Here is a 144179-nt window from a genome sequence, read left to right on the forward strand (position 1 = left end):
TTTTGCCTCTTCTTGCCAGAACTATAACTCAAAACTTCAGAAGAACCCGTATCATCCATTACAGACTTACTGTACCTACCAGAAGTCGACACAACAACAACACAGGTCAGCGCACAGCGTGATCCTAAAACCTTTGAAGACCATCGATGTGGTACCAATGTTCTAAAATCAAAGGAATCTTAACAATCCCCTCAAAATTCTACAACAAATAAACAAAGAAGAAAATTTACCAGTTGACAAGAGAATCTGGGGGTTGACGGTTTTGGTGCAATGTCCACGGCAGAGGAGTCCGTGTCTGACTGTAATGTTGATGAAGTCTTCCGCAATAGGAGAAGATTTAAAACTCAAAGAGCTCTAGCTTGACAGGCAACGAAAGTGAAAAGTGGATCAGTTACTAAAGGTATTTATGGGGTACCTAGAAAAGGCACCTTCTACAATAGGTAGATGATTCAACTTGCTCGCCCAAGAGGTGTCTAACGGTTGGATGAACGAGAAGTTGAAGGGATATCACCCTTCCCAACAGTCATCTCCCATCATTGCATGCATTGTAAAAGGCACACAGTGAATGAGAAGGAAGCACAAATCCAATCACTGTAGTTTTGAGCATCCCACAGAATACGCACCCACCACACGCTCAAAATTCAAAAGTTAGCATTTAAGCCATTGACAAAAGAATAGAAGTAATCGTGCCTTTTGGGTAATGGTACTCTAGTTTGGCGGCTGATGATGTAGTGCATTAAAGATCCTGTCCAAAGTACCACGTGCAGAATTTATGTCTGAAGGAGATACAACAAGCTCCCGAACCATGGTATGTCCTGGAAGCTTCGGGGGTAAATGTTGTCCGCATTTTTGTAAGCATGACACGTGGAGTTTCATCAAAGAAGGTCAAGAAGTCACTAGGCCACCCAAGTAATTCATTGGGCATCCCAGGAAGATAAGGGCATTAACCTTGCAGGGAAATTAAGCTTCCCTAAAGGAAGGCTCCCTAACTGCTGACCAAGAGATAAACTCCCGCGAACCACGGTCTTCCACTATTCTGTGAGTCAAAGTCTCACCCATCTAGGAGGGGAAACTATTTGCCACCGCGAGGGATGTGGATCTACACGATCAGGCTATAGCGCTGCACAAGTCCATGGTACATCTTTGACTCATGAGACCTTTACCAATGCATGTGAGGCTATAGGCCTTGGGACCAGGCTGTTTCGTGAACAATGTCGAAGGTTGTCCCTCACGACACGCTATAGTTCAAGGCATGCGTGTCCTTGTGTACTGACCTAAGTAATCCAACATCTAGGAGAAAGAGAAATTCAAACAATAATGACCCTAGGGTTTCACGCGTCTGAGGCCGAGCCACTACAACCAGTACGATCTGACACCCTTAAAAACTACATGGGAAACATGCCACCTACCAATCCAATGGTGGGATTCCATCCTATCAGTGACCTAACCAACAACGGCCCATGCAAGAAAATAGGCTTATAAATACCTCACAGATAGTAGGAGGGGGCGATCTTTTTTTTTTGGACCTTCACCTTGAGATTGAAGACTTACTCTTCATGAAGAAAACACTTGAATGTAACCCTATTATTAACTGCATAATATTCCTACTAAGCTTCCTCTTCTTTAAGAGGAACACGGTAGAAAGGAGTAAAAGTCTATTGTATATGTATTCGTGTAAACCATGATCGACCAATGACCCTAGGAAATTGGACTCGTGGACTTAGGATAGTTAACGCCTGAACCACATAAAAATGTCTTCTTCATTATTTCAAGATTCAGGCCTTCATTACTTTCTCAAGCTCTAAAAATATTCGGTTGTCGAAAAACTCGGTAAATAATAATAGACAAAAAATAGCAATATATTTTATTTTACTTGTTAACGTCAATTTTGAAACGACGCAACAAAAAAAAAATAAAAAATGAAATAAATCTACGATAGTTATACCAAAAAAATCTAGGAAAATGTATATACATATTCGAGATCCAACAACAACAATGTATAATAAACTAAATGCTAGAACTGAGATATAAGCTACAAATTTATTTAGAAATCTAAATACTTAAAATTAATTTACAAATATATATCTAATTGAAGATATATCTCATATCTAAGAAAATAATACAACACTATCAAAAAATACTACTGCACCATTGATTTCTCATCACATAACAACACTAGCAAAAACAAAAAGAACAACAACAAGTCTCGTATCTGTTAGGACTTAATTAGTACAATTTTTAAGTAGGTTTTTAAAGTATTTTTACTTAGTTCTTAGTTGTATGTTGTGCAATTTTATGCTTTTAGTTGCAAATATTTTCAGGTTTGGTATTCGAGAAAAATAAAGAAAATTCGAGAAAAAAGTGCAAAAAAGATTGATTAAATGAAACTTTGTTGCTAGAGCACCAAAATAGAAATCCAAAAGATTCAGTGTGATTGGAGCTTCTACTATTAAAGAATTGGAAACAGTGGGGTAGCCCCTCAACATTAAAATTCCACGTCAGGGTGCTAAAAGGTAAAAATTTGGATGCAAGATCGTGTTTAGAAAGTTTAGAGGCGGGCCTCAACATTGGGATCCAATATTGAGGCATTGGAACCCTTAAATCCTCTTTGTCTGAAGTTGGGCTTCAAGTGCCACGACACTACTGCTCTATAAAAATCCTGACGATATATTTTATGTGGGTGAATGAGACTTGCCGTGACACTACAAGAGAATGTCATGGCCTGCCTCTTCTAAAGTGCAAAAATTTGTGTTTTCATCTTTTTAAAAGGCTATAGAAAGGATCATTTTTAGCACTTTTCAGCAGGCGACTTTGGGAGTACGAAAATTTGAAGTGAGAAGTGGCTCTAATGACTTTCAACATTTATTTTTCAAAGAGTTCTTCCTTTTCCTCTATTTTTCTTATGTTTTCAATAATTATGAGTAGCTAGACTTTTTATTAGGGCATTACTGGATATTGTTTGACACTTTATATTGGTGTAATATGATTTAGTTCTTTCCCAATTTTTAATGTGCATCTATTTTATTCGTACTTAATTACTTTTAATTTCTTAATCACTAATTATACTTTTTATGATTTCAATGCAAAATCTGAGAAGTGAGTGGTGATTATATTATAGTGAAATAGACACATATTTTGGTATAGGACGAGAGTACCGACATAGTTTGTGTTGCATTTAACATTTTTATGCTTAATACCTCCTATTTGTTAAATTTATCACGAGAGTAGAAAATTTACATATTGGTTGAGATTTATATGTCCAAACCTAAATATAAGTTTCTTTAGCAAATCCGCTATCACATGAAATTAGAATTTGAGAATTAAATTATATTAAACCATATAAAGTAGATTCAACCGAAATTTAATCACCCTAAGCTTTAATCATTATTAATTTTACTTTATTTATTTGTTTTTTCTTTGTCGATAGAATTTAAAATCGACTTTTCTTATTATTGTCACCATATAGAATTAAAAATTTAATTGCTTGGTACTTAACTATAGTCCTTGTGGGATCGGCCTCACTCTTGTGAGTCTATTACTTGTAAATGATACATATACTTGAAATTACTTGATTTTTTTTTTTTAAAAAAAACTTTTGCTTTTGCAGCTCTCTCTCAAGCTAGTGCCATGCCGAAAACAAGGGCAAAAGTTCAGACAAAGATTCAAGCTACTGCAAAGAAGAAGAAGAAACAAGGACCTAATTCTTGAGCTAATGTCAAGAAAACAAAAACAATGGAAGAAATATTAGGTGTGGAGCCGTTAGAATTCTCAGATGCTGATGCAAAATTGGATGATGATGATGCAAAATCGAATGAGGAAGATGCAAGATTAAAAGATGTCTTCATGCCTCCTCTGTCCCCGAAGTCTTCTCTGAGGTCAATTCAGAGACAAGATGAGATCAAGGAAGACTTTGCTATGTTCTTAGAAGCAAATCAAAGGTGTTCTTCTGCAATTTCTTAGGGTTCGAAGGTTATACCTCCTGTACTTAGGTCAGAAGGGATAATTCAAAACCTGGAATCAAGTTATTAAACTAAGCGCAAAGTGAAGATTACTGCAGATGACATTCAAGAGGTGATTGAATTCTAGAATTCTTCGATTGTTTGTTACATATTAGGAGCCAATCCTCCATTGGTAGTCCTGGAAGGTTTTGTAAGAAGAATTTAGAAGGATAAAATTGATAAAGTAGGTATGATCTCTTATAGCATTTTCCTTATTAGATTCTTTAATCTTGAGGATAGAAATTTAGTGCTTAATGAAGGTTATACTTTCGTTAACAAACGACCTGTTTATATGAAACCTTGAGATCCAAATGTGAATTTTAATAGAGAAGACATTCGTACAGTGCCTATTTGGATCCAACTAGAAGATCTAGAGCTTAAGTACTGGGGACAGAAGTCTTTATTCAAGATAGTAGGGCAGCTAGGGAGCCCCTTCATGGTGGATGAAGTAACAAAAGGAAGAGACAAGCTGAGTTATCCACGGGTTCTTATTGAGGTATCAATACAGTAGGACTTTCCTGATATAATTGAATTTGAAAATGAGCATGGCTTTAATGTAATAGTTGCTGTCAATTACGAGTGGAAGCCAATAACATGTGCACACTGTAAGGGGATGGGTCATAGAACCAATGATTGTAGGAAAAGGAAGGCAAGAAGCAGGAATGGGTTGTGAAAAATGATACCAGGAAGCAGAAAGAGAAGCAAACTGACCCTAAAGCTTTCCAAAAAGTTGTAAAAGGTTAAAAAGTTAAGCCCACAGAAAAAGTTGCAGCTCCAGCCACTTCAAATGCTTTTGATGCATTAGGATTTGTTGATATCTTTGAAATCATCTCTAAAGCTTCACACCAACAACTAAATTTGTGTAATCAAGTGGAATTGAAAGGAGGGGGGGAGAGCCTCCTCTTTCCAATGGATAAGATAATAATTTTAAACGTCTGAGGGCTCAATAACCAGCAAAAACAACATACTATCAAGCATATTATTTCTTCTCAGAAGGCTGGTTTAGTAGGTCTCCTTGAGACGATAGTCAAAGCTCCAAAACTTGGAGCTTTGTATGTTAATATGTTCTCAGGTTGGTGCTTTACGACTAGAATATCTTGGCATTTAGGTGGGTGTATTATAGATGCTTGGAATCCTCTAAGGTTTATTGTTAACATCCTTAGATATTCTACCCAACTAATCCACTTGTTTGTTACTGCTATAGACAAAAAAAAGAGCTTTTATGTGAATTTTGCTTATGGATTTAATAAAGATGAAGGGAGGAAAGAATTCTTGAATGATCTAAAGCTGCAAATGGCAAAAGTGTTGGAAATATTTTACCAGGATCTAGATTTACTACCATGTATGTTTCATTAACATCCTAATATGAATTCTAAAACAATGAAATTAAACACATATAAAGTTTAGGAAACCTTACATTGGGTGCAGCGGAATATAATGACTCCTTCCGTTCAGATCTCTAGCCCTTGATTCCTTTCTGTAGCAGAGCATCACCAAGATCAGAACCTGGACCTCTTTCTCTCCTTCCTTTGATGATGAATCTCCTTCTTGTTGTTTGGAATCTCCTACAGTCTTACACACTATGATTGAGATACCACTTGATGTGTGTGGGCACTACTCTATCACTCAAGGATTTCGAAATTTAGAGAAGAAAAGAGAAGGGAAGTGGTGGCTATAGAGAAATAATAGAAGGCTCAAATTTCATTTGACAAAGTTAAGTGTGAATGAGAGCCATCACTATCTATTTATAGGTAACCACCAAGGTTTAAGTTAGAATTATTTGGCATTAAAATAATGAAAAAATAAATGATAAAAGCCAATAAGAGTGGCCGGCCATGGGCTTTCGATAATGGGCCTCACTTATGCAATTTTGCTGTTTTATCATTTCTGCATCTCATTTTCTCAAAAACGCCAATTTTCAAATTCAACCCATTAAATGCCAATTCTAATTATTTAATAACTGAAAATTAATTATTAAATAATATTGTCATTTAATATATTTATTAATTAGACATATAAAGTCTCTTAATTAATAAATAAACTTAGAATCTATTTTCTTTACAATTTCACCCTTGCTTAGTTAAAATTCACAAAGTAGACATAGTCTAACTTTAGAAATTATAATTGATTAATTAAAATCAATTAACTGAGTCTTACAAGCATATGGTCCCAACTAGTATGGGGACCATGGGCCTATATTTCCGAGCTTCCAATAAGTCGAACCGAATTTACCAAGTAAATTTCCTAACTTATTAATTCCTTATTGAATCCACACTTAGAACTTGGAATTGCACTCTCAGTCATATAGAACGCTCTATATGTTCCACGATATAGATACGTCATTAGTTATCCATTGTTATAATCCTAATTTGATCAACAACCCTCCAATAGATGATCTACATTGAATAGGCACTAAATTGTCGTTACACCTTCAATGTATTTTATCCTTAAAACACTTAGCTCCGTATAAATGATATTTCAGCGAAGTGAAATGAGATCTCCACCATTTATCTCTGTTTAGCCAAGCTCGAAGGATATCATCGTTTAACTTCTAAATTCTTATAGAAGTTATAGACTCCATATTTATGTTAGGGCTCCCACTCAATTATACTATCATGTTCCCAAAATATACGTATCACCCTGACCCAAAAGTAGGCTAACTAACAAATCAAAGAACATGTATAATACTCTTGAGATCAAACCTAACCATATCAGGATTAAGATCATTTGATCTAGGATCAACGGGTGATATTGAATTGAATAGATATTACGGTAAATTTTAATATATCTAATCAAAGTTTAATATCGGTCCCTTCCGATGTATACTCCATACATCCGATACTGGTAAACTTTGCCAATGCCCTGGAAAGGACATAACACTTATCCAAGGTGTAAGAATACCTATCGCTGATTATACCATGCCAGTCTAAATCCAGTGTTCTGACAAATCAGGGAATAAACTTTCGAACATATAATCAAGATTATATTCCACTGTGCTGACAACACTATAATCATTAACAAATTCATATGTTCTGGACTTAAATAAAATTTATACATTATATATATAATCATGAAATAAATCATGTCAACCATGCAACATAAAATGTTATTTCTGGTCTTTATTAATAAGTAAATCTGATTATATTGAAATGAGCTTTGTTTAGGGCATAAAACCCAACAAACTCCGACTTGCACTAATATAAAACAAAATGTGCATTTCAAGGAAATTTTAACACCTTGATATACAAATCAAGTGTAGTAGTAGTGTACTCCTCGTAATAGGATCTGACAGGTTGAATTAAACACAACCTTCTCTCCACCATTACTCTTCCTTAATCACAAAATCCTTGATAATGTGAAATTCCTCTCTATATGTCTACTCTCTTGGGATACTGGATTCTATACTTTTGGCAACTACTATTTGGTTGATCAGGAAATAACACTAGTAGTTAAGACAAGTTGGAACGGTGCCACAAATGTATAGAACTTTCCTTCGACTGAATAAGTACCATTCTTGCAACTTTAACATTCAGTCTCTCTCTGGTAGACCAAGAGAGTTCAGATAGGTTTTTACACTTCTCTAAAATCACTACTCCACCCCGAGAGTAATTACCATCTTATCGGCAGACTTTCTAGCACAAAGGCAAGTCTCGAAATCTGATGTGGTGTAGTCTAAGAGTTTTAAATACTCCCTTATCGACTAACATATAGTTCCTCTTCTTAATCTTAAGATTTACTTGATTGTCTTCCAATGTTCCTCTCCTGGATTAATCTGATACCTACTCATTACTCCCACTGAACAGTAGGTGTCTGGTCTAAGGCATACTAAAGCATATCTGAGACCTCTCATTGTTGATTTATGGAATTATTTCATGGCTTTATCTTTTCTGGAATAGTTGAGACTTTTCCTTAGATAAATAAAATCTATGCCTAGAAGTCGAGAAGCTTCTATAGATTGCCATTAGAAAGAAAATGCTTCAGCATCTTACTAAAGTAAGTTGCTTGCATTAGAGTAAGTAATTACCAGGTATACCACAAGCCATAGGTTTAGATAAACTCAAACCTATAATACTAGGAACAAGAAGTTTTGTTAAGTCCATTGAATGGACTTATTAACGAAAATTTCCTTTTATGTCTTTGCAATAGAAAACTTTAGGTTATTCCATGTGAATGGATGAAACCATAGTTCTATTGGCTTTTCCTCTTTGTTTCTTATCTTGACAATCCATTTCTTGTATAAACTCACAATGGATTTTAATCACTAGTGTCTTCCAAGTCATAATAAAGTGAGTTCCTAGAAACCCTCCCACTACGACAAGGTACCGTGAATTATTTCTAAGGAAACTAAATGGTATTAACCTCTTCGGTTGTGTCAAGACAACAGAGGCAGTGGGATAATCTTGTATCGAATAAGATGATAGAACACTTATGGAATCAAAAAAAAAATATCTCCTTTATTTGCTACTTTATTTTCAAACTTATTCATTTTCTTAGAAAAGCAATATTTGTTTAAACAAAACACTTTCTTATCTATTGATTATGGGATGTTCCACCCCTAATCACTTAGAATAGCTAACAAACATGCAAACTAAGGTTAACAGTTCTAGCTTTTCTTAAGATTTCAATTAGGTCATCCATGAATCTAGTAATGGTTTTGTAACACCCTAACTAACATAGGCGTATTACGTGATTTTTAAACATGATGTGCAGCTCGTTGCTAATCAACGAGGTTTATGGAAAATGTGATTAATTAAAATTTTTGCTTTTTAATTAAACTTATAAAATAATATTACAAAAGACTCGGGATGCCGATTACAAAATTATTTACAAAAAGATTTAACTGTTTATACAAAATAATTGTCGCCTAGCGACTAGTTACAAAATCAGCCTTGCTGTCCCGAGGATCGTACTCTCCAGGCCTAACCGCCCCGACATGTACAATCTTCATAAGCTCGCTCACGATCCATCAGCTTTAGCCTTGCCTTTACCTACACATAAACGTAGAACTGTGAGTCGACAGACTCAGTAAGAAAAGCATAATAATATTCATACATAATCCCGGTCATGATCAGATGCCCATACCCCTCATCATAACCCTAACTGCTGTGTCCAACACGATACTGAGTCCCACTACTGTCGTGTCCAACACGGTACTGAGTCACTACTGCCGTGTCCAACACGGTACTGAGTTCTAAACGTTCATAGGGACGGTACTATTGACACGTGACAGCCTGATCGGTCGAACCGGTCATACTCCGGCTGCTGGTCATACTCCAGCCTGTACCGACGTGTTACTGTATCCACCTGATCGGTCGAACCGGTCATACTCCGGCTGCTGGTCATACTCCAGCCTGTACCGACGGGATACGTCAATAGTACGGAACCACCAACCTAAGTGTCAGCCTGATCGGTTGAACCGCTCATACTCCAGCTGCTGGTCATACTCCAGCCTGTACCGACGTGACAGGGTTGGATGGTTCGAAGCCAACATACATATCTAATATAATCTAACAGGCTTCCTACATGCACGCTAAACATGTCATCTACATATGCATACTGTTATACTAATCTTACCTGGATTCCGAATTCAGGTGTGCCGGTCAACCTGACTGGAACTTTAACTGCGCGGCGGATTACAGGCTCCTAAACCATAAAAATCACAACACTATAAGTGATACGCTAAATCACTTCCCGGGGACTTAAACTAGGAACTAAAAGCTTCCCTATCGATAAAAAGCATGGCAATATCCCCTAAAACATAAAATCGAGGAAATCTAGGGTTTCAGAATTTTCCCCAACCGGTAGACCGGTTGCCTAACTGGAATTCCGGTTCTGGGAAAATTTAGAACCCCCATCCGGAATTCCGGTTCCTCGCAGGCAGCAAACTCAAAAAATTCATAACTTGCTCAAATCAACCCCAAATCACATGAAACCTTTCAGACCTGTTCTAAACAACCCCTAGAACATTTCTAAAGCAACAAAACCACCCAGAAAGCACAGAAACGAAAAGTGCCATTAAAGCTCAAGCTTTGAGTTCTAAACTCAAAATTGAGAAAAATCACCTAACATGCATTCAAACCAACTCAAATCCTCTTAAACAAGCATAATATAGCCTCTGGAAACAATTAAAAACATCAACAATATCACAGCAACAGATTCAATTCATTTCTCTTTGAAAACCATATTTTTGAGTTAAAAATTCCCAACTTGAAGCAAAGCAATTAACATGCATTACTAACAACCTAAATAACTTCAAATTAACAAGCTTAAATCACAGAATCTTACAACAAAACACAGCAGCAACAACATCCAAATAATCCATGCATAACTCATATTTTCACCATTTTTATTCAAGAAAATAAAGGAAGAAGCTAGGAATCACATACCACAATCAAGAGATCACAAACTTAGGTTGAAGCTAGCTGAAAATCAATGAAAATCCCAGCCCTAGAATCCCATGCAACCAGCCGAAAAAGAGAGAGGAAAAAGAGAGTGTTTCTTTGAAAATTTTCTATCTTTTTTCTAACTTGTGATTTTTTTGATAAAAAAGAAATAAAAGCTATTAAACACAACACTCCATTACAGCCAACACTTATCATAAAAACACATTTATTTTTCATTAATAAACTCACAAGAAGACAAAATACTAATGGGGCAAAAAGACCATTTTGGCCCTCCACAAAACCACATAAATAACACTAGAGGGGTATTTTTGGGAAATTCTAAATTCCCCGCCATTCCCGACATTCCCAATGTCTAATAACCCGTCCCAAACTACTAACATACTAAGTTGTGATTTTTACTGAGCCAAACACCGAGTTCCAAAATACCGGGCACCGGAATGCAAAATTATGCAAATTACTACATGACATAAAAATGCATCTCTGAATTCAATAATAACAGTATAATAAATTATTTAAATAGCTATAAATAATTTCATAATTAAACGTGATTAACTACTAATTTCCAAATTAAACTAAGCGGTCTTTACAACTATCCCCCCCTTAAAAGGATTTCGTCCCCAAAATCTAACCTGAATAACTCTGGATATTGAGCTCTCATATCTGACTCTAGCTCCCAGGTGGCTTCCTCCACCTTGCTGTTTCTCCAAAGAACTTTGACCAACGCTATGGTCTTATTCCGAAGGACTTTGTCCTTCCTATCCAGGATCTGCACTGACTGTTCTTCATAAGTCATGTCTGGCTGCAGTTCTAGGCTCTCATAACTGAGTATATGAGAGGGATCTGAAACGTATTTTCTCAATATCGAGACATGGAATACGTTGTGAACTGCTGATAAAGCTGGAGGCAATGCTAACCGGTATGCCATTTGACCTATCTTCTCGAGAATCTCGAAAGGTCCTGTAAATCTAGGGCATAACTTGCCTCTTTTCACGAAATGTTTAATCCCCTTCATCGGAGATACCCATAAAAACACATGGTCCCCTACTTGGAACTCAATATCTCTGCGTTTCGGATCTGCGTAACTCTTCTGTCTACTCTGTGAGGCAAGCATTCTAGCTTTTATCTTCCCTATTGCCTCATTGGTCCGCTGCACTGACTCTGGACCTAGGTATTTCCTCTCCCCTGTCTCATCCCAGTGAATGGGAGATCTACACTTCCTACCGTATAACAGTTCATAGGGAGCCATCCCTATCGTACTCTGGTAACTGTTGTTGTAAGAAAATTCTATCAACGGTAGATACTTATTCCATGAGCCTTCAAAATCCATAACACAGGCTCGCAACATGTCCTCCAATATCTGAATTGTCCTTTCGGACTGACCATCTGTCTGAGGATGGAATGCTGTACTGAAATTAAGCTTTGTACCCATTGCTCGTTGCAAACTTTGCCAAAATTTGGAGGTGAACTTCGGATCCCTGTCCGAAACTATAGACTTTGGTACCCCGTGAAGTCTTACTATCTCTCTGACATACAGCTCTGCCAACTGATCCACTGTAAATGTTGTTCTAACCGGCAGAAAATGAGCAGATTTCGTAAATCGATCCACCACTACCCAGATGGAATCAAACAAACCCGTGGTCCTAGGTAATCCGACCACAAAATCCATCGTGATATCTTCCCACTTCCATTCTGGTAGGGTTAAAGGCTGCAACAACCCTGCTGGTCTCTGATGTTCAACCTTAATTTGCTAACAAGTGAGGCATCTCGATACGAATTCTACCAAATTCTTCTTCATACCGCTCCACCAGAAGTACGGTTTCAGATCTTGGTACATCTTAGTGGTGCCGGGATGCAGAGAATACGGGGTAGAATGAGCCTCCTCAAAGATCTCATTCCTGAGTTCCACACTATTCGGAACACAAACCCTAGCTTTATACAAAAGAATCCCGTTATCTGACACTGAAAAATCCTTGGCTTGACCAGCCAACACCTCATCTCTGATCTTCACTAACTCTGGATCCGTCATCTGAGCGACTTTTATTCTTTCCAACAGGTCAGATTGCAGCGTTAAGTTGTGAAGCTGACCTACCACAAACTCAATGCTGGATCTAACCATATCCTCTGCTAGCTGAGGTGAGATCTGAACCATGCTAGCCACTTGCCCGGGACCCTTTCTGCTCAGGGCATCGGCCACTACATTGGCCTTTCCGGGGTGATAGAGGATCTCACAATCGTAATCTTTCACTAATTCCAACCAACGCCTTTGTCTCATATTCAAATCCTTCTGAGTAAAGAAATACTTGAGACTTTTATGGTCGGTATAGATCTCACACTTTTCCCCGTAAAGGTAATGCCACCAAATCTTCAATGCGAAAACCACCGCGGCCAACTCTAGGTCATGAGTCGGGTATCGCTGTTCATAATCCTTTAACTGACAGGAGGCATAAGCGATAACCCGATCGGCTTGCATCAATACAAACCCCAGACCCTGTTTGGATGCGTCACAATAAACCACAAACTTCTCCTTGTATGAAGGCAAAGCTAGCACTGGAGCGGTAATCAATCTCTGCTTCAGCTCCTGAAAACTAGCTTCGCATTTGTCTGACCAAATAAATCGCTGATTCTTCTTTGTAAGCTCGGTTAGGGGCATTGAAATTTTTGAAAACCCTTCCACCAACCTACGGTAGTACCCAGCTAAACCCAAGAAGCTTCTGATCTCTGTCACTGTCTTCGGTCTCGGCCAATCCCTGACGGATTCGATCTTCCCGGGATCCACCTTGATCCCATGTTTGCTCACAATGTGCCCTAGAAAGGACACCTGAGATAGCCAGAACTCACATTTCTTGAACTTCGCATAAAGCTTATGTTCTCGAAGCCGTTGCAGTACCATCTGAAGATGTAACTCATGCTCCTCTTCTGATTGAGAGTACACGAGGATGTCGTCGATAAACACAATCACACAGATATCGAGGAAATCCTTGAATACTCTATTCATCAAGTCCATGAATGTTGCAGGAGCATTGGTTAGTCCCAACGACATAACCAGGAATTCGTAATGTCCATACCTAGTGCGGAAAGCCGTCTTCGGAATGTCCTCCTCTCGGATTCTCAACTGATGATAACCCGAACGGAGATCAATCTTAGAAAAGACCGTCTTCCCCTGAAGCTGATCGAACAAATCATCGATCCTAGGTAATGGATATTTATTCTTCACCGTTAGCTTGTTCAATTCTCTGTAGTCGATGCACATTCTCATAGATCCATCTTTCTTCTTGACAAATAAAACCGGGGCTCCCCAGGGTGACACACTGGGCCGAATAAAGCTTATGTCAAGCAACCCTTGGAGCTGAATCTTTAATTCCTTAAGTTCAGCTGGAGCCATTCTATACGGGGCTTTGGAAACCGGTTCCACCCCTGGTGCCAAATCTATCACAAAGTCAATCTCCCGCTGAGGTGGTAACCCTGGAAGTTCTTCGGGAAAAACATCCAAAAATTCCCGAACCACCTTGATGTCCTCTGGCCGAATGGTATCTGGCCGAGTGGTGTCCACCACCATGGCCAGAAACCCTAAACAACCGCCATGCAATAACTCTCTAGCTGACATGGCCGAAATCACCGGGATCCGGGATCTTTGAACTGAACCAACAAACACAAATGGCTCTTCACTTTCCGGTTGGAAGATCACCATCTTCCTTTTACAATCAATGCTCGTCGAATATTTAGATAGGAAATCCATTCCTAAAATAATATCGAACTCTACTAAACTCATCTCTATCAGATCAGCACTTAACTCCCTACCATCTATCCTGATCGGCATAGACCTAATCCACCTATTGGAGATAACCAACTCTCCGCCAGGTAATAGGGTTCCAAACCCTGATTCATATCTATCGTACGGTCTATCCAATTTACTAAAGACTTTGGCCGCCACATAAGAATGTGTAGCCCCAGAATCAAACAGCACTGAGTAAAGCGAGTTATTAACAGAAAGCTGACCTGTGACAACTGATGGGCTGGCATCTGCATCAGCCTGAGTGATGGCGAACACCCTGGCTGGAGTGGGTATTGCCGGAGCTCTCGGTGCCTCAGATCGGAGCTAGGGACAGTCCCTCTTGAAGTGTCCGGGCATGCCACAGTGAAAGCATCCCTGACCTTTGCACTCACCATGATGGTGCCTTTTGCAGCTAGGGCACTCGGGATAGGAGAATCAGGTCTCAGTACCACCAAGACGACTCCCTCTGTTCTGGTTCCCCCGGAACCTCTTGTTCTGACTCGAGCCACCGGAAGCAGTGGGTGCTCTCTTCCTCTGATCAATGGCCGAACCACTACTCCCCCTGCTAAAGCCTTATGCAGGAGGGGTAGGAGCCCCGCCACTCGCCGGAGTACTAGCTGACTCCGAAATACACACAACTGCGCCCTCAGCTCGCAGTGCCTTCTCCACCATCTGAGCATAGGTGGTGTTGTCGTCCGTGGTGATCATCAAATCGTGTTTGATCTTCGCATTCAACCCATCCGGGTACTTCTCTTTCTTGCTGAAATCGGTCGGCACAATACCCGAGGCTAACCTCGCCAACTGGTCAAACTGAGTAGTATACTCGGTGACGCTCATATTCTCACGCTGGGTCAGGTGAGCGAACTCTTTCCTCTTGGCGCTTCTGACCGCCTCATTACAGTACTTCGCGTTGAAGAGTTCCTGGAACCTTTCCCAGGTCATGGTGGTGACATCGTGAATCTGAGACACCATGTCCCACCAGACCAGAGCGTCCTCCTGGAACTGGAAAGTGGCACACACCACTCTGTCATTACCGGTGACACCCATGAAGTTCAGGATCTTGGTAATCACCGTCAGCCACTGCTCGGCTTTCATTACGTCTGGACCTCCCAAGAAAACCGGAGGTGCTTGCTTCCGGAACCGTTCATACAGAGGTTCCAATCTATTGGCCGCCACCACTATCTCGGCCTGGGCAGCAGGGGCAGGTGCCACTGGAACTACGGGCACTGGAACTGTAGGAGCACCCTGCTGTCTTAACCTCTGAATCTCGAGGTCTTGCTCTTTAATCTGGGCTTGCATTTCTGCAAACCGTACCTCCCAATTCTAGGCTCCCTGATCGGCTGGGGGAGCCTGGGCAGCCTGTGGCGGGTTCTAATCACCCCGACCACGAGCCCTGCCTCGGGGACCTCTACCTCGGCCCCTAACAGGTGGGGGAAACTGAGCTCCCTGACCTTGATTCGACCCTACAGAGTTGCCCTGACTCCTGGTAGTCCGCCTGGCGTCCATCTGATTAGAACCGCCTGCGAAACCAAGAGTTGGCATATCAGGTCGTATTCAAGGAGAGCTTATTAATGCCGCTTAATTTGGAAATTAAAAACGAAACATGCGCCTATTCTACTATCAGGCTACTAACATGCTTCCTATCAGGCTTTTCTTTTCTCATAACTAAATAAAATAAACTACTAAGGCAATAAAGGCTTACTGAACCGTGTAACGAGCTAATTGCTGATGATGATTGTACATGTCGTGACGATCTTCGGAAGACAACCTGGCGGCTCTGATACGAAATTCTAACACCCTAACTAACATAGGCGTATTACGTGATTTTTAAACATGCTGTGTAGCTCGTTGCTAATCAACGAGGTTTATGGAAAATGTGATTAATTAAAATTTTTCGTTTTTAATTAAACTTCTAAAATAATATTACAAAAGACTCGGGATCCCGATTACAAAATCATTTACAAAAAGATTTAACTGTTTATACAAAATAATTGTCGCCTATCGACTAGTTACAAAATCAGCCTTGCTGTCCCGAGGATCGTACTCTCCAGGCCTAACCGCCCCGACATGTACAATCTTCATAAGCTCGCTCATGGTCCATCAGCTTTAGCCTTGCCTTTACCTACACATAAACGTAGAACTGTGAGTCGACAGACTTAGTAAGAAAGCATAATAATATTCATACATAATCCCGGTCATGATCAGACGCCCATACCCTTGATCATAACCCTAACTGCCGTGTCCAACACGATACTGAGTCCCACTACTGCCGTGTCCAACACGGTACCGAGTCACTACTGCCGTGTCCAACACGGTACTGAGTTCTGAACGTTCATAGGGACGGTACTATTGACACGTAACAGCCTGATCGGTCGAACCGGTCATACTCCGGCTGCTGGTCATACTCCAGCCTGTACCGACGTGTTACTGTATCGACCTGATCGGTCGAACCGGTCATACTCCGGCTGCTGGTCATACTCCAGCCTGTACCGACGGGATACGTCAATAGTACGGAACCACAAACCTAAGTGTCAGCCTGATCGGTCGAACCGGTCATACTCCGGCTGCTGGTCATACTCCAGCCTGTACCGACGTGAGAGGGTTGGATGGTTCGAAGCCAACATACATAACTAATGTAATCTAACAGGCTTCCTACATGCACGCTAAACATGTAATCTACATATGCATACTGTTATACTAATCTAACCTGGATTCCGAATTCAGGTGTGCCGGTCAACCTGACTGGAACTTTAACTGCGCGGCGGATTACAGGCTCCTAAACCATAAAAATCACAACACTATAAGTGCTACGCTAAATCACTTCCCGGGGACTTAAACTAGGAACTAAAAGCTTCCCTGTCGATAAAAAGCATGGCAACACCCCCTAAAACATAAAATCGAGGAAATCTAGTGTAAAGCCCGCTTAGTTAATTTGGAAATTAGCAGTTGATTATGATTAATTATGAAATTATTTATAGCTATTTAAATAATTTATTATACTGTTATTTATGGAATTCAGAAATGCATGGTTATGTTATTCAGTAGTTTTCATATTTTGCATTTTCGGTGCCCGGTATTTTTGAACTCGGCGTTTGGCTCAGTAGAAATCACAACTTAGTATGTTAGTAGTTTGGGGACGAGTTTTAGACATTGGGAATGTCGGGAATGGCCGGGAATTTAGAATTTCCCAAAATACCCCTTTAGTGATTTTTATGTGATTTTATGGTGGAGGGGCAAAATGGTCTTTTTGCCCCATTAATGTTTTGTCCTATGTGAGTTTATTAAATGAATTTAAATGGTTATTTTATTTTATTTAGTGGCTGAAATAAATGGTTTAAGTGGCATTATTCATTTATTTTTCTCATTTCAACACTTAGCAAAAATTAGAAAAAACTTTGAAAAAGAAATTTCTCTCAAGTCTTCTCTCTATTTCGGCTGAAGCATTAGGGTGCATGAAGCTGATTTTCTCTTTGATTTCCAAGCAAACTCTCATCTATTCTAAGCATTCTTCAAGCTAGGTTAGCTTCTCTTGATTTTCTTCTTTAAAATTATGAAAAAAATGGTGAAATATTGAGTAAATGCATGCTTCTTGTGGCTGTGGTTATTGCTGTGTTTTGTTGTCGATTTCTGAAGTGTAAAGCATGTCTAATTGAAGTTAATTAAGTGATTTTGAAAGCATGTTAGATAGGTTGTGCAAAGCTTTAAGTTTCTATGCAAAAGTTATGATTTTTGAAGAAATGTTGTGTAATCTGTTACTATGTTGTTGTTGTTGTTCTTGCTTGTTTTCAGAAGCTTATTCATGCTTATTTAAGTAGATTTAACCAGGTTTTATTGCATGTTGTGGGATTTGCTCAAGTTTGAGTTTAGAACTCAAAGCTTGAGCTTTAATGGCAATTTGTGTATCTGTGATTTCTGGGTTAGTTTGATGCCTTGGATTTGTTCTATGGGGTATTTAGAGCAGGTCTAGAAGGTTTGGATTAAATTGGGTTTGATTTGGTTGAGTTAGGAATTTTTGAAAAATTCGTGCGAGGAACCGAAATTCCGGTTGTGCAACCAGAATTCCGGATGAGGGTCCAGTAATTCCCAGAACCGGAATTCCGGTTGGGTAACCGGTCTGCCGGTTGGGGAATTTTCAGAACCCGTGTTTTTCCTCGTTTTTATGTTTTATGGGGTATTGCGATGCTTTTTAGCAATAGGGAAACTTTTAGTTCCTAGTTTAAGTCCCCGGGAAGTGATTTAGCGTGTCACTTATAGCGTTGTGATTTTTATGGTTTAGGAGCCAGTAATCCGCCGCTCAGCTTCAGTTCCAGTCAGGTTGACCGGCACACCTGAATTCGGAATCCAGGTAAGATTAGTATAACAGTATGCATATGTAGATTACGTGTTTAGCGTGCATGTAGGAAGCCTGCTAGATTACATTAGTTATGTATATAGGCTTCGAACCATCCAACCCTGTCACGTCGGTACAGGCTGGAGTATGACCAGCAGCCGGAGTATGACCGGTTCGACCGATCAGGCTGACATTTGGTTGGTGGTTCCGTGCTATTGACCTATCCCGTCGGTACAGGCTGGAGTATGACCGACAGCCGGAGTATGACCGGTTCGACCGATCAGGAGGATACTTGTCAATAGTACCGTCCCTGTGAACGTTCAAAACTCAGTACCATGTTGGACATGGCAGTAGTGGCTCAGTACCATGTTGGACATGGCAGTAGCGGGACTCAGTATCGTGTTGGACACGGCAGTTAGAATTATGTATGAGTATTATTATGCTTTTCTTACTGAGTCTGTCGACTCACAGTTTACGTTTATGTGTAGGTAAAGGCAAGGCTATAGCTGATGGACCGTGAGCGAGCTTATGAGATTGTACATGTCGGGGCGGTTAGGCCTGGAGCGTACGATCATCGGGACAGCGAGGCTGATTTTTGTAACTGGTCGTTAGACGACCTTTATTTTATGTAACAGTTAAACAGTTAAAACTTTTTGTAAATAATTTTATAATCGGGATCCCGAGTCTTTTGTAATATTGTTTTATAAGTTTAATTAAAAAGAAAAATTTTAATTAATCACGTTTTTCCATAAACCTCGTTGATTAGCAACGAGCTGCACAGTACGTTTAAAAATCACGTAATACGCCTAAGTTAGTTAGGGTGTTACAATTTGGTATCAGAGCCGCCAGGTTGTCTTCCGAAGATCGTCACGACATGTACAGTCATCATCAGCACTTAGCTCGTTTCACGGTTCAGTAAGCCTTTATTGCTTTAGTAGTTTATTTTATTCAGTTATGAAAAAGAAAAGCCTGTTAGGAAGCATGTTAGTAGCCTGATAGTAGAATAGGCGCATGTTTCGTTTTTAATTTCCAAATTAAGCGGCATTAGTAAGCTCTCCTTGAATACGACCTGATATGCCAACTCTTGGTTTCGCAGGCGGTTCTAACTAGATGGACGCCAGGCGGACTACCAGGAGTCAGGGCAATTCCGTGGGGTCGAACCAAGGACAGGGAGCTCAGTTTCCCCCACCTGCTAGGGGCCGAGGTAGAGGTCCCCGAGGCAGGGCTCGTGGCCGGGGTGATGAGAACCTGCCACAGGCTGCCCAGGCTTCCCCAGCCTATCAGGGAGCCCAGAACTGGGAGTTACGGTTTGCGGAGATGCAAGCCCGGATCGAAGAACAAGACCTCGAGATTCAGAGGTTGAGACAGCAGGGTGCTCCTGCAGTTCCAGTGCCCATAGTTCCAGTGGCACCTGCCCCTGCTGCCCAGGCCGAGATAGTGGTGGCGGCCCATAGATTGGAACCTCTGTATGAGCGGTTCCGGAAGCAAGCACCTCCGGTTTTCCTGGGAGGTCCGGACGTAATGAAAGCCGAGCAATGGCTGACGGTGATCACCAAAATTCTGAATTTCATGGGTGTCGCCGGTAACGACAGAGTGGTGTGCGCCACGTTTCAGTTCCAGGAGGACGCTTTAGTCTGGTGGGACATGGTGTCTCAGATCCATGACGTCACCACCATGACCTGGGAAAGGTTCCAGGAACTCTTTAATGCAAAATACTACAACGAGGCGGTCAGAAGCGCCAAGAGGAAAGAGTTCGCTCACCTGACCCAGCGTGAGAACATGAGCGTCACTGAGTATACTACTCAGTTTGATCGGTTGGCGAGGTTAGCCTCGGGAATTGTGCCGACCGACTTCAGCAAGAAGGAGAAGTATCTGGACGGGTTGAATGCCAGGATCAGGCATGACTTGATGATCACCACCGACGACAGCACCACCTATGCTCAGATGGTGGAGAAGGCACTGCGAGCTGAGGGCGCAGTAGGGTGTATGTCAGAATCAGCCAGTACTCCGGTGAGTGGCGGAGCTCCTACCCCTCCTGCATCAGGCTATAGCAGGGGGAGTAGTGGTTCGGCCATTGATCAGAGGAAGAGAGCACCCACTGCTTCCGGTGGCTCGAGTCAGAACAAGAGGTTCCGGGGGAACCAGAACAGAGGGAGTCGTCCTGGTGGTACTGAGACCCGATTCTCCTATCCCGAGTGCCCTAGCTGCAAGAGGCACCATCGGGGTGAGTGCAAAGGTCAGGGATGCTTTCATTGTGGCATGCCCGGACACTTCAAGAGGGACTGTCCCCAGCTCCGACCAGAGGCACCGCGAGCTCCAGCGATACCCACTCCAGCCAGGGTGTTCGCTATCACGCAGGCTGATGCAGATGCCAGCCCATCAGTTGTCACAGGTAAGCTTTTTATTAACAACTCGCTATATTCAGTGCTGTTTGTTTCTGGGGCTACACATTCTTATGTGGCGGCCAGAGTCTTTAGTAAATTGGGTAGACCCTTTGATAGATATGAATCAGGGTTTGGAACCCTGTTACCTGGCGGAGAATTGGTTATCTCCAATAGGTTGATTAGGTCTATGCCGATCAGGATAGATGGTAGAGAGTTAAGTGCTGATCTGATAGAGATGAGTTTAGTCGAATTCGATATTATTTTAGGAATGGATTTCCTATCTAAATATTCGGCGAGCATTGACTGTAAAAGGAAGATGGTGGTCTTCCAACCGGAAAGTGAAGAACCGTTTGTATTTGTTGGTTCAGTTCAGGGATCTCGGATCCCGGTGATCTCGGCTCTGTCAGCGAGAGAATTGTTACACGGCGGTTGCTTAGGGTTTCTGGCCGTGGTGGTGGACACCACTCGGCCAGATACCATTCGGCCAGAAGATATCAGGGTGGTTCGGGAATTTTTGGACGTTTTTCCCGAAGAACTTCCAGGGTTACCACCTCAGCGGGAGATTGATTTCGTGATTGACTTGGCACCAGGGGTAGAACCGGTTTCCAAAGCCCCGTATAGAATTGCTCCAGCTGAACTTAAGGAATTAAAGATTCAGCTTCAAGGGTTGCTTGACATAGGGTTCATTCGGCCCAGTGTGTCACCCTGGGGAGCCCCGGTTTTGTTCGTCAAGAAGAAGGATGAATCTATGAGGATGTGCATCGACTACAGGGAGTTGAACAAGCTGACGGTGAAGAATAAATATCCATTACCTAGGATCGATGATTTATTCGATCAGCTTCAGGGGAAGACGGTCTTTTCTAAGATTGATCTCCGTTCGGGTTATCATCAGTTGAGAATCTGAGAGGAGGACATTCCAAAGACGGCCTTCCGCACTAGGTATGGACATTACGAGTTTCTGGTTATGTCATTTGGACTAACCAATGCTCCTGCAACATTCATGGACCTGATGAATAGAGTATTCAAGGATTTCCTCGATATCTGTGTGATTGTGTTTATCGACGACATCCTCGTGTACTCTCAATCAGAAGAGGAGCATGAGTTACATCTTCAGATGGTACTGCAACGGCTTCGAGAACATAAGCTTTATGCCAAGTTCAAGAAATGTGAGTTCTGGCTATCTCAGGTGTCCTTCCTAGGGCACATTGTGAGCAAGGATGGGATCAAGGTGGATCCCGGGAAGATTGAATCCGTCAGGGATTGGCCGAGACCGAAGACAGTGACAGAGATCAGAAGCTTCTTGGGTTTAGCTGGGTACTACCGTAGGTTCGTGGAAGGGTTGTCCAAAATTTCAATGCCCCTAACCGAACTTACAAAGAAGAATCAGCGGTTTATCTGGTCAGATAAGTGTGAAGCTAGTTTTCAGGAGCTGAAACAGAGATTGATTACTGCTCCGGTGCTAGCTTTGCCTTCGGACAAGGAGAAGTTCGTAGTATATTGTGACGCATCCAAATAGGGTTTAGGGTGTGTGTTGATGCAAGCCGACCGGGTTATCGCTTATGCCTCTCGTCATTTAAAGGATTATGAACAGCGATACCCGACTCATGATTTAGAATTGGCCGCAGTGGTTTTTGCACTGAAGATTTGGCGGCATTACCTTTATGGGGAGAAGTGTGAGATCTATACCGACCATAAAAGTCTCAAGTATTTCTTTACTCAGAAAGATTTGAACATGAGACAAAGGCGTTGGTTGGAATTAGTGAAGGATTACGATTGCGAGATCCTCTATCATCCCGGAAAAGCCAATGTAGTGGCCGATGCCCTGAGCAGAAAGGGTCCCGGGCAAGTAGCTAGTCTGATTCAGATCTCACCTCAGCTAGCAGAGGATATGATTAGATCCAGCATTGAGTTTGTGGTAGGTCAGCTTCACAACTTGACGCTGCAATCTGATCTGTTGGAAATAATAAAAGTCGCTCAGATGACAGATCCGGAGTTAGTGAAAATCCGAGATGAGGTGTTGGCTGGTCAAGCCAAGGACTTTTCAGTGTCAGATAGTGGGATGCTTTTGTACAAAGCCAGAGTTTGTGTTCTGAGCAGTGTGGAACTTAGAAATGAGATCTTTGAGGAGGCTCATTCTACCCCGTATTCTCTGCATCCCGGCACCACCAAGATGTACCAAGATCTGAAACCGTACTTCTGGTGGAGCGGTATGAAGAAGAATTTGGTAGAATTCATATCGAGATGCCTCACTTGTCAGCAGATTAAGGCTGAACACCAGAGACCAGCAGGGTTGTTGCAGCCTCTAACCCTACCAGAATGGAAATGGGAAGATATTACGATGGATTTTGTGGTCGGGTTACCTAGGACCACGGGTTTATTTGATTCCATCTGGGTAGTGGTGGATCGATTTACGAAATCTGCTCATTTTCTGCCGGTTAGAACAACATTTACAGTGGATCACTTGGCAGAGTTATATGTCAGAGAGATAGTGAGACTTCACGGGGTACCGAAGTCTATAGTTTCGGACAGGGATCCGAAGTTCACCTCCAAATTTTGGAAAAGTTTGCAACGGGCAATGGGTACAAAGCTAAAATTCAGTACAGCATTCCATCCTCAGACAGATGGTCAGTCCGAAAGGACAATTCAGATATTGGAGGATATGTTGAGAGCCTGTGTTATGGACTTTGAAGGCTCATGAAATAAGTATCTACCGTTGATAGAATTCTCTTACAACAACAGTTATCAGAGTACAATAGGGATGGCTCCCTATGAACTGTTGTACGGTAGGAAATGTAGATCCCCTATCCACTGGGATGAGACAGGGGAGAGGAAATACCTAGGACCTGAGTCAGTTCAGCAGACCAATGAGGCGATAGAGAAGATAAAAGCTAGAATGCTTGCCTCTCAGAGCAGACAGAAGAGTTACGCAGATCCGAAACGCAGAGATGTTGAGTTCCAAGTAGGGGAACATGTGTTTTTAAGGGTATCTCCGATGAAGGGGATTAAACGTTTCGGGAAAAGAGGCAAGTTATGCCCTAGATTTACAGGACCTTTCGAGATTCTCGAGAAGATAGGTCAAGTGGCATATCGGTTAGCATTGCCTCCAACCTTATCAGCAGTTCACAACGTATTCCATGTCTCGATGTTGAGAAAATACGTTTCAGACCCCTCTCATATACTCAGTTATGAGAGTCTTGAGCTACAGCCAGACATGACCTATGAGGAACAGCCAGTGCAGATCCTGGATAGAAAGGATAAAGTCCTTCGGAATAAGACCATAGCATTGGTCAAGGTTCTCTGGAGAAACAGTAAGGTGGAAGAAGCCACCTGGGAGCTAGAGTCAGATATGAGAGCTCATTATCCAGAGTTATTCAGGTTAGATTTCGGGGACGAAATCCTTTTAAGGGGGGGATAGTTGTAAAGCCCGATTAGTTAATTTGGAAATTAGCAGTTGATTATGATTAATTATGAAATTATTTATAGCTATTTAAATAATTTATTATACTATTATTTATGGAATTCAGAAATGCATGGTTATGTTATTCAGTAGTTTTCATATTTTGCATTTCTGGTGCCCGGTATTTTGGAACTCGGCGTTTGGCTCAGTAGAAATCACAACTTAGTATGTTAGTAGTTTGGGGACGGGTTTTAGACATTGGGAATGTCGGGAATGGCCGGGAATTTAGAATTTCCCAAAATACCCCTTTAGTGATTTTTATGTGATTTTATGGTGGAGGGGCAAAATGGTCTTTTTGCCCCATTAATGTTTTGTCCTATGTGAGTTTATTAAATGAATTTAAATGCTTATTTTATTTTATTTAGTGGCTGAAATAAATGGTTTAAGTGGCATTATTCATTTATTTTTCTCATTTCAACACTTAGCAAAAATTAGAAAAAACTTTGAAAAAGAAATTTCTCTCAAGTCTTCTCTCTATTTCGGCTGAAGCATTAGGGTGCATGAAGCTGATTTTCTCTTTGATTTCCAAGCAAACTCTCATCTATTCTAAGCATTCTTCAAGCTAGGTTAGCTTCTCTTGATTTTCTTCTTTAAAATTATGAAAAAAATGGTGTAATATTGAGTAAATGCATGCTTCTTGTGGCTGTGGTTATTGCTGTGTTTTGTTGTTGATTTCTGAAGTGTAAAGCATGTCTAATTGAAGTTAATTAAGTGATTTTGAAAGCATGTTAGATAGGTTATGCAAAGCTTTAAGTTTCTAGGAAAAAGTTATGATTTTTGAAGAAATGTTGTGTAATCTGTTACTATGTTGTTGCTGTTGTTCTTGCTTGTTTTCAGAAGCTTATTCATGCTTATTTAAGTTGATTTAACCAGGTTTTATTGCATGTTGTGGGATTTGCTCAAGTTTGAGTTTAGAACTCAAAGCTTGAGCTTTAATGGCAATTTGTGTATCTGTGATTTCTGGGTTAGTTTGATGCCTTGGATTTGTTCTTTGGGGTATTTAGAGCAGGTCTGGAAGGTTTGGATTAAATTGGGTTTGATTTGGTTGAGTTAGGAATTTTTGAAAAATTCCTGCGAGGAACCGGAATTCCGGTTGTGCAACCGGAATTCCGGATGAGGGTCCAGTAATTCCCAGAACCGGAATTCCGGTTGGGCAACCGGTCTGCCGGTTGGGGAATTTTCAGAACCCGTGTTTTTCCTCGTTTTTATGTTTTATGGGGTATTGCCATGCTTTTTAGCAATAGGGAAACTTTTAGTTCCTAGTTTAAGTCCCCGGGAAGTGATTTAGCGTGTCACTTATAGCGTTGTGATTTTTATGGTTTAGGAGCCAGTAATCCGCCGCTCAGCTTCAGTTCCAGTCAGGTTGACCGGCACACCTGAATTCGGAATCCAGGTAAGATTAGTATAACAGTATGCATATGTAGATTACGTGTTTAGCGTGCATGTAGGAAGCCTGCTAGATTACATTAGTTATGTATATAGGCTTCGAACCATCCAACCCTGTCACGTCGGTACAGGCTGGAGTATGACCAGCAGCCGGAGTATGACCGGTTCGACCGATCAGGCTGACATTTGGTTGGTGGTTCCGTGCTATTGACCTATCCCGTCGGTACAGGCTGGAGTATGACCAGCAGCCGGAGTATGACCGGTTCGACCGATCAGGAAGATACTTGTCAATAGTACCGTCCCTGTGAACGTTCAAAACTCAGTACCATGTTGGACATGGCAGTAGTGGCTCAGTACCATGTTGGACATGGTAGTAGCGGGACTCAGTATCGTGTTGGACACGGCAGTTAGAATTATGTATGAGTATTATTATGCTTTTCTTACTGAGTTTGTCGACTCACAGTTTACGTTTATGTGTAGGTAAAGGCAAGGCTATAGCTGATGGACGGTGAGCGAGCTTATGAGATTGTACATGTCGGGGCGGTTAGGCCTGGAGCGTACGATCATCGGGACAGCGAGGCTGATTTTTGTAACTGGTCGTTAGACGACCTTTATTTTATGTAACAGTTAAACAGTTAAAACTTTTTGTAAATAATTTTATAATCGGGATCCCGAGTCAGCAAACTTAAAAAATTCATAACTTGCTCAAATGAACCCCAAATCACATGAAACCTTCCAGACCTGTTCTAAACAACCCCTAGAACATTTCTAAAGCAACAAAACCACCTAGAAAGCAAAGAAACGAAAAGTGCCATTGTAACACCCTAACTAGCATAGGCGTATTACGTCATTTTTAAACATGCTGTGCAGCTCGTTGCTAATCAACGAGGTTTATGGAAAAACGTGATTAATTAAAAATTTTCTTTTTAATTAAACTTATAAAACAATATTACAAAAGACTCGGGATCCCGATTATAAAATTATTTACAAAAGATTTAACTGTTTAACTGATATACAAAATAAAGGTTGTCTAACAACCAGTTACAAAAATTCAGCCTTGCTGTCCCGATGATCGTACGCTCCAGGCCTAACCGCCCCGACATGTACAATCTTCACAAGCTCGCTCACGGCCCATCAGCTTTAGCCTTGCCTTTACCTACACATAAACGTAAACTGTGAGTCGACAGACTCAGTAAGAAAAGCATAATAATACTCATACATAATTCTAACTGCCGTGTCCAACACGATACTGAGTCCCGCTACTGCCGTGTCCAACACGGTACTGAGCCACTACTGCCATGTCCAACATGGTACTGAGTTTTGAACGTTCACAGGGACGGTACTATTGACAAGTATCCTCCTGATCGGTCGAACCGGTCATACTCCAGCTGCTGGTCATACTCCAGCCTGTACCAACGGGATAGGTCAATAGCACGGAACCACCAACCAAAAGTTAGCCTGATCGGTCGAACCGGTCATACTCCGGCTGCTGGTCATACTCCAGCCTGTACCGACGTGACAGGGTTGGATGGTTCGAAGCCAATATACATAACTAATGTATTCTAACAGGCTTCCTACATGCACGCTAGACATGTAATCTACATATGCATACTGTTACACTAATCTTACCTGGATTCCGAATTCAGGTGTGCCGGTCAACCTGACTGGAACTTTAGCTGAGCGGCGGATTACTGGCTCCTAAACCATAAAAATCACAACGCTATAAGTGACACGCTAAATCACTTCCCGGGGACTTAAACTAGGAACTAAAAGTTTCCCTATTGATAAAAAGCATGGCAATACCCCTTAAAGCATAAAAACGAGGAACACGGGTTCTGAAAATTCCCCAACCGGCAGACCGGTTGCCCAACTGGAATTCCGGTTCTGGGAATTTTCGAAGCCCATCCGGAATTCCGGATGCACAACCGGAATTCCGGTTCCTCGCAAGCAGCAACAATCAAATTTTCATAACTCAACCAATTCAAACCCAAATTGATTCAAACTTTCCAGACCTGTTCTATACCTTCCCTAGAACATATCCAAGGCATCAAAACAACCCAGAAACCTCAAACACAAAAAATGCCATTGGAGCTCAAGCTTTGAGTTCTAAACTCAAACTTGAGCAAAACCACCTAATCATGCATTCCACTAGCTTAATTCTACTTAAACTAGCATAAAATCACCTCTGAAAACTATTAAAAACAACAGCAACATCACAGAAACAGATTCACTATATTTCTTCAAAAATCATAACTTTTTGCATAGAAAACTCAAAGCTTTACACAACCTATCTAACATGCTTCAAAACAGCTCAATTAACTTCAATTAAACATGCTTTAAACCTCAGAAATCAACAACAAAACACAGCAATAACAACAGCCACAAAAAGCATGCATTTACTCAATATTTCACCATTTTTTTTCAAGAAAACAAAGGAGAACAATTAGGAAATACATACCACAATCAAGAGTTCCCAAAGCTATGAAGAATCTAGCTAGAAATTTGAAGAAAATCCAGCCCTTACACCCACATGCACAGCCGAGAGAGAGAGAGAGGAAAAGAGAGAAAGAGAGTTTGAAAATTCTATTTTTCTTTACTTAGTAATTTTTTGTAAAAATTGGAATAATGAATAAACACTTAACATAAATCCATTTCAGCCAATTAAACACTCAAATAAATATTTATTTCCATTTAATCAACTCACTAAAAGACAAAAGTCATTGGGGCAAAAAGACCATTTTGCCCCTCCATACTAAAATCACATAAAAATCACTAAAGGGGTATTTTGGGACATTCTAAATTCCCGGCCATTCCCGACATTCCCAATGTCTAAAACCCGTCCCAAACTAATAACATGCTAAGTTGTGATTTCTACTGAGCCAAACGCCGAGTTCCAAAATACCGGGCACCAGAAATGCAAAATATGAAAACTACTGAATAACATAACCATGCATTTCTGAATTCCATAAATAACAGTATAATAAATTATTTAAATAGCTATAAATAATTTCATAATTAACTGATAATTTCCAAATTAACTAAGCTGGCTTTACAACTATCCCCCCCTCAAAAGGATTTCGTCCCCGAAATCTAACCTGAATAACTCTGGATATTGAGCTCTCATATCTGACTCTAGCTCCCAGGTGGCTTCCTCCACCTTGCTGTTTCTCCAGAGAATCTTGACCAATGCTATGGTCTTATTCCGAAGTACTTTATCCTTTCTATCTAGGATCTGCACTGGCTGTTCCTCATAAGTCATGTCTGGCTGTAACTCAAGGCTCTCATAACTGAGTATATGAGAGGGATCTGAAACGTATTTTCTCAACATCGAGACATGGAATACGTTGTGAACTGCTGATAAGGCTGGAGGCAATGCTAACCGATATGCCACTTGACCTATCTTCTCCAGAATCTCGAAAGGTCCTGTAAATCTAGGGCATAACTTGCCTCTTTTCCCGAAACGTTTAATCCCCTTTATCGGAGATACCCGTAAAAACACATGGTCCCCTACTTGGAACTCAACATCTCTGCGTTTCGGATCTGCATAACTCTTCTGTCTGCTCTGTGAGGCAAGCATTCTAGCTTTTATCTTTTCTATCGCCTCATTGGTCCGCTGTACTGACTCTGGACCTAGGTATTTCCTCTCCCCTGTCTCATCCCAGTGGATAGGGGATCTACATTTCCTACCGTACAACAGTTCATAGGGAGCCATCCCTATCGTACTCTGATAACTGTTGTTGTAAGAAAATTCTATCAACGGTAGATATTTATTCCATGAGCCTTCAAAGTCCATAACACAGGCTCTCAACTTGTCCTCCAATATCTGAATTGTCCTCTCGGACTGACCATCTGTCTGAGGATGGAATGCTGTACTGAATTTCAGCTTGGTACCCATTGCCCGTTGCAAACTTTGCCAAAATTTGGAGGTGAACTTCGGATCCCTGTCCGAAACTATCGACTTCGGTACCCCGTGAAGTCTCACTATCTCTCTGACATATAACTCTGCCAACTGATCCACTGTAAATGTTGTTCTAGCCGGCAGAAAATGAGCAGATTTCGTAAATCGATCCACCACTACCCACATGGATTCAAATAAACCCGTGGTCCTAGGTAACCCGACCACAAAATCCATCGTGATATCCTCCCATTTCCATTCTAGTAGGGTTAGAGGCTGCAACAACCCTGCTGGTCTCTGATGTTCAGCCTTAATCTGCTGACAAGTGAGGCATCTCGATACGAATTCTACCAAATTCTTCTTCATACCGTTCCACCAGAAGTACGGTTTCAAATCTTGGTACATCTTGGTGGTGCCGGGATGCAGAGAATACGGGGTAGAATGAGCCTCCTCAAAGATCTCATTTCTAAGCTCCACACTGTTCGGAACACAAACCCTGGCTTTATACAAAAGCATCCCACTATCTGACACTGAAAAGTCCTTGGCTTGACCAGCCAACACCTCATCTTGGATTTTCACTAACTCCGGATCTGTCATCTGAGCGACTTTTATTCTTTCCAACAGATCAGATTGCAGCGTTAAGTTGTGAAGCTGACCTACCACAAACTCAATGCTGGATCTAACCATATCCTTTGCTAGCTGAGGTGAGATCTGAATCATACTAGCTACTTGCCCGGGACCCTTTCTGCTCAGGGCATCTGCCACTACATTGGCTTTTCCGGGATGATAGAGGATCTCACAATCGTAATCCTTCACTAATTCCAACCAACGCCTTTGTCTCATGTTCAAATCTTTCTGAGTAAAGAAATACTTGAGACTTTTATGGTCGGTATAGATCTCACACTTCTCCCCGTAAAGGGAATGCCGCCAAATCTTCAATGCAAAAACTACTGCGGCCAAGTCTAAATCATTAGTCGGGTATCGCTGTTCATAATCCTTTAACTGACGGGAGGCATAAGCGATAACCCGATCGGCTTGCATCAATACACACCCCAAACCCTGTTTGGATGCGTCGCAATATACTACGAACTTCTCCTTGTCCGAAGGCAAAGCTAGCACTGGAGCGGTAATCAACCTCTGTTTTAGCTCCTGAAAACTAGCTTCGCACTTGTCTGACCAAATAAATCGCTGATTCTTCTTAGTAAGTTCGGTTAGGGGCATTGAAATTTTTGAGAACCCTTCAACGAACCTACGATAGTACCCATCTAAACCCAAGAAGCTTCTGACCTCTGTCACTGTCTTCGGTCTCGGCCAATCCCTGACGGATTCAATCTTCCCGGGATCCCCCTTGATCCCGTCTTTACTCACAATGTGCCCTAGAAAGGACACATGAGATAGCCAGAACTCACATTTCTTGAACTTGGCATAAAGCTTATGTTCTCGAAGCCGTTGCAGTACCATCTGAAGATGTAACTCATGCTCCTCTTCTGATTGAGAGTACACGAGGATATCGTCGATAAACATAATCACACAGATATCGAGGAAATCCTTGAATACTCGATTCATCAGGTCCATGAATGCTGCAGGAGCATTGGTTAGTCCGAATGACATAACCAGAAATTCATAATGTCCATACCTAGTGCGGAAGGCCGTCTTTGGAATGTCCTCCTCTCGGATTCTCAACTGATGATAACCCGAACGGAGATCAATCTTAGAAAAGACTGTCTTCCCCTGAAGCTGATCAAACAAGTCATCGATCCTAGGTAATGGATATTTATTCTTCACCGTCAGCTTGTTCAATTCCTGTAGTCAATGCCCATCCTCATAGATCCATCCTTCTTTTTGACGAATAAAACCGAGGCTCCCCAGGGTGACACACTGGGCCGAATGAACCCTATGTCAAGCAACCCTTGGAGCTGAATCTTTAATTCCTTAAGTTCAGCTGGAGCCATTCTATACGGGGCTTTGGAAACCGGTTCCACCCCTGGTGCCAAGTCAATCACGAAATCAATCTCCCGCTGAGGTGGTAACCCTGGAAGTTCTTCGGGAAAAACATCCAAAAATTCCCGAACCACTCTGATGTCTTCTGGCCGAATGGTATCTGGCCGAGTGGTGTCCACCACCACGGCCAGAAACCCTAAGCAACCGCCGTGCAACAGTTCTCTAGCTGACATAGCCGACATCACCGGGATCCGAGATCCCTGAACTGAACCAACAAATACAAACGGTTCTTCACTTTCCGGTTGGAAGATCACCATCTTCCTTTTACAATCAATGCTCGCCGAATATTTAGATAGGAAATCCATTCCTAAAATAATATCGAATTCGACTAAACTCATCTCTATCAGATCAGCACTTAACTCTCTACCATCTATCCTGATCGGCATAGACCTAATCCACCTATTGGAGATAACCAATTCTCCGCCAGGTAACAGGGTTCCAAACCCTGATTCATATCTATCATACGGTCTACCCAATTTACTAAAGACTCTGGCCGCCACATAAGAATGCGTAGCCCCAGAATCAAACAACACAGAATAAAGCGAGATGTTAATAAAAAGCTGACCTGTGACAACTGATGGGCTGGCATCTGCATCAGCCTGCGTGATAGCGAACACCCTGGCTGGAGTGGGTATCGCTGGAGCTCGCGGTGCCTCTGGTCGGACCTGGGGACAGTCCCTCTTGAAGTGTCTGGGCATGCCACAATGAAAGCATCATTGACCTTTGCACCCGCCCCGATGGTGCCTCTTGCAGCTAGGGCACTCGGGATAGGAGAAGCGGGTCTCAATACCACCAGGACGACTCCCTCTGTTCTGGTTCCCCCGGAACCTCTTGTTCTGACTCGAGCCACCGGAAGTAGTGGGTGCTCTCTTCCTCTGATCAATGGCCGAACCACTACTCCCCCTGCTATAGCCTGATGCAGGAGGGGTAGGAGCTCCGCCACTCACCGGAGTACTGGCTGACTCTGACATGCACCCAACTGCGCCCTCAGCACACAGTGCCTTCTCCACCATCTAAGCATAGGTGGTGCTGTCGTCTGTGGTGATCATCAAATCATGCCTCATCCTGGCATTCAACCCATCCAGATACTTCTCCTTCTTGCTGAAGTCGGTTGGCACAATTCCCGAGGCTAACCTCGCCAACCGATCGAACTGATTCGTATACTCAGTCACGCTCATGTTCTCACGCTGGGTCAGGTGAGCGAACTCTTTTCTCTTGGCGCTTCTGACTGCCTCGTTGTAGTATTTCGCGTTGAAGAGTTCCTGGAACCTTTCCCAGGTCATGGTGGTGACGTCATGGATCTGAGACACCATGTCCCACCAGACCAGAGCGTCCTCCTGGAACTGGAATGTGGCGCATACCACTCTGTCGTTACCGGTGACATCCATGAAGTTCAGTATCTTGGTGATCACCGTCAGCCACTGCTCGGCTTTCATCACGTCCGGACCTCCCAGGAAAACCGGAGGTGCTTGCTTCCGGAACCGCTCATACAGAGGTTCCAATCTATGGGCCGCCACCACTATCTCGGCCTGGGCAGCAGGGGCAGGTGCCACTGGAACTACGGGCACTGGAACTGCAGGAGCACCCTGCTGTCTCAACCTCTGAATCTCGAGGTCTTGTTCTTCTATCCGGGCTTGCATCTCCGCAAACCGTAACTCCCAATTCTGGGCTCCCTGATCGGCTGGGGGAGCCTGGGCAGCCTGTGGCGGGTTCTCATCACCCCGACCACGAGCCCTGCCTCGGGGACCTCTACCTCGGCCCCTAACAGGTGGGGGAAACTGAGCTCCCTGTCCTTGGTTCGACCCTACGGAGTTGCCCTGACTCCTGGTAGTCCGCCTGGCGTCCATCTGATTAGAACCGCCTGCGAAACTAAGAGTTGGCATATCAGGTCGTATTCAAGGAGAGCTTACTAATGCCGCTTAATTTGAAAATTAAAAACAAAACATGCGCCTATTCTACTATCAGGCTACTAACATGCTTCCTAACAGGCTTTTCTTTTTCATAACTGAATAAAATAAACTACTAAAGCAATAAAGGCTTACTGAACCGTGAAACGAGCTAACTGCTGATGATGATTGTACATGTCGTGACGATCTTCGGAAGACAACCTGGCGGCTCTGATACCAAATTGTAACACCCTAACTAGCATAGGCGTATTACGTGATTTTTAAACATGCTGTGCAGCTCGTTGCTAATCAACGAGGTTTATGGAAAAACGTGATTAATTAAAATTTTGCTTTTTAATTAAACTTATAAAACAATATTACAAAAGACTCGGGATCCCGATTATAAAATTATTTACAAAAGATTTAACTGTTTAACTGATATACAAAATAAAGGTTGTCTAACAACCAGTTACAAAAATTCAGCCTTGCTGTCCCGATGATCGTACGCTCCAGGCCTAACTGCCCCGACATGTACAATCTTCACAAGCTCGCTCACGGCCCATCTGCTTTAGCCTTGTCTTTACCTACACATAAACGTAAACTGTGAGCCGACAGACTCAGTAAGAAAAGCATAATAATACTCATACATAATTCTAACTGTCGTGTCCAACACGATACTGAGTCCCGCTACTGCCGTGTCCAACACGGTACTGAGCCACTACTGCCATGTCCAACATGGTACTGAGTTTTGAACGTTCACAGGGACGGTACTATTGACAAGTATCCTCCTGATCGGTCGAACCGGTCATACTCCGGCTGCTGGTCATACTCCAGCCTGTACCGACGGGATAGGTCAATAGCACGGAACCACCAACCAAAAGTCAGCCTGATCGGTCGAACCGGTCATACTCCGGCTGCTGGTCATACTCCAGCCTGTACCGACGTGACAGGGTTGGATGGTTCGAAGCCAATATACATAACTAATGTATTCTAACAGGCTTCCTACATGCACGCTAAACATGTAATCTACATATGCATACTGTTATACTAATCTTACCTGGATTCCGAATTCAGGTGTGCCGGTCAACCTGACTGGAACTTTAGCTGAGCGGCGGATTACTAGCTCCTAAACCATAAAAATCACAACGCTATAAGTGACACGCTAAATCACTTCCCGGGGACTTAAACTAGGAACTAAAAGTTTCCCTATCGATAAAAAGCATGGCAATACCCCTTAAAGCATAAAAACGAGGAAAAACACGGGTTCTGAAAATTCCCCAACCGGCAGATCGGTTTCCCAACCGGAATTCCGGTTCTGGGAATTTTCGAAGCCCATCCGGAATTCTGGATGCACAACCGAAATTCCGGTTCCTCGTAGGCAGCAACAATCAAATTTTCATAACTCAACCAATTCAACCCCAAATTGATTCAAACTTTCCAGACCTGTTCTATACCTTCCCTAGAACATATCCAAGGCATCAAAACAACCCAGAAACCTCAAACACGAAAAATGCCATTGGAGCTCAAGCTTTGAGTTCTAAACTCAAACTTGAGCAAAACCACCTAATCATGCATTCCACTAGCTTAATTCTACTTAAACTAGCATAAAATCACCTCTGAAAACTATTAAAAACAACAGCAACATCACAGAAACAGATTCACTATATTTCTTCAAAAATCATAACTTTTTGCATAGAAAACTCAAAGCTTTACACAACCTAGCTAACATGCTTCAAAACAGCTCAATTAACTTCAATTAAACATGCTTTAAACCTCAGAAATTAACAACAAAACACAGCAATAACAACAGCCACAAAAAGCATGCATTTACTCAATATTTCACCATTTTTTTCCAAGAAAACAAAGGAGAACAATTAGGAAATACATACCACAATCAAGAGTTCCCAAACCTATGAAGAATCTAGCTAGAAATTTGAAGAAAATCCAGCCCTTACACCCACATGCACAGCCGAGAGAGAGAGAGAGGAAAAGAGAGAAAGAGAGTTTGAAAATTCTATTTTTCTTTACTTAGTAATTTTTTGTAAAAATTGGAATAATGAATAAACACTTAACATAAATCCATTTCAGCCAATTAAACACTCAAATAAATATTTATTTCCATTTAATCAACTCACTAAAAGACAAAAGTCATTGGGGCAAAAAGACCATTTTGCCCCTCCATACTAAAATCACATAAAAATCACTAAAGGGGTATTTTTGGGACATTCTAAATTCCCGGCCATTCCCGACATTCCCAATGTCTAAAACCCGTCCCAAACTAATAACATGCTAATTTGTGATTTCTACTGAGCCAAACGCTGAGTTCCAAAATACCGGGCACCGGAAATGCAAAATATGAAAACTACTGAATAACATAACCATGCATTTCTGAATTCCATAAATAACAGTATAATAAATTATTTAAATAGCTATAAATAATTTAATAATTAACTGATAATTTCCAAATTAACTAAGCGGGCTTTACAGACATTAAAGCTCAAGCTTTGAGTTCTAAACTCAAACTTGAGTAAAATCACCTAACATGCATTCAAACCAACTCAAATCCTCTTAAACAAGCATAATATAGCCTCTGGAAACAATTAAAAACATCATCAATATCACAGCAACAGATTTAATTCATTTCTCTTTGAAAACCATATTTTTGAGTTAAAAATTCCCAACTTGAAGCAAAGCAATTAACATGCATTACTAACAACCTAAATAACTTCAAATTAACAAGCTTAAATCACAGAATCTTACAACAAAACACAGCAGCAAGAACATCCAAATAATTCGTGCATAACTCATATTTTCACCATTTTTATTCAAGAAAATAAAGGAAGAAGCTAGGAATCACATACCACAATCAAGAGATCACAAACTTAGGTTGAAGCTAGCTGAAAATCAATGAAAATCCCAGCCCTAGAATCCCATGCAACCAGCCGAAAAAGAGAGAGTTTCTTTGAAAATTTTCTATCTTTTTTCTAACTTGTGATTTTTTTGATAAAAAAGAAATAAAAGCTATTAAACACAACACTCCATTACAGCCAACACTTAGCATAAAAACACATTTATTTTTCATTAATAAACTCACTAGAAGACAAAATACTAATGGGGCAAAAAGACCATTTTGCCCCTCCACACTAAAACCACATAAATAACACTAAAGGGGTATTTTTGGGAAATTCTAAATTCCCGGCCATTCCCGACATTCCCAATGTCTAATAACCCGTCCCAAACTACTAACATACTAAGTTGTGATTTCTACTGAGCCAAACACCGAGTTCCAAAATACCGGGCACCGGAATGCAAAATTATGCAAATTACTACATGACATAAAAATGCATCTCTGAATTCAATAATAACAGTATAATAAATTATTTAAATAGCTATAAATAATTTCATAATTAAACGTGATTAACTGCTAATTTCCAAATTAAACTAAGCGGTCTTTACAGGTTTACACTAAGTACCCAACCATTGCATCATTCTGAAATTTTATTACCATAGAAGGACTTAGGCGACGACTAGTAACTAATCATCAATATGCAACTCAAATTTCTGGGGAGGTAAGTTTGGATATAATTCAAAATCAACTTAATGATCTTTGAACTGCATATCTACTAACTATTTCTCCACCCCTATCAGTTCGCAAGATCTTTAACAACTTACCTTAATGGTTTTTCACCATTGCTAGAAATTCATGAAATTTTCAAACATGTCTAATTTCTTTTGCATAAGGTAAAATCTAGAGTGATCGTATTAAGAATATAACAAAAAACACATATCCACCCCTGAATGTACATCCATCTGCGAAAGAGATGAACTTACTTTCATTGGATATATGCATAATGACTCTTTGAAGAGAATGATCTTGTCAAAACCACTATGAACAAGATACAAATGCCACAGATTTACAAAATATGTGGTTTCTTTCGATGACTTGGGTATAGCTACATTAAAGATTTCTTAGAATAGTCCAAGTGGATTCTGGTGACAGAATACTAAAATCATATCCATACTTTAACATACAGTTTTTGAATCCATTAATAGAAGATGGATATTAAACACTTGTGAAAGTGTAACTGTATTGTATTCTGAAAATAGAAATATAAGAAAATTCTGTTTGGAATCTAAAATTAAAGTCAAAGACTTAAATTTATACCAAATATAATGAGTAATTCTTTCTTGGACCACCACTACTAATTTAACTCTAAGTCTGATTTGCCCATACAAGTAGGAGATTTGTAAGATTGAGGATTTATATCATTTTGGGATAGAATTTCGGGAATATAATCATATGCGTCATTTTACTTTCTTAAGAGAAAATATGGAATGAGATGTAATGATTTATAGACCATTCATCCAATGATATGTTATTGAGCTAATTCGACATGAATAAGCTAAGAGAAATTAGGATAATTTCGTATTTAAATAAGAATCCAACGATGCTCCGATTAGCGAGAGTCAAAGTAATCTTATTTATACAATCTTCTTGTTTCATATTGTAAATACTAGTCTAAGGTGTCATCAATTGATGAACAGCTAGATGTTGCATATACAATATTTATCTTTCGAGATCTAACACTATTATGTTTGTCTAATGGTTGACAATCCATTAGGGATTTTTCCCATTAGAACAACAAACCAAGTAAGACCAACAATGAAGATATGAAATTAAACTACAATTTAATAACAGAAAATAACATGGTTCAATATAAATTCATACACAATTCAGAAATTATTAAACACATAGCAAGTAGGAATGACAAGTGAAAATACTAAAACATACAATCCTAAATAATTTCCAAGGTCTTCAACAAACTGATACAGTGTCCCGGTAGGCGAGAGTCAAATTATCATTCATTGAATAGAGTTGTCAGCTCATCTAAAATGCCAACCATTCTAGCAACCTTTAATTCGATCAAAATAAGAATCCAACGTTGTCCCGGTAGGCGAGAGTCAAGGTTATCCTCATTTTATGAGCTTCCACCATTGTTTCATGTTTTATAAGTTTATCTCTAAGTAGTCACCTTAGGGGAGAGTCTAATAGAGACGAAAACTTACAAAACACTTATCAAATGAGATCTTACGGTGTTAAATGAGTTCAACGAATAACCATCCATAAGGGGGACGAAGTCTAGCATCTCGAGGTTATATTGAAAATATTTAACTATTGTAAGACCAACAATAGAGATCGAATGTCCTAATAATAATAAAGCTCATTATTTTAAAAAAAATGTATTTTCTTCTAATATTTATTTTAATCAATTTATTTTAAATATATATATATATTTATTTAATTAAAATTACCAATTTAGAATGAAAAATTCTAAATATAAATTTTAATTTAATATTTATAAATTATACTTAGATGGATATGAAAATAATATGAATTATTTCCAATAAATATTAAGAAAATTATTTAATTTAAGTTTTTTTAAAATTAATTTACAACTCAAATTCAATTTTCTATGAATATATATTGCATTTCAAAAAATTTAAGTATTTAAAAATAAAATTTTCGAAAAAATGCATTAAAATAAAATAAATAAATCATGGAAAAATTATTCTATTTTTATGCTGGCCCAAATTAATTAATAAAATTAATTTACAAAAAAATATAATTTTCCTATTTAATTAAATATTAAAGAAAAATTTCAAATATTTAAGTATCATGATGAAAATCAACTCAAATGTTAATTTTCTATTTAGTTCAATACACTAGAAAAATACTTCAAGCAAAACAGATAATAACTATCTAGACTTTCATTGAGTAATTAATTCAATTTTTATTTATAATATATTTTAGTTCATTTATTTTAATTAATCATTTAGTGAAAAACTCATTGATTTAAGTTGGTCAAAAATTAAAATAAATAATTTTCAACTTTAATCTATTTTTCAAATAACATTCGATATTTCTGCATTTAAGAAATGCAATTTCAAAATTATGGGAAAAAAGATTAATAAAATTAAATAAAATATATTTTGAAAATTATTCAAATTTAAGTTGTTATGAAATTTTAGAGAAAATTTCCAACTTAAAATAATTTTCTATTTAATTAAATATCATGAAAATAATAATATTTAAGTATCATGATGAAAATTAACTTAAATATTTAAATTTTCAATTTAATTAAATATATTAAATTCAAGAAATAAATAATTAAGTATAGAGAAGACTTAATTATTAATTCTAATTTAATACTAGGAAAAATATACTTAACTTAGATTGTACTAAATTAATTATTAAACAATTAATTTCACAATCTATGATATTTTCCTAATTAAATATTATAAATATAATTGGTACTAGAAATAACTATCTAGAATATATATCATTAACTAAGTATTTTTCTAAAATTAACTTTAAAATATTAAATGAAAAATAAATTTCATATATTTTAATAGTTAATTATGTTGCTAATTCAATTTTAATTAGGTTAGACTAATATAATTAACCTAATACAATTATTTAAATAAGGCAAATGAGCCTTCCCAATTGGGGTAGTTCATGTGAGGGGGAGCTGGGTTCAGTATGTCGTACCCACTTCTATTGGCCCCCAACTCTCACACAAGGCCCAAAAGAGAGGAATTTAACCTTTAAATAAAAAATTGTTATTTATTGAATAAGCCCAAATCTAATTGGGCCTAAATAAATTTACTTATGTCAAAATTTATTTTAGCAACCTAGTCCATTTACTTAGTAAAACTTAAATGGGCTTCCTATATGCAACTAAGCCCAAAAGCAAACATATAGGCTCACACAGGTCAAAATGATTTTGATGGGCCCTATCATGTTACTAGGTTTACGCAGATGAAAGAAATTGCAAAAATTTATCTGTTACAAATTATTTATAAGATCTATTGACAATTGGAATATGATTTAAATAAGATCATTGGATCTGTCAACAAGTTAATCATAGCAATTTAGATCAAATAAATAATAGGTTTGTAAAAAAAATTTGTATATTAATATATAAACAAACAATACAAACAAATAACTGATCTCGAATATCTGGAAAGTAAGCTAAAATATCTCAATTTTAAAATTTAAAAATAAATTAAATTTTATAATAAATATCTTAACTAGAATTCAAATTTAGGTTGTTAGAGAATATTTGAAAAAAAAAAATCAAAATTTAACAAACTCCTAAATTTCTTAAATTCTAACAAAAAATAAAAAATATCTAACCAATTTTTCAAATATCAAGTTTATTCAAATTTTAAATTTATTTAAAATTTCTAATAAGATAATATAATAAAATATCTTGAACTTTAAAATTTAGATATTTATATTATATTCTATGTCTTATAATTTAATAAATTTAAATAATACATAAATAAACTAATTGAAAAATAAGATATTTTATACTGTTTGAAACCCTAAAATATCTATTCAAACTAAACTAACCAATTTTTCAAATTTCATGTTATTTTTGCCAAAATATAATTTTCATAAAAAAAATGTCGAATAAGATAAGATGTTAAACCTAACATATTCCTTTTATAATTTTAATTAATAAAATATATTTCAAAAAATAACAAATTTGAAAAAAAAAATATGATATGGTTAGCAAACTTTGAAATTTGAACAAGATTATTTTAAAAGATAATATTTTATTATCAGAGTAAGATAATTCAAATTTAATAAAAAATAATATCTGATCTTATAATTAAAATAAATAAAATAATCTAAAATTTCAAAATTAACCATAGGGCTCCTTTGTGAGAAATCAAATTTTCAAAATTCAAAGCCTAGTAATATCAGAAACTAATTTTAATTAATTAAAAAATTAATAAAAATTAATTTTATTCTGACAATTAGATTTTTAATTAAAAATTTAGATTCTACACAAGATTCTACAATAAATCGGCTTTTGTTTCAATGAAAAACGATTTTTGAATCAAAAGATATGAAGAAAACAAGTTTGGTGCACAGGGGTATCCATTGCATGCGCGCGCGGAATGGCCCATTTGACCGAGACAAGACGCTGCATGCAGCCTCCATGACAGAGGGACATGGGCGGGACAGGGGCAAGCTTTGGACACGCCTGTTGTCTGAAGCGATTTTGTCCGAGCGAGCCTCACTTGTGCCCATGCGTGCGCGCGTGTGCATCCCGAAACTAAATATTTTCATTCAAATTCAAAAAATCATAACTAATTCATAAAAAAATGCAAATTAGGTTATGTAAAAGCCTAAATTTATTAATTTTTCGTCTACTTTCCAGAAAAAATAATTCCAGATCGAAATAAAAAATATTTCAGTAACATATATTGCGATTTCTAAACTATCATCAAATAAGCACATAAACCACATGAAACCAGCCAAATCAACATAAATCATCGTTTGAATTCATATTTCATGAAAGTAAATCATTACCATGGCTCTGAGGCCAGTTGTTGGAAATATTTTACAAAGATCTAGATTTACTACCATGTATGTTTCATTTACATCCTAATATGAATTCTAAAACAATGAAATTAAACACAAATAAAGTTTAAAAAACCTTACATTGGGTGCAGCGGAATATAATGACTCCTTCCGTTCAGATCTCGAGCCCTTGATTCCTTTCTGTAGCAGAGCATCACCAAGATCTGAACTTGGATCTCTTTCTCTCCTTCCTTTTATGCTGAATCTCCTTCCTGTTGTTTGCAATCTCCAACAGTCTTACACACTATAATTGAGATACCACTTGATGTGTGTGGGCACTACTCTATCACTCAAGGATTTCGAAATTTAGAGAAGAAAAGAGAAGGCAAGTGGCGGCTATAGAGAAAGAATAGAAGGCTCAAATTTCATCTCACAAAGTTAAGTGTGAATGAGAGTCATCACTATCTATTTATAGGTAACCACCTAGGTTTAAGTTAGAATTATTTGGCATTAAAATAATGAAAAAATAAATGATAAAAGCCTATAAGAGTGGCCGGCCATGGGCTTTGGATAATGGGCCTCACTTATGCAATTTTGCTATTTTATCATTTCTGCATCTCATTTTCTCAAAAATGCCAATTTTCAAATTCAACCCATTAAATGCCAATTCTAATTATTTAATAACTAAAAATTAATTATTAAATAATATTGTCATTTAATATATTTATTAATTAGACATATAAAGTCTCTTAATTAATAAATAAACCTAGAATCTCTTTTCTTTACAATTTCGCCCTTGCTTAGTGAAAATTCACAAAGTAGACATAGTCTAACTTTAGATTTATAATTGATTAATTAAAATCAATTAACTGAGTCTTACAAGCAGTATGGTCTCAACTAGTATGGGGACCATGGGCCTATATTTCCGAGCTTCCAATAAGTCGAACCGAATTTACGAAGTAAATTTCCTAACTTATTAATTCCTTATTGAATCCACAATTAGAACTTGGAATTGCACTCTCAGTCATATAGAACGCTCTATATGTTCCACGATATAGATACGTCATTAGATATCCATTGTTATAATCCTAATTTGATCAATGACCCTCTAATAGATGATCTACATTGAATAGGCACTAAATTACCGTTACACCTTCAATGTATTTTATCCTTAAAACACTTAGCTCCGTATAAATGATATTTCAGCGAAGTGAAATGAGATCTCCACCATTTATCTCTGTTTAGCCAAGCTCGAAGGATATCATCGTTTCACTTCTAAATTCTTATAGAAGTTATAGACTCCATATTTATGTTAGCGCTCCCACTCAATTATACTATCACGTTCCCAAAATGTACATATCACCCTGACCCAAAAGTAGGCTTAACTAACAAATCAAAGAACATGTATAATACTCTTGAGATCGAACCTAACCATATCAGGATTAAGATCCTTCGATCTAGGATCAACGAGTGATATTGAATTGAATAGATATTACGATAAATTTTAATATATCTAATCAAAGTTCAATATCGGTCCCTTTCGATGTATACTCCATACATTCGATACTGGTAAACTTTGCCAATGCCCTGGAAAGGACATAACACTTATCCAAGGTGTAAGAATACCTATCGCTGCTTATACCATGCCAGTCTAAATCTAGTGTTCTAAGAAATCAGGGAATAAACTTTTGAACATATAATCAAGATTATATTCCACTGTTCTGACACCACTATAATCATTAACAAATTTATATGTTCTGGACTTAAATAGAATTTATACATTATATATATAATCAAGAAATAAATCTTGTGAACCATGCAACATAAAATGTTATTTCTGATCTTTATTAATAAGTAAATCTGATTATATTGAAATGAGTTTTATTTAGGGCATAAAACCCAACAAAAAGATCCATTGCTAATCTCGGGGAACTTCAATGATATTCTAGAGAAGGAAGAAAGCATTGGTGATAGGTCGAGATATCTACCCTTCTAATTTCAGCAATGTGTGTCGTTTTTCCAAGTAGAGGATGTGAAGTATACGGATAATTACTATACTTGGAGTAACAAGCAACAAGGCGTAGATAGAATATGTTCTAAGACTGATAAAGTGATGGCTAACCGTGCTTGGACAGACTTATTTCAAAATGTCGAAGCATTGTTCCTAAATGAAGGGCTTTTTGATCATTCCCTTGACATTTTAAGTGTCTACCCGACACTTATTACTGGAAAAAGGCCTTTTAAATATTTTAAAATGTGGAGGCTGATCCACATTATAAGCAGCTAGTGGAAAAGGCTTGGAATCAACCTGTTAATGGTACTGAAATATTCAAGATTGTGACAAAATTAAAATCCCTTAAGCAGGTGTTTAGGAGCATTAATAGGGATGGATTTTCAAATATTCAAAGTGCTAATATGTTGGCTAAGAAGCAGTTTGAGGAGAGCCAAGATAATCTTCACAAGGATCCACTTAATCCAACCTTCCAGGAACAAGAATTGAATGCTAAAAATAAAGTCCTTGAAACTCAAAAAGCCTACTACTCTTTTATGCAGTAGAAAATTAAGCTCTAGGGGATCAAGGAGGGTGACTCAAACTCAGAGTTGTTTCACAAGGAACTCAAGCACAAAAGGAGCCAAAATAACATTTTCTCAATTACTAATAGGGAAGGTACAAGAGTAGATCAACCTAATGAGGTTAGTGTTACTTTTTTATCTTTCTAGCAAAACCTATTAGGCTCCAAGATGCAGAATAGGAGATATGTTAACAAAAAGCTTGTCCAACAAGGCCCATTACTTACTATAGAACATATACAATTGCTGGAGAGGAATTATTCTGGGGAGGAAGTTAAAGTAGCGGTTTTTAGAATCCCTGGTATCAAAGCCCCAAGTCCGGACAGATTTGGAAGCTCCTTCTGTCAAGATAATTTGGAATTGATTGGGGAAGACATCATTGCTGCAATTACTTCCTTTTTGGATTCTTGTACTTTGTTAAAGGAGACAAACTCTACTATGCTGACCCTCATCCCAAAATTGAAGTGTTCTAACAATGTGAGTGATTTTTGACCTATTGCATGGTGTAATGTTATTTACAAAATAGCAACTAAGACGATATGTGCTAGATTAAAAGAGATTATCCCTGATATTGTCTCACAAAATCAAGGAGGATTCGTTCAAGGGAGATATATTGCTCATAATATAATGATTTGTCAAGATTTAATTAGGTAATATGGAAGAAAAACAAACAAGCCTTGTTGTATGATTAAGCTCGATCTTCAAAAGGCGAATGATACTATGGAGTGGGATTTTCTCGAGGAAATGCTAGTTGCCTTTAATTTTCCAACTAAATGTTGGGAACATTTTACCAAGATCCAGATTTACTAACAATTATGTTGATTAACATCCTAAATATGAATTCTCTAAAACAATGAAATAAACACAAAAGGGTTTAAGAAAACCTTACATTGATTGCAGCGGAATATAATGACTCCTTCCGTTCAAGATCTCTAGCCCTTGATTCCTCCCTGTAGCAGAGCATTATCAAGATCTGAACCATGATCTCTTTCTCTCCTTCGGGTTTGGTTACCACCGTCTTACTCACTATGATTGAGTACTTGACTTGCTACATGTGGGCATGGCACTCATCACTAAGGGTTCGAATAGGTGAAGAACAATGAAGGAGGTTTAAGTCTCTGTAGAAGGAACTCTCTCATCTAGGTTTGGTTGAATTGTAACATAAATTGGATGAGTGAGAGTATCATGTTCCTTTTATAGTGTATCAACTAGGGCTTAGGGTTGAATTATATTGATTAAAAAAGAATAAAATATTGGGCAATAAATCTCACTTGGCCGAACACTTAAGTGAGCTAATCTCTAGTTAGATTTTTGCCACTTTATTTCAACTACTTATTCTTCTTTTCAATAATACCATATTTTCCAATTCAATCCTATAAATGCCAAAACTATTTATTTAATAATTATAATAAATTACTAAATAAAATTGCCATTTATGTAATTTATTAATTAGACCATACAAAGTCTGTTAATTAACAAATTCACCCCAAAACCTCTTTTCTTCACAATTAAGTCCTTGCTTAGTGAAAATTCTTAAATAAGACATAGTCCAATTTTAGAATTATAATTGGATAATTAAAATCAATTGACTTAGTCTGCAAGCAGTATTATCTCAATTAGTGAGGGGACCATGGGCCTATATAACCGAGCTTTAAATAAGTAGAACTAGAATTTACCAAGTAAATTCCCTAGCTTATAAATTCCTCATTGAACCACTATAGAACTTGGAATTGAATAAACTCTTAGTTATGTAGAACGCTCTATATGTACCACGATATAGATACGTTATAATTAACCATTGTGACAATCCTAATAGTCAAGGATCCTCTATAGATGATCTACACTAAATAGGGAAAAATTTACCGTTCTACCCTTAAATGTATTTTATCCTTAAAACACTTAGCTACCTATAAATGATATTTCAGTATACTAATATAATTACTGAAATGAGATCCCAATAATTTATCTCTATTTAGCCCAGCTCGAAGGAAATCATCGTTTCACTTCTAAAAACTTATAGAGGCTATAGATTCCATATCTATGTTTAGCGCTCCCACTCAATTGTACTATCATTTTCCCAAAATGTACGTATAACCCAGACCAAAAGATAGGCTTAACTAACAAATCAAAGAACACAAATAACACTCTTGAGATCAAACCTAACCATGTCAGAATTAAGATCCATAGACCTAAGATCAACCATTGATATTGACTTAGAAAGATATAACGGTAAGTTTATGATATCTTATCTAAGATCAATATCGGTCCCTTCCAATGTATATTCCATACATCCGATACTGGTAAGCTTTGGCAATGCCCTTGAAAGAACATAACACTTATCCAAGATGTAAGTATACCTATCGCTAGTTATCATGCCAGTCTAAATCCAGTAAACTGACAAATTAAGGAATTAAATTTTTGAACATATCATCATGATTATATTCCATTGTACTGACGACACTATAATCATGAACAAATACATATGCTCTCGATTTAATAGAATTTTTACATTAAAGATAATCATGAAATAAATCATGTGAACCATGGAACATAAAATGATTTTTGATCTTTATTAATTAGTTTGAAATGGGTTTTATTTAGGGCACAAAACCCAACACTAAATTCATTAAGCTTATTATGACTTGTATCTCCACTCCTCGGTTTTCCTTACTCTTTAATGGATTTCTCCATGATTTTTTTGAAGCTAAAAGAGGTCTTAGGCAGGCAGATCCTATGTCCCCATTGCTTTTTGTATTGGGTATGGAGTACTTAAGTCAGATTCTGGTTAAGGTTGAAAAAAAAGAACACTTTTTGTTTCATGACCGATGCAAGGATATGAAGTTGAATCATCTTAGCTTCGCTGACGATGTTTTAATCTTTTGTAGTGGTGATTACAAGAGTATATATTACATGCTTCAGGGCCTAAAAACATTCTCCCAATCCTTGGGTTTGAATTCAAATGTCCAAAAAACTGCTATCGATTGCAGTGGGATGCAAGAAAGAGAAATACTCAGAGTTCTAAATATCTCTAGCTTCACAAGACATCCAACTCCATTCAAATACCTTGGCATTCCAATATGTGCCAAAAGAATTTCAGTAGATGAATTCACGGGTTTAGTTCAGAAAATGGTTGCTAGAATTAAAGTTTGGAGCTCGAGGAACATCTCTTTTGCAGGTAGAGTTGTTCTAATGAACTCTGTCTTGCTGACAATACATACCTTCTTGCCAAAGAAGATCATATACGAAATAAAAAAGGTTTGTAGCAATTTTTTATGGAAGCAGGGCTTGATTGAGGGTCCTAACAGTGTGGCTTCGGGCAATGTGTGTAGGAAAAATGCTGTTGGAGGTCTAGGATTCGTGAACACTTCAGACTGGAATGAAGCAGTACTTTTCAAACATGTGTGGTCCATTGCCAATAAGAAAGACAATCATTGGATAAAATGGGTCCATAGTGTTTACATTAAAAATGAGGAGTGGTGGGAGCACAAAGCTCCTTTGAATAGTAGCTGGTATTGGCGAAAAATAGATGAGGCAAATTTTAAAATAGGAGCAGGATACAAGTTGTTGCAGCGTGCTTTTGAGCATCCTTTCTGGCACAAAGAGATCTCGAGGTTTGTGTTTCATGTGTGAGATACTGTTGTGAGATTATTTTAGTTTTGTGATAAAGATGCTGATGTGTCACATTAATACAAGAGCATTAAATTAATCAATGTAAATTATGTTATTTTTTTGAAACAAAGATGATAAAGATGCTGATGTGTCACATTAATACAAGAGCATTAAATTAATCAATGTAAATTATGTTATTTTTTTGAAACAAAGATTGCAGCTTTCATTAAAAAGCAAATCAGCTATTAAAATAGCATCCAAACCAGAAGGGACATCTCCCGTACTAGAAAGACAGTCAGGAAATGAACTAGAAGAACGAGCTAATGAATTAGTAGCTTGTTCCCAGACCGTTTAGCAAACTTAACAGAAATGTGAAACATAGAAACAGACTGTATGAGACTGATACAATCTAAAATTATAAGACCAAGTGGTGAGAGAATCTTCTTATTGATGTTAACCGATTGCACCAGCACGAGGCAATCCGATTCCATCACCACAGCACCAAGAACAAACTCTTCAAAAGAGGTTGCATCTCCCCAGGTACTTTTAACCCAACTCAATGCCTCTTTTAAAGATATTGCTTATGTCACAAGAGGATCAAGATCACCCTTTCTTTTAATAGCTGCAGAAGCAACAAACTCACCTTCATGATTTCTAGTGATCCATCATAGAAAGAGCAACATTGCAAGTAACCTTTAACTCACCAACATATGGTTTATGCCATGGCTCAGCACCAGTCAAAGACTGTCCAGAAGATGTTGAAGCATCTCCATTCTTAATCTGAGCAAAATTCTAGATTTCAAGGTAAGTAATGACAGCCAAAACTACTCTCTCCACAGAAGCATTCTTCTTAATCCAAAGTAAGTCATTACGAGCTCCCAAAAAATTCCAAAGAATCATAGCTAATTTATCAACGATGTCCCTGTTGGGCTTTATGCCCTAAATAAAACTGTATTTCAATGTAATCTTTTCTATTCATATCAAAAAAGGAATATATTTAATTTCATTACTTGTTTAATGCGTTATTTGGTTCACGTGATCAACTATTTACTTATTTGATTAATAAATTCATCCAAACCCTTTTCACACTGATATTCTTGTTTATTGTATTGTCAACACAGTGGAAAGTAAAGAAGATTGTGTGATTAAATGTATTCCTAGATATTGGGTGTTATGCCCTAAATAAAACTCATTTCAATATAATCAGATTTACTTATTAATATAGATCAGAAATAACATTTAATGTTGCATGGTTCACATGATTTATTTCATGATTATATGTACATAATGTATGAATTCTTCTAAAACCCTTTTCACATACTTGATCCTGTTTATTGTGCTGTCAACACATTGGAAAGTAAACATGACTATGTGAATAAAGTTTCCTAGATTTATCAGACATAGGGTTTTACTGATATGATAATCTACAACAAGAGTTTACTTTCATTTGGAGAAATGCTATGTTCTTTCCAGAGCATTGGTTAAAGTAAAGCTCTGGTTGGATGCATGGAGTATGCATCGGAAGGGACCGATATTGAACTTTGACTTAGATTTATTAAACTTACTGTAATATCTATTCAAGTCAATATCGCCTAGTTGATCCTAGATCAAATGATCTTAATCCTGTTATGATTAGGCTCAATCTTGAGAGGCTATTCGTGTTCTTTGATTTCTTAGTTAAGCCTACTTTTAGGTCAGGGTGATACGTACATTTTGGGAACACGGTAGTGCAATTAAGTGGGAGCGATAACATAAACATGGAATCTATAGCTTCTATCTGACGAATAGAAAGTAAAGGATGATCTCCTTTGAGCTTGACCAAACGAAAATAAATGGTTGAGATCTCATTTCACATAAGCGTAAATATCATTTATACGGTGTTAAGTGTTTTAAGGACTAAATAAATTGTAGGGTGTAACGGTAGTCTAATCCCTTTACAGTGTAGATCATTCATATAGAGGATCATTGATCACATTAGGATTATAACAATGGATAACTAATGATGTGTCTATATGGTGGAACATATAGAGCATTCTATATATTGAGAGTGCAATTCTAAGTTCTATGCGTGGATTCAACGAAGAATTAATAAGTTAGTGAATTTTCGTAAAGCCCGCTTAGTTTAATTTGGAAATTAGCAGTTAAGTATGATTAATTATGAAAATTATTTATAGCCATTTAAATAATTTATTATGCTGTTATTTATGGAATTCAGAAATGCATTGCTATGTCATTCAGTAGTTTTCATGTTTTGCATTTCCGGTGCCCGGTATTTTGGAACTCGGTGTTTGGCTCAGTAGAAATCACAACTTAGTATGTTAGTAGTTTGGGACGGTTTATTAGACTTTGGGAATGTCGGGAATGGCCGGGAATTTAGAATTTCCCAAAAATACCCCTTTAGTGTGGTTTGCGTGGTTTTAGTGTGGAGGGGCAAAATGGTCTTTTTTCCCCATTAGTATTTTGTCTTTTAGTGATTTTTATTAAATGAAAAATAAATGTTATTTATGTTTTATTTGGCTGAAAAGAATCCTTTTTACTTAATTTTACTCTTCATAGCCTCATTTCAACACTTAGAAAAAAATAAAGAAAATTTTCAAGGAAACACTCTCTCTCTTTTTCTCTCTATTTTCGGCTGGTTGCTTGGGGTTCAAGGGCTGGGTTTTTCTTCAATTTTCAAAGCTAGATTCAACCTATAATTGCGAACTCTTGATTGTGGTAGGTGATTTCTAACTTTCTCCCTTTAATTTGTTGAAAAAAATGATGAAAATGGTGATGCATGCATGAATTTGTAATATGATTGCTGCTGTGATTTTGTTGTTGATTTCTGTGAAGTAAGCATGTCAATTTGAGGGTAATTAAGCTGTTAGAAATGCATGTAAACTACCTAGTTTCAAGTTTGGATTTTCTAGCTCAAAAATGTGATTTTTGAAGAAGATGTTGTGAAAACTGGTGCTGTGTTGTTGTTGATGTTTTTATTTGTTTTCAGAGGTTATATTATGCTAGTTTAAGAGGATTTAAGTTGGTTTGAATGCATGTTAGGTGGTTTTGCTCAAGTTTGAGTTTAGAACTCAAAGCTTGAGCTTTAATGGCACTTTTTGTTTTGGTGCATTCTGGGTGGTTTTGGTGCCTTAGAAATGTTCTAGGGGTTATATGGAATAGGTCTGGAAGGTTTGAGTTGATTTTGAATTGATTTGAGCAAGTTATGAATTTTTGATTGTTGCTGCCTGCGAGGAACCGGAATTCCGGTTGTGCATTTGGAATTCCGGATGAGGGTTCTGAATTTTCCAGAACTGGAATTCCGGTTGGGCAACCGGTCTACCGGTTGGGGAAAATTCAGGGACCCTAGTTTTCCTCGTTTTTATGTTTTAGGGGGTATTGCCATGCTTTTTATCGATAGGGAAACTTTTAGTTCCTAGTTTAAGTCCCCGGGAAGTGATTTAGCGTGTCACTTATAGTGTTGTGATTTTCATGGTTTAGGAGCCTGTAATCCGCCGCTCAGCTAAAGTTCCACTCAGGTTGACCGGCACACCTGAATTTGGAATCCAGGTAAGATTAGTATAACAGTATGCATATGTAGATTACATGTTTAGCGAGCATGTAGGAAGCCTGTTCGATTACATTAGTTGTATGTTGGCTTCGAACCATCCAACCCTGTCACGTCGGTACAGGCTGGAGTATGACCAGCAGCCGGAGTATGACCGGTTTGACCGATCAGGCTGACACTTGGTTGGTGGTTCTGTACTATTGACGTATCCCGTCGGTACAGGCTGGAGTATGACCAGCAACCGGAGTATGACCGGTTCGACCGATCAGGTTGTTACGTGTTTAGCAACGAGCTGCACAGCATGTTTAAAAATCACGTAATCCGCCTATGTTAGTTAGGGTGTTACAATTTGGTATCAGAGCCGCCAGGTTGTCTTCCGAAGATCGTCACGACATGTACAATCATCATCAGCAGTTAGCTCGTTTCACAGTTCAGTAAGCCTTTATTGCTTTAGTAGTTTATTTTATTCAGTTATAAAAAAAAAAGCCTAATAGGAAGCATGTTAGTAGCCTGATAGTAGAATAGGCGCATGTTTCGTTTTTAATTCCCAAATTAAGCGGCATTAGTAAGCTCTCCTTGAATACGACCTGATATGCCAACTCTTGGTTTCGCAGGCGGTTCTAATCAGATGGACGCCAGGCGGACTACCAGGAGTCAGGGCAACTCAGTGGGGTCGAACCAAGGACAAGGAGCTCAGTTTCCCCCGCCAGCTAGGGGCCGAGGTAGAGGTCCCCGAGGCAGGGCTCGTGGCCGGGGTATTGAGAACCCGCCAAAGGCTGCCCAGGCTCCCCTAGCCGATCAGGGAGCCCAGAACTGGGAGGTTCAGTTTGCAGAAATGCAAGCCCGGATAGAAGAGCAAGACCTCGAGATTCAGAGGTTGAGACAGCAGGGTGCTCCTGCAGTTCCAGTGCCCATAGTTCCAGTGGCACCTGCCCCTGCTGCCCAGGCCGAGATAGTGGTGGCAGCCAATAGATTGGAACCTCTGTACGAGCGGTTCCGAAAGCAAGCACCTCCAATTTTCCTGGGAGGTCCGGACGTGATGAAAGTCGAGCAGTGGCTGACGGTGATTACCAAGATCCTGAACTTCATGGGTGTCACCGGTAACGACAGAGTGGTGTGTGCCACTTTCCAGTTTCAGGAGGACGCTCTGGTCTGGTGGGACATGGTGTCTCAGATCCATGATGTCACCACCATGACCTGGGAAAGGTTCCAGGAACTCTTCAACGCGAAGTACTACAATGAGGCGGTCAGAAGCGCCAAGAGGAAAGAGTTCGCTCACTTGACCCAGCGTGAGAATATGAGCGTCACTGAGTATACTACTCAGTTTGATCGGTTGGCAAGGTTGGCCTCGGGAATTATGCCGACCGACTTCAGCAAGAAAGAGAAGTATCTGGACGGGTTGAATGCCAAGATCAAGCATGATCTGATGATTACCACGGACGACAGCACCAACTATGCTCAGATGGTGGAGAAGGCACTGCGAGCTGAGGGCGCAGTTGGGTGTATGTCGGAGTCAGCTAGTACTTCGGCGAGTGGCGGGGCTCCTACCCCTCCTGCATCAGGCTTTAGCAGGGGGAGTAGCGGTTCGGCCATTGATCAGAGGAAGAGAGCACCCATTGCTTCCGGTGGCTCGAGTCAGAACAAGAGGTTCCGAGGGAACCAGAACAGAGGGAGTCGTCCTGGTGGTACTGAGACCCGATTCTCATATCCCGAGTGCCCTAGCTGCAAGAGGCACCATCGGGGTGAGTGCAAAGGTCAGGGATGCTTTCACTGTGGCATGCCCGGACACTTCAAGAGGGACTGTCCCAAGCTCCGATCAGAGGCACCGAGAGCTCCAGCGATACCCACTCCAGCCAGGGTGTTCGCTATCACTCAGGATGATGCAGATGCCAGCCCATCAGTTGTCACAGGTCAGCTTTCTATTAATAACTCACTATATTCAGTGCCGTTTGATTCTGGGGCTACACATTCTTATGTGGCGGCCAGAGTCTTTAGTAAATTGGGTAGACCATACTATAGATATGAATCAGGGTTTGGAACCCTATTACCTGGCGCAGAATTGGTTATCTCCAATAGGTGGATTAGGTCTATGCCGATCAGGATAGATGGTAGAGAGTTAAGTGCTGATCTGATAGAGATGAGTTTAGTCGAATTCGATATTATTTTAGGAATGGATTTCCTATCTAAATATTCGGCGAGCATTGATTGTAAAAGGAAGATGGTGATCTTCCAACCGGAAAGTGAAGAACCCTTTGTGTTTGTTGGTACAGTTCAGGGATCTCGGATCCCGGTGATTTTGGCCATGTCAGCTAGAGAATTGTTGCACAGCGGTTGCTTAGGGTTTCTGGCCGTGGTGGTGGACACCACTCGGCCAGATACCATTCGGCCAGAGGACATCAAGGTGGTTCGGGAATTTTTGGATGTTTTTCCCGAAGAACTTCCATGGTTACCACCTCAGCGGGAGATTGACTTCGTGATAGACTTGGCACCAGGGGTGGAACCGGTTTCCAAAGCCCCGTATAGAATGGCTCCAGCTGAACTTAAGGAATTAAAGATTCAGCTCCAAGGGTTGCTTGACATAGGGTTCATTCGGCCCAGTGTGTCACCCTGGGGAGCCCCGATTTTATTCGTCAAGAAGAAGGATGGATCTATGAGGATGTGCATCGACTACAGGGAATTGAACAAGCTGACGGTGAAGAATAAATATCCATTACCTAGGATCGACGATTTGTTCGATCAGCTTCAGGGGAAGACGGTCTTTTCTAAGATTGATCTCCTTTCGGGTTATCATCAGTTGAGAATCTGAGAGGAGGACATTCCGAAGACGGCTTTCCGCACTAGGAATGGACATTACGAATTTCTGGTTATGTCATTTGGACTAACCAATGCTCCTGCAGCATTCATGGACCTGATGAATATAGTATTCAAGGATTTCCTCGATATCTGTGTGATTGTGTTTATCGACGACATCCTCGTGTACTCTCAATCAGCAGAGGAGCATGAGGTACATCTTCAGATGGTACTGCAACGGCTTCGAGAACATAAGCTGTATGCCAAGTTCAAGAAATGTGAGTTCTGGCTATCTCAGGTGTCCTTCCTAGGGCACATTGTGAGCAAAGATGGGATTAAGGTGGATCCCAGGAAGATTGAATCCGTCAGGGATTGGCCGAGACCGAAGACAGTGACAAAGATCAAAAGCTTCTTAGGTTTAGCTGGGTACTACCGTAGGTTCGTGGATGGGTTTTCTAAAATTTCAATGCCCCTAACCGAGCTTACAAAGAAGAATCAGCGATTTATTTGGTCAGACAAGTGCGAAGCTAGTTTTCAGGAGCTAAAGCAGAGGTTGATTACCGCTCCAGTGCTAGCTTTGCCTTCGGACAGGGAGAAGTTCGTAGTTTATTGTGACGCATCCAAACAGGGTTTGGGATGTGTATTGATGCAAGCCGATCGGGTCATCGCTTATGCCTCCCGTCAGTTAAAGGATTATGAACAGCGATACCCGACTCATGACCTAGAGTTGGCCGCGGTGGTTTTCGCATTGAAGATTTGGCGGCATTATCTTTACGGGAAAAAGTGTGAGATCTATACCGACCATAAAAGTCTCAAGTATTTCTTTACTGAGAAGGATTTGAATATGAGACAAAGCCGTTGGTTGGAATTAGTGAAAGATTACGACTGTGAGATCCTCTATCACCCCGGAAAGGCCAATGTAGTGGTCGATGCCCTGAGCAGAAAGGGTCTCGGGCAAGTAGCTAGATCCAACATTGAGTTTGTGGTAGGTCAGCTTCACAACTTAACGCTACAATCTGACTTGTTGGAAATAATAAAAGTCGCTCAGATGACGGATCCAGAGTTAGTGAAGATCCGAGATGAGGTGTTGGCTGGTCAAGCCAAGGACTTTTCAGTGTCAGACAGTGGGATGCTTTTGTATAAAGCCAGGGTTTGTGTTCCGAATAGTGTGGAACTTAGGAATGAGATCTTTGAGGAGGCTCATTCTACCCCGTATTCTCTGCATCCCGGCACCACTAAGATGTACCAAGATTTGAAACCGTACTTCTGGTGGAGCGGTATGAAGAAGAATTTGGTAGAATTCGTATCAAGATGCCTCACTTGTCAGCAGATTAAGGCTGAACACCAGAGACCAGCAGGGTTGTTGCAGCCTCTAACCCTACCAGAATGGAAATGGGAAGATATCACGATGGATTTTGTGGTCGGGTTACCTAGGACCACGGGTTTATTTGATTCCATCTGGGTAGTGGTGGATCGATTTACGAAATCTGCTCATTTTCTGCCGGTTAGAACAACATTTACAGTGGATCAGTTGGCAGAGTTGTATGTCAGAGAGATAGTGAGACTTCACGGGGTACCGAAGTCTATAGTTTCGGACAGGGATCCGAAGTTCACCTCCAAATTTTGGCAAAGTTTGCAACGGGCAATGGGTACAAGGCTGAAATTCAGTACAGCATTCCATCCTCAGACAGATGGTCAGTCCGAAAGGACAATTCAGATATTGGAGGACATGTTGAGAGCCTGTGTTATGGACTTTGAAGGCTCATGGAATAAGTATCTACCGTTGATAGAATTTTCTTACAACAACAGTTACCAGAGTACGATAGGGATGGCTCCCTATGAACTGTTATACGGTAGGAAATGTAGATCTCCCATCCATTGGGATGAGACAGGGGAGAGAAAATACTTAGGTCCAGAGTCATTGCAACGGACCAATGAGGCGATAGAGAAGATAAAAGCTAGAATGCTTGCCTCACAAAGCAGACAGAAGAGTTACGCAGATCCGAAACGCAGAGATGTTGAGTTCCAAGTAGGGGAACATGTGTTTTTACGGGTATCTCCGATGAAGGGGATCAAACGTTTCGGGAAAAAAGGCAAGTTATGCCCTAGATTTACAGGACCTTTCGAGATTCTCGAGAAGATAGGTCAAGTGGCATATCGGTTAGCATTGCCTCCAGCTTTATCAGCAGTTCACAACGTATTCCATGTCTCGATGTTGAGAAAATACATTTCAGATCCCTCTCATATACTCAGTTATGAGAGTCTTGAGCTACAGCCAGACATGACTTATGAGGAACAGCCAGTGCAGATCCTGGATAGAAAGGATAAAGTCCTTCGGAATAAGACCATAGCATTGGTCAAGGTTCTCTGGAGAAACAGCAAGGTGGAGGAAGCCACCTGGGAGCTAGAGTCAGATATGAGAGCTCAATATCCAGAGTTATTCAGGTTAGATTTCGGGGACGAAATCCTTTTAAGGGGGGGATAGTTGTAAAGCCCGCTTAGTTTAATTTGGAAATTAGCAGTTAAGTATGATTAATTATGAAAATTATTTATAGCCATTTAAATAATTTATTATGCTGTTATTTATGGAATTCAGAAATGCATTGCTATGTCATTCAGTAGTTTTCATGTTTTGCATTTCTGGTGCCCGGTATTTTGGAACTCGGTGTTTGGCTCAGTAGAAATCACGACTTAGTATGTTAGTAGTTTGGGACGGTTTATTAGACATTGGGAATGTCGGGAATGGCCGGGAATTTAGAATTTCCCAAAAATACCCCTTTAGTGTAATTTGTGTGGTTTTAGTGTGGAGGGGCCAACTTGTCTTTTTGCCCCATTAGTATTTTGTCTTTTAGTGATTTTTATTAAATGAAAAATAAATGTTATTTATGTTTTATTTGGCTGAAAAGAATCCTTTTTACTTAATTTTACTCTTCATCATTTTCAAGGAAACACTCTCTCTCGTTTTCTCTCTATTTTCGGCTGGTTGCTTGGGGTTCAAGGGCTGGGTTTTTCTTCAATTTTCAAAGCTAGATTCAACCTATAATTGCGAACTCTTGATTGTGGTAGGTGATTTCTAACTTTCTCCCTTTAATTTGTTGAAAAAAATGATGAAAATGGTGATGCATGCATGAATTTGTAATATGGTTGCTGCTGTGATTTTGTTGTTGATTTCTGTGAAGTAAGCATGTCAATTTGAGGGTAATTAAGCTGTTAGAAATGCATGTAAACTACCTTGTTTCAAGTTTGGATTTTCTAGCTCAAAAATGTGATTTTTGAAGAAGATGTTGTGAAAACTGGTGCTGTGTTGTTGTTGATGTTTTTATTTGTTTTCAGAGGTTATATTATGCTAGTTTTCAGAGGATTTAAGTTGGTTTGAATGCATGTTAGGTGGTTTTGCTCAAGTTTGAGTTTAGAACTCAAAGCTTGAGCTTTAATGGCACTTTTTGTTTTGGTGCATTCTGGGTGGTTTTGGTGCCTTAGAAATGTTCTAGGGGTTATATGGAATAGGTCTAGAAGGTTTGAGTTGATTTGGAATTGATTTGAGCAAGTTATGAATTTTTGATTGTTGCTGCCTGCGAGGAACCGGAATTCCGGTTGTGCATCCGGAATTCCGGATTAGGGTTCTGAATTTTCCAGAACCGGAATTCCGGTTGGGCAACCGGTCTACCGGTTGGGGAAAATTCAGGGACCATAGTTTTCCTCGTTTTTATGTTTTAGGGGGTATTGCCATGCTTTTTATCGATAGGGAAACTTTTAGTTCCTAGTTTAAGTCCCCGGGAAGTGATTTAGCGTGTCACTTATAGTGTTGTGATTTTTATGGTTTAGGAGCCTGTAATTCACCGCTCAGCTAAAGTTTCAGTCAGGTTGACCGGCACACCTGAATTCAGAATCCAGGTAAGATTAGTATAACAGTATGCATATGGAGATTACATGTTTAGCGAGCATGTAGGAAGCCTGTTAGATTACATTAGTTGTATGTTGGCTTCGAACCATCAAACCCTATCACGTCAGTACAGGCTGGAGTATGACCAGCAGCCGGAGTATGACCGGTTCGACCGATCAGGCTGACACTTGGTTGGTGGTTCCGTACTATTGACGTATCCCGTCGGTACAGGCTGGAGTATGACCAGCAGCCGGAGTATGACCGGTTCGACCGATCAGGAGGATATAGTAACACGTCGATATAGGCTGGAGTATGACCAGCATCCGGAGTATGACCGGTTCGACCGATCAGGTTGTTACGTGTCAATAGTACCGTCCCTATGAACGTTCAGAACTCAGTACCATGTTGGACATGGCAGTAGTGGCTCAGTACCGTGTTGGACACGGCAATAGCGGGACTCAGTATCGTGTTGGACACGACAGTTAGGGTTGTGATCAGGGGTATGGGCGTCTGATCATAACCGGGATTATGTATGAATATTATTATGCTTTTCTTACTGAGTCTGTCGACTCACAGTTCTACGTTTATGTGTAGGTAAAGGCAAGGCTAAAGCTGATGGACCGTGAGCGAGCTTGTGAAGATTGTACATGTCGGGGCGGTTAGGCCTGGAGCGTACGATCATCGGGACAGCGAGGCTGATTTTGTAACTGGTCGCTAGGCGACATTTATTTTGTGTATCAGTTAAACAGTTAAATCTTTTTGTAAATGATTTTATAATCGGGATCCCGAGTCTTTTGTAATATTATTTTATAAGTTTAATTTAAAAAGCAAAAATTTTAATTAATCACGTTTTTCCATAAACCTCGTTGATTAGCAACGAGCTGCACAACATGTTTAAAAATCACGTAATACGCCTATGTTAGTTAGGGTGTTACAATTTTAGTAGTAAATTCTAGATCTACTTATTGGAAGCTCGGTTATATAGACCCGTGGTCCCCGCACTAGTTGAGATAATATTGCTTGTAAAACTCCTGTAATTGGTTTTGATTAATCAATTATAATTCTCAATTTAGACTATGTCTATTTGTGAATTTTTCACTAAGTAAGGGCGAAATTGTAAAGAAATAGTTTTAGGGGCATATTTGTTAATTATGATACTTTGTATGGTTCAATTAATAAATATGATAAATGACAATATTATTAATAATTATTTATAGTTATTAAATAGTTAGAATTGGCATTTAAATGGTTGAATTAGAAAATTAGCGTTTTTGAGAAAATCAGATGCAGAAAAGATAAAATTGCAAAATTGCAAAAAGTGAGGCACAAATCCACATTGTATGGCTGACCACTTTTGTAGGGTTTTCCCTCTGATATTTTCATTATTCTAATGCCAAATAATTCAAACCTAACCCTAGTGGAATGCTATAAATAGAGAGTGAAGGCTTTAGGAAATTTACACTTAAATTTTCTACTTTTTCATTCAGAAAAACTGAGCCTTTCTCTCTCCCTATCTTTGGCCGACCCTTTCTCTTTCTTCTTACTCTTCAATTTGGAAAATTACTTAGTGTTAGAGTAGTGCCCGCACACAGCAAGTGATACCTCAACCATAGTGAGGAAGATCGTGAAGAAAGACTTTCAGCAAGAAGGAGTTTCAGTAATAAAGAATCAGAGAAAGAGATCCAGGGTCAGATATTGATAATGCTCTGCTACAGAAAGGAATCAAGGGCTAGATATCATGAATGGAAGGAGTCATATTATTCCGCTGCACCCAATGTAAGGTTTACTAAACTTTATATGTGTTTATTTTATCGTTTTAGAAAGTTCATATTTAGGATGTTAATCAACATACTTGTGAGTAGATCTAAGATCGTGGTAAAATAATTTCCAACAACTGGCCTCAGAGCCATGGTAATTGATTTGCTTGCAAGAAATTTGGACTTTAAAACGATTGTTTAATGTTTTGGATGGTATCATGTTGTATTGAGTGTTATATGATGATTGATTGATGTTTGTGAATTTTCGTGAAAAATAATTGAATATCTGTTTCTGGAATTATTTTTATTGGATAGTATGGAAAAAATTAAGCAATTTAATTTTTTACAGAACTCTATTTCGATTTAATTTAAATTAGTTATTATTTTTTGAAGTTTCGAAAAATATCGGGATCGAGCAACAGGGACACGTGCGCGGAACAAGCTGCATGCAGCCTCCTGCGCCCACATCCCTCGCCCATGCAGCCCCTTGCGCGCCCATGGACAGTACGCAAATTTTTCGTTTTTCTTCGTTTTTTCATGCTATTTCATGGATTTAACTTCCGATTTTTTGTGTAGTTCTGTATTTATACATTTACTATTCCTAATTCAATTCTAATTATCAAAATTAATTTAATTAATATTTTTTAAATTTAATTCATGATATTACTGTAATTTGAATTTGAAAATCGTAAATATCTATCTTTTTTGCTTAATTATCTATCTTATTTTTAAATTTGATTATATCTTATCTTATTTTTAAATTTAAGGTGAGATATTAAATTTTTTAAATTTAATTTTTTTAAAATAATTTGACCTTATTTAAATTTAAAATAAGATAACTATAATCATGTAATTTTAAATAGATGTAAGATATTTTCCTAACTTTTAAATTTTGTTATTTTATTTATTTAAATTACATTTAAAATCTGAAAAAGATATTCATTTATCTTTTTTAGTTTTTTATTTAATTTTTATTTATAAAATAACATTAAAATTTTTAAAAGTAGTTAGCAAATTTTGAAACTATATTTAGGTTGGTTGAAACCTAATTTTTCAAAATTGTAGGTTTAATTTTAAATATTTTATATATTTTAATTTCGAATTTTTTTTTTTAAACTTTTAAAATTTTCAAAAATATTTTTTTTTATTTAATTAATTATTATTTTTTTCGAAAGTATTTATTTAAAATTAAATAAATCCTACATCCAGCTATCCAGCTAACCTTGTTGCAGGAGTATATGTTTTAGCTTTTTTGTAAGTTTTGAAAACCTATTATTGCTTGATTGCAAATAGCCATGGTTAACTTGTTGACAGATCCAATAATCTGATTTTAACTCATGGCTCCCTTGGTCAAGTAAATAATTTGTAACAGGTATATTTACAATCTTCTTTCATCTGTGTATGACCTAGAACCATGATAGGATCCATCCAAATTGTGTGCCTGTGTGAGCCTATGTGTTTAATTTCTTTATAGATGCATATAGGTTGTTGTTGCTAAATAAAATATCATAGGTCTTGATAGATTTTATTTAGGCCCATTTAGTTTTTGGGCCTATTCAATTAATAACAGTTGTTCATTTTAAGGTTAAATTCCTCTCTTTTGGGCCTTGTGTGAGAGTTGGGAGCCATAGTAGTGGGTACGACATACTGAACCCATCACCCCCTCACATGAAACACCCCAATTGTGAAGGCCCATTTGGTTGATTTGAATAACTGTACTAGGTTAATTAAACTAGTTTAACCTAATAAAATTGATTAGCAACATAATTAATGTCATTTATTTTTGAAATTAATTTTAGAAAATCATAGTTTAAAGAATTTTATTCTAAGCTAAACTATATGTATTTTCTTGTATCTAATTAAATATAGAATTATAACCATCTAGATTCTTTCTGAAGCTTAATTTAAATTTTTCATTAAATATTCCTATTTAAGTTGATATTTAGTTATCTCTAACTAATCAACTTAAATTTGAATATCTTTTGGATTTAAAATTTCAAAATTAAGTTGAGGAATTTTAGCATTTGGTTATTTAGATTCTTTAGATATTTTTTAAGTTGATATCTTTTCGAATATTAACTTAAAATGGAATATTTTCAAATTAAGTGGTTACAACTTAATTTTTGATCTTTAATTAAATTTAAATTTGAAAATATTTAAGTTCTAGATTTTTTCTAATAAACCTTAAATTAGATATTTTTTCAAATTTTGTGGAAAAGATACTTAATCAAAGTAGATATTTTCTAGATAGTTATTTCTAGACTACTTATTATTTCTAATATTAATTAGGAAAATATAATACATTGTGAAATTAGTTATTTATATAATTAATTTTGGTACAATTTATTTTAAGTATATTTTTCCTGGTATTAAACTAGAGATTAATAATTAAGCCTTCTCTACACTTAATTATTTATTTTTTGAATTTAATACATTTAATTAATTTGAAAATTAAATATCTAAGTTGATTTTCATCAAGATACTTAAATATTTCTTTTTCATGACACTTAATTAAATATAAAATTATTTTTAGTTGAAATTTATTTTTTCAACCAAATTTAAATAATTTTCAAAATATTTTTTTTTCTTTATTTTATTAATCAAAATTCGAAATTGCATTTCTTAAATGCTGGAATTTCAAATTTTATTTGAAAAATAGATTAAAGTTGTAAATTATTTATTTTAATTTTGGAACAAATTAAATAATTGATTTTTTCATTTAATGATTAATTAAAATAAATGAAGTAAAATATATTTTATAAGAAATTTAATTAATTAGTCAAAAGAAAATCTAGATAGGTGATATTTTTGCTTGAAGTATTTTTCTAGTGTATTTAATTAAATAGAAAATTGATATTTAAGTTGATTTTCATCATCATACTTAAATATTTGAAATTTTTCTTATATATATTTAATTAAATAGGAAAATTATATTTAAGTAAACATGACTATGTAAATAGGTAATATCTATTCAAGTCAATATCGAATAGTTGATCCTAGATCAAATGATCTTAATCCTGTTAGGATTATAACAATGGATAACTAATGATGTGTCTATATGGTGGAACATATAGAGCATTCTATATACTGAGAGTGCAATTCGAAGTTTTATGCGTGGATTCAACGAAGAATTAATAAGTTAGTGAATTTTAGTAATAAATTCTTGATCTACTTATTGGAAGCTTAGTTATATAGACCCGTGGTCCCCGCACTAGTTGAGATAATATTTCTTGTAAGACTCATGTAATTGTTTTTGATTAATCAATTATAATTCTCAAAGTAGACGATGTCTATTTGTGAATTTTTCACTAAGTAAGGGCGAAATTGTAAAGAAAGAGTTTTAGGGGCATATTTGTTAATTATGATACTTTGTATGGTTCAATTAATAAATATGATAAATGACAATATTATTTAATAATTATTTATAGTTATTAAATAGTTAGAATTGGCATTTAAATGGTTGAATTTGAAAATTGGCGTTTTTGAGAAAATTAGATGCAGAAAAGATAAAACTACAAAATTGCAAAAAGTGAGGCCCAAATCCACTTTGTATGGCCGACCACTTTTGTAGGGTTTTTCCTCTGATATTTTCATTATTTTAAAGCCAAATAATTCAAACCTAACCCTAGTGGAATGCTATAAATAGATAGTGAACGCTTCAGGAAAATTACACACTTTTCTTCTAACTTTTCATTCTGAAAAAACTGAGCCTCTCTCTCTCCCTATCTTTGGCCGACCACTCCTTCTCTCTCTTCTTCCTTGAAATTTTGAAATTCTTAGTGTTAGAGTAGTGCCCACACACAGCAAGTGATACCTCAATCATAGTGAGGAAGATCGTGAAGAAAGACTTTGAACAAGAAGGAGTTTCAGCACTAAAGAATCACAGAAAGAGATCCAGGTTCAGATATTGCTAATGCTCTGCTACAGAAAGTAATCAAGGGCTAGATATCTGAACGAAAGGAGTCATTTAATTCCGCTGCACCCAATGTAAGGTTTACTAAACTTTATATGTGTTTACTTCATCGTTTTAGAAAGTTCATATTTAGGGTGTTAATCAACATACTTGTGAGTAGATCTAAGATCCTTGTAAAATAATTTCCAACAACTGGCCTCAGAGCCATGGTAATTGATTTGCTTGCAAGAAATTTGGACTTTAAAACGATTGTTTGATGTTTTGGATGGTATCATGTGGTATTGAGTGTTATTTGATGATTGATTGATGTTTGTGAATTTTCGTTAAACATAATTGAATATCTGTTTCTGGAATTATTTTTATTGGATAGTATGGAAAAAATTAAGCAATTTACTTTTTTACTGAACTCAGTTTCGATTTAATTTGAATTAGTTATGTTTTTTTGAAGTTTCGAAAAAATCGGGGTTGAGCAGCACACCTCCTGCGCGCGCGGATTTCATGCAAATCCCCTTGCTGCCGAGGTTGCTCGCGCAAATCACCCCTATGCGCGTGGATGGGTCTGCAAAGTGTGGCATGCTGCCCCATGGCACACCCACAATAGGGCCATTTTGTAACATGAGCATGTCTTGGTGCTTGATCATTAGTCAAGTCTTGCACCAAGCACCTCATTGGGGTATTTTGTAACATGAGCAAGCCTTGGTTCTTGATTATTAGTCAAGTCTTGCACCAAGCACCTCATGGGGGTTGGGAACCTTTTGTTGTTCAGCTTTCTTTCTTTGTATTTCCTTCACATATGTCTACAGAGCTAAAATCATTTATGTTCCTGGAAATCCCTTAAAACCCCAATAAGCTCTTTAGGGGGGGTGACCAGGTGACTTAAGAAGCACCTTGTCACCAGCATGATAGGGGCCCAGCTGTGTACTCCCTTGCCCTATCAAGGCCATATATTAATAAAACGATGTTTGTCCATGCTTCTTGTGTATGCTTCTATATGGTCTTTGTGATGCCTGTTTGTTGCCTTTGTTGGGCCATTGCATGCCATCTGTCTATATGTTTGCTTGTGGGTTGTGTGAGATTGGTCCTTGGGGACGCTTTGTGTTTGCTTGCTCATGCTTCTTGTTTGTACTCAACATGTGCGAGACATGTATCGTGCCTAACCTTTGAACTTGTTTGCCTGCAGGCGCGTTTAGGCTGACTTGCTAGCTCGGTGTGCCAGCAAGTGCCGCACGTTCCACCTACTTGGGGTGTCCAAATAGTCGGCCCGTGACAGATGGTATCAGAGCCAAGAGAAAAGGGAAGCTTGGTAACACGACATAATGGTGAGCAACACCCAAAGGATTCAAGAGCTTGAGAAGCGCATAGGGGAATTAGATGGCCTGGACGAGAGGGTCAGGGATCTAGCCCCTAACAATCAGAACTCAGGGCCAACAATGACACAACAACAAGTTGCCTCGTTGGCTCAAGACTATGCTAACTTGTTGGCCAGGGTAGCTGCGATCGAGAGAAGAGATGCTGCTACCAGAACATCAGGTGCACCTCAAATGGAGGATCGCATCAAGGCATTAGAACAAGCAACAGTAGACATGCAGGCTGCTATCACTGTACTACAAAATGGGCAGGCGGCATTACAAGACTCCCTCAATGATACGATCGAGGATTGTAACGTGTCTGTCACAGCCATCCCGGAAGAATTAGCAGGGATGTCAACAAAGCTAAATCTTACCATGATAGCGACAGAGCGTGCAAATACCGGGGCACATGGAGGTATGGAGTATGGCTGACCGAGAGCACCTGAGCCCAAATGCTATGGAGGGGCGAGGGATGCCAAGGAGCTCCAAAACTTTCTGTTTGACATGGAGCAGTACTTTAGGGTCGTGTAGACCGACTCTGAAGAAGCAAAGGTAGTAACAGCTACCATGTATTTGTCCGGGGACGCCAAGTTGTGGTGGAGGACGAAATATGAAGACATTCAGAATGGTAAATGCACCATTGACACTTGGGAAGATCTCAAGAAAGAATTGAATGCCCAATTTCTGCCAGAGAATGTTGCCTACCTCGCTCGACGTCAGCTTAGAGAGTTAAAGCAAGTCGGGACAGTACGAGACTATGTAAAGAAGTTCTCTGGATTGATGCTCGACATCAAAGATATGAATGAATTCGACAGACTTTTCTACTTCCTTGAAGGACTCAAACCATGGGCTAAACAAGAGCTGCAAAGGCAGCGGGTGGCAGATCTCGCCACTGCTCAAGCTGCAGCCGAGCGACTGACTGACTACACCTCTGAGAATTCGCAGCCAAAGAAGATGAATCCTCAGACCAGCACCAACAATGCCGCGAGCAAGAAGTCAGGAAAGCAGTGGCTGAGTAAAAGTGGGGGAGGAGACAAGAGGACTCCTGAATCTAGCTCCTCCTCTAAAAGTGATGCTGCAACGGGGAAGAAGCCCCTAAGTGTTGGCTTTGCCAAGGCCCACATAGGGCGGCTGCTTGCCCCCACCAGTCCAAGTTGAGTGCCATAAAGGCATCCATTGCTCGAGAGGAGAAAGGATGTGGGGAAGATGATGAGGATGAAGACTGTCCGCACATGAGCGCCGTTCGATTAATGGTTGCTCTTAAGAAGCATGGCGTCGGAGGGAAGAAAGCCCTTGGGAAGGGATTGATGTTTGTGAAGGCCACTTTAAACGGTAAGCTGGCCAAGAGCGTACTGATTGACACCGGCGCAACACACAACTTCATCTCAGAAATTGAAGCTAAGAGGGTGGGCCTAAAACTGGAGAAAGATGCGGGTCGCATGAAGGCAGTCAATTCGAAGGGCATGGCCACAACTTGAGTGGCCAGAAAGGTGAATGTCAAGATTGACGGATGGGAGGGACAACTTGACCTCGTAGCGGTTCGCATGGATGACTTCGATGTGGTGTTGGGAATGGAGTTTCTAGTAGAGAAGGGGGTCATTCCAATTCCAGCAACAGGGAATCTCCTGATCATAGGTGAGAATCCTTCAACGGTGCCCGCTAAAGTGAGACAGCCCCCAGAAGTCAAGCTACTATCAGCCCTGCAACTGAAGAGGGGCCTGAAGAAGAAGAGGCCAACATTTATCATCCCTCCCACCGTGTACGACGAAAAAGTGGATGAGTCCACTCCAGCTATAATCGAGAAGGTGTTAGATGAATTCAAGGATGTGATGCCAGACGAGCTTCCAAAGAGACTGCCTCCCAGGAGGGCAGTTGATCACCAAATCGAGCTGGTGCCAGGTGCAAAGGCCCCAGCTAAAGCAGCATATCGAATGTCTCCTCCGAAACTTAAGGAGTTGAAGAATCAGCTAACGGAGATGCTGGAGGCAGAATTCATCAAACCCTCAAAGGCACCTTTTGGTGCCCCCGTGTTGTTTTAAAAGAAGAAGGACGAGACCTTGAGACTATGCATAGACTACTGCGCCCTCAACAAGGTGATTGTGCGCAACAGATACCCAATTCCCTTGATCGCGAATCTGTTTGACCAGCGAAGTGGAGTAAAATACTTCATGAAGTTGGACTTGAGATCAGGATACTATCAAGTTCGGATCGCAGAAGGGGATGAACCAAGGACTACTTGTGTTACTCGGTATGGGGCGTTTGAGTTTCGCGTCATGCCGTTTGGGTTGACAAATGCGCCAGCCAAATTCTGTACACTGATGAATGAAGTCTTCCATGATGTCTTAGACAAGTTCGTGGTGGTGTACTTGGATGATATCGTGGTCTACAGCGCCACTATAGAAGAGCATCAGGAACACTTGACAACGGTGTTTCAGAAGTTGAGGAAGGAACAGTTGTATGTAAAGCGAGAGAAGTGTTGTTTCGCTCAGAAAAGTATCAAGTTCCTTGGTCATGTTGTGGAACACGGGAAAATCCGTATGGACATGGAAAAGGTGCGGGCAATCCAAGAGTGGACGACCCCAACCAATGTGAAACAACTTCGCTCGTTTCTCGGTCTAGCCAATTAGTATAGAAGATTTGTGGAGGGCTATTCGAGAAGAGCGATACCGTTAACAGAGTTATTGAAGAAGGGTGTTACATGGACGTGGTCGGAGAAGTGCGAAGAAGCTTTTCGAAGTCTGAAGGAAGCCATGGTCGAAGATCCTGTATTAGCCTTGCCTGATGTATGCAAGCCCTTTGAGGTACAGACTGATGCATCAGATTATGCTTTAGGAGGGGTACTCGTGCAGGAGGGCCACCCCGTGGCATTTGAGAGCCGCAAGCTTTCCGAAGCAGAGAGGCGGTACACTGCGCAAGAGAAAGAGCTCTTGGAAGTTATTCATTGTTTACGGATGTGGAGGCATTACTTACTAGGGTCAAAGTTTGTTGTGAAGACGGACAATACGGCTGTTAGTCATTTCCTCACGCAGCCAAAACTGACTCCCAAGCAGGCCAGATTGCAGGAATTCTTGGCAGAATTCGACTTCTACTTCGAGCACAAGGCTGGACGTCTTAATCAGGCAGCTGATGCCCTCAGTCGTAAAGCTGAATTGGCGGCGCTAAAGGTGTTAGCGGGCATGTCAGCTAGCCAAGTGGGTACACCAATCAAAGAGCGCATCAAGGAGAACCTAGAGAAGGACCCAGTTGCAAAGACATCATGACTCTCGCAAGAAAGGGAAAGACAACTCAGTTTTGGGTACAGGATGACCTCTTGTGGGCCAAAGGTGGGCATATTTGTTTGTTCCGAAGGCAGGCGATCTAAGGAGGACGCTGCTGAGTGAGTGTCATGACACGTTATGGGCGGGTCATCAAGGGTGGCATAGGACACATGCCCTTTTGAAGCATGGGTACTACTGGCCGCAGATGCGGGAAGATGTGGTGGACTACACAAGGACCTGTCTCGTCTGCCAACAAGACAAAGTGGAGAGGCATAAGACGCTAGGGTTGTTAGAACCATTGTCGGTCCCAAGCAGACCATGGGAGAGTGTCTCGCTTGATTTCATTTCAGGTTTGCCGAAGACTGGAGACTTGAATGCAATCTTGGTGATCGTGGACAGATTTTCTAAGTATGCAACCTTCATCCTAGTGTCGAAGCAGTGTCCGGCAGAAGAGACAGCTCAACTTTTCTTCAAGCATATAGTAAAGTACTGGGGAGTACCCTAGAACATAGTAAGTGACCGAGATCGAAGATTCACAGGGACATTCTGGTCCGAATTATTTAAGCTTCTTGGGTCACAGATGAACATATCCTCGAGCTACCATCCACAGACAGATGGGCAGACAGAAAGATTCAATGGGGTGTTGGAGGAGTATTTGTGGCACTTTTTCAATGCCAACCAGAAGAATTAGCCGCAACTACTAGATGTAGCTCAATTCTGTTTCAATTCTCAGAAGAGTTCTTCATCAAACAAGAGCCCTTTTGAAGTTGTGAACGGACAGCAACCACTGTTACCCCCACACAGTGGATGAATACCACAGACGGAATCCGCGGGCCTTTAATTTTACAAAAGACAGGAAGAAGAACACAGAGATTGCCCAAGCATATTTAGAGAAAGCTTCACGAAGAATGAAGAAGTGGGCAGATCAGAAACGCCGACTGCTGGAGTTCAAGACAAGTGACTTAGTGTTGATCAAACTGCGGCCAGAACAATTGAGATTCCGAGGGGACAAGGACATCAGATTGGTACGCAAATACGAGGGCCCTGTTCCAGTCATCTCCAAAATTGGCCTAGCATCCTACAAATTCGAACTACCTTCATGGATGAAGATACACTCGGTCCTACACGTCAGCAACCTCAAGCCATATCATGAAGATCCAGAAGATCCAGCGCGCAACCAGTCTACCAGGGACGACATCAGCATTCAACGATGCAGCAGCAGAGAACCAGAAGAAATCCTTGCCGAAAGAACTGTTCGTGTGAAGAAAAAGAAGAGAAAAGAGTACCTGGTCAAATGGAAGGGCCTTGCTGATGACGAGATCAGCTGGGAAAAGGCGGAGGACTTGCAGCAGTTTATACAGAAGACTGAAGATCATGCAGCAGGTTCGTCGAGGATGCCGAACAATTAAGTGGGGGAGAATGTGGCGTGCTGCCCCATGGCACACCCACAATAGGGCCATTTTGTAACATGACCATGTCTTGGTGCTTGATCATTAGTCAAGTCTTGTACCAAGCACCTCATTGGGGTATTTCGTAACATGAGCATGCCTTGGTGCTTGATCATTAGTCAAGTCTTGCACCAAGCACCTCATGGGGGTTGGGAACCTTTTGTTGTTTAGCTTTCTTTCTTTGTATTTCCTTCACATATGTCTACAGAGCTAAAATCATCTATGTTCCTGGAAATCCCTTAAAACCCCAATAAACTCTTTAGGCGGGGGGTTGGTGACCAGGTGACTTATGAAGCACCTTGTCACCAGCATGATAGGGGCCCAGCTGTGTACTCCCTTGCCCTATCAAGGCCATATATTAATAAAAAGACGTTTATCCATGCTTCTTGTGTATGCTTCTATATGGTCTTTGTGATGCCTCTTTGTTGCCTTTGTTGGGCCATTGCGTGCCATCTGTCTATATGTTTGCTTGTGGGTTGTGTGAGATTGGTCCTTGGGGACGCTTTGTGTTTGCTTGCTCATGCTTCTTATTTGCACTCAACATGTGCGAGACATGTATTGTGCCTAACCTTTGAACTTGTTTGCCTGCAGGCGCGTTTAGGCTGACTTGCTCGCTCGGTGTGCCAGAAAGTGCCGCACGTTCCACCTACTTGGGGTGTCCAAATAGGCGGCCCGTGACACACAGCATCCCGTCCGTACAGCTCGTAATTTTTTCGTTTTTCTTTGATTTTTCATACTTTTTCATGGATTTAACTTTCGATTTTTTGTGTAGTTATGTATTTATACATTTACTATTCCTAATTCAATTCTAATTATCATCATTAAATTAATTAATATTTTTTAAATTTAATTCATGATATTAGTGTAATTTGAATTTGAAAATAGTAAATATCTATCTTTTTGCTTAATTATCTATCTTTTTTTTAAATTTGATTATATCTTATCTTATTTTTAAATTTAAGGTCAGATATTAAATTTTTTAAATTAATTTTTTTTTAAATAATTTGACCTTATTTAAATTTAAAATAAGATAATTATGATCATGTAATTTTAAATAGATGTAAGATATTTTGCTAACTGTTAAATTTTGTTATTTTATCTATTTAAATTACATTTAAAATCTGAAAAAGATATTCATTTATCTTTTTTAATTTTTTATTTAATTTTATTTATAAAATAACATTTAATTTTTAAAACTAGTTAGCAAATTTTGAAAAGATATTTAGGTTGGTTGAAACCTAATATTTCAAAATTGTAGGTTTAATTTTAAATTTTTTTTTTATTAATTTCGAATTTTAATTTTTTTTAAAACTTTTTAAATTTTCAAATTTTTTTTTTATTAATTATTTTTCGAAATTATTTATTTAAAATTAAATAAATCCTACATCAAACTATCTAGCTAACCTTGTTGCAGGAGTATATATTTTAGCTTGTTTGTAAGTTTTTAAAACCTATTATTGCTTGATTGCAAATAGCCATGGTTAACTTGTTGACAGATCCAATGATCTGATTTTAACTCATGGCTCCCTTGGTCAAGTAAATAATTTGTAACAGGTATATTTACAATCTTCTTTTATCTGTGTATGACCTAGCAACATGATAGGACCCATCCAAAGTGTGCCTGTGTGAGCCTATCTGTTTAATTTCATTATAGATTCATATAGGTTGTTATTGCTAAATAAAATATCATAGTTCTTGATAAATTTTATTTAGGCCCATTTAGTTTTTGGACCTATTCAATTAATAACAGTTGTTCATTTTAAGGTTAAATTCCTCTCTTTTGGGCCTTGTGTGAGAGTTGGGAGCCATAGTAGTGGGTACGACATACTAGCCCAGCACCCCCTCACATGAACCACCCCAATTGTGAAGGCCCATTTGCAGGATTTGAATAACTGTACTAGGTTAATTAAACTAGTTTAACCTAATAAAATTGATTAGCAACATAATTAATGTCATTTATTTTTGAAATTAATTTTAGAAAATCATAGTTAAAAGAATTTTATTCTAAGCTAAACTATATGTATTTTCTTGTATTTAATTAAATATAGAATTATAACCATCTAGATTCTTTCTGAAGCTTAATTTAAATTTTTCATTAAATATTCCTATTTAAGTTGATATTTAGTTATCTCTAACTAATCAACTTAAATCTGAATATCTTTTGGATTTAAAATTTCAAAATTAAGTTGAGGAAATTTAGGAATTGGTTATTAAGATTCTTTAGATATTTTTTTTTAAGTTGATATCTTTTCGAATATTAACTTAAAATGAAATATTTTCAAATTAAGTGGTTAGAACTTAATTTTTGATATTTAATTAAATTTAAATTTGAAAATATTTAAGTTCTAGATTTTTTCTAATACAACTTAAATTAGATATTTTTTCAAATTTTGTGGAAAAGATACTTAGTCAAATAAGATATTTTCTAGATAGTTATTTCTAGACTACTTATTATTTCTAATATTAAATAGGAAAATATTATACATTGTGAAATTAATTATTTAAATAATTAATTTTGGTAAAATTTATTTTAAGTATATTTTTCCTAGTATTAAACTAGAGATTAATAATTAAGCCTTCTCTATACTTAATTATTTATTTCTTGAATTTAATACATTTAATTAATTTGACAATTAAATATGTAAGTGGATTTTCATCATGATACTTAAATATTTCTTTTTCATGACACTTAATTAAATAGAAAATTATTTTTATTTGAAATTTATTTTTTCAACTAAATTTAAATAATTTTCAAAATATATTTTTTCTTTATTTTATTAATCAAATTTTGAAATTGCATTTCTTAAATGCTGGAATTTCGAATTTTATTTGAAAAATAGATTAAAGTTGTAAATTATTTATTTTAATTTTGGACCAACTTAAATGAATGATTTTTTCATTTAAGGATTAATTAAAATAAATAAAGTAGAATATATTTTATTAGAAATTTAATTAATTAGTCAAACGAAAATATAGATAGGTGATATTTTTGCTTGAAGTATTTTTCTAGTATATTTAATTAAATAGAAAATTAATATTTAAGTTGATTTTCATCATCATACTTAAATATTTGAAATTTTTCTTATATATATTTAATTAAATAGGAAAATTATATTTTTTGTTGTAAATTAATTTTGGGCCAACATTAAAATTAGAATAATTTTTCCAGGATTTATTTTTTATTTTAACATGCATTTTCGAAAATTGTACCCTTAAATACTTTAATTTTTCGAAATGCAATATATATTTATAGAAAATTAAATTTGAGTTGTAAATTAATTTAAATTAATTTTGTAACAACTTAAATTAAATATTTTTCTAAATATTTATTGGAAATTATTACTAAGATGGAAATAATTCATGTTATTTTCATATCCATCTAAGTAAAATTTATAAATATTAAATTAAAATTTATATTTAGAATATTTCATTCTAAATTGGAAATTTTAATTAAATAAATATATATTTAAAATAAATATGTTAAATAAAGAGAATCAAAGAAAATAAACTCTCTTTAAATAATGAGCTTTATTATTAAGATATTTGATCTCCATTGTTGGTTTTACATCGCGTTTGTTTTAGTGAGTAATCCTCCCTAATGGAGGAACATTCATTAGCAATTTCGTACCGTTTAATCTCGAAAGATAAGTAGTTTGTAAGTGTTTTATATGGTATGGATCACCCTAATGGTGGCGACCATATTTGACTTGCAAATTATGAAACAATGGGGGAAGCTCATAAGATAGAATTGCCTTGACTCTCGCCTAAACGGGACAACGCTGAATTCCAATCTTGATCGAATAAAAGGTTGCTAGAATGATTAACATTTTAGATGAGCTGACAACTCTATTCAATGGATGGTAGCTTTGACTCTCGTCTAAACGGGACACTGATATCAGTTTGTTGAAAACCTTGGAAATTATTTAGGATTGTATGTTTTAGTATTTTCACTTGTCATTCCTACTTGCTATATGTTTAATAATTTCTGAATTGTGTATGAATTTATATTGAACCATGTTATTTTCTATTGTTATGTTGTAGTTTAATTTCGAATCTTCATTGTTGGTCGAACTTGGTTTGTTTATCTAATGAGATAAATCCCTAGTGGATTTTAACCATTAGACATACATAATAGTGTTAGATCTCGAAAGATAAATATTGTATATGCAACATCTAGCTGTTCATCAATCGATGACACCTTAGACTAGTATTTTTACGATATGAAATAAGAAGATTATATAAATAAGATTACTTTGACTTTCGTTAATCGAAGCATCGTTGGATTCTTATTACACAACGAAATTATCCTAATTCCTCTTAGCTTATTCATTTTGAATTAGCTCAATAACATATCATTGGATGAATGGTCTATAAATCATTTCATGTCATTCTATATTTTCTCTTAAGAAATTAAATGACGCATGTGATTATAATCCCGATATTCTATTCCCAATTGATATAAATCCTCAATCTTAGAAATCTCCTACTTGTATGGGCAAATCAGACTTAGAGCTAAATTAGTAGTGTTGGTCCATGATAGAATTACTCATTTTATTTGGTATAAATTAAGTCTTTGACTTTAATTTTAGAATCCAAACAGAAATTTACTTACATTTCTAATTCCAGAATACAATACAGTTACACTTTCTCAAGTGTTTAATATCCATCTTCTATTAATGGATTCAAACTGCATGGAATATGAGTTTGGTATTCTGTGACCAGGATCCACTTGCACTATTCTAAGAACTCTTTGATGTAACTAAACCTAAGTCATCAAAAGACACTACCACATTTTTTATTAATCTATGGCATTTGTATCTTGATCATAGTGGTTTTGACAAGATCAATCTCTGCAAAGAGTTAATATGCCTATATCAACTGAAATTAGTTCATCTCATTCGCAGATGGATGTACATTCAGGGGTGGATATGAGTTTTTCGTTGTATTCTTAAAACGATCACTCTAGATTATACCTTATGCAAAGAAATTTGAAATGTTTGAAAAATTTCTGAATTTCTAGCAATGGTGATAAACCATTAAGGTAAGTGGTTAAAGATCTTGCAAACTGATAGGGGTGGAGAAATAGTTAGTAGATATGCAGTTCAAATATCATTAAATTGATTTTGAATTATATCCAAACTTACCTCCCCAGAAATTTGGATTTGTATATTGATGATTAATTACTAGTCGTTGCCTAAAACCTTCTATGGTAATACAATTTTAGAATGATGTAATGTGTAACGTCCCCGCTTCAAGCCTCCATTGGGTCCTTACACCCACAGAATGAATGGCTCTTATACACGAGTACGTCACTCTGGCTGCTTCATGGATTGATGACTGACCCTACAGACCAACACGAGTGTTTTCAGCGTGCTTTGTCCTCACTCACACGCATCCTGGGAAAACTTCCCAGGAGGTCACCCATCCTTGAAATTGCTCCAAGGCCAAGCACGCTTAACTGTGGAGTTCTTTCGAGATGGGCTACCGAAAAACAAGATTCACCTTGTTGATATAGGTAGTACCAATCAATCCATTTAAGCTCTATTCAACTGTGTAGTCCCATACCTAGACAGTCTCAGAATCATCCCACTTGACCTTCCCCAGGCGATGTGGGATTGCACAGCTTACCCGGTATTTCCCCTTACGGATCACGGGACTACTGACTGTCACAATCACCCCCCCTTACGGGGTCCGACGTCCTCGTCGACCACACTTCCGGCTGGGTCAAGGCTCTGATACCAAATTGTAACACCCTAACTACCTTAGGCGTATTACGTGATTTTTAAACGTACTGTGCAGCTCGTTGCTAATCAACGAGGTTTATGGAAAAACGTGATTAATTAAAATTTTGCTTTTTTAATTAAACATAAACCATATTATAAAAGTCTCGGGATCCCGATTTATAAAATCATTTACAAACGTTTTAACTGTTTAACTTTTACATCAAAATAAAGTCGTCTAACGACAGTTACAAAAATCTCAGCCTTGCTGTCCCGAGGATCGTACGCTCCAGGCCTAACCGCCCCGACATGTACAATCTCATAAGCTCGCTCACGGTCCATCAGCTACAGCCTTGCCTCTACCTACACATGAACATAAACTGTGAGTCGACAGACTCAGTAAGAAAAGCATAATAATATCATACATAACTAACTGCCGTGTCCAACACGATACTGAGTCCCGCTACTGCCATGTCCAACATGGTACTGAGCCACTACTGCCATGTCCAACATGGTACTGAGTTCTGAACGTTCATAGGGACGGTACTATTGACACGTAACAACCTGATCGGTCGAACCGGTCATACTCCGGCTGCTGGTCATACTCCAGCCTATACCGACGTGTTACTATATCCTCCTGATCGGTCGAACCGGTCATACTCCGGCTGCTGGTCATACTCCAGCCTGTACCGACGGGATACGTCAATAGCACGGAACCACCAACCAAGTGTCAGCCTGATCGGTCAAACCGGTCATACTCCGTCGGTCATACTCCAGCCTGTACCGACGTGACAGGGTTGGATGGTTCGAAGCCAACATACATCTAATGTAATCTAATAGGCTTCCTACATGCACGCTAAACATGTAATCTACATATGCATACTGTTATACTAATCTTAACTGGATTCCGATTTCAGGTGTGCCGGTCAACCTGACTGGAACTGAAGCTGAGCGGCGGATTACTGGCTCCTAAACCATAAAAATCACAACGCTATAAGTGACACGCTAAATCACTTCCCGGGGACTAAAACTAGGAACTAAAAGTTTCCCTATCGATAAAAAGCATGGCAATACCCCTAAAAACATAAAAACGAGGAAAACTAGGGTCCCTGAATTTTCCCCAACCGGTAGACCGGTTGTACATCCGGAATTCCGGTTGCATCTTGTTGATATAGGTAGTACCAATCAATCCATTTAAGGTCTATTCAACTGTGTAGTCCCATACCTACACAGTCTCAGAATCATCCCACTTGACCTTCCCCAGGCGATGTGGGATTGCACAGCTTACCCGGTATTTCCCCTTACGGATCACGGGACTACTGACTGTCACATAATGGTTGTATACTTAATGTAAATTATTACTAGATTCATGGATGACCTAATCAAAATCTTAAGAAAAGCTAGAACTGTTAACCATGGTTTGTTAGCTATTATAAGTGATTAAGGGTGGACCATCCCATAGTCAATAGATAAGAAAGTGTTTGTTCAAACAAATACTACTTTTCTAAGATAATGACAAAGTCTGAAAATAAAGTAGCAAATAAAGGAGATATTTATTTCTTGATTCCAAAAGTGTTCTATCATCTTATTTGACATATGATGATCCCACTGCCTTTGTTGTCTTGTCACAACCAAAGAGGCTAATACCATTTAGTTTTCTTAGACATAATTCACGGTACCTTGTCGTAGTAGGAGAGTTTCTAGGAACTCACTTTATTATGACTTGGGAGACACTAGTGATTAAAATCCATTGTGAGTTTAAACAAGTAATGGATTGTCAAGATAAGAAACTAAGAAGAAAAGCCAATAGAACTATGGTTTAATCCATTCACATGGAATAACCTAAAGTTTTCTATTACAAGGACATAAAAGGAAATTTTAGTTAATAAGTCTATTCTATGGACTTAACAAAACTTCCAGTTCCTAGTATTATAGGTTTGAGTTTATCTAAACCTATGGCTTGTTGTATACCTAGTAATCACTCACTCTAATGCAAGCAACTTACTTTAGTAAGATGCTGAAGCATTTTCTTTCTAATGGAAATCTATAGAAGCTTCACAACTTCTTAGATATAGATTTTATTTATCTAAGGAAAAGTCTCAACTATTCCAGAAAAGATAAAGCCATGAAAGAATTTCTTAAATCAACAGTGAGAGGTCTTAGATATGCTTTTTTATGCCTTAGACCAGACACCTGCTGTGAGTGGGAGTAATGAGTAGGTATCAGATTAATCCAAGAGAAGAACATTGGAAGACAATCAAGTAAATCTTAAGATTAAGAAGAGGAACTATATGTTAGTCGATTAGAGTGTGTTTAAAACTCTTAGACTACACCATATCAGATTTCGAAATTTTCCTTTGTGCTAGAAAATCTTTCTGATAAGATGGTGGTTACTCTGGGGGTGGAATACTGATTTTGGAGAAGTGTAAAACCCTATCTGAAGTCTCTAGGTCTACCAGAAAGGGACTGAATGTTAAAGTTGCAGGAAAGGTACTTATTCAGTCTAAGGAAAGTTCTATACATTTTTGGCACCATTCCAAATTGCCTTAACTACTAGTGTTAATTTCCTGATTAACCAAAAGTAGTTGCCAAAGGTAGAGAATCCAGTATCCCAAGAGAGTAGACATATAGAGAGGAATTTCACATTATCAATGATTTTGTGATTAAGGAAGAGTAATAGTGGAGGAAGGGTTGTGTTTAATTCAACCATTCAGATCCTATTACGAGGAGTTTACTACTACTACACTTGATTTGTATATCAAGCTGTTGAGATTATTTGAAATGCACATTTTGTTTTATATTAGTGCAAGTGGGAGTTTGTTGGGTTTTATGCCCTAAATAAAACTCATTTCAATATAATCAGATTTACTTATTAATATAGATCAGAAATAACATTTAATGTTGCATGGTTCACATGATTTATTTCATGATTATATGTACATAACGTATGAATTCATTTGAGACCCTTTTCACATACTTGATCCTGTTTATTGTGTCGTCAACACATTGGAAAGTAAACATGACTATCTGAATAAAGTTTCCTAGATTTATCAGACATAGGGTTTTACTGATATGATAATCTACAATAGAGTTTACTTGAATTTGGAGAAGTGCTATGTTCTTTCCAGAGCATTGGTTAAAGTAAAGCTCAGGTTGGATGCATGGAGTATGCATCGGAAGGGACAGATATTGAGCTTTGACTTAGATTTATTAAACTTACCGTAATATCTATTCAAGTTAATATCGCCTAGTTGATCCTAGATCAAATGATCTTAATCCTGTTATGATTAGGCTCAATCTCAAGAGGCTATTCGTGTTCATTGATTTGTTAGTTAAGCCTACTTTTAAGTCAGGGTGATACGTACATTTTGGGAACACGGTAGTGCAAATGAGTGGGAGCGCTAACATAAACATGGAATCTATAGCTTCTATCTGGCGAATAATAAGTAAAGGATGATCTCCTTCGAGCTTGACCAAACGTAAATAAATGGTGGAGATCTCATTTCCCATAAGCTGAAATAACATTTATACGGGGTTAAGTGTTTTAAGGATTAAATACAATGTAGGGTGGAACGGTAATCTAATCTCTTTACAGTGTAGATCAATCATATAGAGGATCATTGATCAAATTAGGATTATAACAATGGATAACTAATGATGTGTCTATATGGTGGAACATATAGAGCATTATATATACTGAGAGTGCAATTCTAAGTTCTATGCGTGGATTCAACGAAGAATTAATAAGTTAGTGAATTTTAGTAATAAATTCTTGATCTACTTATTGGAAGCTCGGTTATAAAGACCCATGGTCCCCGCAGTAGTTGAGATAATATTGCTTGTAAGACTTATGTAATTGGTTTTGATTAATCAATTATAATTCTCAAATTAGACTATGTCTATTTGTGAATTTTTCACTAAGTAAGGGCGAAATTGTAAAGAAAGAGTTTTAGGGCCATATTTGTTAATTATGATACTTTGTATGGTTCAATTAATAAATACGATAAATGACAATATTATTTGATAATTATTTATAGTTATTAAATAGTTAGAATTGGCATTTAAATGGTTGAATTTGAAAATTGGCATGTAACACCCTAACTAACATAGGCGTATTACGTGATTTTTAAACATGCCGTGCAGCTCGTTGCTAATCAACGAGGTTTATGGAAAACATGATTAATTAAAATTTTTGCTTTTTAATTAAACTTATAAAATAATATTACAAAAGACTCGGGATCCCGATTATAAAATCATTTACAAAAGTTTACAGTGCATACAAAATAATTGTCGCGTAGCGACTAGTTACAAAAATTAGCCTTGCTATCCCGAGGATCGTACGCTCCAGGCCTAACCGCCCCGACATGTACAATCTTCATAAGCTCGTTCACGGTCCATCAGCTTTAGCCTTGCCTTTACTTACACATAAACGTAGAACTGTGAGTCGACAGACTCAGTAAGAAAAGCATAATAATATTCATACATAAACCCGGTCATGATCAGACGCCCATACCCCTGATCATAACCCTAACTGCCGTGTCCAACACGATACTGAGTCCCCCTAAGTGTCGTGTCCAACACGGTACTGAGTTCTGAACGTTCATAGGGACGGTACTATTGACAAGTAACAGCCTGATCGGTCGAACCGGTCATACTCGGGCTGCTGGTCATGCTCCAGCCTGTACCGACATGTTACAGTATCCGCCTGATCGGTCAAACCGGTCATACTCCGGCTGCTGGTCATACTCCAGCCTGTACCGACGGGATACGTCAATAGTACGGAACCACCAACCTAAGTGTCAGCATGATCGGTCGAACCGGTCATACTCCGGCTGCTGGTCATACTCCAGCCTGTACCGACGTGACAGGGTTGGATGGTTCGAAGTCAACATACATAACTAATGTAATTTAACAAGCTTCCTACATGCACGCTAAACATGTAATCTACATATGCATACTGTTATACTAATCTTACCTGGATTCCGAATTCAGGTGTGCCGGTCAACCTGACTGTAACTTAACTGCGCGGCGGATTACGGGCTCCTAAACCATAAACATCACAACCCTATAAGTGACACGCTAAATCACTTCCCGGGGACTTAAACTAGGAACTAAAAGTTTCCCTATCGATAAAAAGCATGGCAATACCCCCAAAAACACAAAATCGAGGAAAACTAGGGTTTCAGAATTTTCCCCAACCGGTAGACCGGTTGCCAACCGGAATTCCGGTTCTGGGAAATTTCAGAACCCCATCTGGAATTCTGGATGCACAACCAGAATTCCGGTTCCTCGCAGGCAGCAAACTCAAAATTTCATATCTCAACCAAATCAACTCCAATTCACATGAAACCTTCCAGACGTGTTCTATATATCCCCTAGAACATTTCTAAAGCTTCAAAACCACCCAGATTGCACATAATCAAAAATCACCATTAAAGCTCAAGCTTTGAGTTCTAAACTCAAACTTGAGTAAACATAGCTAACATGCAATCAAACCAACATAAATCTACTTAATCATGCATAATTAAGCCTCTGAAAAACAACTATAAACTTCAATAACATCACAGCAACAGATTATAACCAACTCTCTTTGAAAACCATAATTTTAGCATAGGAAATTCATAACTTTGCTCAACCTAACTATCATGCTTCACAACATCTCAAATTAACTCAAATAAACAAACTTTAAACCTCAGAAATAAATAACAAAAACACAGCAGCAACAACCTCAAAAATCATGCATGCATCACCCAAACTTTCTTAAAACTCAAGAAAACACAAAGAGGAGTTACAAGTGATCAAACCTTGACTTGGATTACACAAAGAGATGCTGAAAAACACAAGAATTGAGCAAGAACACCCAGCCCTAGCAGCTCCAAGTCTTCGCCGAAAAGAGAGAGAGAGAAAGAGAGTGTTTTTTGAAAATTTTCTATCTTTTTTCTAAGTTGTGATTTTTGAAATGAGAAAATGAAATTAAAAGACACCTATTCCTATTTACTTCAGCCAACAATTAACTAGATAAACATTTATTTTTCAATTAATAAAATCAATAAAAGACAAAATATCATTGGGGCAAAAAGACCATTTTGCCCCTCCACTCAAAAATAACATAAATAACACTAAAGAGGTATTTTTGGGAAATTCTAAATTCCCGGCCATTCCCGACATTCCCTGTAACACCCTAACTAACATAGGCGTATTACGTGATTTTTAAACATGCTGTGCAGCTCGTTGCTAATCAACGAGGTTTATGGAACACGTGATTAATTAAAATTTTTGCTTTTTAATTTAACTTATAAAATAATATTACAAAAGACTCGGGATCCCGATTACAAAATCATCTACAAAAAAAATTTAACTGTTTATACAAAATAATGTCGCCTAGCGACTAGTTACAAAATCAGCCTCGCTGTCCCGAGGATCGTACTCTCCAGGCCTAACCGCCCCGACATGTACAACCTTCATAAGCTCGCTCACGGTCCATCAACTTTAGCCTTGCCTTTACCTACACATAAACGTAGAACTGTGAGTCGACAGACTCAGTAAGAAAAGCATAATAATACTCATACATAAATCCCGGTCATGATCAGATGCCCATACCCCTGATCACAACCCTAACTGCCGTGTCCAACACGATACTGAGTTCCACTACTGCTGTGTCCAACACGGTACTGAGCCACTACCGCCATGTCCAACATGGTACTGAGTTCTGAACGTTCATAGGAACGGTACTATTGACACGTAACAGCCTGATCGGTCGAACCGGTCATACTCCGGCTGCTGGTCATACTCCAGCCTGTACCGACGTGTTACTATATCCTCCTGATCGGTCGAACCAGTCATACTCCGGCTGCTGGTCATACTCCAGCCTGTACCGACAGGATACGTCAATAGTACGGAACCACCAACCAAGTGTCAGCCTGATCGGTCGAACCAGTCATACTCCGGCTGCTGGTCATACTCCAGCCTGTACCGACGTGACAGGGTTGGATGGTTCGAAGCCAACATACATAACTAATGTAATCTAACAGGCTTCCTACATGCACGCTAAACATGTAATCTACATATGCATACTGTTATACTAATCTTACCTGGATTCCGAATTCGGTGTGTGCCGTCAACCTGACTGGAACTTTAACTGCGCGGCGGATTACAGGCTCCTAAACCATAAAAATCACAACACTATAAGTGACACGCTAAATCACTTCCCGGGGACTTAAACTAGGAACTAAAAGTTTCCCTATCGATAAAAAGCATGGCAATACCCCCTAAAACATAAAATCGAGGAAATCTAGGGTTTCTGAAAATTCCCCAACCTAGACCTATTTCACGCAACCGAATTCCGGTTCTGGGAATCACTGGACCCTCATCCGGAATTCCGGTTGCACAACCGGAATTCCGGTTCCTCGCAGGAATTTTTTTTCAAAAATTCATAACTCATTCAAATCAAACCCAGTTCATACCAAACCTTCCAGACCTGTTCTAAATACCCCAAAGAACATTTTTAAAGCATTAAAACAACCCATGAATCACGGATACGAAAATTGCCATTAAAGCTCCAAGCTTTGAGTTCAAAACTCAAGCTTGGCTAAACTCCTCTGACATGCATTCAAACCTGTTTAAATCTACTTAAATATGCATGACTAAGCTTCTGAAAACAACTAAAAATATCAACAACATCACAGTAACAGAATCTAACCAACTCTCTTTGAAAACCATAGTTTTAACATAGAAAAATCATAACCTTACTCAACCTAACTATCATGCTTCAAAACAACTTAAATAACCCTAATCTAACAAGCTTTAAACCTCTGAAATTAAGCACAAATTCACAGCAGCAACAACAACTAACAAACATGCATGCATCAACCATTTTCATCATTTTTTTTTTCCAAGAAAGTAAAGGAATAAAATTAGGAACACATACCACAACAAGAGATCACCCAAAACTTGCTGAAAATTACAAGATTCACAAGGAAAAATCTCCTTTTCCTTGCTGCACAATGAAGCCGAAATGGAGAGGGAAAGAGAGAGAGTTTTGAATGCTTTTCTCTAATTTTTTCTAAGTGTAGAGTTTTGTGAAAATGAAATAACACCCACTTAACATAAAGCAATATTAATTCAGCCAAATAAATCACAAATAACATTTATTTTTCATTTAATGAAAATCACTAAAAGACAAAATATCATTGGGGCAAAAAGACCAATTTGCCCCTCCACACTAAAACCACATAAAATTCACTAAAGGGGTATTTTGGGAAATTCTAAATTCCCGGCCATTCCCGACATTCCCAATGTCTAACAAACCGTCCCAAACTACTAACATACTAAGTTGTGATTTCTACTGAGCCAAACGCCGGGTTCCAAAATACCGGGCACCGGAAATGCAAAATATGAAAACTACTGAATGACATAAAAATGCATTTCTGAATTCCATAAATAACAGTATAATAAATTATTTAAATAGCTATAAATAATTTCCATAATTAATCATAATTAACTGCTAATTTCCAAATTAAACTAAGCGGTCTTTACAACTATTCCCCCCTTAAAAGGATTTCGTCCCCGAAATCTAACCTGAATAACTCTGGATATTGAGCTCTCATATCTGACTCTAGCTCCCAGGTGGCTTCCTCCACCTTGCTGTTTCTCCAGAGAACTTTGACCAACGCTATGGTCTTATTCCGAAGGACTTTATCCTTTCTATCCAGGATCTGCACTGGCTGTTCCTCATAAGTCATGTCTGGCTGTAGCTCAAGACTCTCATAACTGAGTATATGAGAGGGATCTGAAACGTATTTTCTCAACATCGAGACATGGAATACGTTGTGAACTGCTGATAAGGCTGGAGGCAATGCTAACCGATATGCCACTTGACCTATCTTCTCGAGAATCTCGAAAGGTCCTGTAAATCTAGGGCATAACTTGCCTCTTGGAACTCAACATCTCTGCGTTTCGGATCTGCGTAACTCTTCTGTCTACTCTGTGAGGCAAGCATTCTAGCTTTTATCTTCTCTATTGCCTCATTGGTCCGCTGCACTGATTCTGGACCTAGGTATTTCCTCTCCCCTGTCTCATCCCAGTGAATGGGATATCTACACTTTCTACCGTATAACAGTTCATAGGGAGCCATCCCTATCGTACTCTGGTAACTGTTGTTGTAAGAAAATTCTATCAACGGTAGATACTTATTCCATGAGCCTTCAAAATCAATAACACAGGCTCGCAACATGTCCTCCAATATCTGAATTGTCCTTTCGGACTGACCATCTGTCTGAGGATGGAATGCTGTACTAAATTTCAGCTTTGTACCCATTGCTCGCTGCAAACTTTGCCAAAATTTGGAGGTGAACTTCGGATCCCTGTCCGAAACTATAGACTTCGGTACCCCGTGAAGTCTTACGATCTCTCTGACATACAACTCTGCCAACTGATCCACTGTAAATGTTGTTCTAACCCGCAGAAAATGAGCAGATTTCGTAAATCAATCCACCACTACCCAGATGGAATCAAATACACCCGTGGTCCTAGGTAACCCGACCACAAAATCCATCGTGATATCTTCCCACTTCCATTCTGGTAGGGTTAGAGGCTACAACAACCCTGCTGGTCTCTGATGTTCAACCTTAATCTGCTGACAAGTGAGGCATCTCGATACGAATTCTACCAAATTCTTCTTCATATCGCTCAACCAGAAGTACGGTTTCAGATCTTGGTACATCTTAGTGGTGCCGGGATGCAGAGAATACGGGGTAGAATGAGCCTCCTCAAAGATCTCATTCCTGAGTTCCATAGTATTCGGAACACAAACCCTAGCTTTATATAGAAGCATCCCGCTGTCTGACACTGAAAAGTCCTTGGCTTGACCAGCCAACACCTCATCTCTGATCTTCACTAACTCTGGGTCCTTCATCTGAGCGACTTTTATTCTTTCCAACAGATCAGATTGCAGCGTTAAGTTGTGAAGCTGACCTACCACAAACTCAATGCTGGATCTAACCATATCCTTCGCTAGCTGAGGTGAGATCTGAACCATACTAGCCACTTGCCTGGGACCCTTTCTGCTCAGGGCATCGGCCACTACATTGGCCTTTCCAGGGTGATAGAGGATCTCACAGTCGTAATCTTTCACTAATTCCAACCAACGCCTTTGTCTCATATTCAAATCCTTCTGAGTAAAGAAATACTTGAGACTTTTATGGTCGGTATAGATTTCACACCTTTCTCCATAAAGGTAATGCCGCCAAATCTTCAATGCAAAAACCACTGCGGCCAACTCTAGATCATGAGTCGGGTATCGCTGTTCATAATCCTTTAACTGATGGGAGGCATAAGCGATGACCCGATCGGCTTGCATCAACACACACCCCAAACCCTGTTTGGATGCGTCACAATAGACTACAAACTTCTCGCTGTCTGAAGGCAAAGCTAGCACTGGAGCAGTAATCAACCTCTGCTTCAGCTCCTAAAAACTAGCTTCGCACTTGTCTGACCAAATAAATCGCTGATTCTTCTTTGTAAGCTCGGTTAGGGGCATTGAAATTTTAGAGAACCCTTCCACGAACCTACGGTAGTACCCAGCTAAACCCAAGAAGCTTCTGATCTTTGTCACTGTCTTCGGTCTCGGCCAATCCCTGACGGATTCGATCTTCCCGGAATCTACCTTGATCCCATCTTTGCTCACAATGTGCCCTAGGAAGGACACCTGAGATATCCAAAATTCACATTTCTTGAACTTGGCATAAAGCTTGTGTTCCCGAAGCCGTTGCAGTACCATCTAAAGATGTAATTCATGCTCCTCTTTTGATTGAGAGTACACGAGGATGTCGTCGATAAACACAATCACACAGATATCGAGGAAATCCTTGAATACTCTATTCATCAAGTCCATAAATGCGGCAGGAGCATTAGTTAGTCCGAATGACATATCAAGAAATTCGTAATGTCCATACCTAGTGCGGAAAGCCGTCTTCGGAATGTCCTCCTCTCGGATTCTCAACTGATGATAACCCGAACGGAGATCAATCTTAGAAAAGACCGTCTTCCCCTGAAGCAGATCGAACAAATCATCGATCCTAGGTAATGGATATTTATTCTTCACCGTCAGCTTGTTCAATTCTCTATAGTCGATGCACATCCTCATAGATCCATCTTTCTTCTTGACGAATAGAACCGGGGCTCCCCAGGGTGACACACTAGGCCGAATAAACCCTATGTCAAGCAACCCTTGGAGCTGAATCTTTAATTCCTTCAGTTCATCTGGAGCCATTCTATATGGGGCTTTGGAAACCGGTTCCACCCTTGGTGCCAAGTCTATCACGTAGTCAATCTCCCGCTGAGGTGGTACCCTGGAAGTTCTTCGGGAAAAGCATCCAAAAATTCCCGAACCACCTTGATGTCCTCTGGCCGAATGGTATCTGGCCGAGTGGTGTCCACCACCACGGCCAGAAACCCTAAACAACCGCCATGCAATAAATCTCTAGCTGACATGGCCAAAATCACCGGGATCCGAGATCCCCGAACTGAACCAACAAAGACGAATGGTTCTTCACTTTCCGGTTGGAAGATCACCATCTTCCTTTTGCAATCAATGCTCGCCGAATATTTAGATAGGAAATCCATTCCTAAAATAATATCAAACTCTACTAAACTCATCTCTATCAATTCAGCACTTAACTCTCTACCATCTATCCTGATCGGCATAGACCTAATCCACCTGTTGGAGATAACCAACTCTCCGCCATGTAATAGGGTTCCAAACCCTGATTCATAACTATCGTACGGTCTATCCAATTTACTAAAGACTCTGGTTGCCACATAAGAATGTGTAGCCCCAGAATCAAACAGTACTGAGTAAAGCGAGTTATTAACAGAAAGCGGACCTGTCACAACTGATGGGCTGGCATCTGCATCAGCCTGAGTGATGGCGAACACCCTGGCTGGAGTGGGTATCGCCGGAGCTCTCGGTGCCTCTAAATGGAGCTGGGGATAGTACCTCTTGAAGTGTCCGGGCATGCCACAGTGAAAGCATCCCTGACCTTTGCACTCACCCTGATGGTGCCTTTTGCAGCTAGGGCACTCGGGATAGGAGAATCGGGTCTCGGTACCACCAGGACGACTACCTCTATTCTGGTTCCCCCGGAACCTCTCTTCCTCAGATCAATGGCCAAACCACTACTTCCCCTGCTAAAGCCTGACGTAGGAGGGGTAGGAGCCCCGCCACTCGCCGGAGTACTAGCTGACTCTGACATACACCCAACTGCGCCCTCAGCTCGCAGTGCCTTCTCCACCATCTCAGCATAGGTGGTGTTGTCATCCATGGTAATCATCAAATCGTGTTTGATCCTTGCATTTAAACCGTCCAGTACTTCTCTTTCTTGCTGAAGTCGGTTGGCACAATTCTCGAGGCTAACCTCGCCAACCGATCAAACTGAGTAGTATACTCGGTCACGCTCATGTTCTCACACTGGGTCAGGTGAGCGAACTCTTTCCTCTTGGCGCTTATGACCGCCTCATTGTAATACTTGGCGTTGAAGAGTTCCTGAAACCTTTCCCAGGTCATGGTGGTGACGTCGTGAATCTGAGACACCATGTCCCACCAGACCAGAGCGTCCTACTGGAACTGGAAAGTGGCACACACCACTCTATCATTACCGTTGACACCCATGAAGTTCAGAATCTTGGTGATCAGCGTCAGCCACTGTTCGGCCTTCATTACGTCTGGACCTCCCAGAAAGACCGGAGGTGCTTGCTTCCGGAACCATTCATACAAAGGTTCCAATCTATTGGCCGCCACCACTAATTCGGCCTGAGCAGCAGGGGCAGGTGCCACTGGAACCACGGGCACCGGAACTGCAGGAGCACCCTGCTGTCTCAACCTCTGAATCTCGAGGTCTTACTCTTCTATCCGGGCTTGCATCTCAGCAAACCGAACCTCCCAATTCTGGGCTCCCTGATCGGCTGGGGGAGCCTAGGCAGCCTGTGGCGGGTTCTCATCACCCCGACCACGAGCCCTGCCTCGGGGTCCTCTACCTCGGCCCCTAACTGGCGGGGGAAACTGAGCTCCCTGTCCTTGATTTGACCCCACTGAGTTGCCCTGACTCCTGGTAGTCCGCCTGGCGTCCATCTAGTTAGAACCGCCTGCGAAACCAAGAGTTGGCATATCAGGTCGTATTCAAGGAGAGCTTACTAATGCCGCTTAATTTGGAAATTAAAAAGGAAACATGCGCCTATTCTACTATCAGGCTACTATCATGCTTCCTAACAGGCTTCTCATATTCATAAATAAGTATATAAACTACTAAAGCAATAAAGGCTTACTGAACCGTGACACGAGCTAACTGCTGATGATGATTGTACATGTCGTGACGATCTTCGGAAGACAACCTGGCGGCTCTGATACCAAATTGTAACACCCTAACTAACATAGGCGTATTACGTGATTTTTAAACATGCTGTGCAGCTCGTTGCTAATCAACGAGGTTTATGGAAAACGTGATTAATTAAAATTTTTGCTTTTTAATTAAACTTATAAAATAATATTACAAAAGACTCGGGATCCCGATTACAAAATCATTTAAAAAAGTTTACAGTTCATACAAAATAATTGTCGCCTAGCGACTAGTTACAAAAATTAGCCTTGCTATCCCGAGGATCGTACGCTCCAGGCCTAACCGCCCCGACATGTACAATCTTTATAAGCTCGTTCACGGTCCATCAGCTTTAGCGTTGCCTTTACCTACACATAAACGTAGAACTGTGAGTTGACAGACTCAGTAAGAAAAGCATAATAATATTGATACATAAACCCGGTCATGATCAGACGCCCATACCCCTGATCATAACCCTAACTGCCGTGTCTAACACGATACTGAGTCCCCCTAAGTGCCGTGTCCAACACGGTACTGAGTTTTGAACGTTCATAGGGACGGTACTATTGACAAGTAACAGCCTGATCGGTCGAACCGGTCATACTCCGGCTGCTGGTCATGCTCTAGCCTGTACCGACGTGTTACAGTATCCGCCTGATCGGTCAAACCGGTCATACTCTGGCTGCTGGTCATACTCCAGCCTGTACCGAAGGGATACGTCAATAGTACGGAACCACCAACCTAAGTGTCAGCCTGATCGGTCGAACCGGTCATACTCCGGCTGCTGGTCATACTCCAGCCTGTACCGACGTGACAGGGTTGGATGGTTCGAAGCCAACATACATAACTAATGTAATTTAACAGGCTTCCTACATGCACGCTAAACATGTAATCTACATATGCATACTGTTATACTAATCTTACCTGGATTCCGAATTCAGGTGTGCCGGTCAACCTGACTGGAACTTAACTGCGCGGCGGATTACGGGCTCCTAAACCATAAACATCACAACACTATAAGTGACACGCTAAATCACTTCCCGGGGACTTAAACTAGGAACTAAAAGTTTCCCTATCGATAAAAATCATGGCAATACCACCAAAAACACAAAATCGAGGAAAACTAGGGTTTCAGAATTTTCCCCAACCTGTAGACCGGTTGCCTAACCGGAATTCCAGTTCTGGGAAAATTTAGAACCCCATCCGGAATTCCGGATGCACAACCGGAATTCCGGTTCCTCGCAGGCAGCAAACTCAAAATTTCATATCTCAACAAAATCAACTCCAATTCACATGAAACATTCCAGACCTGTTCTATATATCCCCTAGAACATTTCTAAAGCTTCAAAACCACCCAGATTGCACATAATCAAAAATCACCATTAAAGCTCAAGGTTTGAGTTCTAAACTCAAACTTGAGTAAACCTAGCTAACATGCAATCAAACCAACATAAATCTACTTAATCATGCATAATTAAGCCTCTGAAAACAACTATAAACTTCAATAACATCACAGCAACAAATTATAACCAACTTTCTTTGAAAACCATAATTTTCGCATAGAAAATTCATAACTTTGCTCAATATAACTATCATGCTTCACAACATCTCAAATTAACTCAAATAAACAAACTTTAAACCTTAGAAATCAACAATAAAAACACAGCAGCAACAACCTCAAAAATCATGCATGCATCACCCAAACTTTCTTAAAACTCAAGAAAACACAAAGAGGAGTTACAAGTGATCAAACCTTGACTTGGATTACACAAAGAGATGCTGAAAAACACAAGAATTGAGCAAGAACACCCAGCCCTAGCAGCTCCAAGTCTTGGCCGAAAAGAGAGAGAGAGAAAGAGAGTTTTTTTGAAAATTTTCTATCTTTTTCTAAGTTGTGATTTTTGAAATGAGAAAATGAAATTAAAAGACACCTATTCCTATTTACTTCAGCCAACAATTAACTAGATAAACATTTATTTTTCAATTAATAAAATCACTAAAAGACAAAATATCATTGGGGAAAAAAGACCATTTTGCCCCTCCACTCAAAAATAACATAAATAACACTGAAGGGGTATTTTTGGGAAATTCTAAATTCCCGGCCATTCCCGACATTCCCAATGTCTAATAAACTGTCCCAAACTACTAACATACTAAGTTGTTATTTTTTTATTGAGCCAAACACCGAGTTCCAAAAATACCGGGCACCGGAATGCAAAATTATGCAAACGACTACATGACATAAAAATGCATCTCTGAATCCAATAATAACAGTATAATAAATTATTTAAATAGCTATAAATAATTTCATAATTAAACGTGATTAACTGCTAATTTCCAAATTAAACAAAGCGGTCTTTACATGGCATTTTTGAGAAAATCAAATGCAGAAAAGATAAAACTGCAAAATTGCAAAAAGTGAGTCCCAAATCCACATTGTATGGCCGTCCACTTTTGTAGGGTTTTCCCTCTGATATTTTCATTATTTTAATGCCAAATAATTCAAACCTAACCCTAGTGGAATGCTATAAATAGATAGTGAAGGCTTCAGGAAATTTACACTTAAATTTTCAACTTTTTCATTCAGAAAAACTGAGCCTTTCTCTCTCCCTATCTTTGGCCGACCCTTTCTCTTTCTTCTTCCTCTTCAATTTCGAAAATTACTTAGTGTTAGAGTAGTGCCCACAAACAGCAAGTGATACCTCAACCATAGTGAGGAAGATCGTGAAGAAAGACTTTCAGCAAGAAGGAGTTTCAACACTAAAGAATCAGAGAAAGAGATCCAGGTTCAGATATTGATAATGCTCTGCCACAGAAAGGAATCAAGGGCTAGATATCTGAACGGAAGGAGTCATATTATTCCGCTGCACCCAATGTAAGGTTTACTAAACTTTATATGTGTTTATTTCATCGTTTTAGAAAGTTCATATTTAGGGTGTTAATCAACATACTTGTGAGTAGATGTAAGATCCTGGTAAAATAATTTCAAACACTAGATTTATCAGTACATAAGGTTTAACTGATATGATAATCTACAACGTAGTTTACTTGCACCTTGGATAAGTGCTATGTCCTCTCTAGGGCATTAATTAAAGTAATCTTGGGTTGGATGTATGGAGTATGCATCAGAAGGGACTGATATTGAATTTGAATTAGATATGATAATCTTACCCTAATATATATTGAATTCAATATCATCTAGTTGATCCTAGATCAAATGATCTCAATCCTTAGCTGGTTAGGTTCGATCTCAAGAGTATTATTTGTGTTTTTTGATTTGTTAGATAAGCCTACCTTTTGGTCCGGGTGATACTTACATTTTGGGAACATGGTAGTACAATTGAGTGGGAGCGCTAATCATAGATATGGAATCTATAGCTTCTATCTAGACATAGAAGTGAAACGATGATTTCCTTCGAGATTGGCTAAATAGAGATAAATGATAGAGCACTCATTTTACTGATTATATTAGTTCACTAAAATATCATTTATAGGTGGCTAAGTGTTTTAAGGATAAAATACATTGAAAGGGTGTAACGGTAATTTTGTCCCTATGCAATGTAAATCATCTATAAAGGATCATTGATTATTGGGATTATAACAATGGATAATTATTATCATATCTATATCGTGGAAAATATAGTGCGTTATATGTAACTGAGAGTGCAATTCCACGTTTTATAGTGGTTCAACGAGGAATTAATAAGCTAGTGAATTTACTTGGTAAATTGTAGATCTACTTATTGGAAGCTCAGTTATATAGGCCTATGGTCCCCATACTAGTTGAGACAAATCTGGCTACCCCTTTCTATTGGACAAGCTCCGACGAGCATAACTATCATGGCCAAGTTCCTAATATTGGATGTTCCTTCAGCTTTTAACGTAATGCTTGGCCGACCAGCCCTGTATGACTTAAAGACTGTCACATAAATATTTCACTCGTGCCTGAAGTTCCCAACAAAGAATGGGGTAGGGTGTCTAAGAGGAAACCAGCAGTCTGCTCGGGAATGTTACAACCTTGCAGTGGCCAAGGCTAAGATTGAAATATCCTCCAGCCACAGCCCAAACAAGGGAAAAAAATTCCCAAGTAAGGAACTTTCCAAGGCGAGGATGAAGATGTGGATCCTCGACTTGGGGACCCAAGCAGCAATGTTGGACCTGTGGAAGAATTAGAAAAGATCGAGATCAATCCAGCTATCCCGACTAGAAAACTAAAAATTGGAAAAGGTTTGTTGCTCAAAGTAAAATCAGAATTGATAAAATTTTTGAGAGCAAACCTAGACCTTTTTTCCTTGTCACATGCGGATATGGTCGGAATTGATCCTTGTATTATTTCACATGTTCTGAATATCGATCCCAACTTCTGACCAGTTTAACAAAAACGAAGGCTATTGCACAAAGAACGAGTAGTAGCCTTGAAGGATGAAGTTGAAAAGCTGCGTAACAACAACTTCATAATTGAAGCTTTTTACCTGGCTTGGGTCGCGAATCCCGTACTAGTGCCCAAGTCGAACAAGAAATGGCGAGTCTGTATTGATTTATAGACCTCAACAAAGCATGCCCTAAAGAATGTTTTCCACTTCCAAGAATCGATCAGCTCTTAGACGCAACAGCAGGGCACGAAATATTAAGCTTCATGGACGCTTACTCAGGCTACAATCAAATCAAAATGCATCCACCAGACCAAGAACATACAAGTTTCCGAACAGATATGGGTCTCTATTGCTACAAAGTCATGTCGTATGGTCTAAAAAATACTGGAGCTACGTACCAAAGATTGGTAAACAAAATGTTTAAAGACCAGATTGGGCGAAATATTGAAGTGTACGTGGATGATATGCTGGTCAAATCCAGAAAGGCTGGGGGGCACATCGATGACCTGGATGAATGCTTCAAAGTCCTTAGAAAATACAACATGAAGCTAAATCCCTTAAAGTGTTCCTTCAGAGTCAGCTCGGGAAAGTTTCTAGGCTTCATCGTTAATGCCTGAGGAATTGAAGCCAATCCAGAAAAGATTCAAGCCCTCCTTGATATGAACTCCCCAACAAAAACCAAAGAAGTACAAAGCTTAACTGGTCGGATCGCCGCACTAAGCAGATTCGTCTCAAAATCAACGGACAACTGTGTCCCATTCTTCAACATCGTACGAGGAAACAAACAGTTTGAGAGGACAGAAGAATGTGAAAGAGCTTTCCAAGAGCTAAAGGCATAACTTGCAAAACCTCTTGTACTTTCAAAACCTGTGGACAGTGAGGAGCTCTTAGCTGTCACGGAACATGCCGTCAGTGCCGTGCTGATCACAGAAGAGAACAGCGTACAACACCCAGTCTATTACATCAGTAAAAGGCTCATTGAGGCTGAGGGTCGGTATCCGTTGATAGAATAACTCGCCTACTGCCTCATTCTAGCAACAAGGAAGTTGAGGCCTTATTTCCAAGCTCATATTGTTCGGGTATATACCGACCAGCCACTACGATAAATACTGCAAAAGCCAGATGCTTTTCGATGGTTACTCAAGTGGGCAGTAGAGTTGTGTCAGTATGAAATAACTTTCCAACCCCGAACAACAATGAAAGGCCAAGCCTTGGTCGACTTTGTGGTAGAATGCACAGGCAAAAAAGAAAGCATACCAGAAAGTAACCCCAAGCAAGCACCTCAGCCAATTAACAATGAAGACAAACCGACCTGGAAACTACATGTGGATGGGTCAGCTACAGCTCAACTATCTGGTGCAGGGATTGCCCTCGTCACGTGTAAAGACCGCTTAGTTTAATTTGGAAATTAGCAGTTAATCACGTTTAATTATGAAATTATTTATAGCTATTTAAATAATTATTATACTGTTATTATTGAATTATGAGATGCATTTTATGTCATTTAGTAGTTTTCATAATTTTGCATTTCTGGTGCCCGGTAACATGGAACTCGGTGTTTGGCTCAGTAAAATCACAACTTAGTATGTTAGTAGTGTGGGACGGTTTATTAGACATTGGGAATGTCGGGAATGGCCGGGAATTTAGAATTTCCCAAAAATACCCCTTTAGTGTTATTTATGTGATTTTAGTGTGAAGGGGCAAAATGGTCATTTTGCCCCATTGTTAGTTTGTCTTTTTGTGGCTTAATAATTGAGTGATATGTGTTTTATTCTTTTATGTTTTGGCTGAAATAAGTGGGTTAGGTGGCATTTCTCTCATTTTTCAAAACATAGAAAAAATTACAAAATTTTCAAAGGAAAACTCTCTCTCTTTTCCACCCTCTTTCGGCCTCCTTGTGCAGCAAGGATTCTTGCCATTTTTCTTGGATTTCAAGCTCACTTTGTTCAAAATTGGTATTATCAAGTTGTTGGTATGTTTCCCTTGAGCTTTTCTTTAAGTTCTTGAAGTTTTGGTGAATGTATGATCATTGCATGCTTTGAGTTTTGTGGCTGTAGTGTTACTAAGTTTTGATTATGTTTTCAGAAGCTTAATTATGTCTAAAATGAATGGATTAACTAGGTTTTAATGCATGCTTGCTATCTTGTTTGAGTTGTGTGATTTTTAGCTCAAAAGTTTGGTTTTCAAAGAAAATTCTTGATTTTCGTTGCTAGGGTTGCTGTTATTGTTAGGTAGGGTTTTCTGGTGTTAAATGAGGTTGGAATATGTTGATTTATGCATGTTTTAGTGGCTGTTTGGAGGTTTAGTTAAGTTTTGAGTTTTTGAACTCAATCTTGAACCTCCAATGGTGAAATGTGTTTCTGTGCTTAAAGCTTGGTTTTGTTGCTTTAGAAATGTTCTAGGGGATATATAGAACAGGTCTGGAAGGTTTTGTGTGATTTGGAGTTGATTTGAATGAGTTGTGAAATTTTGATTTCTGCCTGCGAGGAACCGGAATTCCGGTTGTGCATTCGGAATTTCGGATGGGTTTTGAAAATTCCTAAAACCGGAATTCCGGTTGGGGAAATTTCAGAAACCCTAGTTTTCCTCGTTTTAATGTTATTTGGGGTATTTCCATGCTTTTTATCGATAGGGAACCTTTTAGTTCCTAGTTTAAGTCCCCGGGAAGTGATTTAGCGTTTCACTTATATTGTTGTGATTTTTATGGTTTAGGAGCCTGTAATCTGCCGCGCAGATAGTTCCTGTCAGGTTGACCGGCACACCTGAATTCAGAATCCAGGTAAGATTAGTATAACAGTATGCATATGTAGATTACATGTTTAGCGTGCATGTAGGATGCCTGTTAGATTACATTAGATATGTATGTTGGCTTCGAACCATCCGACTGTGTCACGTCGGTACAGGCTGGAGTATGACCAGCAGCCGGAGTATGACCGGTTCGACCGATTAGGCTGACACTATATCACGTCGCTACAGGCTGGAGTATGACTAGCAGCCGGAGTATGACCGGTTCGACCGATTAGGCTGATACTTAGGTCGGAGGTTCCATACTATTTGACGTATCACGTCGGTACAGGCTGGAGTATGACCAGCAGCCGGAGTATGACCGGTTCGACCGATTAGGCTGATACTGTAACACGTCGGTACAGGCTGGAGTATGACCAGTAGCCGGAGTATGACCGGTTCGACCGATTAGGCTATTACTTATCAATAGTACCGTCCATATGAACGTTCAGAACTCAGTACTGTGTTGGACACGGCAGTTAGGGGGACTCAGTATCGTGTTGGACACGGCAGTTCGGGTTAATGTCAGGGGTATGGGCGTCTGATCATGACCGGGATTTATGTATGAGTATTATTATGCTTTTCTTACTGAGTCAGTCGACTCACAGTGCTATGTTTATGTGTAGGTAAGGGCAAGGCTAGAGCTGATGGATCGTGAGCGAGCCGGTGAAGATTGTACATGTCGGGGCGGTTAGGCCTGGAGCGTACGATCATCGGGACAGCGAGGCTATTTTTGTAGTTAGTCGCTAGGCGACATATATTTTGTATAAACAGTTAACTTTTGTAAATGGTTTTGTAATCGGGATCCCGAGCCTTTTGTATAAATATTTTACAAGTTTAATTAAAAAGCAAAAATTTTAATTAATCACGTTTTCCATAAACCTCGTTGATTAGCAACGAGCTGCATAGTATGTTTAAAAATCACGTAATACGCCTATGCTAGTTAGGGTGTTACAATTTGGTATCAAAGCCGCCAGGTTGTCTTCCGAAGATCGTCACGACATGTACAATCATCATCAGCAGTTAGCTCGTTCCACGGTTCAGTAAGCCTTTATTTATTTAGTAGTTTATTTATTTATTTTATGAATAAGAAAACCTTGATAGGAAGCATGTTAGTAGCCTGATAGTGGAATAGGCGCATGTTTTGTTTTTAATTTCCAAATTAAGCGGCATTGGTAAGCTCTCCTTGAATACGACCTGATATGCCAACTCTTGGTTTCGCAGACGGTTCCGACTAGATGGACGCTAGGCGGACTACCCGGAGCCAGGGCAATTCGGTAGGGTCGAATCGAGGTCAGGGAGCTCAGTTTCCCCCGCCTGCTAGGGGCCGAGGTAGAGATCCCAGGGGCAGGGCTCGTGGTCGGGGTGATGTGAACCCGCCACAGGCTGCCCAGGCTCCCCAAGCCGATCAGGGAGCCCTGAATTGGGAGGTTAGGTTTGCTGAAATGCAAGCCAGAATTGAAGAGCAAGACCTCGAGATTCAGAGATTAAGGCAGCAGGGTGCTCCTGCAGTGCCTGTGCCAGTAGTTCCAGTGGCACCCGCCCCTGCTGCTCAGGCCGAAATTGTGGTGGCAGCCAACAGAATGGAACCTTTGTATGAACGGTTCCGGAAGCAAGCACCTCCGGTCTTTCTGGGAGGTCCAGACGTGATGAAGACCGAACAATGGCTAACGGTGATCACCAAAATTCTGAACTTTATGGGTGTCACCGGTAATGACAGAGTGGTGTGCGCCACTTTCCAGTTCCAGGAAGACGCTCTGGTCTGGTGGGACATGGTGTCTCAGATCCATGACGTCACCACCATGACCTGGGAAAGGTTCCAGGAACTCTTCAACGCCAAGTATTATAATGAGGCGGTCAGAAGCGCCAAGAGGAAAGAGTTCGCTCACTTGACCCAGCGAGAGAATATGAGCGTGACAGAGTATACTACTCAGTTCGACCGGTTGGCGAGGTTAGCCTCGGGAATAGTTCCAACCGACTTCAGTAAGAAAGAGAAATACATGGACGGGTTAAATGCAAAGATTAAACATGACTTGATGATCACCACTGACGATAAGACCACCTATGCTGAGATGGTGGAGAAGGCACTGCGAGCTGAGGCCGGAGTTGGATGTATGTCGGAGTCAGCTAGTACTCCGGCGAGTGGCGAGGCTCCTACCCCTTTTGCATCAGGCTTTAGCAGGGGGAGTAGTGGTTCGGCCATGGACCAGAAGAGGAGAGCATCCACTGCATCCGGAGGCTCGAGTCAGAATAAGAGGTTCTGGGGGAACCAAAATAGAGGTAGTCGTCCTAGTGGTGCAGAGACCCGGTTCTCCTATCCCGAGTGCCCCAGCTGCAAAAGGCACCATCGGGGTGAATGCAAAGGTCAGGGATTCTTTCATTGTGGCATGCCCAGACACTTCAAGAGGGATTGTCCCGAGCTCTGCTCAGAGGCACCGAGGGCTCCGGCCATACCCACTCCAGCTAGGGTGTTCGCCATCACTCAGGCTGATGCAGATGCCAGCCCATCAGTTGTAATAGGTAAGCTTTCTGTTAATAACTCGCTTTGCTCAGTGCTGTTTGATTCTGGGGCTACACATTCTTATGTGGCAGCCAGAGTCCTTAGTAAATTGGATAGACCGTATGATAGATATGAATCAGGGTTTGGAACCCTATTACCTGGCGGAGAGTTGGTTATCTCCAAAAGGTGGATTAGGTCTATGCCGATCAGGATATATGGTAGAGAGTTAAGTGCTGACTTGATAGAGATGAGCCTAGTAGATTCGACATTATTTTAGGAATGGATTTCCTATCTATATATTCGGCGAGTATTGATTGCAAAAGGAAGATGGTGATCTTCCAACCGGAAAGTGATGAACCTTTTGTGTTTGTTGGTTCGGTTCAGGGATCTCGGATCCCGGTGATTTCGGCCATGTCAGCTAGAGAATTATTGCATGGCGGTTATTTAGGGTTTCTGGCCGTGGTGGTGGACACCACTCAGCCAGATACCATTCGGCCAGAGGACATCAAGGTGGTTCCGGAATTTTTAGATGTTTTTCTGGAAGAACTTCCAGGGTTACCACCTCAGCGGGAGATTGACTTCGTGATAGATTTGGCACCAGGGGTGGAACCGGTTTCCAAGCCTCCATATAGAATGGCTCCAGCTGAACTTAAGGAGTTAAAGATTCAGCTATAGGGGTTGCTTGACATAGGGTTTATTAGGCCTAGTGTGTCACCCTGGGGAGCCCCGGTTTTATTCGTCAAGAAGAAAGATAGAACGATAAGGATGGGCATCGATTACAGAGAGTTGAACAAGCTGACAGTGAAGAATAAATATCCATTACCTAGGATCGATGATTTGTTCGATCAGCTTCAGGGGAAGACAGTCTTTTCTAAGATTGATCTCCGTTCGGGTTGTCATCAGTTGAAAATCCGAGAGGAGGACATTCCAAAGATGGCTTTCCGCACTAGGTATGGACATTATGAATTCCTGGTTATGTCGTTCGGACTAACCAATGCTCCTGCAACATTCATGGATTTGATGAATAGAGTATTCAAGGATTTCCTCGATATATGTGTGATTGTGTTTATCGACAACATCCTCGTGTACTCTCAATCAGAAGAGGAGCATGAGTTACATCTTCAGATGGTACTGCAACGGCTTCGGGAACACAAGCTTTATGCCAAGTTCAAGAAATGTGAATTCTGGCTATCTCAGGTGTCCTTCTTAGGGCACATCGTCAGCAAAGATGGGATCAAGGTGGATCCCGGGAAGATAGAATCCGTCAGGGATTGGCCGAGACCGAAGACAGTGACAGAGATCAGAAGCTTCTTGGGTTTAGCTGGGTATTACCGTAGGTTCGTGGAAGGGTTCTGAAAAATTTCAATGCCCTTAACCGAACTTACAAAGAAGAATCAGCGATTTTTCTGGTCAGACAAGTGCGAAGCTAGTTCTCAAGAGCTGAAGCAGAGGTTGATTACCGCTCCAGTACTAGCTTTGCCTTCGGACAACGAGAAGTTCGTAGTTTATTGTGATGCATCCAGACAGGGTCTGGGGTGTGTGTTGATGCAAGTCGATCGGGTTATCGCTTATGCCTCCCGTCAGTTAAAGGATTACGAACAGCGATACCCGACTCATGATCTAGAGTTGGCCGCAGTGGTTTTTGCATTGAAGATTTGGCAGCATTACCTTTACGGAGAAAGGTGTGAAATCTATACCGACCATAAAAGTCTCAAGTATTTCTTTACTCAGAAAGATTTGAACATGAGATAGAGACGTTGGTTGGAATTAGTGAAAGATTATGACTCCGAGATTCTTTATCACCCTGGGAAGGCCAATGTAGTGGCCGATGCCCTGAGTAGGAAGGGTCCCGAGCAAGTAGCTAGCATGGTTCAGATTTCACCTCAGCTAGTAGAGGATATGGTTAGATCCAGCATTGAGTTTGTGGTAGGCAGCTTCATAACTTAACGCTGCAATCTGATCTATTGGAAAGAATTAAAGCCGCTCAGATGACCGATCCAGAGTTAATGAAGATCAGAGATCAGGTTTTGGCTGGTCAAGCAAGGGATTTTTCAGTGTCAGACAACGGGATGCTTCTGTATAAAGCTAGGGTTTGTGTTCCGAATAGTGTGGAACTCAGGAATGAGATCTTTGAGGAGGCTCATTCTACCCCTTATTCTCTGCATCCCGGCACCACTAATGTGTACCAAGATCTTAAACCGTACTTCTGGTGGAGCGGTATGAAGAAGAATTTGGTAGAATTTGTATCGAGGTGCCTCACTTGTCAGCAGATTAAGGCTGAGCATCAGCGACCAGCAGGGTTGTTGCAGCCTCTAACCGTACCTGAATGGAAGTGGAAAGATATCACGATGGATTTCGTGGTCGGGTTACCTAGAACCACGGGTTTGTTTGATTCCATCTGGGTAGTGGTGGATGGATTCACAAAATCTACTCATTTTCTGCCTGTTAGAACAACATTTACAGTGGATCAGTTGGCAGAATTGTATGTTAGAGAGATTGTAAGACTCCACGGGGTACCAAAATCTATAGTTTCAGATAGGGATCTGAAGTTCACCTCCAAATTTTGGCAGAGTTTGCAACGAGCAATGGGTACAAAGCTGAAATTCAGTACAGCATTCCATCCTCAGACAGATGGACAGTCCGAAAGGACAATTCAGATATTGGAGGACATGTGTACGAGCCTGTGTTATGGATTTTGAAGGCTCTTGGAATAAATATTTACCGTTGATAGAATTTTCTTACAACAACAGTTATCAGAGTACGATAGGGATGGCCCCCTATGAACTGTTGTACGGTAGGAAGTGTAGATCTCCCATCCACTGGGATGAGACAGGGGAGAGAAAATACTTAGGTCCAGAGTCAGTGCAGCGGACCAATGAGGCAATAGAGAAGATAAAAGCTAGAATGCTTGCCTCACAGAGTAGACAGAAGAGTTACGCAGATCCGAAACGCAGAGATGTTGAGTTCCAAGTAGGGGACCATGTGTTTATACGAGTGTCTCCAATGAAGGGGATCAAACGTTTCGGGAAAAGAGGCAAGTTATGCCCTAGATTTACAGGACCTTTCGAGATTCTCGAGAAGATAGGTCAAGTGGCATACCGGTTAGCATTGCCTCCAGCTTTATCAGCAGTTCACAACGTATTCCATGTCTCGATGTTGAGAAAATATGTTTCATATCCCTCTCATATACTCAGTTATGAGAGCCTTGAACTGTAGCCAGATATGTCATATGAAGAACAGCCAGTGCAGATCCTGGATAGAAAGGATAAAGTCCTTCGGAATAAGACCATAGCATTGGTCAAAGTTCTCTGGAGAAACACTAAGGTGGAGGAAGCCACCTGGGAACTAGAATCAGATATGAGAGCTCAATATCCAGAGTTATTCAGGTTAGATTTCGGGGACGAAATCCTTGTAAGGGGGGGATAGTTGTAAAGACCGCTTAGTTTAATTTGGAAATTAGCAGTTAATCACGTTTAATTATGAAATTATTTATAGCTATCTAAATAATTATTATACTGTTATTATTGAATTCTGAGATGCATTTTATGTCATTTAGTAGTTTTCATAATTTTGCATTTCCGGTGCCCTGTAACATGGAACTCGGTGTTTGGCTCAGTAAAATCACAACTTAGTATGTTAGTAGTGTGGGACGGTTTATTAGACATTGGGAATGTCGGGAATGGCCGGGAATTTAGAATTTTCCAAAAATACCCCTTTAGTGTTATTTATGTGATTTTAGTGTGAAGGGGCAAAATGGTCATTTTGCCCCATTGTTAGTTTGTCTTTTTGTGGCTTAATAATTGAGTAATATGTGTTTTATTCTTTTAAGTTTTGGCTGAAATAAGTGGGTTAGGTGGCATTTCTCTCATTTTTTAAAACTTAGAATAAATTACAAAATTTTCAAAGGAAAACTCTCTCTCTTTTCCTCCCTCTTTCGGCCTCCTTGTGCAGCAAGGATTCTTGCCATTTTTCTTGGATTCCAAGCTCACTTTGTTCAGATTTGGTATTATCAAGTTGTTGGTATGTTTCTCTTAAGCTTTTCTTTAAGTTCTTGAAGTTTTGGTGAATGTATGATCATTGCATGCTTTGAGTTTTGTGGCTGTAGTGTTACTAAGTTTTGATTATGTTTTCAAAAGCTTAATTATGTCTAAAATGAATGGATTAACTAGGTTTTAATGCATGTTTGCTATCTTGTTTAAGTTGTGTGATTTTTAGCTCAAAAGTTTGGTTTTCAAAGCAAATTCTTGATTTTCGTTGCTAGGGTTGTTGTTATGGTTAGGTGGGGTTTTCTGGTGTTAAATGAGGTTGGAATATGTTGATTTATGCATGTTTTAGTGGTTGTTGGAGGTTTAGTTAAGTTTTGAGTTTTTGAACTCAATCTTGAACCTCCAATGGTGAAATGTGTTTCTGTGCTTAAAGCTTGGTTTTGTTGCTTTAGAAATGTTCTAGGGGATATATAGAATAGGTCTGGAAGGTTTTGTGTGATTTGGAGTTGATTTGAATGAGTTGTGAAATTTTGATTTCTGCCTGCGAGGAACCGGAATTCCGGTTGTGCATCCAGAATTCCGGATGGGTTTTGAAAATTCCCAGAACCGGAATTCCGGTTGTGCATCCGGAATTCCGGATGGGTTTTGAAAATTCCCAGAACCGGAATTCCGGTTGGGCAACCGGTCTACCGGTTGGGGAAATTTCAGAAACCCTAGTTTTCCTCGATTTTATGTTATTTGGGGTATTGCCATGCTTTTTATCGATAGGGAAACTTTTAGTTCCTAGTTTATGTCCCCGGGAAGTGATTTAGCGTATCACTTATATTGTTGTGATTTTTATTGTTTAGGAGCCTGTAATCCGCCGCGCAGATAGTTCCAGTCAGGTTGACCGGCACACCTGAATTCAGAATCAAGGTAATATTAGTATAACAATATGTATATGTAGATTACATGTTTAGCGTGCATGTAGGAAGCCTGTTAGATTACATTAGATATGTATGTTGGCTTCGAACCATCTGACTGTGTCACGTCGGTACAGGCTGGAGTATGACCAGCAGCCGGAGTATGACCGGTTCGACCAATTAGGCTGACACTGTATCACGTCGGTACAGGCTGGAGTATGACCAGCAGCCGCAGTATGACCAGTTCGACCGATTAGGCTGATACTTAGGTCAGAGGTTCCGTACTATTTGACGTATCACGTTGGTACAGGCTGGAGTATGACCAGCAGCCGGAGTATGACCGGTTCGACCGATTAGGCTGATACTGTAACACGTCGGTACAGGCTGGAGTATGACCAGCAGCCGGAGTATGACCGGTTCGACCGATTAGGCTGTTACTTGTCAATAGTACCGTCCCTATGAACGTTCAGAACTCAGTACCGTGTTGGACACGGCAGTTAGGGAGACTCAGTATCGTGTTGGACACGGCAGTTAGGGTTATGGTCAGGGGTATGGGCGTCTGATCATGACCGGGATTTATGTATGAGTATTATTATGCTTTTCTTACTGAGTCTGTCGACTCACAGTGCTATGTTTATGTGTAGGTAAGGGCAAGGATAGAGTTGATGGACCATGAGCGAGCCGGTGAAGATTGTACATGTCGGGGCGGTTAGGCCTGGAGCGTACGATCATCGGGACAGCGAGGCTATTTTTGTAATTAGTCGCTAGGCGACATATATTTTGTATAAACAGTTAACTTTTGTAAATGGTTTTGTAATTGGGATCCCGAGTCTTTGGTATAAATATTTTACAAGTTTAATTAAAAAGAAAAAATTTTAATTAATCACGTTTTCCATAAACCTCGTTGATTAGCAACGAGCTGCACAGTATGTTTAAAAATCACGTAATACGCCTATGCTAGTTAGGGTGTTACATCACGCCTAGGGGCAACACCTACACGCTGCAGTCAAGCTCGGATTCAAAGCATCTAACAACGAAGCCGAGTACGAAGCTCTAATCGCTGGACTATTACTAGCCCGGGAAATGAAGGTCGAACACATTGAAATCTATAGTGATTCACAGCTGGTGATAAATCATGTATCCGGAGAATACGAGGCTCGGGGAGAAAAGATGATAGCATATCTGAGCAAAATACACGACCTGCTCGCACAATTCAAAAGCTACGGTCTCACACAAATTCTAAGAGAAGAAAATACGAAAGCAGACGTTTAGCTCGATTGGCAAGCAGCAATGTATGTGACAAGGCAAACTTGGTTCCTATCCAGTTCCTTGAAGAGCCTAGCATCACTGGCACGGAAGTAATAGAAATGATTGATACATCCCCAAACTGGATGACGCCAATAGCAGCCTACCTCAACTCTGCGGGAACTCCCAGATAACCGAAATGAAGCTCGGAAAATGAGAAGGAAGGCAGCACAGTATATCATAGTAGAGGGAGTCATGTACAAAGAGGATTCTCGATGCCATTACTCAGATGTGTCACTCAAGACGAAGCTGCAGGACTCCTATCTGAAGTTCACGACGGATTCTGTGGAAATCACGCCGCCGGACAGAGCTTATCAATGAAAATTCTAAGGCAAGGTTATTTTTTGCCAACGATGATTGAAGATTCGAGAGCCTATGTTAAGAAGTGCGACAAATCCTAGAGATTTTCAAAGATACTAAGAGCTCCGTTCAACGAGCTAACACAGATGCAAAGTCCATGGCCCTTTGCCATTTAGGGAATTGACCTGATCGGACAATTACCTAAAGGTAAAGGCGGAGTGCAGTACGCAGTGGTAGCAGTTGACTACTTTACTAAGTGGACTGAAGCCGAACCACTCGCAACCATTACATGAAAGACAGCTTGTGTGATTAAATGTATTCCTAGATTTATCAGTACAAAGGGTTTAACTGATATGATAATCTACAACGTAGTTTACTTGCACCGTGGATAAGTGCTATGTTCTTTCTAGGGCATTGGTTAAAGTAAGCTTGGGTTGGATGTATGGAGTATGCATCGGAAGGGACTGATATTCAATTTGAATTAGATATGATAATCTTACCGTAATATCTATTCAATTCAATATCACCTAGTTGATCCTCGATCAAATGATCTCAATCTTGAGATGGTTAGGTTCGATCTCAAGAGTATTATTTGTGTTCTTTCATTTGTTAGATAAGCCTACCTTTTGGTCCGGGTGATACGTACATTTTGGGAACACGGTAGTACAATTGAGTGGGAGCGCTAATCATAGATGTAGAATCTATAGCTTCTATCTGGACATAGAAGTGAAACGATCATTTCCTTCGAGCTTGGCTAAATAGAGATAAATCATAGAGGGCTCATTTAAGTGATTATATTAGTTCACTAAAATATCATTTATAGGTGGCTAAGTGTTTTAAGGACAAAATACATTGAAAGGGTGTAACGGTAATTTTGTCCCTATGCAATGTAAATCATCTATAGAGGATCATTGATTATTTGGATTATAACAATGGATAATTAGTAGCGTCTCTATATCGTGGAAAATATAGAGTGTTCTATGTAACTGAGAGTGCAATTCCAAGTTCTATAGTGGTTCAACGAGGAATTAATAAGTTAGTGAATTTACATGGTAAATTCTAGATCTGCTTATTGGAAGCTCAATTATATAGGCCGATGGTGCCCATACTAGTTGAGACAAACTGCTTGTAAGACTCAGTTAATTGATTTTAGTTAATCAATTTTAATTCTAAAATTAGACTACGTCTAGTTTATGAATTTTCACTATGTTATGGCTTAATTGTGAAGAATTGGTGTTTTAAGGTTAATTTATTAATTAAGAGACTTTGTGGAGTCTAATTAATAAATATTATAAATAAAAATTTTATTTGATAATTACTTTTATTATTAAATAAATAGTTTTGGCATTTATAGGGTTGAAGTTGCAAAAGTGGTATTTGTGAAAAATAGATAAAATAGTTGTGAAAAATGACAAAACACAAACCATTGTGGGGCCCATATAATGGCTAAAAACTTAAGGGTTTTATGCTCCATTTTTTGTCAATTTTTTATTCTAAATAAATCAATCCTAACCCTATAGAAATTAGTATAAAAGGATAGCTAAGGTCTCATCGTCCAGCTAATGCCTCTAAAGCTAAAAACCTAGTTGTAAAGCCCGCTTAGTTTAATTTGGAAATTAGCAGTTAATTATGATTAATTATGAAAATTATTTATAGCTATTTAAATAATTTATTATGCTGTTATTATTGAATTCAGAAATGCATTGCTATGTCATTCAGTAGTTTTCATATTTTGCATTTTCGGTGCCCGGTATTTTGGAACCCGGCGTTTGGCTCAGTAGAAATCACAACTTAGTATGATAGTAGTTTGGGACGGTTTTTTTTTAAACATTGGGAATGTCGGGAATGGCTGGGAATTTAGAATTTCCCAAAAATACCCCTTTAGTGATTATTATGTGGTTTTAGTGTGGAGGGGCAAAATGGTCTTTTTGCCCCAATGGTATTTTGTCTTTTCGTGATTTTATTATTTGAAAATAAATGTTTATTTTATATGTTTGTTGGCTGAAATGAAATGATATTGGTGGCTTTATTTCATTCTTTTCATTTTACAAAAAATCACAAGTTAGAAAAAGTTAGAAAATTATCAAAGAAAAGCTCTCAAGCTCTCTCTCTTTTCGGCTGGGTTTGTGGGTGCTTGAAGCTGGATTTTCCTTTGATTTTCAGCTAGTTTCAACCTAAATTCAAGTAATCTTTTGTTGTGGTATGTCTCTCTAGCTTTATTTCTTTGTTTCTTGGAAAAAAATGATGAATATAGTTGATGCATGCATGATTGTTAGTTGTTGTTGCTGCTGTGAATTAGTTCTTAATTTCAGATGTTTAAAGCTAACGATTAGGGTTATTTAAGTTGTTTTGAAGCATGATAGTTAGGTTGAGTAAAGCTTTGGTTTTTCTATGTAAAATATGTGATTTTTGAAGGAAATGGTTATGTTTTGTTGCTGGAATGTTGTTGATGTTTGTTATTGTTTTCTGAGGTTATTCTAAGCTTGATTAAGTAGAATTAAGCTAGTTTGACTGCATGTTGTTTAGATTTGCTCAAGTTTGAGTTTAGAACTCAAAGCTTGAGCTCCAATGGTGTTTTTCATTTCTGTGCATTCTGGGTAGGTTTGATGCTTTAGAAATGTTATTTGGGATATATGGAGTAGGTCTCGAAGGTTTGAATCAATTTGGAGTTGAATTGGTTGAGATATGAATTTTTGAAATTCTATCTGCGAGGAACCGAAATTCCAGTTGTGCATCCGGAATTACGGATGGGCTTCGAAAATTCCCAGAACCGGAATTCCGGTTGGGCAACCGGTCTGCCGGTTGGGGAAATTTCAGAAACCCGTGTTTTCCTCGTTTTTATGTTTTAGGGGGAATTGCCATGCTTTTTATCGATAGGGAAAATTTTAGTTCCTAGTTTAAGTCCCCGGGAAGTAATTAGCGTGTCACGTATAGTGTTGTGATTTTTATGGTTTAGGAGCCTGTAATCCGCCGCGCAGTTAAAGTTCCAGTCAGGTTGACCGGCACACCTGAATTCGGAATCCAGGTAAGATTAGTATAACAGTATGCATATGTAGATTACATGTTTAGCGTGCATGTAGGAAGCCTGTTAGATTACATTAGTTATGTATGTTGGCTTCGAACCATCCAACCTTGTCACGTCGGTACAGGCTGGAGTATGACCAGCAGCCGGAGTATGACCGGTTCGACCGATTAGGCTGACACTTGGTTGGTGGTTCCGTACTATTGACGTATCCCGTCGGTACAGGCTGGAGTATGACCAGCAGCCGGAGTATGACCGGTTCGATCGATCAGGTGGATATAGTAACACGTTGGTACAGGCTGGAGTATGACAAGCAGCTGGAGTATGACCGGTTCGACCGATCAGGCTATTACGTGTAAATAGTACCGTCGCTATGAACGTTCAGAACTCAGTACCGTGTTAGACACGGCAGTAGTGGCTCAGTACCGTGTTGGACACGGCAGTAGCGGGACTCAGTATCGTGTTGGACACGGCAGTTAGGGTTATGATCAAGGGTATGGGCGTCTGATCATAATCGGGTTTATGTATGAGTATTATTATGCTTTTCTTACTGAGTCTGTCGACTCACAGTTCTACGTTTTTGTGTAGGTAAAGGCAAGGCTAAAGCTGATGGACCGTCAGCGAGCTTATGAAGGTTGTACATGTCGGGGCGGTTAGGCCTGGAGAGTACGATCATCGGGACAGCGAGGCTGATTTTGTAACTAGTCGCTAGGCGACATTTATTTTGTATAAATAGTTAAATTTTGTAAATGATTTTGTAATCGGGATCCCGAGTCTTTTTGTAATTATATTTTTTACAAGTATAATTAAAAAGCAAAAATTTTAATTAATCACGTTTTCCATAAACCTCGTTGATTAGCAACGAGCTGCACAGCATGTTTAAAAATCACGTAATACGCCTATGTTAGTTAGGGTGTTACAATTTGGTATGAGAGCCGCCAGGTTGTCTTCCGAAGATCGTCACGACATGTACAATCATCATCAACAGTTAGCTCGTTTCACGGTTCAGTAAGCCTTTATTGCTCTATTAGTTTATTTTCTTCAGTTATGAAAAAGAAAAGCCTGTTAGGAAGCATGTTAGTAGCCTGATAGTAGAATAGGCCCATGTTTCGTTTTTAATTTCCAAATTAAGCGGCATTTGTAAGCTGTCCTTGAATACAACCTGATATGCCAACTCTTGGTTTCGCAGGCGGTTCTAATCAGATGGACGCCAGGTGGAGCACCAGGAGTTAGGGCAACTCAGTGGGGTCGAATCAAGGTCAGGGAGCTCAGTTTCCCCCGCCAGCTAGGGGCCGAGGTAGAGGTCCCCGAGGCAGGGCTCGTGGTCGGGGTGATGAGAACCCGCCACAGGCTGCCCAAGCTCCCCCAGCCGATGAGGGAGCCCAGAATTGGGAGGTTCGGTTTGCAGAAATGCAAGTCCGGATAGAAGAACAAGACCTCGAGATTCAGAGGTTGAGACAGCAGGGTGCTCCTGCGGTTCCAGTGCCCGTAGTTCCAGTGGCACCTGCCCCTGCTGCCCAGGCCGAGATTGTGGTGGCAGCCCATAGATTGGAACCTCTGTATGAACGGTTCCGGAAGCAAGCACCTCCGGTTTTCCTGCGAGGTCCGGACGTGATGAAAGCCGAGCAGTGGCTGACGGTGATTACCAAGATCCTGACTTCATGGGTGTCACCGGTAATGACAGAGTGGTGTGTGCCACTTTCCAGTTCCAGGAGGACGCTCTGGTCTGGTGGGACATGGTGTCTCAGATCCATGACGTCACCACCATGACCTGGGAAAGGTTCCAGGAAGTCTTCAACGCAAAGTACTACAACGAGGCGGTCAGAAGCGCCAAGAGGAAAGAGTTCGCTCACCTGACCCAGCGTGAGAATATGAGCGTCACTGAGTATACTACTCAGTTTGACCGGTTGGCGAGGTTAGCCTCGGGAATTGTGCCGACCGACTTAAGCAAGAAAGAGAAGTATCTTGATGGTTTGAATGCGAAGATCAAGCACGACTTGATGATCACCACGGACGACAGCACCACCTATGCAAAGATGGTGGAGAAGGCACTGCGAGCTGAGGGCGCAGTTGGGTGTATGTCGGAGTCAGCTAGTACTCCGGCGAGTGGCGGGGCTCCTACCCCTCCTGCATCAGGCTTTAGCAGGGGGAGTAGTGGTTCGGCCATTGATCAGAGGAAGAGAGCACCCACTGCTTCCGGTGGCTCGAGTCAGAACAAAAGGTTCCGGGGGAACCAGAACAGAGGGAGTCGTCCTGGTGGTACTGAGACCCGCTTCTCCTATCCCGAGTGCCCTAGCTGCAAAAGGCACCATCGGGGTGAGTGCAAAGGACAGGGATGCTTTCACTGTGGCATGCCCGAACATTTCAAGAGGGACTGTCCCCAGCTCCGATCAGAGGCACCGAGAGCTCCAGCAATACCCACTCCAGCCAGGGTGTTTGCTATCACTCAGGCTGATGCAGATGCCAGCCCATCAGTTGTCACAGGTCAGCTTTCTATTAATAACTCGCTATATTCAGTGCTGTTTGATTCTGGGGCTACACATTCTTATGTGGCGGCCAGAGTCTTTAGTAAATTGGGTAGACCGTATGATAGATATGAATCAGGGTTTGGAACCCTGTTACCTGGCGGAGAATTGGTTATCTTCAATAGGTGGATTAGGTCTATGCCGATCAGGATAGATGGTAGAGAGTTAAGTGCTGATCTGATAGAGATGAGTTTAGTCGAATTCGATATTATTTTAGGAATGGATTTCCTATCTAAATATTCGGCGAGCATTGATTGTAAAAGGAAGATGGTGATCTTCCAACCGGAAAGTGAGGAACCATTTGTGTTTGTTGGTTCAGTTCAGGGATCTCGGATCCCGGTGATCTCGGCTATGTCAGCTATAGTAAAATTGCACGGCGGTTGCTTAGGGTTTCTGGCCGTGGTGGTGGACACCACTCGGCCAGATACCATTCGGCCAGAGGACATCAGAGTGGTACGGGAATTTTTGGACGTTTTTCCCGAAGAACTTCCAGGGTTACCACCTCAGCGGGAGATTGATTTCGTGATAGACTTGGCACCAGGGGTGGAACCGGTTTCCAAAGCCCCATATAGAATGGCTCCAGCTGAACTTAAGGAATTAAAGATTCAGCTCCAAGGGTTGCTTGACATAGGGTTCATTCGGCCCAGTGTGTCACCCTGGGGAGCCCCGGTTTGATTCGTCAAGAAGAAAGATGGATCTATGAGGATGTGCATCGACTACAGGGAATTGAACAAGCTGACGGTGAAGAATAAATATCCATTACCTAGGATCGATGATTTGTTCGATCAGCTTCAAGGGAAGACGGTCTTTTCTAAGATTGATTATCATCAGTTGAGAATCCGAGAGGAGGACATTCCAAAGACGGCTTTCCGCACTAGGTATGGACATTATGAGTTCCTGGTTATGTCATTCGGACTAACCAATGCTCCTGCAGCATTCATGGACCTGATGAATAGAGTATTCAAGGATTTCCTCGATATCTATGTGATTGTGTTTATCGACGACATCCTCGTGTACTCTCAATCAGAAGAGGAGCATGAGTTACATCTTCAGATGGTACTGCAACGGCTTCGAGAACATAAGCTTTATGCCAAGTTAAAGAAATGTGAGTTCTGGTTATCTCAGGTGTCCTTCCTAGGGCACATTATGAGCAAAGATGGGATCAAGGTAGATCCCGGGAAGATTGAATCCGTCAGGGATTGGCCGAGACCGAAGACAGTGATAGAGATCAGAAGCTTCTTGGGTTTAGCTGGGTACTACCGTAGGTTCATCGAAGGGTTCTCTAAAATTTCAATGCCCCTAACCGAGCTTACAAAGAAGAATCAGCGATTTATTTGGTCAGACAAGTGCGAAGCTAGTTTTCAGGAGCTAAAGCAGAGGTTGATTATCGCTCCAGTACTAGCTTCACCTTCGGACAAGGAGAAGTTCGTAGTATATTGCGATGCATCCAAACAGGGTTTGGGGTGTGTATTGATGCAAGCCGATCGGGTCATCGCTTATGCCTCCCGTCAGTTAAAGGATTATGAACAGCGATACCCGACTCATGATCTAGAACTGGCCGCAGTGGTTTTTGCATTGAAGATTTGGCGACATTATCTTTACGGGGAAAAGTGTGAAATCTATACCGACCATAAAAGTCTCAAATATTTCTTTACTCAGAAGGATTTAAACATGAGACAAAGGAGTTGGTTGGAATTAGTGAAAGATTACGATTGTGAGATCCTCTATCACCCTGGAAAAGCCAATGTAGTGGCCAATGCCCTCAGCAGAAAGGGTCCCGGGCAAGTAGCTAGTATGGTTAAGATCTCACCTCAGCTAGCAGAGGATATGGTTAGATCCAGCATTGAGTTTGTGGTAGGTCAGCTTCACAACTTAACGCTGCAATCTGATCTGTTGGAAAGAATAAAAGTCGCTCAGATGACAGATCCGGAGTTAGTGAAGATCCGAGATGAGGTGTTGGCTGGTCAAGCCAAGGACTTTTCAGTGTCAGACAGTGGGATGCTTTTGTATAAAGCCAGGGTTCCGAATAGTGTGGAACTTAGGAATGAGATCTTTGAGGAGGCTCATTCTACTCCGTATTCTCTGCATCCTGGCACCACTAAGATGTACCAAGATTTGAAACCGTACTTCTGGTGGAGCGGTATGAAGAAGAATTTGGTAGAATTCGTATCAAGATGCCTCACTTGTCAGCAGATTAAGGCTGAACATCAGAGACCAGCAGGGTTGTTGCAGCCTCTAACCCTACCAGAATGGAAATGGGAGGATATTACGATGGATTTTGTGGTCGGGTTACTTAGGACCACGGGTTTATTTGGTTCCATCTGGGTAGTGGTGGATCGATTTACGAAATCTGCTCATTTTCTGCCGATTAGAACAACATTTTCAGTGGATCAGTTAGCAGAACTGTATGTCAGAGAGATAGGAAGACTTCACGGGGTACCGAAGTCTATAGTTTCGGACACGGATCCGAAGTTCACCTCCAAATTTTGGCAAAGTTTGCAAAGAGTAATGGGTACAAAACTGAAATTTAGTACAGCATTCCATCCTCAGACAGATGGTCAGTCCGAAAGGACAATTCAGATATTGGAGGACATGTTGAGAGCCTGTGTTATGGACTTTGAAAGCTCATGGAATAAATATCTACCGTTGATAGAATTTTCTTACAACAACAGTTATCAGAGTACGATAGGAATGGCTCCCTATGAACTGTTATACGGTAGGAAATGTAGATCCCCTATCCACTGGGATGAGACAGGGGAGAGGAAATACCTAGGTCCAGAGTCAGTGCAGCGGACCAATGAGGCAGTAGAGAAGATAAAAGCTAGAATGCTTACCTCACAGAGCAGACAGAAGAGTTACGCAGATCCGAAACGCAGAGATGTTGAGTTCCAAGTAGGGGAACATGTGTTTTTACGGGTATCTCCGATGAAGGGGATTAAACGTTTCGGGAAAAGAGGCAAGTTATGCCCTAGATTTACAGGACCTTTCGAGATTCTCGAGAAGATAGGTCAAGTGGCATATCGGTTAGCATTCGGGGACGAAATCACAACTTAGTATGATAGTAGTTTGGGACGGTTTTTTTTAGACATTGGGAATGTCGGGAATGGCCGGGAATTTAGAATTTCCCAAAAATACCCCTTTAGTGATTATTATGTGGTTTTAGTGTGGAGGGGCAAAATGGTCTTTTTCCCCAATGGTATTTTGTCTTTTCGTGATTTTATTATTTGAAAATAAATGTTTATTTTATATGTTTGTTGGCTGAAATGAAATGATATTGGTGGCTTTATTTCATTCTTTTCATTTTACAAAAAATCACAAGTTAGAAAAAGTTAGAAAATTTTCAAAGAAAAGCTCTCAAGCTCTCTCTCTTTTCGGCTGGGTTTGTGGGTGCTTGAAGCTGGATTTTCCTTTGATTTTCAGCTAGTTTCAACCTAAATTCAAGTAATCTTTTGTTGTGGTATGTCTCTCTAGCTTTATTTCTTTGTTTCTTGGAAAAAAATGATGAATATAGTTGATGCATGCATGATTGTTAGTTGTTGTTGCTGCTGTGAATTAGTTCTTAATTTCAGATGTTTAAAGCTTGTTAGATTAGGGTTATTTAAGTTGTTTTGAAGCATGATAGTTAGGTTGAGTAAAGCTTTGGTTTTTCTATGTAAAATATGTGATTTTTGAAGGAAATGGTTATGTTTTGTTGCTGGAATGTTGTTGATGTTTGTTATTGTTTTCTGAGGTTATTCTAAGCTTGATTAAGTAGAATTAAGCTAGTTTGATTGCATGTTGTTTAGATTTGCTCAAGTTTGAGTTTAGAACTCAAAGCTTGAGCTCCAATGGTGTTTTTCATTTCTGTGCATTCTGGGTAGGTTTGATGCTTTAGAAATGTTATTTGGGATATATGGAGTAGGTCTGGAAGGTTTGAATCAATTTGGAGTTGAATTGGTTGAGATATGAATTTTTGAAATTCTGTCTGCGAGGAACCGGAATTCCGGTTGTGCATCCGGAATTCCGGATGGGCTTCGAAAATTCCCAGAACCGGAATTCCGGTTGGGCAACCGGTCTGCCGGTTGGGGAAATTTCAGAAACCCGTGTTTTCCTCGTTTTTATGTTTTAGGGGGTATTGCCATGCTTTTTATCGATAGGGAAACTTTTAGTTCCTAGTTTAAGTCCCCGGGAAGTGATTTAGCGTGTCACTTATAGTGTTGTGATTTTTATGGTTTAGGAGCCTGTAATCCGCCGCGCAGTTAAAGTTCTAGTCAGGTTGACCGGCACACCTGAATTCGGAATCCAGGTAAGATTAGTATAACAGTATGCATATGTAGATTACATGTTTAGCGTGCATGTAGGAAGCCTGTTAGATTACATTAGTTATGTATGTTGGCTTCGAACCATCCAACCTTGTCACGTCGGTACAGGCTGGAGTATGACCAGCAGCCGGAGTATGACCGGTTCGACCGATCAGGCTGACACTTGGTTGGTGGTTCCGTACTATTGACGTATCGCGTCGGTACAGGCTGGAGTATGACCAGCAGCCGGAGTATGACCGGTTCGACCGATCAGGTGGATATAGTAACACGTCGGTACAGGCTGGAGTATGACCAGCAGCCAGAGTATGACCGGTTCGACCGATCAGGCTGTTACGTGTCAATAGTACCGTCCCTATGAACGTTCAAAACTCAGTACCGTGTTGGACACGGCAGTAGTGGCTCAGTACCGTGTTGGACACGGCAGTAGCGGGACTCAGTATCGTGGTGGACACGGCAGTTAGGGTTATGATCAAGGGTATGGGCGTCTGATCATAACCGGGTTTATGTATGAGTATTATTATGCTTTTCTTACTGAGTCTGTCGACTCACAGTTCTACGTTTATGTGTAGGTAAAGGCAAGGCTAAAGCTGATGGACCGTGAGCGAGCTTATGAAGGTTGTACATGTCGGGGCGGTTAGGCCTGGAGAGTACGATCATCGGGACAGCGAGGCTGCTTTTGTAACTAGTCGCTAGGCGACATTTATTTTGTATAAACAGTTAAATTTTGTAAATGATTTTGTAATCGGGATCCCGAGTCTTTTTGTAATTATATTTTTTACAAGTTTAATTAAAAAGCAAAAATTTTAATTAATCACGTTTTCCATAAACCTCGTTGATTAGCAACGAGCTGCACAGCATGTTTAAAAATCACGTAATACGCCTATGTTAGTTAGGGTGTTACACTAGTCTTCTCTCTAGGTTTGATGAGACCTATTCCTTCTTCTTCTTCCTCTTGAATTTTCGAAATACCATAGCCATTCTTCACAAATCAAAATTTAGCCATTATTGATTGATTGCATGCCCACACATATCAAGTGAGTCTCCAATCATTATATGTAAGACTGTGAAGAATCCAATCAACAAGAAGGAGAATCGGGCTCAGATCTTGGTGATACTCCGCTACAGAAAGGATACAAGGCTTAGAGATCTGAGTGGGAGGATTCATTTAATTCTGATGCAACCACTGTAAGGTTTCTCATACCTTTTATGTGTTTATTTTCATCGTTTTAAAAATTCATATTAGGATGTTAAAAGCATTCTACTTGTTAGTAAATCTAGATACTGGTAAAATATATTCCAGCAGTCCCCTGGATGAGAATTGCAGAAGCTCTCAAACCAGTAACCGAATTCCTCTCCCCCATCATTAAAATCAAACCCCAGTCCTCGATTCCTTTAAGCTTGGGTTAAAGGGCAGCCCACCATGATGTGAAAAATAGTCTCATGCTCTCCATTACAAAGACGGCAGATACTATACACATTAACCCTTTTAGATTGAAGAGACATCAAAGTAGGAAGACAGTTGGTGAGAGCCCTCCTAAGAAAGTTCTTAACTTTTGGAGGTAGTTTCAAATACAAAAATTTCTTCCGAAAGCCATAATTATCTTGCATATTCCATCTCCCATTACGTAGTTACAATGCTCGATACACACTCTTGACTGAGTAACCACCATAAGCGTCAAAATCCCAAAACCAGGTATCCACCTCAGGAGTCAAAGGCAGAGGAATGCTACGAATTAACTCCACATCTCTCAGAACAAACAGGTCCTCCAAAAGCTCTTCATCCCAGTTCAAACAATCAGTTTTAAGGAGGTTAAATACTCTACAGTCCTAAAGAGCCTCATGAGATGAAATCACATAAGGGTTTTCCTTGGTAGGAAGCCACGACAGGATAAGAATAGGAATGGAAATACCAGACCCAACTCTATATCTAGCACCAATTTTAACAGCATCTTGGGCTTAAAATACACTCCTCCAAGCATAGCTCAGATTAGAACCCAACTCAACATCAAGAAAAGTGCGTAGAGGATAATACATGGCTTGAAAAACTCGAGCAACAAGAGATGAAGGATTGGTCAGCAGACACCATCCTTGTTTGCCAAACATGGAGAGATTAAAATCACGCAAATTACGAAACCCTAACCCTCCTTTATGCTTATGTAGACACATCTTGTCCCAACTTTTCCAATGGATACCACTACCATTAGAAGACTTTATATGCCACCAGAATCTCCCCATAAGACGATCAATATTTTTGCAAATTTCCAAAGGGATTAAAAAGACACTCATAGTTGAAGAAGGCAAAGATTGGATGACAGATTTCAATAAAACTTCCTTGCCCGCTCTCAAAAGTAACTTACTATCTCAGTTCTTAATGCGCTTCCTAACTTTCTCCTTCAAAAAACCAAACGTCACATTCTTATTTCTTCCAATTACACTCGGAAAACCAAGATAAAAAATGTGATCATCTGCAACTCTCATGTGAAGAGTAGACAGAATTCTATGACAAACTCCCTCATCCGTATTCGAGCTAAAGAAAATAGAAAACTTACTCAAATTCACCTTTTGCCCTGAAGCCTTTTCAAGCTTATTAAGCAACTCTAGAACTCCCTGCGCCTCCTCCCTTGTAGCTTTAAAGTAGAGGAAACTATCATCTGCAAACAGCATATGAGAGAGAATAGGAGGCCTACGAGTTACCTAACACCCATGAATCCATTTCTTCTCTTCGTAAAGACAAATCAATGCCGAAAAACCTTCTGCACAAATTATAAAGAGATATGGCGAGATAGGATCCCCCTGACGAATTCCTCTAGAAGGAATAATAGGCTCATGAATTTCTCCTCCATGAACAATGTTATAAGATATAGTACGAAGACTTTCCATTATCATCATTACCTAGTCAATAGAAAAGCCCATGCGAAGCGGAATAGTTTGTAAGAAAGGGCATTCCATCCTATCATATGCCTTGCTCATATCCAATTTGAGAGCCATACAACTAGTGTTACCTTTCTATTTACGTCTTAGATAAAGAAGAATCTCAAAGGAAACAAGAACATTATCAGTGATAAGTCTGTTGGGTTTTATGCCCTAAATAAAACTCATTTCATATAATCAGATTTACTTATTAATAAAGATCAGAAATAACATTTTTATGTTGCATGGTTCACTTAATAAATTGCTTGTCTATTTGATTTATGAATTCATCCAAACCCCTTTTCACATACTTGATCATGTTTATTGTGTTGTCAGCACAGTGGAAAATCAACATGACTATGTGAATAAAGTATTCCAAGATTTATCAGAACACTGGGTTTTACTGATATGACAATCTACAACAGAGTTTAAAACTCTTAGACTACACCACATCAGATTTCAAGACTTGCCTTTGTGCTAGAAAGTCTGCTGATGAGATGGTGATTACTTTGGGGGTGGAGTAGCGATTTTGGAGAAGTGTAAAAACCTATCTGAAATCTCTTGGTCTACCAGAGAGAGACTGAATGTTAAAAGTTGCAGGAAAGATACTTATTCAGTCTAAGGAAAGTTCTATACATTTGTGGCAGTGTTCCAACTTGCCTTAACTACTAGGGTTACTTCCTGAATAACGAAAGAGTAGTTGCCCAAAAGTATAGAATCCAGTATCCCAAAAGAGTAGACATATACAGAGGAATTTCACATTATCAAGGATTTTGTGATTAAGGAAGAGTAATGGTGGAGAAGAGGTTGTGTTTAATTCAACCTGTCAGATCCCATTACGAGGAGTTTACTACTATTACACTTGATTGGTATATCAAGGTGTTAATGATTATTTGAAATGCACTTTTTGTTTTATATTAGTGCAAGTGGGAGTTTGTTGGGTTTTATGCCCTAAATAAAACTCATTTCATATAATCAGATTTACTTATTAATAAAGATCAGAAATAACATTTTTATGTTGCATGGTTCACTTAATCAATTGCTTGTCTATTTGATTTATAAATTCATCCAAACCCCTTTTCACATACTTGATCATGTTTATTGTGTTGTCAACACAGTGGAAAATAAACATGACTATGTGAATAACGTATTCCTAGATTTATCAGAACACTGGGTTTTACTGATATGACAATCTACAACAGAGTTTACTTACATTAGGAGAAATGTTATGTTCTTTCCAGAACATAGGTTAAAGTAAAGCTCAGGTTGGATGCATGGAGTATGCATTGGAATGGACCGATATTGAACTTTGAATTAGATTTTGAAACTTACCGTAAACATCTATTCAATTCAATATCATAAGTTGATCCTAGATCACATGATCGAAATCCTGATATGGTTAGGCTCAATTTCAAGAGTATTATTCGTGTTCTTTGATTTGTTAGTTAAGCCTAATCTTTAGTCTGGGCAATACGTACATTTTGGGAACACGGTAGTGCAATTGAGTGGGAGCGCTAACATAAATATGGAATCTATAGCTTCTATTTGGCAAATAGAAGTAAAGGATGATTTCCTTCGAGCTTAACCAAACGAAGATAAATGGTGGAGATCTCATTTCACTTAGGTGAAATATCATTTATACAGTGTTAAGTGTTTTAAGGATAAAATACATTGTAGGGTGTTACGGTAATTTAATCCCTGTACAGTGTAAATCATCTATATAGAGGATCATTGATCACATTAGGGTTATAATAATGGATAACTAATGACGTGTCTATATCGTGGAACATATAGAGCGTTTCTATATGACTAAGAGTGCAATTCCAAGTTCTAAGTGTGGATTCAATGAGGAATTAATAAGTTAGGAAATTTACTTGGTAAATTCGGTTCGACTTATTGGAAGCTCGGTTATATAGACCCATGGTCCCCATACTAGTTGAGACCATACTGCTTGTAAGACTCAGTTAATTGATTTTAATTAATCAATTATAATTCTAAAAGTTAGACTATGTCTACTTTATGAATTCTCACAGTTTAAGGATGAAATCGTAAATAAAAGGGTTTCTAGGTTTAATTATTAAGTAAGAGACTTTGTATGTCTAATTAATAATTATTTTAAATGACAATATTATTTAATAATCTATTTTAGTTATTAAATAATTAGTTTTGGCATTTAAATGATTAGAATTGGAAAAATGACATTTTTGGAGAAATTGAAATAAAATTGAGGAAACTGCAAAATCCAAGTGAGGCCCATATTTCCTCTATGGCCGAGCACTCCCTTTGTGTTTCCCAATTATTATTTTTATTTTTTAATTGCCATGTAATTGCTAATCAAAGCCTAGCAAAAATAGGAAAGTGGTGGATCACACTAAATAAGGCAGTTAATCAATTACACAGTAAAAGAGGAAACTGTTTATTTGGAAAGTTGTGCTCTCCCTTCTCCCTATATATAGCAGTCCTTGTTCTCTTCTCTTGATCATCATATGAAGCCTATAAGCCACGAAATTCAAGAGAGAAAAAGAGAGAAAATTTCGAAATCCTTGTGAGATGAGTAGTGCCCACACACATCAAGTGGTATCTCAATCATAGTATGGAAGACTATGGAAATTCTACATCAAAGAAGGAGAAAAGAAGATCCAGGTTCAGATCTTGGTGATGCTCTGCTACCGAAAGGAATCAAGGGCTAGAGATCTGAACGGAAGGAGTCATATTATTCCGCTGCACCCACTGTAAGGTTTTCTAACTTTATATGTGTTTATTTTCATTGTTTTAGAATTCATATTAGGTTGTTAATCCAAGATACTTGTTAGTAAATCTAGATTCTGGTAAAATAATTTCCAACAACTGGCACCAGAGCCATGGTAATGATTTACTTTCATGTAATATGAATTAAAACGATGATTGATATGTTCTTTGTTGATTTGGATGGTTTCATGTTGGTTTCTTTGTTGTTTGATGAATGTTGATGTTGTACAGTTTCGTTTTCCATGAAAAATATTTTTTCAATTTTTGAAAATATTTTATTTGGATTCCTTGTGAAAAATTAAGCAATTTTGTTTTTTGCGGAACTCGATTCCGATAAAAATTGAAAAAATTATGAATTTTGGAAAATCCAGATTTCGGGTATGCATGGATGCTCCATCGCACGCATCACGCGCGCGGGAGCACCCTGCTGTCTGCCCGTGAAAATCCTGCCAGCGCCCGTAAGCCTCGCCCATGCACCCTGCTGACGCCGAGAAACCTCGGCTGGGTGCCTTGTGTCCGCGCGCGTAGGAGGCTGTGTGCAGCCTTCTTGGGCTGCACGTGTAGCCTCCTGGGCAGTTTCCCAAAAAGTTGTGATTTTTGGGGTTTTTCCCCAAAAATCCAATTTTTTCATGGGATTGTTTCCCAAAATTTATGTTTCCAATTTTAAATATTTTCAATTTAGAATTTTTCCAATTTTAAATATTTCTATTTTGGATTGTTTCTAATTTTTAAATATTTCCTATTATGGTCAGATTTAAAAATTTGTTAAGTTCTTTAATATTTATTTATTATTTAATTATAAGATTAGATATTTTGATATTTAAGATATTTTAAATTAAAAGATAACTTTGTCTTTTTATTTAAAATATTATATTAAAATTATCTTATATGACAAATTAAATAATTAATAAATTTGAAATTAACATAGATATTTTTATAGATATACTTACCATAATGTTGTTCAAATTCAAAAATTTGTTATTTTGTTAAATATTTAATTATTTGTAAATGATAAGTTTAAAAATGATATTTTTTCTATATATATCATTTTTTTCTTATTAGAAATTTATAAATCATATCTTAAATATTTAAATAACATAGATATTTTTGTAGAGATTTGAATATTGCTTAATTTGAGATATTTTGACATATAATTATAGTAATTATTATTCAACCAAATCTATTTTAAAATTGGTTTATTTTATTAAATTATAAGATCTGAAAGTGATATTGATGATTCTTTCCTTTCAAATCATTGATCTTATTATATATTTAATTTTGATTCAAATAAACCTAGATATTTTAAAATTAGTTTCCTTTATTTGGTTAGTTTAAGAATAATAATTTAATTATATTAATATCTTGATTCACATCTGTTACATGGACAATGTTTGTTTATTTATATTGTTTATTCAAAACTTTTTAACAAACCTATTGTTTATCTGATCTAAATTGCTATGATTAACTTGTTGACAGATCATGATCCAATGATCTGATTTTAATCATAGTCCAATTGACGATAGATCTTATAAATAATTTGTAATAGGTAAATTTTGTACTTCTTTCATCTGTGTAAACCTAGTAACATGATAGGGTCCATCCAAATCATTTGACCTGTGTGAGCCTATATGTTTGCTTTTGGGCTTAGATGCATATAGGAAGCCCATTTAAGTTTTTACTAAGTAAATGGACTAGGTTGCTAAAATAAATTTTGACATAAGGAAATTTATTTAGGCCCAATTAGATTTGGGCTTATTCAATGAATAACATGTAATGACCGCTCTAGTAATATGGATTAGAAAAGGCAATTAGCACTAATTTTTATTATTTTCTTATTATTTGTGAATTAAATTTAAGTGTGGACCCCAATATTTAGAAATAAATATTAGAGTTATAATTTCTCAATTTCGGAGATTTTATTAAACTCTAGGGGTATTATCTAGCTTATATGGGTAATATGTTATTTTTGTAATTTTTGTTTGGCGACAACGGAAAATGCGATGGATGGCTAGATTGATCACATGGGTAAGTTTAGAACCTTATTTCATAGTGGGAAATATTTTAGAGAAAATATTTTATCGGGATTGAGCGGGGTTATGGAATTTGACCATTTTACCCCTAGTTTTGGTGAATACCCTAAGTTTGAGTTAAAAGGGCAATTTGGACATTTATTTAAGTTATAGATAGGTGGCTTTGTGGTTAGTTGACACCTAGCAAATTTTATTCAGCAAGGAAAAAGGATTTTCCCAACTTTAATTCATTTTTGGAGAAAATAGGAAAACTTAGAAATTCATCTCACCATTTCTCTCTCTCTCTTGCTTTCGGCTGGGGTTAATCAAAGGCAAAATCTGGGTTTTGCTTTCATTTCTTTGGATTTTCAGCAAGGTTTCAAGGGGGGAACTCAATCTAAGGTAAGCCCTAGTGGTTCTTTCTCTTCTTTTTCAAGTTTTGAAGTAGTTAAAATAGTGAAATGGTGTTTTAGGAGCTGTTAGAGTTTGTTGATGATTTGGTTTGAATTCTAGGGTTAGGTTGAGTAGAATTTAGGCCATAGCAGCTGGTTTTGATTGGTGTTAATGATTTTATGCAATTTTAAGTTTTGAATGCAAAGCTTTAAGCTTTAATGGCAAGTTGATATTTATTGTGTTTTTCTGTGAAATACTGGCTGGATTTTATTGAGTATGCCTTGATTAGGAGCTCTGGAGAGTTTGGTATCATTTGGTGGAAAATTGAGCAAAGAAGGAAGTGTTTTGGGAATACTGGTGCAAACCGGCAAACCGGTTTGCCATGCCCCAAAAACCGGTTTGCCGGTTTTGGCAGGATTCCCGAACACTTCGTTTTCTCAATTTTTGTCCATTTCAGTACCTCGGTTGGGTGTTTCCCCATTTCCAGAGTTAGAATAACCCCTTTAGAGTATAGCAGAACCTAGGGTTTTGGTTTTGGATTTCCCGGGATTAGGGTTTTAATCATGTGACTTAACCGGTTTCAAAATGTGATTAGGGCATCCATCTAGCACAGAAATTCTGTTCAGGTCGGCTAGCACACTTGAATTCGGAAAACAGGTAAGAACTGTGTATAATGTATGATGTGATTATCTGAATGTATGTATGTGTTAATATGTATACATGCTTATTTATTGTGATTCATACACTACCAACACTTGTACAGTTGTGGTACGGAGTGCATTGGTAAGGTGTGTGATGTTTGAAAGTACATCATAGTGTTACCAGCACTTGTACGGGAAGGTACAAGGTGTCTGTGGTACAACACTAGATAGTACTCAGGGTGCGGTCATACCTTACCTACACTAATACGAAGGTATTATGAGTGTATGTGGTACATGGTACATGGTCGTGTCCCTGTTAGAACGTTCATACTCATCTGTTAAGCTCTGTAAATAGGTGTATGGGCGCCTATTTACAGGTCGGAAATTATATGATATGTTATATGCATTTCTTACTGAGTCGGTTGACTCACAGTTTCTGCTTCCATGTGTAGGTAAAGGAAAGGCGAAAGCTGAACAGGAATGAACCTGAGCTCGGGTGAGATTGTACATGTCAAGCAGCGTGACCTGGAGTGTTCGGTCTCGGGACATCTGGGAGTTATATTTTGAAAGTTGCTGTGCGACCTGTAAATCTGTATATTTTGGGATGTATATTTAAAAAGTAAAGTTTGTAAAGTTTTAAAAATCGGGATCCCGGCACTTGTAAATATTTTATTAAATTACAAAGTTTAATGTTTAATGCAAAAGTTTTAATTTGACACGTTTTTCGAGAAATTTCTTTGATTAGCAAAGATTGCACAATTATTGAAAAAGCACTGTAGCGTGCCTTAGCATTAGGGCGTTACAATTTTGGTATCAGAGCCGCCAGGTTTGTCTACCGAAGCTTGCTATGACATGTACAATCTTCATCAGAGAAAGCTCGGTTCACGGTTCAGTAAGCCTGTACTTGTTTAGTATCTTAAATAAATGTGAATGTGAAAGCATGTTAGGTAGCATATTAGATTTAAATTAAATATATTTTCTTAAAAAGAAAAGAAAGTGTGTTGCCTTTAAGTTATTAAGAGCGGTGTTAATTTTGATCGCTGTCTAACCTGCCTGGCTTATGGATTCGCAGGCTAAGTCCTATTAAATGGACGCCCCGCGAAATACAAGAAGTCAGGGTGGCATGGTTGAGACCGGAGGCGGTCAGAGGAATCCTCAAAATCCTCGTGGTCGCGGCCGTGGCCGTGGCGAGCCTCGTGGTGGTCGCCCTGTAAATCCACCTCAAGCTCCTCCTGATTGGGAGCAAAGATTTGCGGAGATGCAAGATAGAATCCGCCAGCAAGATGAAGAGATCCAAAGGTTGAGGCAGCAGGGACCTCCTGCTGTGCCTCCTCAAGTGGTTCAGGCTGTTGCAGTTCCCGCGGTGCCAGCAGAACAACCTGCTGTTGGCAACCGTATGGAACCGTTGTACGAAAGATTTCGAAAGCAGGCACCTCCAGTGTTTCTGGGAGGCCCTGATGTGATGAAGGCCGAGCAGTGGCTTTCGGTAATAGAACGCATCCTCAATTTTATGGGAGTGGTTGGAAATGACCGGGTAACCTGTGCCACTTTCCAGTTTCAGGAAGACGCTCTCGTGTGGTGGGAGTTAATAACCCTCACCTGGGAAGAATTCAAGGAGTTGTTTAACTCCAAGTATTACAATGAAGCAGTCCGCAGTGCAAAGCGAAAAGAGTTCACCGAGTTGGTTCAAACTGACGGAATGTCAGTTACTGAATACACGACAAAGTTTGACCGGTTGGCCAAGTTGGCAGTGGGAATTGTGCCAACTGACTTTAGTAAGAAGGAGAAATACTTGGCGGGCTTGAGTGCAAAGATTAGACATGATCTGGTTATTACTACTACTGAGGCAACCACTTATGCGGAGATGGTTGAAAAGGCTTTGAGAGCCGAGGGTGCGGTAAAATTCCTTCAGGAGCCCCGGGTGACTCCGAGTGTTGGTGGAACCCCCACTATTCCTACTCCTGTTTATGGTAGGGATGGTGGTGACTCCACCACCGAGCAGAAAAGAAAAGTTGTTCCAGCTTCTGGTGGCTCGGGGCAAAGCAAGCGGTTCCGTGGGAACCAAGGCAGAGGGGGACGCCAGGGTTACTCTTATCCTGAGTGTCCAAGGTGCAAGAAACATCATCCGGGAGAGTGTAACCGGAAGACATGCTTCCTGTGTGGCATGGTGGGGCATTTCAAGAAAGATTGCCCCCAGGCAAAGAAAGAGGAGCCGAAAGCTGAGGTGAAACCGGTTCCTGCTCGTGTGTTTGCCATTACCCAAGCTGACGCTGCAGCCAGTCCTTCGTTGTGACAGTCAGCTTCCTGTCAACAACTTGTTATTTACAGTATTATTTGACTCGGGAGCTACACGTTCATATGTGGCTACAAGAGTGATTGATCTTTTGGGTAGGCCTTGTGAAATTTTAGAAAGAGGGTTCGGAACCCTAATGCCTAGCGGGGAATTGGTTATCTCTAATAGGCGCATTAGGTCTATGCCGATTAGGATCGAAGATAGGGAATTGAGTATTGATCTCATAGAATTGAAACTAACTGAGTTTGATATTATACTGGGAATGGATTTCTTATCCAAGTATTCGGCCAGTATAGATTGTAGGCGTAAAATGGTGACTTTTCAGCCGGAAGGTGAAGATCCATTTGTTTATGTTGGATCGGTTCAGGGGTCTCGGATCCCGGTTATTTCTGTGTTGAGAGCTAGGGATTTACTATGCAATGGTTGTGTAGGATTTCTAGCGGTAGTATTTGACTCCAGCAGACCTGAAACATTTGGGCCTGAGGTAGTTCGGGTAGTGAAAGATTTTCTTGATGTGTTTCCCGAGGAGTTGCCGGGATTGCCGCCACAACGAGAGATTGATTTTGTTATTGATTTGGCACCTGGAGTCGAACCTGTTTCTAAAGCTCCATATAGGATGGCTCCAGCAGAACTCAAGGAGCTTAAGTTGCAACTTCAGGGGATGCTGGATATTGGGTTTATTCGACCCAGTGTATCGCCCTGGGGAGCTCCGGTTCTCTTTGTGAAAAAGAAAGATGGTTCCCTCAGAATGTGTATTGATTATCGGGAACTTAACAAGCTGACGATTAAGAATAAGTACCCGTTGCCCAATCGACGATTTGTTCGATCGGCTTCAAGGAAAGACCGTGTTTTCAAAGATTGATTTACGGTCGGGTTATCACCAACTCGAATTCGGGAGGAGGACATACCGAAGACCGCTTTTAGAACCGTATATGGGCACTATGAGTTTCTGGTAATGTCATTCGGATTGACTAATGCTCCTGCGGCCTTTATGGATCTTATGAATAGAGTATTCAAGGATTTCCTCGATAACTGCGTTATAGTGTTTATCGATGACATTCTTGTATACTCTCGGTCAGATGAGGAGCACGAGCATCATCTTCGAATGGTGTTACAGCGACTTAGGGATCACAAGCTGTATGCCAAGTTCAAAAAGTGTGAATTCTGGTTGTCCGAGGTATCCTTTCTGGGTCATATTGTGGGGAAGAATGGAATTATGGTCGATCCAAACAAGGTGGAATCAGTGAAGAATTGGCCGAGGCCTAAGTCTGTGACGGAAATTCGAAGTTTTCTCAGGTTAGCAGGGTATTATCGACGTTTCGTCGAAGGATTTTCTAAACTTTCTATGCCCCTAACCGAATTGACAAAGAAAAATCAGAGATTTGTGTGGTCAGATAAGTGTGAATCAAGCTTTCAGGAGTTGAAGCAGCGTTTGATAACAGCTCCTGTGTTAGCTTTGCCATCAGATCAAGAGAAATTTGTTGTGTATTGTGATGCATCCAGACAGGGTCTGGGATGTGTTCTGATGCAAGCTGATAGAGTCATAGCCTATGCCTCTCGTCAACTGAAGGATTATGAGCAGCGTTACCCAACTCATGATTTAGAGCTCGCTGCTGTGGTTTTCGCTTTAAAGATATGGCGACATTATCTATACGGTGAAAAGTGTGAAATTTATACTGATCATAAAAGTCTTAAATACTTTTTCACCCAAAAAGATCTGAATATGAGGCAGAGAAGGTGGTTGGAGTTAGTTAAGGACTACGATTGTGAAATACTGTATCACCCCGGGAAAGCCAATGTCGTGGCTGATGCTCTAAGCAGAAAAGGTCCCGGTCAAGTGTGTACTACGGTTATGATAGCCCCTCAACTAGCCTCGGAAATGGTTAGTGCAGGAATTGAGTTCGTGGTCGGGAAACTAAATAATTTAACACTCCAATCTGATCTGTTGGAGAGAATCAGAAAGGCACAACTGGAAGATCCCGAGCTAGTTAAAGTTCGAGATGAAGTGGTAGCTGGTCGGCCTAAAGGTTTTACAGTCTCGAGCAGTGGAATGTTGTTATATAAAGCTCGAGTTTGTGTCCCTAATGTTGATGAGCTTAAGAAAGAGATACTTGATGAAGCTCACACCACACCTTATTCGTTGCATCCAGGAACCACCAAGATGTATCAGGATTTGAAACCCTACTTCTGGTGGTATGGGATGAAAAGAGATGTGGTGGACTATGTGTCCAAGTGTTTAACCTGCCAGCAGATTAAGGCTGAACATCAGAGGCCGGCAGGGTTATTGCAACCTTTAGTCCTTCCTGAATGGAAGTGGGAGGACATTGCAATGGACTTTGTAACTGGTTTGCCTAGAACTACAGGAATGTATGATTCTGTTTGGGTCATCGTGGACAGATTCACAAAGTCAGCTCACTTCTTACCAGTGAAAGTTACATATTCAGTGGATCAATATGCTGAACTGTATTTGAAGGAGATAGTTCGTCTCCATGGAGCCCCTAAATCTATTGTATCAGACAGGGATCCAAAGTTCACATCGAAGTTTTGGGTGAGTCTCCAGAAGGCTATGGGTACCAAGTTAAAGTTTAGTACAGCCTTTCACCCTCAGACTGATGGTCAGTCAGAAAGAACTATCCAGATTTTAGAAGACCTATTGCGAGCCTGTGTCATGGACTTTGAGGGTTCATGGAGTAAGTACTTGCCTTTAATCGAATTCTCCTACAACAATAGCTACCAAAGTACAATAGGGATGGCTCCCTATGAGATGTTATATGGTAGAAAATGTCGTTCTCCTATTCATTGGGACGAGACAGGAGTAAGGAAGTACCTGGGTCCAGAATTAGTACAGAGAACTAATGAAGCTATTGATAAGATCAAGGCTCGGATGCTTGCTTCTCAAAGCGAAAAGTAAAAGTTATGCTGATCCGAAGCGTAGAGATGTTACATTTCAGGCAGGAGAACATGTTTTCCTGCGGGTTTCACCAATGAAGGGTATTAGACGCTTCGGGAAGAAGGGTAAGTTAAGCCCTAGGTTCATTGGGCCATTTCAGATACTTGAGAAGGTCGGGCAGGTAGCGTATCGGCTAGCCTTACCACCAGCATTGTCAGCTGTTCATGACGTATTTCACATTTCTATGTTAAGGAAATACGTGTCAAACCCGACTCATGTCTTGAGTTATGAAGCCCTTGAACTTCAACCAGATTTATCCTATGAAGAGCAACCTGTTCAGATTTTGGATAGAAAAGAAAAAGTTCTTCGGAACAAAACTATTCCTCTGGTTAAGGTTCTCTGGAGGAATAGTAAGGTAGAAGAAGCCACCTGGGAGTTGGAGTCGGATATGAGGACTCAGCATCCAGAACTATTCAGGTTAGATTTCGGGGACGAAATCCTATTAACGGGGGGATAATTGTAATGACCGCTCTAGTAATATGGATTAGAAAAGGCAATTAGCACTAATTTTTATTATTTTATTATTATTTGTGAATTAAATTTAAGTGTGGACCCCAATATTTAGAAATAAATATTAGAGTTATAATTTCTCAATTTCGGAGATTTTATTAAACTCTAGGGGTATTATCTAGCTTATATGGGTAATATGTTATTTTTGTAATTTTTGTTTGGCGACAACGGAAAATGCGATGGATGGCTAGATTGATCACATGGGTAAGTTTAGAACCTTATTTTATAGTGGGAAATATTTTAGGGAAAATATTTTATCGGGATTGAGCGGGGTTATGGAATTTGACCATTTTACCCCTAGTTTTGGTGAATACCCTAAGTTTGAGTTAAAAGGGCAATTTGGACATTTATTTAAGTTATAGATAGGTGGCTTTGTGGTTAGTTGACACCTAGCAAATTTTATTCAGCAAGGAAAAAGGATTTTCCCAACTTTAATTCATTTTTGGAGAAAATAGGAAAACTTAGAAATTCATCTCACCATTTCTCTCTCTCTCTTGCTTTTGGCTGGGGTTAATCAAAGGCAAAATCTGGGTTTTGCTTTCATTTCTTTGGATTTTCAGCAAGGTTTCAAGGGGGGAACTCAATCTAAGGTAAGCCCTAGTGGTTCTTTCTCTTCTTTTTCAAGTTTTGAAGTAGTTAAAATAGTGAAATGGTGTTTTAGGAGCTGTTAGAGTTTGTTGATGATTTGGTTTGAATTCTAGGGTTAGGTTGAGTAGAATTTAGGCCATAGCAAATTTGGTTTTGATTGGTGTTAATGATTTTATGCAATTTTAAGTTTTGAATGCAAAGCTTTAAGCTTTAATGGCAAGTTGATATTTATTGTGTTTTTCTGTGAAATACTGGCTGGATTTTATTGAGTATGCCTTGATTAGGAGCTCTGGAGAGTTTGGTATCATTTGGTGGAAAATTGAGCAAAGAAGGAAGTGTTTTGGGAATACTGGTGCAAACCGGCAAACCGGTTTGCCATGCCCCAAAAACCGGTTTGCCGGTTTTGACAGGATTCCCGAACACTTCGTTTTCTCAATTTTTGTCCATTTCAGTACCTCGGTTGGGTGTTTCCCCATTTCCAGAGTTAGAATAACCCCTTTAGAGTATAGCAGAACCTAGGGTTTTGGTTTTGGATTTCCCGGGATTAGGGTTTTAATCATGTGACTTAACCGGTTTCAAAATGTGATTAGGGCATCCATCTAGCACAGAAATTCCGTTCAGGTCGGCTAGCACACTTGAATTCAGAAAACAGGTAAGAACTGTGTATAATGTATGATGTGATTATCTGAATGTATGTATGTGTTAATATGTATACATGCTTATTTATTGTGATTCATACACTACCAACACTTGTACAGTTGTGGTACGGAGTGCATTGGTAAGGTGTGTGATGTTTGAAAGTACATCATAGTTTTACCAGCACTTGTACGGGAAGGTACAAGGTGTCTGTGGTACAACACTAGATAGTACTCAGGGTGCGGTCATACCTTACCTACACTAATACGAAGGTATTATGAGTGTATGTGGTACATGGTACATGGTCGTGTCCCACTTAGAACGTTCATACTCATTTGTTAAGCTCTGTAAATAGGTGTATGGGCGCCTATTTACAGGTCGGAAATTATATGATATGTTATATGCATTTCTTACTGAGTCGGTTGACTCACAGTTTCTGCTTCCATGTGTAGGTAAAGGAAAGGCGAAAGCTGAACCGGAATGAACCTGAGCTCGGGTGAGATTGTACATGTCAAGCAGCGTGACCTGGAGTGTTCGGTCTCGGGACATCTGGGAGTTATATTTTGAAAGTCGCTGTGCGACCTGTAAATCTGTATATTTTGGGATGTATATTTAAAAAGTAAAGTTTGTAAAGTTTTAAAAATCGGGATCCCGGCACTTGTAAATATTTTATTAAATTGCATCACCTTGATGCAGAAATTTCGAATTTTATTTGAAAAATAGATTAAAGTTGAAAATTATTTATTTAATTTTGGACCAACTTAAATCATTGATTTTTTCATTTAATGATTAATTAAAATAAATGAACTAAAATATATTATAATTAGAAATTGGATTAATTAGTCTATGAAAGTCTAGATAGATATTATCTGTTTTGCTTGAAGTATTTTTCTAGTGTATTTAATTAAATAGAAAATTAATATTTAAGTTGATTTTTTAATCATGATACTTAAATATTTAAAATTTTTCTTAGATATTTAATTAAATAGGAAAATTATATTTTTTGTTGAAAATTAATTTTTATTAATTTTGGGCCAACATAAAATTAGAGTAATTTTCCAGGATTTATTTTATTTTATTTTAAAGCATTTTTGAAAATGCAATATATATTTATAGAAAATTAAATTTGAGTTGTAAATTAATTCAAATTAATTTTGAAACAACTTAAATTGAATAATTTTCTAAATATTTATGGAAATTATTACTAAGATGGAAATAATTCACGTTATTTTCATATCCATCTAAGTATAATTTATAAATATTAAATTAAAATTTATATTTGGAATTTTTCATTCTAAATTGGAAATTTTAATTAAATAAATATATATTTAAAATAAATGGATTAAAATAAATATTAGAAGAAAATACAACCCTTCATTAAATAATGAGCTTTATTATAAGGACATTCGATCTCCATTGTTGGTTTTACATAGCTATTGTTTTAGTGAGTAATCCTCCCTAATGGAGGAACGTTCATTAGCAAGTTAGCACCGTTTAATCTCGAAAGATAAGTAATCTTGTAAGTTTTTTATATAGTTTATGATCACCCTAATGGTGGCGACTGTATAAGACTTGCAAGAATATGAAACAATGGTGGAAGCTCATAAGATAGAATAGCCTTGACTCTCGCCTAAACGGGACAACGCGGATTTCAATCTTGATCGAATAAAAGGTTGCTAGAATGTTTGACATTTTAGATGAGCTGACAACTCTATTCAATGGATGATAGCTTTGACTCTCGCCTAAACGGGACACTGATATCAGTTTGTTGAAAACCTTGGAAATTATTTAGGATTGTATGTTTTAGTATTTTCACTTGTCATTCCTACTTGCTATATGCTTGATAATTTCTGAATTGTGTATGAATTTATATTGAACCATGTTATTTTCTGTTATTAAATTGTAGTTTAATTTCGAATCTTGATTGTTGGTCTAACTTAGCTTGTTTTTCTAATGAGGTAAATCCCTAATGGATTTTCACCATTAGACTAACATAGTAGTGTTAGATCTAGAAAGATAAATATTGTAAATGCAACATCTAGCTGTTCATCAATTGATGATACCTTAGACTAGTGTTTTACAATATGAAACAAGAAGATTGTATAAATAAGATTACTTTGACTCTCGCTAATCGGAGCATTGTTGGATTCTTATTTAAAACGAAATTATCCTAATTCCTCTTAGCTTATTCATTTCGAATTAGCTTAATGACATATCATTGGATGAATGGTCTATAAATCATATAAAGTCTTATTTTCTCTTAAGAAATTAGATGACGCATATGATTATATTCCCGGAATTCTATCCCAAAATGATATAAATCCTCAATCTTAGATATCTCCTACTTGTATAGGCAAATCATAGAGTTAGATTAGTAGTGGTGGTCCAAGAAAGAGTTACTAATTATACAGTTACACTTTCACAAGTGTTTCATAACCATTTTCTTTCAATGGATTTAAACTGTATGAGTTTAGTATTCTGTGACCAGAATCCACTTGCACTATTCTAAGAACTCTTTGATGTAACTAAACTTAAGTCATCAAAAGATACAACCACATATTTTATAAATCTAAGGCATTTGTATCTTGTTCATAGTGGTTTTGACAAGATCATTCTCTGCAAAGAGTTAATATGCCTATATCCACTGAAAGTAATTTCATCTCATTCGCAGATGGATGTACATTCAGGGGTGGATATGAGTTTTCGTTGTATTCTTAAAACGATCACTCTAGATTTTACCTTATGCAAAAGAAATTTGAAATGTTTGAAAATTTTCATGAATTTCTAGCAATGGTGAAGGTAAATGGTTAAAGATCTTGCGAACTGATAGGGGTGGAGAAAAAGTTAGTAGATATGCAGTTCAAAGATCATTAATTTGATTTTGAATAATATCCAAACTTACCTCCCCAGAAATTCGAGTTGCATATTGATGATTAGTTACTAGTCGTTGCCTAAATCCTTCTATGGAAATAAAATTTCAGAATGATGCAATGGTTGTATACTTTATGTAAATCATTACTAGATTCATGGATGACCTAATCGAAATCTTAAGAAAAGCTAGAACCCTGGTTTGCATGTTTGTTAGCTATTCTAAGTGATTAGGGGTGGAGCATCCCATAGTCATTAGATAAGAAAGTGTTTGTTTAAACAAATACTACTTTTCTAAGAAAATGACTAAGTCTGAAAATAAAGTAGCAAATAAAGGAGATATTTTTTCTTGATTCTAAAAGTGTTCTATCATCTTATTTTACAAGATGATCCCACTGCTTCTGTTGTCTTAACACAACTGAAGAGGTCTATACCATTTAGTTTTCTTTGCAATAATTCACGGTACCTTGTTGTAGTGGGAGAGTTTCTAGGAACTCACCTTGTTATAACTTGGAAGACACTAGTGATTAAAATCCATTGTGAGTTTAAACAAGTAATGGATTGTCAAGATAAGAAACTAAGAAGAAAGCCAAGAGAACTATGGTTTGATCCATTCACATGGAGTAACCTAAATTTTCTATTACAAGGACATGAAAGGAAATTTTCGTTAATAAGTCTATTCAATGGACTTAACAAAACTTCCTGTTCCTAGTATTGTAGGTTTGAGTTTATCTAAACCTATGGCTTGTGGTATACCTAGAAATTACTTACTCTAATGCAAGCATGAGATGCTGATGCATATTCTTTCCAATGGAAATCTATAGAAGCTTCACAACTTCTTAGATATAGATTTTATTTATCTAAGGAAAAGTTTCAACTATTCCAGAAAAGATAAAGCCATGAAAGAATTCTTAAATCAACAGTGAGAGGTCTCAGATATGCTTTTGTATGCCTTAGACCAGACACCTGCTGTTGAGTGGGAGTAATGAGTAAGTATCAGATTAATCCAGGAGAAGAACATTGGAAGACAATCAAGTAAATCTTAAGATTAAGAAGAGGAACTATATGTTAGTCAATAAGGGTGGTTTTGAAACTCTTAGACTACACCACATCAGATTTCAAGACTTGCCTTTGTGCTAGAAAGTCTGCTGATGAGATGGTGATTACTTTGGGGGTGGAGTAGCGATTTTGGAGAAGTGTAAAAACCTATCTGAAATCTCTTGGTCTACCAGAGAGAGACTGAATGTTAAAAGTTGCAGGAAAGATACTTATTCAGTCTAAGGAAAGTTCTATACATTTGTGGCAGTGTTCCAACTTGCCTTAACTACTAGGGTTACTTCCTGAATAACGAAAGAGTAGTTGCCCAAAAGTATAGAATCCAGTATCCCAAAAGAGTAGACATATAGAGAGGAATTTCACATTATCAAGGATTTTGTGATTAAGGAAGAGTAATGGTGGAGAAGAGGTTGTGTTTAATTCAACCTGTCAAATCCCATTACGAGGAGTTTACTACTATTACACTTGATTGGTATATCAAGGTGTTTATGATTATTTGAAATGCACTTTTTGTTTTATATTAGTACAAGTGGGAGTTTGTTGGGTTTTATGCCCTAAATAAAACTCATTTCATATAATCAGATTTACTTATTAATAAAGATCAGAAATAACATTTTTATGTTGCATGGTTCACTTAATCAATTGCTTGTCTATTTGATTTATAAATTCATCCAAACCCCTTTTCACATACTTGATCATGTTTATTGTGTTGTCAACACAGTGGAAAATAAACATGACTATGTGAATAAAGCATTCCTAGATTTATCAGAACACTGAGTTTTACTGATATGACAATCTACAACAGAGTTTACTTACATTTGGAGAAATGTTATGTTCTTTCCAGAACATAGGTTAAAGTAAAGCTCAGGTTGGATGCATGGAGTATGCATTGGAATGGACCGATATTGAACTTTGAATTAGATTTTGAAACTTACCGTAAACATCAATTCAATTCAATATCATAAGTTGATCCTAGATCACATGATCGAAATCCTGATATGGTTAGGCTCAATTTCAAGAGTATTATTCGTGTTCTTTGATTTGTTAGTTAAGCCTAATCTTTAGTCTGGGCAATACGTACATTTTGGGAACACGGTAGTGCAATTGAGTGGGAGCGCTAACATAAATATGGAATCTATAGCTTCTATTTGGCAAATAGAAGTAAAGGATTGTAACACCCTAACTACCATAGGCGTATTACGTGATTTTTAAACGTACTGTGCAGCTCGTTGCTAATCAACGAGGTTTATGGAAAAACGTGATTAATTAAAATTTTGCTTTTTTAATTAAACTTATAAAACAATATTACAAAAGACTCGGGATCCCGATTATAAAATTATTTACAAAAAGTTTTAACTGTTTAACTGTTACATAAAATAAAGATCGTCTAACGACCAGTTACAAAAATCAGCCTTGCTGTCCCGAGGATCGTACGCTCCAGGCCTAACCGCCCCGACATGTACAATCTCATGAGCTCGCTCACGGTCCATCAGCTATAGCCTTGCCTTTACCTACACATAAACGTAAACTGTGAGTCGACAGACTCAGTAAGAAAAGCATAATAATACTCATACATAATTCTAACTGCCGTGTCCAACACGATACTGAGTCCCGCTGCTGCCATGTCCAACATGGTACTGAGCCACTACTGCCATGTCCAACATGGTACTGAGTCCCGCTACTGCCATGTCCAACATGGTACTGAGCCACTACTGCCATGTCCAACATGGTACTGAGTTTTGAACGTTCATAGGGACGGTACTATTGACAAGAATCCTCCTGATCGGTCGAACCGATCATACTCCGGCTGCTGGTCATACTCCAGCCTGTACCGACGGGATATGTCAATAGCACGGAACCACCAACCAAATGTCAGCCTGATCGGTCGAACCGGTCATACTCCGGCTGCTGGTCATACTCCAGCCTGTACCGACGTGACAGGGTTGGATGGTTCGAAGCCTATATACATAACTAATGTAATCTAACAGGCTTCCTACATGCACGCTAAACATGTAATCTATATATGCATACTGTTATACTAATCTTACCTGGATTCCGATTTCAGTTGTCCTGGTCAACCTGACTAGAACTGAAGCTGAGTGGCGGATTACTGGCTCCTAAACCATAAAAATCACAACGCTATAAGTGACACGCTAAATCACTTCCCGGGGACTTAAACTAGGAACTAAAAGTTTCCCTATCGATAAAAAGCATGGCAATACCCCTTAAAACATAAAAAGGAGGAAAAACACGGGTTCTGAAAATTCCCCAACCGGTAGACCGGTTGCCCAACCGGAATTCCGGTTCTAGGAAATTCAGGACCCCCATCCGAAATTCCGGTTGCACAACCGGAATTCCGGTTCCTCGCAGGAATTTTTCAAAAATTCCTAACTCAACCAAATCAAGCCCAATTTATTCCAAACCTTCCAGACCTGCTCTAAATACCCCAAAGAACAAATTCAAGGCATCAAACTAACCCAGAATTCACAGATACACAAATTGCCATTAAAGCTCAAGCTTTGAGTTCTAAACTCAAACTTGAGCAATTCCCACAAACATGCATTCAAACAAGCTACAATCTACTAAAACAAGCATAAATAAGCCTCTGCAAACAACTAATAACATCCAGCAACTTCACAGCAACCAATTTCCTCATTTTCTTCAAAATCACATTTTTAAGCATAAAAATTTCAAACTTTGAACAACACAACTAGCATGCATTAAAACCTATACAATCCATTCAATTAGAACTTAATCAAGCTTCTGTAAACAACAATTAAACACAGCAACAACATACTCAAATAATCATGCATTTACTCAACATTTTTCATCAAAATCTCAAGAATTTAAAGAAGGAAGAAGATGAGCTAACCTAGCTTGCAAAGGACCTTAAGAGGAGATGAATTAACAAGCAAGAATCAAAGGAGAAAACCAGCTCCTTGCTGCTCAAATGCTTGGCCGAAAATAGAGGGGAAAGAAAGAGAGAGCGTTTTCTTTTTCAAAGTTTTTTTCTAATTTTGCTAAGTGATGAATTTTGTGAAAAAGGAATATAAATCACATAACTTATAATAAATCCATTTCAGCCAAATAACAATTAAAATAAACATTTAATTTTCAAATAAAAAGTCACTAAAAGACAAAACACTAATAGGGCAAAAAGACCATTTTGCCCTTCCACTAAAAAACCACATAAATCATACTAAAGGGGTATTTTTGGGACATTCTAAATTCCCGGCCATTCCCGACATTCCCAATGTCTAAAACCCGTCCCCAACTACTAACATACTAAGTTGTGATTTCTACTGAGCCAAACGCCGAGTTCCAATATACCGGGCACCGAAAATGCAAAATATGAAAACTACTGAATAACATAAACATGCATTTCTGGATTCCATAAATAACAGTAATAAATTATTTAAATAGCTATAAATAATTTCATAATTAATCATAATTAACTGATAATTTCCAAATTAACTAAGCGGGCTTTACAACTATCCCCCCCTTAAAAGGATTTCGTCCCCGAAATCTAACCTGAATAACTCTGGATATTGAGCTCTCATATCTGACTCTAGCTCCTAGGTGGCTTCTTCCACCTTACTGTTTCACCAGAGAACCTTGACCAATGCTATGGTCTTATTCCGAAGGACTTTATCCTTTCTATCCAGGATCAGCACTGGCTGTTCCTCATAAGTCATGTCTGGCTGAAGCTGAAGACTCTCATAACTGAGTATATGAGAGGGGTCTGAAACGTATTTTCTCAGCATTGAGACATGGAATACGTTGTGAACTGCTGATAAGGCTGGAGGCAATGCTAACTGATATGCCACTTGACCTATTTTCTCGAGAATCTCGAAAGGTCCTGTAAATCTAGGGCATAACTTGCCTCTTTTCCCGAAACGTTTAATCCCCTTCATCGGAGATACCCGTAAAAACACATGTTTCCCTACTTGGAACTCAACATCTCTGCGTTTCGGATCTGCGTAACTCTTCTCGTCCGCTTTCCGTGAGGCAAGCATTCTAGCTTTTATCTTCTCTATTGCCTCATTGGTCCGCTGCACTGACTCTGGACCTAGGTATTTCCTTTCCCCTGTCTCATCCCAGTGGATAGGGGATCTACATTTCCTACCGTACAACAGTTCATAGGGAGCCATCCCTATTGTACTCTGATAACTGTTGTTGTACGCAAATTCTATCAACGGTAGATATTTATTCCTTGAGCCTTCAAAGTCCATAACACAGGCTCTCAACATGTCCTCCAATATCTGAATTGTCCTTTCGGACTGACCATCTGTCTGAGGATGGAATGCTGTACTAAATTTCAGCTTTGTACAAATTGCCCGTTGCAAACTTTGCCAAAATTTGGAGGTGAACTTCGGATCCCTGTCCGAAACTATAGACTTCGGTACCCCGTGAAGTCTTACTATCTCTCTGACGTACAGTTCTGCCAACTGATCCACTGAAAATGTTGTTCTAACCGGCAGAAAATGAGCAGATTTTGTAAATCGATCCACCACTACCCAGATGGAATCAAATAAACCCGTGGTCCTAGGTAACCCGAACACAAAATCCATCGTAATATCCTCCCATTTCCATTCTGGTAGGGTTAGAGGCTGCAACAACCCTGCTGGTCTCTGATGTTCAGCCTTAATCTGCTGACAAGTGAGGCATCTCGATACGAATTCTACCAAATTCTTCTTCATACCGCTCCACCAGAAGTACGGTTTCAAATCTTGGTACATCTTGGTGGTGCCGGGATGCAGAGAATACGGGGTAGAATGAGCCTCCTCAAAGATCTCATTTCTAAGTTCCACACTGTTCGGAACACAAACCCTGGCTTTATACAAAAGCATCCCACTGTCTGACACTGAAAAGTCCTTGGCTTGACCAGCCAATACCTCATCTCGGATTTTCACTAACTCCGGATCTGTCATCTGAGCGACTTTTATTCTTTCCAACAGATCAGATTGTAGCGTTAAGTTGTGAAGCTGACCTACCACAAACTCAATGCTGGATCTAACCATGTCCTCTGCTAGCTGAGGTGAGATCTGAACCATACTAGCTATTTGCCCGGGACCCTTTCTGCTCAGGGCATCTGCCACTACATTGGCTTTTCCGGGATGATAGAGGATCTCACAATCGTAATCCTTCACTAATTCCAACCAACGCCTTTGTCTCATGTTCAAATCTTTCTGAGTAAAGAAATACTTGAGACTTTTATGGTCGGTATAGATCTCACACTTCTCCCCGTAAAGGTAATGCCGCCAAAACTTCAGTGCAAAAACCACTGCGGCCAATTCTAGATCATGAGTCGGGAATCGCTGTTCATAATCCTTTAACTGACGGGAGGCATAAGCGATAACCCGGTCGGCTTGCATCAATACACACCCCAAACCCTGTTTGGATGCGTCATAGTAGACTACGAACTTCTCTTTGTCCGAAGGCAAAGCTAGCACCGGAGCGGTAATCAACCTCTGTTTTAGCTCCTGAAAACTAGCTTCACATTTATCTGACCAGATAAACCGCTGATTCTTCTTTGTAAGTTCGGTTAGGGGCATTGAAATTTTAGAGAACCCTTCGACGAACCTACGGTAGTACCCAGCTAAACCCAAAAAGCTTCTGATCTCTGTCACTGTCTTCGGTCTCGGCCAATCCCTGACGGATTCAATCTTCCCGGGATCCACGTTGATCCCATCTTTACTCACAATGTGCCCTAGGAAGGACACCTGAGACAACCAGAACTCACATTTCTTGAACTTGGCATAAAGCTTATGTTCCCGAAGCCGTTGCAGTACCATCTGAAGATGTAACTCATGCTCCTCTTCTGACTGAGAGTACACGAGGATGTCGTCGATAAACACAATCACACAGATATCGAGGAAATCCTTGAATACTCTATTCATCAGGTCCATGAATGCTGCAGGAGCATTGGTTAGTCCGAATGACATAACCAGAAACTCGTAATGTCCATACCTAGTGCGGAAAGCCGTTTTTGGAATGTCCTCCTCTCGGATTCTCAACTGATGATAACCCGAACGGAGATCAATCTTAGAAAAGACCGTCTTCCCCTGAAGTTGATCGAACAAATCATCGATCCTAGGTAATGGATATTTATTCTTCACCGTCAGCTTGTTCAACTCCCTGTAGTCGATGCACATCCTCATAGATCCATCCTTCTTCTTGACGAATAAAACCGGGCTCCCTGTGGTGACACACTGGGCCGAATGAACCCTATGTCAAGCAACCCTTGGAGCTGAATCTTTAATTCCTTAAGTTCAGCTGGAGCCATCCTATACGGGGCTTTGGAAACCGGTTCCACCCCTGGTGCCAAGTCAATCACAAAATCAATTTCCCGCTGAGGTGGTAACCCTGGAAGTTCTTCGGGAAAAACATCCAAAAATTCCCGAACCACTCTGATGTCCTCTGGCCGAATGGTATCTGGCTGAGTGGTGTCCACCACCACGGCCAGAAATCCTAAGCAACCGCCGTGCAACAATTCTCTCGCTGACATAGCCGAGATCACCGGATCCGAGATCCCTGAACTGAACCCACAAACACAAACGGTTCTTCACTTTCCGGTTGGAAGACCACCATCTTCCTTTTACAGTCAATGCTCGCAGAATATTTAGATAGGAAATCCATTCCTAAAATAATATCGAATTCGACTAAACTCATCTCTATCAGATCAGCGCTTAACTCTCTACCATCTATCCTGATCGGCATAGACCTAATCCACCTATTGGAGATAACCAATTCTCCGCTGTGTAACAGGTTCCAAACCCTGATTCATATTTATCATAGGGTCTACCCAATTTACTAAAGACTCTGGCCGCCACATAGGAATGTGTAGCCCCAGAATCAAACAGCACTGAATATAGTGAGTTGTTAATAGAAAGTTGACCTGTGACAACTGATGGGCTGGCATCTGCATCAGCCTGCGTGATAGCGAACACCCTGGCTGGAGTGGGTATCGCTGGAGCTCGTGGTGCCTCTGGTCGGAGCTGGGGACAGTCCCTCTTGAAGTGTCTGGGCATGCCACAATGAGAGCATCCCTGAACTTTGCACTCACCCCGATGGTGCCTCTTGCAGCTAGGGCACTCGGGATAGGAGAATTGGGTCTCAGTACCACCAGGACGACTCCCTCTGTTTTGGTTCCCCCGGAACCTCTTGTTCTGACTCGAGCCACCGGAAGCAGTGGGTGCTCTCTTCCTCTGATCAATGGCCGAACCACTACTCCCCCTGCTATAGCCTGATGCAGGAGGGGTAGGAGCCCCGCCACTAACCGGAGTACCGGGCCGATTCCCGACATACACCCCACCGCGCCCCCGCCCGCAAAGTGCCTTCTCCACCATCTGAGCATAGGTGGTGCTGTCGTCGGTGATGATCATCAAGTCATGCCTGATCCTGGCATTCAACCCGTCCAGATACTTCTCCTTCTTGCTGAAGTCGGTCGGCACAATTCCCGAGGCTAACCTCGCCAACCGATCAAACTGAGTAGTATACTCAGTGACGCTCATGTTCTCACGCTGGGTCAGGTGAGCGAACTCTTTCCTCTTGGCGCTTCTGACCGCCTCATTGTAATACTTTGCATTGAAGAGTTCCTGGAACCTTTCCCAGGTCATGGTGGTGACGTCATGGATCTGAGACACCATGTCCCACCAGACCAACGCGTCCTCCTGGAACTGGAATGTGGCGCATACCACTCTATCGTTACCGGTGACACCCATGAAATTCAGAATTTTGGTGATCACCGTCAGCCATTGCTCGGCTTTCATTACGTCCGGACCTCCCAGGAAAACCGGAGGTGCTTGCTTCCGGAACCGCTCATACAGAGGTTCCAATCTATGGGCCGCCACCACTATCTCGGCCTGGGCAGCAGGGGCAGGTGCCACTGGAACTACGGGCACTGGAACTGCAGGAGCACCCTGCTGTCTCAACCTCTGAATCTCGAGGTCTTGTTCTTCTATCCGGGCTTGCATCTCCGCAAACCGTAACTCCCAGTTCTGGGCTCCCTGATCGGTTGGGGCAGCCTGGGTAGCCTGTGGCGGGTTCTCATCACCCCGACCACGAGCCCTGCCTCGGGGACCTCTACCTCGGCCCCTAGCAGGTGGGGGAAACTGAGCTCCCTGTCCTTGGTTCGACCCCACGGAGTTGCCCTGACTCCTGGTAGTCCGCCTGGCGTCCATCTAGTTAGAACCGCCTGCGAAACCAAGAGTTGGCATATCAGGTCGTATTCAAGGAGAGCTTACTAATGCCGCTTAATTTGGAAATTAAAAACGAAACATGCGCCTATTCTACTATCAGGCTACTAACATGCTTCCTAACAGGCTTTTCTTTTTCTTTTATAACTGAATAAAATAAACTACTAAAGCAATAAAGGCTTACTGAACCGTGAACCGAGCTAACTGCTGATGATGATTGTACATGTCGTGACGATCTTCGGAAGACAACCTGGCGGCTCTGATACTAAATTGTAACACCCTAACTACCATAGGCGTATTACGTGATTTTTAAACGTACTGTGCAGCTCGTTGCTAATCAACGAGGTTTATGGAAAAACGTGATTAATTAAAATTTTGGTTTTTTAATTAAACTTATAAAACAATATTACAAAAGACTCGGGATCCCGATTATAAAATTATTTACAAAAAGTTTTAACTGTTTAACTGTTACATAAAATAAAGATCGTGTAACGACCAGTTACAAAAATCAGCCTTGCTGTCCCGAGGATCGTACGCTGCAGGCCTAACCGCCCCGACACGTAAAATCTCATGAGCTCGCTCACGGTCCATCAGCTATAGCCTTGCCTTTACCTACACATAAGCGTAAACTATGAGTCGAAAGACTCAGTAAGAAAAGCATAATAATACTCATACATAATTCTAACTGCCGTGTCCAACACAATACTGAGTCCCGCTACTGCCATGTCCAACATGGTACTGAGCCACTACTGCCATGTCCAACATGGTACTGAGTCCCGCTACTGCCATGTCCAACATGGTACTGAGCCACTACTGCCATGTCCAACATGGTACTGAGTTTTGAACGTTCATAGGGACGGTACTATTGACAAGTATCCTCCTGATCGGTCGAACCTGTCATACTCCGCCGCCGGTCATACTCCACCTGTACCGACGGATAGGTCAATAGCACGGAACCACCAACCAAATGTCGGCTGATCGGTCGAACCGGTCATACTCGCCGCTCGGTCATACTCCGGACTCGTACCGACGTGACGGTGGTTGGATGGTTCGAAGCCTATATACATAACTAATGTAATCTAACAGGCTTCCTACATGCACGCTAAACATGTAATCTATATATGCATACCGTTATACTAATCTTACCCGGATTCCGATTTCGTGTGTGCCGTCAACCTGACTGGAACTGAAGCTGAGTGGCGGATTACTGGCTCCTAAACCATAAAAATCACAACGCTATAAGTGACACGCTAAATCACTTCCCGGGGACTTAAACTAGG

At 39.4% G+C, this 144179-nt stretch overlaps 2 protein-coding genes across 2 annotated transcripts; one reads left to right on the forward strand and one right to left on the reverse strand.

Moving 5' to 3' along the window:
• Nucleotides 1–14505: 14505 nt before the first annotated feature.
• On the reverse strand, nt 14506–110650 carry LOC133029400 (uncharacterized). The gene is made up of 2 exons (XM_061101894.1): nt 109711–110650; nt 14506–15432 (listed from the first exon to the last, which is right to left on the reverse strand). The coding sequence occupies exon 2, from the start codon at nt 15267–15269 to the stop codon at nt 14748–14750; it is 522 nt and encodes a 173-aa protein (XP_060957877.1). The 5' UTR covers nt 15270–15432; nt 109711–110650; the 3' UTR covers nt 14506–14747.
• LOC133035386 (uncharacterized) lies at nt 47099–48425 on the forward strand. Its single transcript, XM_061111248.1, has 2 exons — nt 47099–48072; nt 48284–48425. The coding sequence occupies exons 1-2, from the start codon at nt 47099–47101 to the stop codon at nt 48423–48425; spliced, it is 1116 nt and encodes a 371-aa protein (XP_060967231.1).
• Nucleotides 110651–144179: the final 33529 nt, after the last annotated feature.

This window comes from Cannabis sativa, chromosome 1, assembly GCF_029168945.1.
Source record: "Cannabis sativa cultivar Pink pepper isolate KNU-18-1 chromosome 1, ASM2916894v1, whole genome shotgun sequence".
NCBI classification, from domain to species: domain Eukaryota; kingdom Viridiplantae; phylum Streptophyta; class Magnoliopsida; order Rosales; family Cannabaceae; genus Cannabis; species Cannabis sativa.

Bases quoted from the DNA above. Each gene is read 5' to 3' on its own strand.
- LOC133029400 (XM_061101894.1), bottom strand. From the start codon at position 15,269: ATGAAAGCCGAGCAGTGGCTGACGGTGATTACCAAGATCCTGAACTTC.
- LOC133035386 (XM_061111248.1), top strand. From the start codon at position 47,099: ATGACTTGTATCTCCACTCCTCGGTTTTCCTTACTCTTTAATGGATTT. The intron at 48,073-48,283 runs GTTTGTGTTTCA...TTTGAAACAAAG, and splicing joins TGGCACAAAGAGATCTCGAG to ATTGCAGCTTTCATTAAAAA.